Genomic DNA, 105,467 nt, shown 5'->3' on the forward strand with positions numbered 1-105,467 from the left:
GCTACGTTGTTTATGGCAACAACAACCGGACGTTACGGCCGTTATTTCTCCGTTATTAAGGATTTTAAAATAATCTGTAAGTAGTCTGACACAATTTGTTAATGATGTGATAAGAATCTCTTAAGGAATGACACTGTACATCTTGTAAATTCATCAAATCACATTTATTTACAAGTTTTGCTTGTTAAGCTTACATTTAAGTTGCTTATGGCGACAACAACGGGGTGTATGAGATGTAACGGTTATTTAGGAATGACACCGTACATCTTGCAAATGACTGCGGTAATGCAAATGAATGAAATCACATTTATTCACAACACATGTTTCAGAACTCGACCGGAAGCAGCTGTGGCGTTTGCAGGGTGTTCCGATTGAAGTTAAATTCGTCAAGTGAAGTTCCCTATGGCAGATTCCCTGTGCAGGGAGTAGGGAGTAGGGAGCTCTGTCCAAAGTAAACTGTGAATCGGAACGCAACCTATCTCTCCAAGTCAGAGATCTTTTGTTGACAGACATCCACTCGCTTTTCCTCATAAGAGGCTCGTTTCTCAATCGTAGATATTTTGACTTTCATATCCTTAATTTCCGCACAAGCAAAGTCAATAGTTTTTTTCAGACCTTCTATTTTCATTGCGTTTTCACCGACCATCTTCTCAATGCTGTCAGATCTTGTGTTTATCAGTGCAGATAGAGAAGTGACAATGTCACTGGAGTTACCGTGCTCGGTGCTTTCGCGTGCATACATAGTCTTTTTTGGAGCCAGTGATTTGCTTGGGGTCACAGGGAGAGGAGGAAACTCGTCAAAGTCCTCTGTACCGCCGGCAAAAGGTAGTGGTGTAGTCGTGACAACTGTCTATTAGCACATTACCTCCTTTAGCATTAGCTCCAGGCAATGTTGTTTTGAAGCCTTCCGTAACTCGACTTCTGTCTCGTTTTGGTGGCATTTATGTAGTCTCTTCTGTGTCCGCCGTGCTAGACTTTCTTAATAAAAGATGTTTGCCCGGAAAAAAGAGAGAAAAAAAAGCTGTAACTCTATGTGACAGTTGAGGTTCCTGTCACTATGCCTCCAATTGATCATGTGCCCTGGCTACTTGGCCAAGGGGATGTCCCTTTGGGTGACTGGCAAGCGCGCATGACTCTTGCCCGGGAGGTGTGGGTTCAATCCCCACCCGGGCCCTCTTCACCTTGCCACATTCTGGCGTTGTCGGCAGGATCCATGTAGCACTAGGGGTGGGTCCATGGATTCCTAATGTGTGGCAGCCTGCGCGGAAGCACGAGGACGTGCGTGTGAAAAGAGGGGGAGAGATGTGACAGTTGAGGTTCCTGTCACTATGCCTCCAATTGATCATGTGCCCTGGCTACTTGGCCAAGGGGATGTCCCTTTGGGTGACTGGCAAGCGCTCATGACTCTTACCCGGGAGGTGTGGGTTCAATCCCCGCCCGGGCCCTCTTCACCTTGCCACATTCACTGTAGTAAAAACTAACTTAGCAGCACTCGGTGAAAGCGTGTGCTCACTCGGCCATCTTGGCACGCTCCCGTAAGTTGTGAAAATTGAGTATAATATAAGTTGCACAGCAAAACAGTCATTCTTTGAGCTTAAGAAGTGGAGGAGGAAGCAGCCTAATTGTGTAACGGGGGCGTGGCCTAATTCTGTAACGGGGGCGTGGCCTACTTCTGTAACGGGGCGTGGCCTAATTTTGCGGCGGGGGCGTGGTCTAGTTTTGTGGTGGGGGCGTGGCCTAATTCTGTAACGGGGCGTGGCATAATTCTGTTACAGGGGCGTGGCCTAGTTTTGCGACGGGGGCGTGGCCTAGTTTTGTGACAGGTTACACATACACACACAGAGCTACGTGCCGGTTTGAGTCCTTCAATTCTTTACCTACACCGATGGCACACTAGCCTCGTAAACCAGCCTCTCCCGGAAATGCAATTCATTTCATTTCTGAGGGAGAGTCTGGCCTCGCTGTAAAGGGGTGTTCACACCAAACGCGATGCTGCGTTGTCGCGCGTCGAGATTACATGTGGAGTCACAATAATAACAGAGGAATATTATCTTACCTGTTTTTTTTTGTTGTTTTAAAGCAATACTTACCTTTCTGGAACTTTTGCACATTTCTTTGTCTAAGTTAAAATGCTATTAATAATCTGATAATACATTAAAATGTAAGAGAGTAGGGCGGCTGTGGCTCAAGTGGTAGAGCGGGTCATTCACTAACCGGAAGGTCGGTGGTTCGATTCCCGGCTCCCCCTGTCTGCATGTCGAAGTGTCCTTGGGCAAGACACTGAACCCGCACCTGCCCTGTGTGTATGTGTGTGAATGATTATCTCCCAAAGCCTGTCTGCGAACAGTGCTTGTGTGAATGTGTGTGAAAGGGTGAATGCGACCATTACAGTGTAAAGCGCTTTGAGTGGTCCTAGTGACTAGAAAAGCGCTATATAAGTGCAAGTCCATTTACCATTTTACCAAACCCAACAGGATTAAAAACTCATCATTTTTTCATTCTCATATAATTCTGAGAAAAGTCTGACCAATAATATTATTCGGTCCGATTAATAAGATTTGACGAGCGACCGAACCTACTTAATATGTAATCACTTTGTGCACCCCTCTCCTCCTCTCCCCCCTCCCGACCAGGATTGACAGAGCAGTAGCAGGACACAGAGAGCAGAGGAGACTAGAGTCACAACACACACAAGAAAGAAGGTTTTTGGAAATAAATAGTTTTTTAAAAGACCAATAACTGCAGCCGCAGCTGGTCGCGGAGTTTCATGTCTGATATTGTAACGTTGATAGTGAGCAGCCCCGAGTGGGGTCATCCCTATGTTCCCACAGCCCTATGTTCCCTCAGCCCTATGTTCCCTCATTTCTAACTTTTGTCGTCACTGAAAATTAGGCCCTATGTTTCCTCAGCCCTATGTTCCCTCATTTCTAACCTTTGTTGTCACTGAAAATTAGGCCCTATTCCCACAGCCCTTTGGTCCCACCATTGGTTGGGTTTAGGCAATGAAGAAAGGAGTTGGTTAAGTTTAGTAAAAAGACCAGGTAGAGGCTAGACAGGCCAGATAGACAGAGTCCAGATAGGTAGAGAGAGTCCAGAGGGAACATAGGGCTGAGGGAACGTTCCCCCCGAGTGATACGTAAACACAGGAAGTCACATGTGTCTATAAAGCATCCAGTCCTAACGGCTGTTAGCTCTGTGCTAACGGCTAGGCTACTGTTAGCTCTGGGAGTTCTCAGCGGTCCGGACCCGGTGGAACTCCGGACCGGCGCGGCTCGACTCAGCTCGGTCTGGATTTATTTTGGCCCTGAACCAGCGCATCAGGTGGCGCTGGTCCGGCCGCCAGCCCGGCTCGTTGAGAACTGTAATCTGTAACAATCACTTCCCCTGCGTCTCCAGTAGCAGTAGGCTAACAACAGTTTATTATAAAACTCATCAGTCATCATCACTGAGTCCGTTTATACGGTTTAAAACTCCGGTGTTGTGTTTGTTTGTGTTGTTCCCGTTTCACTCGCGTTCCTGTTCTGTTTACCGTTGCCATGCCAACGCATGCAGCGGGGAGGGAGGGGGCTCGTGGAGGTGCAGCAGGAGGGAGAGGTGGGTGGGACTTGTGAGGGAGGTGGAGCTGTTGATTTTCAAATGTTTGTGCTGTGCTGAGTGAAATGCCAGATCGGTAAGTATTGCTTTAAATTTAATTTTTAAATTCACTTAATCTCGACCACGTTCCGCCCGACGGTTTGTCCATGACTTTATCCGTTTATCCATGGCATAAAAAAATCCACATTCATGACGGTGATGCGCATTGTCGCGGTTACCATTTCCCAGCAGCAGTAGCGCGTATTTTCAAATTTGACAGAAAGGCGCGCACAGTTGTCATTGGCCATGCGCTGTGATGCCAGTCAGACCAACCAATCATGTTCAAACGCTCAGGATGAGACAGCCAATGGATTTTGTTTACTGTGGTAACATAGTAACAGGGGGAAAAAATTACTTAAAACCTTTTATATACAGTCCAATAAATGTGTGCATTTAGTTTTATATCATTCATTATGATCAAAAGAGAAAAGAGCTGATGTACATTGTCCTTTTTAAATAAATTAATTTAATTAAATAAGTTAAACATTGTATTTTTCATTAATTTATTGAATACATTTTGAATGATGAAGTTATGGGTTCACACCATGGTTCACACAGATAGTAGATACATAAGACAACATCAGCCGCAGCTGGGTCCAGCTTCAACCCTGATTCTTGCTTCCATGTTCTTCTACCATCTGCCATGCACTTATTGAGGACCTTTGTCCATATGTTGGTTTGACTGATATGATACCAAGCTGAAGACTTTATTGTGCACTACTTTTAATATTTTCAAATGCCTAGCTCAGACTCACTCTTTCTCATTTCTTTTGATGTTTTGGTTTATTAGCAGGGGCGTCACTAGGTTTTAAGGACAGGGGGGGCTTAGCCCCCAGTAGATGCACAGGATATGAGTGAATGTAGTGCGCAAGCACGAACTTTCACAATGGCCCGGAAAAAACACAATATTTAGAATTTAGAGTAAATTTAGAGTATTGAATCATGGGCTAGTTGAATTGAGGAATAAGTAAAGTAGTACATCTAATGCACATATGTCAAACTCAAGGCCCGCGGGCCAGATGTGGCCCGCCAAGTCATTTTATGTGGCCCGCGAGTGCTTAATTATGCCAAATTATCTTTGGCCCGCTTGATAATATCTAATTATGGCCCGCCGGTATGTTGCACGTACCACTAAAACTACAAATCCCACAATGCACTGCCAGTGCACGTCTATCAGGGGGCCGCGAGCAACCTGATCCTCTGTTGTCAATTGAGAGGGTGATCGACGATGTGCTTTTTTTTTCTTGCCGTTATGAAACACACAGCACACAGCGCGAGTGCAGCTGCAGATTGACACTGGGGAGCGCTGGAGAACACAGTACCGTACTTTTTTTCTTTTTTTCTTTTTTTTTTTTAGCAGCGCCGTTGTTACAGATGATGCACACGCAGACGTCCCTTTATGTTTGTCGTCTGACCGTCTGTCACTGGACTGCGCTGCATAACTGTCAATGTCTAACTTCCTGCTGAGAAACGAATGACTGATATGACTGAAGGCACGAGAGTAGGAGTCAAGCCCCCATAAGTTGACAGAAGTTTAAAAAATATTAATTGATATTAATCAGTCAAAGTTTTTGATATTGGTTAATCATGTGCATCCCTAATTAGAAATTACTATGGAAAGCTGCAGATAGAGCCATTAGAAATGAATGCAACTGATTTTTCTTTTTTTATTAAATGATTATTGTTGTTTTATGTGCAATAACTTACGAGCTTTATTAGTTTTAGGTTCAATATGTGTAAAAAGGTCATTCAATAAGTTCTCAATAAACAACCATGTGGCCCTCGACTTGTAACATTTTTTTAATTCTGGCCCGTGGCGTATTTGAGTTTGACACCCCTGATCTAATGAGTAACTGGGTAAAAGTAGATGCTAAAAAAGTTAACCTGAGTAATTTTTCAGATCTTTGACTATCATGGATATGTCCAGGCGGAATTTGACGTACCAGACTGGAAAACTAATTATATTTCACTAGTAGCCTGTGTCATAATGGTTATACACTCCATCCAAATACAGCTGTTTTTGGCTCATTTTGATTTCACCCAGACCTCCTCACATTTTCCCATTCAAATAAGACCAGACAACAGAAATGAAGTGCGACTCCAACTGGAGCAGATATTTATATGCACATTTCCCCCTAGAAATCCCTTCATCTTCTACACAACCAGGACCTTCACAAGAAATTTCAGATTTTTTTTTTTTCTGAGCTGAAATAGACATTTGGGGGTGGTTTAAATGACTGACCCTGAGAATCATTTAATTTGAATATTCTGCTTTTATTAGTAGTTTTATTTGGACTAGCCTACCTATATATTGTTATCATGCTGTTTTATATTCCTCTGTCTTACCTGATCTTCTGCATCTTCAGGGCATGTCTCTGTCTGGCCTCTCCCTACAGCATTTCTCTCCCTGTCTGTCTGAGCTGCTGCAGTGTCACCAGATATCATTAGTATTTTAAATTGATCCATTAAATAATCTGTTTTTACTGCTAAATGTTATTTTCTTTAACACAGCCAAGCTACAAAGTACCAGATGCATGTTAACACATTACACACATACACAGCACACACACACACACACACACACACACACACACACACACACACACACACACACACGGCACATGAGACAAAGAGAAAGAGAGAGAGAGAGAGAGAGAGAGAGAGAGAGAGAGAGAGAGAGAGAGAGAGAGAGAGAGAGAGAGAGACATGATGACAGGAGTGTTCAGGATCCCCGTTTAAAAGTTTTCCCCACCAGAATCTAGCCGAACTTTGGAGCATTATTTAGCCCGTTTTCTGACAAACTATCATGGCATGGTTGGTACCAACAGAAGCCTAGCATCTCCTGGTTTCATATAATATCTGTATCTTCGCTCTAGCTTTAAAACTGACCTGTTTACAACGCGATTAATATTTCACATTAATTAAAAAAAAATATTGCGGTCATTTTGACATCAACACTGCTATTTAGAGATGTATAGCTTTAGCTTACTGTCTGATGCCTGCTGGTCCTACTTTTAGCTACAGTTGGACTGACTCTCCCTCTGTTGACATCAGAGCTCCTGCAGCCCGTCACTGCAGGCTCGGAGCGGAGCTTCAAACAAGCCGCCGCTACATGGGCGCAACCAACTCACAGCTGGGAGGGGGGTGGTCACACACTCAACAAACTAATTAAATTAAACAAATCAGAAATAACAAGAGACAAATGCGATGACAGCTGGGGGTTCTTAAAAGGAGAATATATGTCACATATATATATATATAAAGTCACATAATAAAAGAACACCAAATTATTTGGGGGGGCTTAAGAATATTTTAGGGGGGCTGAAGCCCCCCTAAAATAGGCCTAATGACGCCACTGTTTATTAGTGAGGTAGGCTATGCACAGGAAGTCAGTGTATTTTCCCCAGCCAAAGACAGAGACTTTGGGGTGTTCACACCAAACGCGATGCTGCGTTGTCGCGCGTCGAGATTACATGTGGAGTCAATGCACAGACGCGATTAGACGTGAAATCGCGCCGGGCGACGCGATGCCGCGAAAATCGCGCCAACGCGCGAGTTGAAAATATTGAACTTTTGCCTATCAGCGTTGAGATTCTGACACAACAATACACTGCTACCGACTGCTACTCACCGGAGACAGATGGACAGGCACTCTGCAGCTGAAATGAAGCGTCTGTAACTTTAGTTGGTGTCCTGCCTGGAGATCCTGGCACCAACCCTCGCTAGCAAGTCCTCAAACTGAGCAACAGTCAGTCTGAAGTAGCCAATGGCCGTGACGCGTTACGAGCGGGGCTGAGTGGAATTTTTTTTCACCTGCTACACCAGGACCAGGATGTCAAGGATCAGCTTCACCTCGTCCATTGTCAAGCCTACGTAAAATGAGTGCACTTTATGTGTCTCAACACATTTTTACATCCGTCCTGTTAGCTGGATTGACAGTAGAGGGGAGGGGAGGGGGGACGCGATGACGCAAATTTACACAAAACGGTCACGCGTCAAAACACGAGCGATAGCGCGACGGAATCTCATTTGTCGCGCGACTTCATCGCGTTTGGTGTGAACACCCCTTAAGCGTTTGGTCTGAAACCCTCAGAAGGCCAAGCCAATCAGCGTCGCCGCTGTGATTGACACAGCACGTTGGCCAATCAGGGACCGACTGGTGCAAAGCCCCGTCACTACACCAACTTGCTGATTGGCTGAATGGGGTTGTCTGTCAATGCTACTCCCGCCCAGCTCCCGCCCACCCCAAACGCTTACAGGGGGAATGAGGCCAGACTCTCCGTCGGAATGAAATTAAATGCATTTCCGCAAGAGGCTGGTTTACAAGGCTAATGGCACACAAACAAACGTCACAATAATAACAGAGGAATATTATCTTACCTGTTTTTTTTTGTTGTTTTAAATTTAATTTTTAAATTCACTTAATCTCGACCAGGTTCCGCCCGACGGTTTGTCCATGACTTTATCCGTTTATCCATGGCATAAAAAAATCCACATTCATGACGGTGATGCGCATTGTCGCGGTTACCATTTCCCAGCAGCAGTAGCGCGTATTTTCAAATTTGACAGAAAGGCGCGCACAGTTGTCATTGGCCATACGCTGTGATGCCAGTCAGACCAACCAATCATGTTCAAACACTCAGGATGAGACAGCCAATGGATTTTGTTTACTGTGGTAACATAGTAACAGGGGGAAAAAATTACTTAAAACCTTTTTATATACAGTCCAATAAATGTGTGCATTTAGTTTTATATCATTCATTATGATCAAAAGAGAAAAGAGCTGATGTACATTGTCCTTTTTAAATAAATTAATTTAATTTAATAAGTTAAACATTGTATTTTTCATTAATTTATTGAATACATTTTGAATGATGTATTATGAAGTTATGGGTTCACACCATGGTTCACACAGATAGTAGACACATAAGACAACATCAGCCGCAGCTGGGTCCAGCTTCAACCCTGATTCTTGCTTCCATGTTCTTCTACCATCTGCCATGCACTTATTGAGGACCCTTGTCCATATGTTGGTTTGACTGATATGATACCAAGCTGAAGACTTTATTGTGCACTACTTTTAATATTTTCAAATGCCTAGCTCAGACTCACTCTTTCTCATTTCTTTTGATGTTTTGGTTTATTAGTGAGGTAGGCTATGCACAGGAAGTCAGTGTATTTTCCCCAGCCAAAGACAGAGACAAGTCTAGAGTCCAGGTGTCGGGCTCCACAGGACGAACCGCCAAGTTAATGCCGGAGTAGCTCAGCCACCAAGCCACCTGGGCCAAGCTGCCCTGGGGCTAGCACCCAAGGCAACTCTGTCGGTGAATTTGCAGCAATGCAAAAAAAGTTAGAATTAGAAAAATTTGAATAAGTGCATGCAATTAAACAGATTTATCCTACAGGAAAACCATAAACTGTAAGCAGAGATCACCTTTATATACGTAAAAGCTCCACATTTATACAGATATACTTTTATGTAATTGAATAAAACAGAAAAATATATAATAACTTTTCATTTACAAAATGGGAAATAAATGAAATCCATCATAATCCTTAATATTGGACTGTGAATTCACAGGAGATTTCTGTAATTTCATTGGCCTTTGTACACTACTTAAAAAAAAACTAAATTAGTGTTATACAAGTAAGAATAAATAATCTTTTAGCAGAACGTCTATTTGTAACTCATTTTGGTTGTCTATAGACGTCCAGAACCGGGTCAGGCTGGACGTATTGTCTCAATGTCATTTATCAACTAATTCTGGCTGTCATAGACGTCCAGATAAAGGCCTAGCAGAACGTCTATTTGCGACTAGTTTTGGTTGTCTATAGACGTCCAGAACCGGGTCAGGCTGGACGTATATTCTCAATGTAATTTATCAACTAATTCTGGCCGTCATATAGACTTCCAGATCATGGCCTGGATGGGCCGACGTGATTTCAACTTGTCTTGGACGTCCATGGACGTTGGTTGATCAAATTAAAATTTCAAATTTCTCCAAACTCGGATATATCATCTGGGGTCCGAGGGGAGTCCAACGCAGAAGGTTTGGTGGTTCTGGAGAAAATGACCAAAAACCACACAGGCCATTTTGAAAAAAATTTAAGGGGCTGACTGCTGAGTCAGTGTGTGCATGTGTGTGTGTTTTCTAAGGAGGAAACTAGTTGAGCAACTCTATTTGCTCTCTCAAACAGTAGAAAGGACCTGCCCACACACACACACCTTCCATCACCCAGTTGGACCAAAAACACACACAGAAGTTAGTTTCCAACTGTTGGAAGAGAGAGACACTGGAGGACGGATAAGACACCTTTAGAGGGACACTATGTAGAAGGACAGGTGAACTCCCAATTGAACAGCGAAGTGGATCATCATGTCCATCATCGTGAACCTGAGGAGGATCTCTAACCTGCCAGGACGATATGACAGAAAAGTCGAACTCTCCTTCAGAGGTCAGTAACACACAGAACGGTCTTATAATGTGGACTTTCCTCCAATAGCTTGTCTTCTTTTGTCTACTTATCGGCTGGTTTTGGCCTCTGCCTCAATGAAGGGAAAACATACTTAAGACAATGGTTAGCTTTCAGCTTTGTGTTCAGATCCTTTACTAGAGTAAGAGTTGCACTGCAGTTATTATTTGATTAACTTATTAGTTGATTTTCAGGAAGTTAATTGGTAACTTATACAACAAGTGAATAATCTGAGTAGTCTTTAAAACCAGAAACACCAAAACGTTACTGTTTCCAACTCCTCAATTATAAGAGAGAGATGTTTTTGGTTTTTCTGTTAAATGTAATAGAAAATTGAACATGAGCTGAGGGCAGAAAAAAAACATTTGGGAAATTATGTCAGGACCTTTCACTATTTTTTTTGTTTTACCTCCCTGTGACACATTTTTAGTTAATCAAAAACACAATCAGCAGATCTAGTGATAATAATTTTAACCTGCAGCCATGAAAAGTAGTAACAGCACAGCACACTGTACAAATATACCACTGCAAGTAAAAGACCTACATTTCAAATCCCCTGAGGCAAAACAGGAGCATTAGCATGAATGAGTCAATACAGTACTGAAAGTAAAGGGTGTCTCCTCAGAGACTTATATTCTTATATTCTACTTGTAATCCCATTAGGTGGTTTGTAGATTCACACTCTTTTACTTTCATTCAAAGTAAACAGTGTCTCCTTATGTGATCCCAGTAACTTTGATATTGAGATCGGGCTCTGTGGGGACCAGCCGATCTGCTGCAGGGGCGCTGTAGGCTAGAAAACTCAACAGTTCAACTTTTCTCTAAAATAATAATAGTGAGAACAGAACATAATCATTAAAGCAGAAGTAAGCGGAATGTTTGTGTTAATATAAGTCTTAAATAGTTCTATCTTCCGACAGCAATCACTTATATAGAGTGTTTGGTCCGAAACACGGGTCATCAGTCACTCTGCTCTGCTGTAAGCCGAGGAGAAAACTTTCCTTGTATCCTACAACCTTTATCCAATGAGGAGAGAGAATGGCATAAAGCAGCGGTCCTCTCTGTGTGTGCAGCCAAGGGATGCGCGTGAATGTGGTGACGTAGGGACGAGGGCGGGGACTGCTAACTCCATCGGCTGACAAGAAGTTAGCCAAAACGACCGGATCGCTTACTTCTGCTTTGACATAGCTGAGTGCCTACAGGGCTATCTTATTAGACTGCATTCATGCTAGCTGGGTGTCCCTAACAAACTGAAAATTGTATTGTCTTGCACTTTTGTCTGCTGTTCACAAACTTCTGGCCATGTAGTGTGTTGTGTTTGATCAGTTGTCTTTGAGGGCCCACATTTTCAGTTAAATGCTATCAAAACCTCAAGCATTGCTGCTGTTACTATGGTAACCCATCCATCTGTCTCCCAGGTTTCACCCATAAGACCAGAATCCTGAAGTGTGAGAACTTGGCTGTCTTCAACGAGGTCAGTGCACCAGTTTGTTTTTGTCATCAGATTCGGACCAATCAGAGCCAGGCAGAGCTGATGTGTGGTCAGCTGCCCTTCATCTAATGCCCACTAGGTGCTGCTATGATAGAGCTGGCACTGTGTTGAAGAGAACAGGGAAGAGACCAACTCCTCTCCACCAATATGAAGACAAAACATGTTTACATACCAAAATAACAAGATATATTGGCTATCAATAATATGACAATATAATTTATACAACAGTTAGTTCCGACCGGTCCCAACCGAGCAATTTGATTGGACAAGAGACGTTCCATGAGTGCTGATATACAGTATAACAGTACTGGGACTTTTCACAGACATAATCACTCCGCTGTTCAGCTGGACAGGAGCATAGGAGCTAAGTCAGAGGCAGAGCCAGGCTCCCCATACAGGAGCTGCCCCATCTCTCTGCTGCTACTACAGTTATAAACGGACCTAGGGTGGGGTTGCACCAGTTTGGCGTATCTCTTTACTAAATTCAGGATTTAGTAATTACTAAACCACTACTAAACCCTTAGTAATTACTAGCTAGTTTGCAACTAGTTGTTTACTAATTTCGGTTGCACCAGACCAGTGTATGCAATCCCGTATCTAGTTAATGCGTAAGTGGTTACTAGCAGGTTACTAGTCGCATTAAGTGACGACAACAACTTGGCTACCCAATCAGTGTGCGGAGCAGAATGTACACAGGAACAGCTGGGCGCTTTTATTTTGAAGTGTGCGACACATGCCACCACATCCGGGAAGCCGGCAATGTTGTGGTATTTCTGCCTGTACGGGCAGCTGCACGTACTTGTTGAGGTACTCACACTGCCACCCGACACACAGTACCGTTGTAGACTTGAATTGTGTCCCCAACCACATTCTGCATCGACCTCGTAGTGAAGTATCGCAGCGTAACAACGGAGGTAGAGCCCCGTTCGGACCCATGCTAAATTGCCGCAGCTAACGTTTGCATGTCCGTGATCCGCATTATGTGGTCGCGTATTTAAACGGTACCGATAGTAAATATCAAAGTCATCATATCCACCACTTTATTTTTGTCACATCACAACGGAAGTCAGTTTTCAACTTCCGTTTCACCCCGTAGTAGCATTCTAGTGAGCGGCTAACTGGTAGCGTTAGCCACTGGTGTAGGCACCAAATGTGGGGGCTCCAGGCTGCCAAAACCGCCCTGACTAATCTGATGTTTGTCAAGTCTACAAAACGAATTACCAAACAAACACCACCACTTCTGTGTGCACGCCTCTGCAACTAGTCATGGCTATCATCGCTGCTGCTGACAGCTAGCAGCAGCAGCAAACTACACGTCAGCTGTTAAAACCCTCCCGTTGTCGGACACGACATGAAACCAAAGCCCTTCTAGGCAAGTCAGGCCACTCGGCGGCCATATTGGCGACGCTTCGAAAAGCCCAAGAAGACCAGACGCCTATCTAATTGAATGGAGGGGTGGTCAAATCCACCCTTTAACGTGATAGCAGGACGGAAAAAACATACAGACGTGCTAGCCAGTGAAATAAGATACAAATAAAAACCAAAAAAACACGGTGTGATTATCTGCGGCCGAATCACACCCGTGCTGATATACAGTACAACAGCACTCCCTCTCGTGTGATATTGCTTAAATGTTGACAAACACTCTAAAGGTCTTCTCAGGTAGAAGCAGTGTGGATGATGAGCTGCTGAGATTTCAGATCACATGGCCATAATATCAGTCCTGATGGATGTGTGTGTGTGTGTGTGTGTGTGTGTGTGTGTGTGTGTGTGTGTGTGTGTGTGTGTGTGTGTGTGTGTGTGTGTGTGTGTGTGTGTGTGATAGCAGGTAACAGTGGTCATTTGTCTGCTTCAGACTGAAACTATTTTAATGGAGCTCAGCTGATAGTAAACTGTACCACTCCTGTAGTGCAAACACACACCTACAGTGGACGTGACTACTTTATTCTAGTCTGTTCCATAGAGAAAGAGATGTAATGCCCCTGAGTTGACTGTGTTTATGCAGGAATTACCCTGTCGTCTGTGTGGATGGCAGTGTCAGCTGGTTGATCCACAACTTTGATCCTGACACATTTCAGACTCACTCAGATGAAATTTGGCTCAAACATTCAACAACGTTCTCAGAGGACAAACATGATTTTGTATCTGGTGAAATGTCAAAATATTGAATGGACCCCCTGGATTAAATTTTGCTGAGGATGACACTGTTCAAAACTTTGGTTTATGAATAAAAGCTGAAAAATTACATAATAACATTCACTTGAGCCTCAGTTGTACTTTGAGCTCAGTGCCAATCAAAGCACCAAACTAAGATTGTGAACCCCGGGTGTAAACAGTGTCACAATCTGTCTGATTGCTTTGTCACTGTGGATGTGTTATGTTGATGTGGCTGAAACAACCGTTGTAGCCACATGCAGCCTCACAGTGTTGCCTGCATGGCTGTTGACTATTCATTGTCATTGTGAGTGAAGGCAGCACATTAACAGAGCATCAGCTTCAGTCCTCCATCAGTGTCTTTTACCTTTTTTTTTTTTTTTTTTTTTTTTTTTCTTATGTAGCACTTTGAGATTGTTTGCTCAATATAAAGTGCATTACAAATAAAATTCATTATTATTATTATTATTATTCTATTAAAGGGATAGTAGCATTTTTTTTAAAGTGGGGTTGTATGATCTACAAATAGCCCCTAAGTACTTTAATTGCAGTAGCAGACTCCACTCCTCTACACTCCTCCCGTTAGCAACGCCAGCCCATAGCCCTGCCCAGAGATTTACAATATACATTGTTGTGAATGGACCCAAAGAAACGGCCTGTTTTCGTGGCCTAAAATAGGTTTTACCTGAAAAAAAAATACACAGTTCCATTGTTCGCTATAATATATTATAGCGATAAATATATTATAGCGAACAATGGAACTGTGTAATTTTTTTCATGTTAAACCTCTTTTAGGCCACGAAAATAGGCCGTTTCTTTGGGAAGTAGGTGCATAAATTACTTTAAATTTCACCACTTTGAATGCAAGTGACTTCACAGGAGAATCTGTGTGGAGTTTTGAGGTCCTGGATATTTCTGTTGAATGAATCCTCTACCTGTTTGATTACATCATCCTCTGATAACGTAAACAGAGTGTTACTTCTGTGATGTGAACTCAGTAGGGACTTCTCCATGAAGCTACGGCTACTGAGTTTGGCTATTTGTTCTTCGGGTGTGACCAGGTGTATGTGTGCGTACCAAATACTAGCACATGGTAATTAACACTTATACTGGCAAAGTGGCAAAGACAGTGTTTCTTCCTTCATGCTTTAGTTTTTCTTTATGGCAAACAAAAGTTAGATGTTTACTTGTTTGAGCAACACACTAAACCCCAGATTGTTGCCTCTTTGTGTGTGTGTTTGTGAATGAAAACTAAATCCACCAAAAAGTAATCTTTTTCAGCATGAATTCATTCTCTACCTTGCAAATACAAAGTTATGATAATAAGGCTGATTTACAGTGTAGGCCTACTACTATTTCCTGGTCTTTACATCTTATCCCATGATGTGACTGGAGTCATGTGACGACGCCTGAGACGTCTCTGTTTACTGGAGAAGTCACTGAGACATGGTTGAAAGATTATAACAACAAAATATTGACCTTTCAACCGGAAAAATTTAAGAACAAACTTCCGTCCTCAGAACCTGTTTGTGTCATTTTACATGTGTGTGTGTTTTTGTGTGTGTGCAGCATTTCCGTTGGCCTTACTATGGTAAATGGGTGAGAGATGAAGTTTTATCCATCAGCGTTTACAACTGTAGCAAAGTCTTCTCCAACAGGTAAAACACGCACACACACACACACACACACACACACACACACACACACACACACACACACACACACACACATGTAACATTTTCCTGATAAGACAACAATGATTGTGTGTGTTTCCACAGACTGCTCGGCAAACTTGTTGTCAGTCTTCAGCATGTTGTTACCACAGGGAGGCTGTTGCTACGGGAACCGCTCACCGATGCCAACTACAGCCTGACTGATGTAAAGACACAAACACACGTGTGACACTGACAACAGCTCTCGTCTTTTCTGGCCTCCTCAGCTTTTACCTGCTACCACACTTTCTGCTAGCTGTATAAATGAGAGTATCACAATATTGCTAAAAGACTGACACAATCTGCTCTGGACTATTTGCCAATATATAGTCTTATCTCTTGTTACAACATACGTATATAATATCATAATCTGGGTTAAATAAAAAGAGAAATAAAACACATTTTGGTTTGTAATTAGCTTCTCACACACACAACATTTACGGCTGTTTTTCATTTGAGGAATAAGGTCTCACACGCCGTTGTATAAGAGGTTACTGATCTTGGTTGACATATCATTGGTTCATTGTCTCTCTCTGTAGATTTATATAGAGGTGGATATTCGCTATCAGCCTGTTGAGGGAACTGCAGGAAGCTGGGACGGACTCGACTTCCTAAGGGTTGAAGACAATGACGAGTAAGTTTGTGTCCGTGCCAGAAACTTTTGAAAGCACAGTTTTCCCTTAAAACCATAAAATGCAGTCTGTAAATATATTAATATCCTAGTTGAAGCAGCCATATGTTTGAATCTGACCAGTAGCCCCTTACCTTATTGCATTCCCCCCTCTTTCCCTTTCTCTCTTAACTTTCCCGCCTCTCTCCACTGAGCTGTCCAAATGAAGGCAAAAGTTTTCCAAAAAAATGCTTTAAAAAAAGAAAGAAAGAAAAGAAAAATTGGCACATTTCCATGGTAATAATTAGTGACACCTGTTGACCAGTCCTTCCATGGAAATAATCAGCGATCCCTACAAAGGACTTAATGAAAATGATGCTGTGGGTCACAGTTTGACAAATTGATGCCATCAAAAGATTGTCAGATAATTTACAAGCAGTTCCTTTGGTAAAGAGAAAAACATGAAACTGTGATTTCTAACTTCTGGAGTTAGAAAGAACTTCAGAGACTCCAGATTTACAGCAGGAGCTTGGACCAGAACGAAAATAATTATCTTCTTCCATTTTATTTTGTTTCTCCTCCACCCTCATCCTCAGGTCAGCTCTGGTCATCAGGAATGATAGATTTGACGACCCCGAGAGGTGAGAGGTGACACGTTTTACATTTAAATTCTCTCAGACCAATACTCAGTACTGACACACACTGATATACTGTATTTGTGAAAACATAATCAACAATTACAGGAAGGCTCTGATCTTGATCTCATCTGAGATTTTGATTCATATCCCTGTGATAAAATATTCAAAATGTGAGATTCAAAGAACAGCTTTTTCTGGAGCTTTGCATTGCATTGGTTGCATCATGTACGTATGTCTGGACTTTGGACATGTGATTACACTTGAGCTTCCACTGATAGAAGAAGTCAATAGTGTAGGGTCACAACCTTTGGGGGAAAAAAAAGAATGGCGGTTAATTCCACCTCGTTGCAGATTTTGCCTGATCAATTCTGCAAATTTATTGACAGTTGTTCAGAATCCCTCACACAATGGCATACTTTTACTTATTTATTAATACTACTGACTGTCTCTCACTTTTCTTTCTCTCCCTCCCTTCTGTCAGTCAGAAGAGTATCACTCGCCCAGATCAGCTGGAGAAAGAGGTTCGTCGCCTGGGGCGTAGCCTGGTCCGCAGCGGGGATCAGGATGTCGACGATGTGGATGATGATTTTGATGATGACTTGATGGACATGGAGGCTTCCAACGTCATCTTCACTCCCCTGCTGAGGTCTGGTCATCAGATTGACTGTTTACCTGAGTTTTATCAACTCATCCATGTGCATTAAAGTGACTGTGTGTGTATGTGTGTGTAGTCGTTGCAGGCCTATGTCCAGAAGTGTTGTAGCAAGTACCCCGAAAGTCCAGAGCTTCCAGGTGGGTTCATTCAGCCATCCATTTTTGAGTCTTGTTCCACGTCATAAGCCATCATAATTGGGTCTGGGTTATTTTTTTAAATGATACAAATACATAAGATGATGTGTAATGTGAGCTACACCAAATGTAGTGATGAATCTGCAGAGGATTATCACCTGAATCTGCAGCTCCCCTCACCTTTATAAAGTTTCAGCTCATTGTTTAGCTGTTTTCAGCTAGAAACACTAAAACAATCCACTGTACCTCAGCTCCTCAGCGCTCAACAGGGTATGGCAGCAGGGATGTCACGGTTATAAATTTTCTTGACACGATTATTGTCAGAGAAATAATCACAGTATTACAATTATCACAATTATTATGCATTAATTAATTTCACAACACTATGAATGTATAAAATCAAATACATTACTCATACGTTTACACAAAATATTCAAGTATCTATTAATATAGGAACAATTATTAAACCCCCAGAGGAAATGTTTGAAATATTCAGGTCATAAATTGTCATCTATACAAAATGTTTACGTTTTTTTAAATCGTGTTTTGCTTTGTTTTGTTTTCTTTAAAATTACAAATGACACTCAACATTTAAATTCCTACCAATCCAATGTTACGTTAGCTAAATGGACCAGTATCTGAGCATTCACCTTTACTTTGGCACACATCTGCCGATACGGTTCCAACATCATCTTTTTTGGAAAGTAACGGTATTTAGGAATCTTTACGATTAATTAATTGTGGTGTTTACGTAATACTGCGATTAATTGTGAAAACAAGTAGCCTAATCGTGACATCCCTAGACTCAGTAAGAAACAAACTCATGAACAAAGTGGAGCATTTATCACCTGGACAGCCACAGTCAGGAGTTGGTAGAGACCAAAAATAGAGCTGAATTTTAAACCGTCCAGTCATTTACAGTTGATGTAGTATAGAAAATGATTAAGCCTGTGTGTGTGTGTGTGTGTGTGTGTGTGTGTGTGTGTGTGTGTGTGTGTGTGTGTGTGTGTGTGTGTGTGTGTGTGTGTGTGTGTGTGTGTGTGTGTGTGTGTGTGTGTGTGTGTGTGTGTGTTTAAACAGGTGAATGTGAACATCCTGGAGGCTCAGAAACTGGTTGGTGTGAACATTAGTCCTGCGGTTTTCATCAGAGTGGGAGATCAGAAAAAACACACAGCAACACAGAAATCTACCAACTGCCCCTTCTACAATGAGGTACAAGAGTACACTAGACTACAGCAGAGTGCAGTAGAAATACAGTAGAGCACGGTAGAAAACATGCAGCTCTTAACCTCTTCTCTTTTTTCAGAACTTCCAGTTTGAGTTTCAGGACGCTCCACAGATCCTCTTTGACAAAGTCATAGAGATAAAGGTAGGACCTACTGTTGTGCCTTTTCTTCCACCTCTCTTTCTATTGCTGTCGCCGTGGTGACGAACCTCACTGCGGCAGGACTGAATGACCGTGATGTGACCTCCTCTCAGGTGTTCCACCGGCGTACGCTGGCCTTCCTGATGACCCACATTGGTACCTTTAAGATTGACATCGCCACTGTCTACAACCAGCCAGGTGCCACCACCTCTCCCATTACAGTACTGATTTGACATACTGCAGTAGTCACTGATGACCTCTGACCTCTCTGTCATCTCCAGACCACCGCTTCTACCAAAAGTGGGCCCCTCTCACTGACCCGGCAGACACCAGGTCAGGGGTCAAGGGTTATGTAAAGGCGAGCCTCAGTGTGCTGATGAAGGGAGACGCTCTGAACATGCCCAGCCTGCCTCAGACCTCCACATCTGGAGCCAGTGAGGACATAGAAAAGTGAGTGACATTCATAATAAAACCTCCACTTACATTAAAACCCAGTTATTAGGTTTGAATTTGAGACCACCTGGGGTGTTTAAGTGTGGGTTTTGACGCTGTTACTCCTGCAGGAACCTGCTGCTTCCTCGGGGTATGACTTCTGAGCGTCCATGGGCACGGTTCCGTGTCCGCATCTACAGAGCCGAAGGTCTTCCCACAATGGAGGCTGGTCTGATGGCCAAGATGTCAAAGGTCACTGACCGGACAGTCTTCATTGACCCCTATGTACAAGTGACCTTTGCAGGACAACAGGTACTCAGACGTGTACAGTACATACATATGTTGAAGTGTGCACTGCTGGAAAGCAATGTTTCCAAACCAGGAACCTTTTGAAGAACTAGACAAAGATACAGATCCAACAAACACCTTAGCTTGTGTATTGCTTCATTCACAAAATTAAAAAAAGTTTCTGTTGGTAATGTCGGGATAAAACAGACATTTATTATCACCATTAAAGGTGAGGTTAGCTTCTGTTCTTGGTTTCCCAGATATCTTAACAAGGACTAAGATGAAGAGAGATGAAAAGTGATGGCGAAACAGAAATTGTTTTAGTGGTGGTTTAATTTCTTTGGTTCCACATATTGGTTGAAAAGGTCCTCCTGTGTTTTTGTGTGTGTGTATCCAGGGGGAGACATCTGTCGCCAGTGCCACCAGTTGTCCAGTTTGGAACGAGGAGATCTCCTTCATCGAGCAGTTTCCTCCTCTGGCTCAGCGAATCAGAATCCAGATCCTCGATGACGCTAAAATGGGGGATGTTGCCTTGGCAACACACTTCCTGGACCTGCTGCAGATATCTGACCCTACCAGGAATGGTAAAATCAAAATGCTTAGATTTACTACAACTATTTTAATTTTCCACTAAGGATAAAGTGGGACAAATAAATCTGATCATATTTTAGTGAGTGGGGTTCCTAATTTTCTAATCTGTCCCTTTTACTCTTCTTATATCTAGTTGCTTCTAAATTATGGTTTTACTAAATTACCAAAGTAGAAACAACAACCGTAAATGGAAATTAGAGTAAAAACAATAATGAATTTCTAGTTTTATCTTTTCATATAGACTGGATTTTACTTTCTCATCGTTTAACTCATTATTTTGAGAATCACCTTTCATTTCAGAATTTAAAATTGCAGAAAAATATATGTCTCTTTCCTGTCTGCAGGGTTTAACCCCACTTTTGGTCCATGTTGGGTCAACCTGTACGGTTCCCCTCAGAACTCCACCCTCGGAGATGTCCACCAGGTAAACTAAGCTCAACATCAGCAGTGAGTGAAAGAGTTTGGGAAACATCTCCACTTAATTGCACAAAGTTAATTGAAAAGTCTTGGCATTACTATTACCAGACAATGTTCCCTCTAATTTTCAAAACTCCTGAGCAGAAATTCAACTCCCCTGATGACATGCTTGAGCAACTCACATGCTGGTGCTATGACCTCACCTCTCCAACTCCAAATATCAATACAATTGGCTATTACTATTATGATTAATAACTGATTATTTTGACAGCATTACCTAGGCTACTCCATATCTAGGTCAGTAACAAAATACAATATTGTTTTGGCAAAATAGATTTTGCATTTATTGCCATATGAACAATAAATAACTAACATCAAGTTGGTGTCATCAACTCTTGGCACAGAAGCATTCTTGATATTAACAGTAATAATAATTCTCAAGCAAAAACTTAAATCGTAGTTGCACTACAGACTACGGTTAAGGTCATACATTTCACAATTCGAAGCGCACATTAGGGAGAAATAAACAGTAAACTACTCGGGGATATTTGAGTGTGCAACTTTTTTGTCTTCTGGGCAAAGAGGTGGGGAGCAGTGTGCAATTGCACAGTAAAACACCTTAGAGGGAACAGCGTTACCAGACCAGACCCCAGGAAGTAACTGTACTAACTGGCACACAACCTTCCATATCGATCTGTGCAGGATTAAAAGACTATTCCAGACTAACCCTCGTCTTTTCTCTTCAGGCTTTGAACCAGGGTCTGGGTGAAGGAATCTTTTATCGTGGTCGAATCCTACTCGCCCTCTGTGTGGAGGTTTACACCTCCCCATCCGCTGTCACAACAGATACAGTCGCAGTCGCCAAGGGGAAGGTATGTCTACTTCTTCTTCTCTTTTTCTTCTTTTTTGAGCTCAATAAAGATTGATACAATCACAGTGATGGTTTGTTAAAACACAGTCATAATGCTGAGAAGCATGTCAGTTTCCCAGCAGCTACTTCCAGTGAATGTTTCAGGTTATTATTACCATGACTTACATAATATCTAATAAAACTTATGTGATTTTAACACCAATTGGGTTAACCCCTAACCCCTAACCCTCTCATGACCTGACTGATTCTCATATTTTTGTGCCCTGAAGGTGAAAGGAGCACTAGGCAAACTTGGACTGAGGAAGAAGAGGAGCAGCAAGAAAGAGAAGAAGGAAGGTCAGTTAAAGGGGGTGGGGGGTAAACTATAAATCATTAATTAATCATTATAACATTGACGAAACACCAAAGACTCTTATCTAACATCTGTTTTTGAGAGAGAAATTGTGATGTTACTCTCTCCTGTCAGGCTCTTTAAGAAGTCAGAATAATTTTCATTGACATTTTTCAGACTTCAGTCAGTTGGAGTAACAAACAACCCACACTTCAGCTCTAAATAGCAGTCTAAATAACACTGTTAAATGCTGAATACATGCTGTTGTGAAGTTCACAATAATATGTGTTTGACACAGCTTTTCCAAATATTTCTTAGGGAAAATAAACTGCAGTTTGAGGAGTTCAAACAAACACTTAACCATTCGGTAAAATCCCCTTGTTTTCCTTCTTCTTTAGTAGAATTAGCGGAAACAATGGGGCACTGTGAGCCTAGCTACTTCTTCCAATAACTCTTAATGCTGTGTGATTTATGTGCTGTATCTTATCAATTTACTCGGGGTAAAACAGAAAACAAGAGGGTTCCTTATGTGGAGACTTTATTTAAATTGTAGTGAGATTGCTCCACACAGCTAAGTTTTACATGTTGAAATCATGGCCTGATGCTCTGCTACAGTACAAATGTCAGTAATGTTTGATCATTTTGTTGCTTTATATAGTGTGGAATGAAATAATCCTGTGAATGGAAACAGCAGCTGCTTGTTGTTGTTGTTGTTGTTGTTGTTGTTGTAGCATCTGTGGCTGCTAGCGGAGCAGCTGATGAGTCAGGGGAGGCGGGAGTTGAGGTACCAGAGGCTGTTACCGTGGAGATTGAGGAGATCCACCCACTTCCTGAGGTCAGTGCCCTCACCACAAACCCAATTTCCATTTACTTAGATTTTGTATCAAGTCTTTCTACGTACATCAACTTTTCCCTGCCTGTATTTTTTTTCTTATCCTTTTTCTCATTCTCGTCATCTTCCCATCATATAGGTCTGTTACAGTGATTACTTGAAAAGATGCAATGTTATTTGTGTGAATTTGTTTTGTCAATATGAAATTGCTTAAAATGATCTTCCATATATTTTACATGCAAATGTAGCAGGGGAAATCAACTAGACAACAATGTATTCTTGACTATCAACTGGATAGAAATAACAAGACTTATTTTTCATCCTTAGGGTTTCCTGGGGGAGAGGGAGGATTTTCTGCTATTCGCGTCTCTGTTTGAAGTCACAATGATCGATCCGTCTGTAGGAACCAGACCATTAACCTTTGAACTCTCCATAGGTAAAAAGTCTATTTTCTGCCCTGGATATGAAAAGTCACACACTTAGGCTTTAACATTTACAACTACGCAGGAGATGAGTAATGGGCCGGAGGGGTTTGGCCAGAAGAGATAGCAAAACATTTGTTTTCAGCCTGGTGTTAAGTTAATCTTTCTACAGAAATGACACATCTGTAGCAGCAATTCAAGCTTTCAAATAACAGCATGATTGAAACTGAACCAAAAACCTGAAAACTGATAGCAATCATTTTTATTCACATATAGAAAAGGTATAAAAAAAAATCATTAAAATATTTGTAATTTCTTATGTGAAATGGAACATCCTGAGAAGCTCAAAAGCTTCAAGAGCTTCAAGAGATAGCAAGATTGGCAATGCTTTTAAATCTTCCTCCCTGAGGATCAAGTCCCTGAACTTCACTGGCTGTTCTGGCTCTCACAGGGAATTATGGGAAGGCATTGGGCATTGAGAGATCCAAGAAGAGCCAAAGCAGGGAGGAGTTGAGGAGGAGCAGGGAGGAGCTAAGGAGGAGCAGGGAAGATCTGACCGAGGAGGCGCAGGGTCTGCTGGAGTCAGAGGAGGAGCTGGACAGAGAGGAGATGCTGAGTCTTGAACCTGAAAACAGATCAGTGTGTCCTGCCATGAGACCCCAGCCCACTGAATATGACAGGTATCATCACCGCCCCAACACAGGGAATCAGTCCGCTTCTTGATTGTCTGTGCAGGAGCAGCAGGCCAAGTACGGTGTGGCCTCTCCTTCCTGCCTGTCTGAGTGACTGTCTCTCTGTGTCTTTGTACTGTTTGCTGCTCACTCAGGTCGTTCCAGTGTCTTCCCCTTCAGCCCCCCTCCATGAAACTGAAGCCGTGTATGTTTGTTTGGACTCAGTTTGAAGATCACAGCTTTCGATTCTATCAGGCAAACTGGCTCAGCAAGATGGCCGACAGGCTGGTGAGCCACAAAACATCTTAAAGTTTTGTCTTATTAACATATGTTTAAGAATGGCATGTTATGTCCGTGCCTAGTACAGACTGTGGTCTTGTCTTCTCTGCTGTCCACTCCACCCTTTTTAGGAGATTGGTCTTGATGAGGTGGAGCGCCTCCTAAGGAGGCCAAGGAGTAACGTGAAGGAGCGTTTGGTGGAGGTGCTGCTGGAGCTGGTCGCCTCCTGCAAGTCAGTTTCATTATGGAAATTTGAGTAGAATAGATTTAGTTTAGATTTTGATTTGTACCAGAAACCATCTCCCTGCCTGCCCTGTTGTCCATCTCTTTTGCTGGATGTGTGTCTCCCTGTTGCTCTCCCTAACTGTCTTTCTTCCTTTACCTGCCTGTCTATCTGTCTCTCTGCAGACAGTTCAGTGTTTTCTCAGACAGGAGGTCTCAGTCTCGACCCAACAACCTGGACAAAAGCAGGAGAGAGTTCATCAAGAAGAATTTGGTGAGTTGTCCTCACCTGTCTCTCTACCTGGCTGTCACCATGTTTCCTGTGTGACTTAATGCCTGACTCTCTCCAGGTCCTACTGGCCAGACAGGCTGTGAGGGCCAGGCGCAGGGTCACCAGGCGGACTGCCAGACAGCGGTGGATGGACGCCAAGAAACTCCTGAAGAGGCTCCGCCTTCTGGCGAAAGAGGTCAGAATTCCTAGAAAGATCATAGGTCACCACACATATATCACAGTTTGTATGTACAGTATGCCTGAGATCACCACTCTCCCTCTAGCCCCAGACTACCATACCGGACGCATTTCTATGGCTACTGAGTGGAAGCAAGCGTTTGGCTTACGTCAGGATCCCAGCCCATTCTATCCTGTTCTCATTGGTCGAAGAGCAGAGGGGGCGGGACTGTGGCAAAGTCTCCACCCTCTACATGAAGGTAACCAATCACTATTTTACATAAATCGTCAGTGACCTTATTGTTTGCTGCTTGTTCATGAAAATCATCAATGACCTTCACTGTTCCATCAACATCCATGATACAGTTAAGATGCTCATCATTACAGTATGTCTCTCTCTATAATTATTGATGATCCTCATTTTGTTCACTCTGTCTTATGCTTTGTCTCCGTCAGTCTCCAGGAGGTTCAGCAAGTGAGATCTTTGCGAAGGTGGAGGTGTACTTGTGGCTTGGTCTGGCCAAGTACAGCAAAGAAGCCACCAATTGCCTGCCGGAGGACTTCATACCAGTGATGGAGGAGGACGGGGAGGAGCACAAGAGTCTGGTCCCTGTAGGGCTGAGGAAGCTTCCTACTAGTCTATCCTGCCAGGGTGAGTCAGCTGACCTCGTCCAGCAGGATGGTTGCTTTGGACTTCTCATCTGCTGAGAAAACTTCCTCCTTCAAAATAAAAGTCCTGCAATTGGTATCATTTTGACTCATTGTCCATGAAGCTCCATCTGTCCTGGCCAGACACACATTGATTTTACTGTCTTTGCAGACAGTAGATACTTCCAACTGCGATGTCACCTGTACCAGGGGCGTGGCCTCATGGCAGCCGATGACAACGGCCTGTCAGATCCTTTTGCCAAGGTCCTTTTCTCAACACAGTGCCAGGTCACCAGGGTACGTACAAGAGGTTCACTGGTCAAAAGATACAGTTGTTCATCCATTGCATTAACACACTAATTTGAAATACTGACAATCGACGTGCATTTACCTGCCCCTAGAAGTCAACAGAGTGATTCAACCTTTCAAAATAAGACATTCTGCGTGTTGCTTGGGTTGTAACATGAAGTAATTAGTCTTCAACATGACATATCATTTCTAGAAGTCACATACTTGTTGTTTTTGGTAGATCTTACAGTCCCAATATTGCAGCGGTATTGGATCTTGCATTTGTTTCCCTATACCTGATAACAGTTGTGTGCTATAAATTTGACACCTCAGTTTTCAGTGCAACTGTTTTTACAGGATGAAAAGTACATGTCATGTCCAGTGATGATGTGTGAAACTGGTGGAGAGCTCCATAATGCACACATGATAATATGTTAATACACATTGTATGTGTTTGTGTTCTCAGGTGTTGCATGAAACACTCTCTCCGGCCTGGAATGAGTGTTTGTTGTTTGACAGAGTCCTATTGGAGGGATCGAGGGAGGATCTCCAACGAGACCCACCCCTCATCATCATCAGCATTTTTGACCATGACGCAATGGTAACGCTGTTGATCAATGTTCCTCTTCTTGCGTTTTTGTTGTTCTTACTCAGGTATTGATGTCATATCAACCTCCCTGTGTGCGCGTTCATGTGTGTGCAGGGCAGTCCGAAGCCTCTGGGTCGGGCATTCGCTGAACCAGAGTTTAAAACTGTGGAGGTGATGTACCAGAAGCCCCGCCTCCGTTTCTATGACATCAGCATGGGCCGGGCCCCTGCTGGCGAGCTGCTGGCTGCCTTCGAGCTCATTGAGCTGGACTACTCTGGGTTCGGGGAGGTAACACGCTGTGTGTGAAAAGTGAATGTATTGTGAGCTGTCAGACAATTGCACAGGTTGGAGACAAACATCACTACAAACTTATTTAGACCAGAAAATAGGCAAATGGTGAAATTATTACTTCTTTGCTATTTCCATTGCGATGACCAACATTTCAAATGCCTAATGCTAAAAATAATGGAATAAACTACCTTTTTCATACATAATGTTATTATTTCAAATAGTCAAATAATGAAATTATCAAATTAATTTACGACAATGAATTAAAATCGTATCTTGTCCCCTCAGCCATGCCTCCCCATCAGTTTGGACCCTCAGGAGCTGACTTACGTGGAGGAGCCAAGAGGTTACATCATTCCAGAGGGAGTCCGACCTGTCCTGAGGACCTTCAGGATTGAGGTTCACACGCACACACACACACACACACACACTTGAGGTTGACATGCAGTTGTGTTACGGGACACAAGTCTTATAGGACGCTGCTTATTGTGTTTGTTTATGTGTGCGCAGGTGTTGTTCTGGGGTCTGCGGGAGCTGAGGCGGGTGCAGCTGTTCGAGGTGGAGCGCCCCATGGTGAGGGTTGAGTGTGCTGGACAACAACTGGAGTCTGAGGAGATTGTGAGCTACAAGACTCATCCCAACTTCAAAGAGCTGGTCCGCTACATTGACGTGGTCAGTCTGTGTCATCATCAGTGATGGTCACTGACATTAGTCAGAGCTGTCAAAGTCAACACACCTGTGCAGGCTTCTTTAACTGAGTTTAGGAGGCACATCCTGTGTATGCATTGGATTTATATAGAGTCCAGACACAGCTAATGACCTGAGGTTTTTGCTCTGAAGAAGACCTTGTGTCGAAACGTCAGCAGCCGCACCTCAATAAATATTTATTAATTGACCGTGTGCTCCAGCGTCCTCCCTTTGTCTCCACTGCTCGTCTCCAGCCCTGAGACGCACCGGTCCAGAGTTCGTCAAGCTGAAGCGCGGAGGATCTCCCCTTTTTTGCACAGCTAATGACCTGTTTTCCTGTCTGGTCCAATCAGGAGCTGCCGGAGCAGGCCTACCTCCACCCCCCTCTGACGTTGTTTGTCGTGGAGCAACGAGCCTTTGGTCGGCTCGCTCTGGTTGGGTCCCATGTGGTCCAGAGCCTCATGGACTATGCCCCTCCTGAGCTGGGCGGGGAGCCTGAAGAGGAGGAGGAGGAGCCTAAACCAAAAGGTAAGCGCTACCTAGGATGTGATGGAGGTAGAATTTAACTATTGATGAAGCTCCACCCACCCAGAGTCTGAAGCTTACAGATTTCTAATGGGCACACACACATTTTTTTGTGTTTCTCTAGTGAAGCAGATGAACACTCTGATGTCAGTGAAAGATATCGGACTCAGTACCCTGTCAATTGCACATTCAAAGATTCCCATCAACCCAATGAAACTGGTTAAGGTACGTATGTTAATATTCTCCATGTTCTCTCATTTTTGTTTAAAACACAAAACCAAAGCTGTTCAGACTCATTTTAAAACAATATAAGATTTAGGTTTGGGCTGATGCTGATGCTGATGCTTGCCCTCAGGCTCCTCTGAGGAAACTGAGGAAGAACGGGGAGGAGCTAGAGGAGGAGCCACCAGATATGGAGGAGTTGGACTGGTGGTCCAAATACTATGCTTCAATGGAGGAGCTGGAGAGACAGGTTACACTTGAATTTTGTCAATGAATCTGCCTTTCTGCAATACTGGAGTACCACAGTATCTAATAATATAATATATAAAGAACAAATTTAGTTGTAAATAATAATAAGATTGAATAATGCCAAGTCAAAGAAGCTGAGTCTCATTATAAAGAGCATGTGAAGTTACATATTTAAGCTACAGGGAAGAGAATAATTACAGTAAGATATCAGGTCTTTACTCAGCTGTGCAATGTTTTGATTGTGTGCAGGCTGCTGAGGAGGAGGAGATGGAGGAACAAGCAGAGACAGGTGCAGTTCAACTCTATCATTTCATAAACGATAATATGAATTTTGCTGTTTGTTTATTTAAGAGAATTGAAAATACTTCAAGCTGAAGTACACACTGCTGCAGTTCCTCAAATGTTGATTATGCTGTTTTAAAACTCTACTAACATTATGAGAAAGTCTCAGCTTTGTTCTACACAGTTTTTATATTTGTTCAGCTCTGATCATTAACATACTTTTAATTAAAGTGTCTCACAGTTGACATCCCAGTCCATTCCATAGCTGTATAGTGGTGTTTAGTTAAGTGTGTGAGTAAACACCTCCAGCAGAAAGAAATTTGAAAAAATGATTAAAAAACAATGGTAGTAGAAGAGAGTTGTGTTTGTTTGTGTTGATACCATTTCTTTTTTGTTCAGATGGAGCAAATCTGACCATGGCAAACATCGAAGAGGAGGAGGAGGAAGTTGTCGTGGTGGAGGTTGAGCCTCCTGAACGCAAGAGGATTGCCACATTAAAGGTGTGAGATCACTGTGATGGATGGTTTACTTTCCCATCTGTCAGTCAAGACTGACACAACTGTGTTAAATGTGAGGGCAGATGTGTCTCTAGTAGTTGGAGCATTATCTCAACCCATTTTCAGACATCACTAACAAATTTCCTAACAAGACATGAGTGTGTTTACATACACACTAACCCTAACCTATACTGAGGAACCCTGGTGGACCTGTTTAAGTCAGAAACATATTACTTTAAGTTTCTGCCTGTGTGTGTGTGCTCAGCTGTATGGAGGTGATCTGGAGTCAGAATTCAGTCAGTTTCAGGACTGGCTGCAGGTCTTCCCACTGTACAAAGGCAGAGCGAGTATTGAAGATGAAGAGGAGGATGAAGAGGAGAGGTTCATGGGAAAGTACAAGGTACTGTGAAGAGCTGTTTTTTCTCTCACACAGTTTGTTACTTTGTCTTCATTATTCTACACTCTTTCTGCCTAGGGCTCCTTTCTGGTTTATCCAATTGATTCAGGAGATGAGGAAGACACCAATTGTCAGATCATAAAAGGAATCCCCAAGAATTCACCAATCAAAGTTTTAGTAAGAGTCTACCTCATTAAGGTACCTGTCCCACTTTCCATCCACAGCTTGTCTTTGTTTAAATTATTCTCACATTTTAGTGTATTATACAATTTTCTTTCTTTATATCAACTGTCCCTGTGTCCAGGCCACCAGTCTGGCTCCCACAGACCCCAATGGTAAAGCTGACCCATACCTCGTGGTTCGCATTGGAGAGCAGAGTCTAGACTCCAAGGAGCGATACATCCCCAAACAGCTCAACCCCACATTCGGAGAGTCAGTACCTGTCTGCGCTACCTGTTCCTGTCCAGCTGTCTCTGACTGCCTACCTGTTCCTGTCCAGCTGTCTCTGACCGTCTGTGTGCTCAACTTTTGTCTTTCAGGGTGTTTGAACTCACGGTATCTTTCCCACTGGAGACAGATCTTGTTGTCATGGTGTTGGACCATGATCTTGTGGGGTCTGACGACGTCATTGGCGAGACACGGGTTGACCTGGAGAACCGCTTTTACAGCCGCCACAGAGCCTGCTGTGGTCTAGCTCTTCACTATGACACGTTAGTACTAGAATGACCTCACTTTATGAAAGATGATATTAAAAGATAGACAAACAAAATAAAAGAAAACCAAACAGGTGTAGGGGAGGAAATATTCATCAATATTTAACAATATCTCCCCAATACGTGTCTTGTCTTTCCGGTGACAAGATGAGGTTTTCAAAATAAAGTAAAGTAAATACTCGTTTAATCTGACTCCATTTAAATATAACTTTACTCTTAAATATTGGTGGAATTAAAAGTTAATCAATCATTTAAAATATAAACACTTTAAGAATCAATTCTATTGTTAAGAAAACAGGAATCAATCTTAGTTCAGTGATGGTATAGATTATTAAAACCACTCAGTGACCTTCTTAACATAGAAGAATAGCCTTGATGTCTGGGTTGAAGTATTCAGAGGTATAAGAACATGATACTCAATCTTGTCTGTCCAACTCAGAGGTTAAGGGTGTGAATAGTGTCCAGTGAAACTTACCATATAACTAAGATCTTTTTAGATTAACTTAGTTCAGGGATGGCAGATATAGACTTAAACTATTCAGTGACCTTCTTAACATAGAAGAACAGCCCAGACACCTAGGTTGAGATATTCAGAGGTCATAAAATATAACTCAATGGTTAAAGGACATGATACTCAATCTTTTCTATTCAACTCAGAGGTTAAGGGTATGAATGTTACCAAATGAAACTTACCATATAACTAAAGACCAAATAAATATCCAATAACAGATTCTCAACTATTTAGAACAAAATCTCAAGACAATATTAGAAATAAAAGATTAACATACCAATTTATTGAAATATCCAAAGTAAAAATACAATCAACAAATTCTATGACACACCTAGTGTGTGGGAGCTCTGGTAAGCATCAACTCAAAGTGAGGTTCTTGCTCTTTCCCTTAAGTATCCAACCAGAACAGAGACACCTCTAATTCACATAACAATTGGGACTTTGCATGGAGATACCATTCGCATCTGGAGACCTTTGATCATCAGGGGGTCTTTTCATATGACAATGATCACCTACACCTTTATACTTCTCGCACTGATACCCCTTTCCCACTGGCCAAAAAACCCGTTTAAACCCGCTAACAATCGGCTTTTGGTGGCAGTGGGAAAGGCGCACCGAGCCGCGTCGACGCAAACGACTCGGCAAGCGACGCGGGTTAAAATCGCCTTTAATCGGCTCGGCTCTGCTCGGCTTGCAGTGGGAACCAAAGATATTCAATAAATGGAAAGATACTCCATGAGCGGCTGCTCCAATGATATGAAATGGTATACACTTCCTGTCTCTCTAAGTGGGCGTGGCCAACCGTCACCCCACCTCGTCTGTGAACGTGTGTGTGGATTTATACAATTTTTAGGTAGATGAAAGTGAGATATTTATATTTTCTTATGATAACATTAAATATTTACACTACTAACAGTAATATTTAGCATGCCAAAAATAATTTAAATCATTTTCACGGGAGTTCGCGGCCGTTTGACGTTGCCTAGGAGATCTGTGCCAAATCTCGCGAGAGTGTGTCGTAGAGACAGAGACAGGTCTTGAACAAAGTGGATTTTCTCCGGATCTCTCCGTATGAAAATTACCATTTTGGTGTCAAACTGTTCAGAAGAGATGTGGCTTGTGAAAAATGAGTCCAAAATTTGCTTCAGTGACCGTGGGGAGAAAGGCCCGATCATAATCGGTGTTCACATTAAATTGTCCCATAGGAATCAATACACTCCAAACTGCCTCTGGTCTCTCTACAGGGGCGTGGCCGTGCAGAAGCCCACGTGACATGCATACAGGAACTGTGTCCGAAATCACCCCCTACTCACTATATAGTGCACTATATAGTGACCACGCCATTTTGTAGTGGTGTCCGAATGTTTAGTGATTATTAATGTTCACTATATAGTGCACTGAATCTATCCCACAATTCACCGCGAAATGTAGTGAACATCCGATGGTCACTAACCGGAGCAAGATATCCCATCATGCATTGCGGTCACGGATCGACGCCGTTAACACACCGGTCCAGAACGACGGGTGTAGCTACCAATGCAGTAGTGCAGCAGCCTCAGTAAATGTGTCCAGGCTGCCAGAGTTTTCCGGTCACGGCTTCCACAGACTCCCACAACAAACGTCGGAGCAAATTTCCTAACAAGTGTTATAAACTGACCACAGACTCTGGATAGCGATGCTAATTTCTGTTAGCCCGTCTATGGTGTTTTACATTAACGTTAGCATTAAGCTAGCGGACATTATGCTTAGTTGTGACACTGGCTGTGTGTGTTTTGAATGTTGTTTCAAACTATGTGGGTTTGATTGAACATCTTTGATGCTTAAATATATATATATTACCGCTGAATATATTGCTTTACTCCTCTACACCGGCCGTTGCCATGGTTGTATCCATGGTACCTGCACCAGCTGTTACAATCGCTGTCGGAACGTTTTAATTACGCGACGTAATACGTCATTAACTGTGCGGCGGAGTAGTGTCCGAAAGTGTTTTTTTATTTGACCAGTGAGTCCACTATATAGTCCACTATATTGAATTCACTATATAGGGAGTAGGGAGGAGGGAATGAGTGAGTGATTTCGGACACAACCTGGTGGGAACGCCAGACCCGCGTCAACCCGCTAATTTACGTGATGACACTGAACGTTACGTGACGTTACGTGACGCTACGTCATCGCGCCGGTCGCGTCCATAATACATCCATGGTCGCGTCTCATATCACCAAAACAAAGCTCTGCTCCGCTCTGCTCTCATCCGAGACTGGGATCAAAAGATCAAACAACACTGACCAAAAACGATAGAAAAAAAAGAAAAGAAAAGAAGCGACAGTCTGTTTAACTGACGTGTTGTGCCGCGGACGTCCGTCATCCGGCCGCAGCAGACTCGCTGTCCTCCGCGGTCCTGGTGCTCCAGGTCAGCCAGCCAGAGAGTCTGCCTCGGCGGACGGACACTCCGCGGCGGGCGGCTGTGGCATGACTGTGTGTGTCTCTTGCACCGCGGATGAGAGCGGGGCGACTGGTTTATGCTCTGTCTGATCCCCCAGCGGGGGGTCAGACTCGGCTCATTTTGGTCAATGGGAAAGGGGCCAAATGCCGATTGTTAGCGGGTCGACTCGCGTTTAAAAAACCCGCGTCGACCCGCTAATTTTAGTGGGAAAACGGCTTGAGACACTTGAGAGTGATTAGAGACAGTCATCAAATGGTGAAACTCTAACAAAGATAATTGATTAAATCACTAATAACCAAAGGGTGTAAATACACAAAGTGGTTACATCCAGTCTGGGGTAAAACTTCCATTGTTTCAGAGACAACATTTCAGGGTGGGGGTCTGACTGTCTTACACAGGGTGGCAGCCAGAGGAGGGAGTGACCTACACCAGTACACCAGTATTAGAACATCTTAATACCAGAACTACGCATTAGAACATGAGATGTAAATACTAGAACATGTTAAAATCAGTGATAGAACAGCTTAGTAACTTTCCTACACAAACCAGTACTAGAACATGTTAGTACCAGAACCACACATTAGAACCAGTACTAGAACAACACGTCAGTTCCAGACATTAGTAACCTAACCCTAACCTGTCTACCTGCGTATCTCTCTTTTTCTGTAGTGATGGTTACAACACCTGGCGTGATGCAAAGAAGCCATCCGCCATCTTGGCTGAGCTCTGCAGGAAGAACAATATCCCATCCCCAGAGTACAGAACATCTGAGGTCAAAGTGCTCAACAAGATCTTCAAAATTCCACCAGAAGCAGTACCTGAAGGTAAGACAGAGACAGACAGGCAGCTAGAGAGACAAATGCAGGGACTGACAGGCCAGCAAAGTGGAGTTGAAGAGTCTGAACTGTGGACACAAATATACAGTAACTCTACCTGTCTTTATGTGACTTACAGTCATATAAACAGCTCTAACAGGACTTTTGTTGTTGTTGTTCTGCTCAGGTCTGCTAAAGAAGAACCAAAGATCTCCAGAGGAGGAGGCAGAGATGGAGGAGCACGCAGCCCTTAGTGTGCTGCAGCGCTGGGGGGAGATGAGTGAGTTTCTCCCTGGAGCCGTTTCTCTGGTCCCAGAACATGTGGAGATTCGGTCCCTGATGAACCAGGACAAACCTGGAATGCCACAGGTACAACAAAACAACAGCAATGAAGCCTTGAAACAACAACAGCAACAACAACAGAATGCTACACGTATTGCTAAATATCATCAACAGTTTGTGTGTGTGTGTTTCTTGCAGGGTTACCTTCATATGTGGGTAGACATGTTTCCTAACGACGTCCCAGCCCCGCCTCCTGTTGACATCAAGCCGCGACAACCTGAACAGTACGTGAACAACACGCTGGTACAATAGAATGGAAATAGAAGAGAGTTACAATATGTAAACTTTGTTATTGTTATGCCATCAGGTATGAGCTGCGTGTTACCATCTGGAACACGGATGAGGTTTTTCTGGATGACGTCAACCCATTCACTGGCCAACCATCCTCCGACATCTATGTTAAAGGGTTAGTACGCACACACACACACATTCACACACTCGTATTCATTCTACTGATTCCCAGTCGGGGTATCACATGTTGTAAGTTAAATAACATAATTAACAGAGGGAAGTTTTACTTTAAGGAATAGAATAACAGAATAAAACAATGTGAGGTAAAATATAAATATTTACTTGAAGTAGTTGTAACTACTTGTTGACAAACTACAGTCTATCAATGTTTGGATTCTCTCCACCTGTTGAAGGAGCTGGGGGTCTGGGTAGTTAAATGGTTGCTTAGACATTTTTCTGCCTGGCTTAGTGATCTGTTCTCTGTGCAGATGGATAAAGGGATTGGAGGGAGACAAACAGGAGACGGACGTCCACTTCAACTCTCTGACAGGAGAGGGAAACTTCAACTGGAGATTTGTGTTCCGCTTCGACTACCTGCCTACTGAGGTAAAAACACACAAATGTGTTTACATAACTTCAGAGGACGCTACACTCACCTACACAAACCTAAACCTGATTCTAACCTTTTTACATAAAATCAACCATAAAAGCAGCTGATGGTCAGCAGGTCCACTGATCCACAGAAGCTCACTGGACCTTCACTCTAGTTCCTTTCAAACTACATTGAATTATTATTTTTCTTCTTAATTAATCTGTCCATTTTTAGATTTTTCTTTTGCCATTAATCATTGAAACAAACTTGTCAAAACTGTTATCAATGACTATTTTGTTGTCCAACTAATCAGTTAATATAATACTGTCACCAATATCACATTTCCACTGTATAGCAACAGAGGAGGAACCCAGATCTTAATGGCATTACATTTTTATCCCCACTGCTTGTTCAAGGCTCTTAGTTAGATGATCAGGGTACATCTCTTCATACTGTGGCTGGAAATAACACTGCAGAGCAATTTTGCCGACACAGTCTCATTGGTGGAGGAAAGTTGAAGTAACTCTCCTCTTCTCACCCTGCAGAAAGAGGTGGTTTATAAAAAGAAGGAGTCCATCTTCTCTCTGGAGGAATCAGAGTTTCGACAGCCGGCTGTTCTGACGCTGCAGGTGTGGGACTATGACCGCATAGCTGCCAACGACTTCCTGGGTGAGACACAGCAGACACAGACTTATACTGTGGAGATACAGTACTGTAGCCTACCTATCCACGCTCAAAACGTCTTCCACACAAAGTCAATATATTTCTTATTTTAACAGCACATACGTTGTAGTAGTGAAGATCCTTTAAAGATATGCAGTTTTCATTCATTATTTTTAGTACACATCACTTTTTTTGTTTTCTGAATGACACTTAAATCAGTGAATACAACACTTCCTACATATTTTCAAATTAAAAGCAGTGTAACACCCCCTGTTCCTCTCAGATATTTATCTGCAGCATCTGCAAATTTAAATTTCACTAAAACTAGAGCAGTAACATCACAAACATTACGTGAGACATAACCATCAGTTTATTTAAGAGTTTACATTTTATTTTTATGTATTTTATGTACATGTTTTCTGAGTGAGTGAATATTTTATTGTATTTTATTTCTAACACTTTTAATAGCATAGATTAAAATAATTTCCCAGAAATGTCAGTTAATGTCAAAACAAGTAAAACATAAATGGTTTCAATTGATTGAATTGATCTTTTAAATTGAACATTTCAGAGATGCTTTTCATGCAGTGAGAGCTATAAGAGTTTCGCCATATCTAACATACTGTACATAGACCAAATACGTTCATTCATTTCATGTCATTCTCCTCTTCCACTTCCCCTCCTCCCCTCCATCATCATTGTTTGTGTGTGCCTCCTCTTCCAGGCTCCATAGAGCTGCGTCTCAGCGACATGGTGCGAGCAGCAAAGTCGTCCACTAAGTGTTCGATTGAGATGGCGAAGGATCGGGCTGGTCCCCGATTCTCCATCTTTCGCGCCAAGAAGATGAGGGGATGGTGGCCACTGACCCGCATGAAGACGGCCAAGGACTTCGAGAAGGAGGAGAAGGAGAAGGAGGAGGCCAAGAAGAAGGGGCGCAAGAAGAAGATGAAGAGCAAGGACAAGAGGAGCAAGCTGAGAAAGGAGGACATCGAGTACATTGACAGCAGCGGCAACACATACCTGTTAATGGTAAAGAAGAGGCTGCAACCTCAATCTGGCCTATATTTCAACAATGTTTAAGGTTCAACATGTCATATTACACAACAGCTGTACAAATGCTTGTATTTTTGGTGTTTGGGTGGGATGAGAAGGGGAATTGGTGCCATAAATTAGAAAATATGCAGATTCTTTGCCGCCCTTGTTATACTCGGCCTAAGGCCCTCCAGTGGCTAAAACTGCACAACTCCCACCCATTTTCTGACCGGCTTTAATATAAAAAACTAACTAACAAGATATACTTTTTTGGTGGCTTGTGGTGACACTGAAACTATGTGTGTGTGTGTGTATGAAGGGGAAAGTGGAAGCTGAACTTCAGCTGGTGACATTGGAGCAGGCAGAAGCTAATCCTGTGGGACGGGCCCGCAAGGAGCCAGAGCCTCTGGACAAACCAAAGTATGACACACACACACACACACACACACACACACACACACACACACACACACACACACACACACACACACTAGTGTTAAGGGACAGGTTCACGAGTCTGCTTTAAAGTCTGGTGTGACCAGAGAAAGTCCATTATAATCCAGTTGTAAAAAAGATCTGCTATTGTCCCTCCAGACGTCCAACCACCAGCTTCACCTGGTTCATCAACCCAATGAAGACCTTCATCTTCCTCATCTGGAGGAAGTACAAGAAGTACATCATTGCTTTTGTCATCCTCGCCATCCTTGCGCTCTTCCTTGCACTGATTGTCTACACACTACCACAGCATATCTCCGCCGCCATCATCAATGGATGAAGGAACCTTCAGGGAGTTTTCACCATCTCCTGCTGGACATCTTTCTGATGAAGTTTACCATAAACTGACATTGTATTTACTCCTGACCCTCATTTCTGTGGAACTCAATCACTAAAGATTATGATTTAATATGTTTAACATGGACTGAACTACATTACCCAGAATCCTTATGGATGTAAATGCGACCTGGGTGATGGGAGGAATAATCAGGGATTTATTTTACGGCAAAATTAGCTGGACTCTTATTACTTAAGGATTAATATATACAACATGTTTGTTTATTAATATGTGATTTAAATATGTTTCAGTGTAAACTATACATTATAGCACATATCTGATTTGATAAATCAGCATCCTTCCTAAACTAAGACGTAAATTTGTATAAGTCCCATTTTGTTGATTGAATTCAGTTGTGGTTGTAAAGTTTTATTTTGAAAACAAATTAGTAAGTAAAACAAGAAAATTCACTTTTTGCTTAATTTTGTACTGACTCAGAACTGAATTTCAGAATAATCAATTATCTACTCCGGAGCACATAATCAATACATAATTAATATCACTATTCGGGAGTACATAAATCAGTTTTGATAACAATCAGTAATTCTGACAGGTAAAACAAAACATCCAATCTTTACTGAAAAACAATTATACATTATTTTTGTAATATTATACAATCCAATGGATGAACATCCTTTTATTTATTTGGTGGTAGATTTATAAATAATAGAAATAGGAAAAGAAGGAAGTCTGATAAATAATAACAAAAAAATAAAAAACATACTCTACCTCCACTATACCATACTACACCACACAGAACAATTCAATGCTAACCCTCAAATTAGTTGTTAATGAGACAAAGTCACAACAGATGTTTACCAAACTGTTTTCAAACATCTGCATGTTTGAGAGGCAAACACCAGACAGTCAGTTTGAGTCTGAAGTTTAAGTGCTGCTCATTAAACCAACCATATGACCAGCTCACATCCTGATGATTTATCTGCTCTAACAATGTAAAGTTTTTCCTGAGGGTGGGGTCGGCGGAAAAGTCACAGAGGTCATTTAAATCTAGAGGGATCGTCCTCTAGAGAGCAGGAAGGAGATGCAGAAGTTTCATGACGATGTGTCCTGTAGATGGCAAGATGTCTGCCTGCGGACTGAGCGTACAACTGCGGCCAACTTCATCAGGCAGAAACATCAGCCTCGGGAAGTGAACGTCTAGATCACTTTACTATTTTATGTTTTTTCATAATAAGAATAGTGAGGATGATGATGAGAAAATCCCTGACTTACAAGGTTGATGGGAGTGAAATAAAAGTCAGGACTTGTTCTTCATCATCATCTTCAGTTTGAACAGCAGGAAGTCAGAATAGTTTGTTTACGCTCACTCTGATTGTTTCCTCTGGGACTCTGATAATGTTGGATCACGTCGAGACATGTTTTTGGCTCATTGTGTCATAGACTAGAGGGGAAGTGATGTCTGACGACCAGTTTACACAGTTTACAGCTCAGTTTGTAAGTACAATATGTTGATATCTGCATGATAGACAACGGTTAGCAGGTGTCTTCTCCATCAGGTGGTTCTGGATAGACTGCCATGATATTTTCAACAAATATGCATGTTAAACTTTAGCACCACTCTGCCCTGAAGCAGCCCACAAAGCCACAAGCACATTATAAACTTAAGTAATTTTTCTTTGATTGAAAACCTACTAACCTACTATCTGTAAATACAATTACATATTGACTTAAATATTATGGTTGTTCCTTTCAGATTCAATTTCTTTTGTTGGTTTTTCTTTTTTCCCTCTGTTTTTGTAAAAGAAAGTAAAAATGTAAATGTAGCCCTTTGGGAATACAAAAATAACTAGCCTACACTTGAAACCTAACTTAAATGATTTTGTTGCTAATGAAATAGTCGACTGATTTGAGATGTGTGTTCCCCAGTCTCAGTGGAGGTCTGTGCTCGGTCAGCAGTGCGCGCCGCCGAGACAGTGGGCTCCGCCGCCGTGCACCGTGAACGCGCCTCTCCATGCGGTTTAGATAAAGGAGAAGCAGAAAAAAAAAAATCAGCTGATGGTGAAAAAGACATGAAGCCGACTGAGTACCGGAGGACAGAGACCGGTATTATTCCCTCATCTGAACCTGGTCCCGGCGTGCGTTGGCCCGGTTCTCCTCCCAGCCTCGCCGCTCTTTGTCAGCCGGCTCACACACGCAGAGCCGGGCGGTTTGTGGGATTTCTGTGAATGGAGACGCTCCAGCGGAGAGAGGCTCGGTAGTTTGAATACGTTGATGACTCGGGGGATTTATTTTTCTTGTTTTTCCGTGGAATCAGCGCGGTGGGATTTTTTTTTCCTGCAGGATTTTATCACCTTTTGTTCGAATGGAGAAGCGACTAATGCTGCGGTGAAGTCACACTGACCGAGGATTCCGGTTTTTAATTATCGCTTTAATCAGCCTGTTAACGCTCATTCCTCTTTACGGGACTGTGGGAGTGGGCAAACAGCGCTAGTGGGATTATTTCATTTTTGATTTGTGGATTTTTAATCCTAAATCTTTACATTCATTATTATTAGCCTATTATTATTATAGCCACCACCACCAGGCTCTGTGTTTCGCCTGGTTTCCTGTGTCTTTTGTGTGGAGCTGCTCTGTCTGTCCAGGACTCTTGTCAGACTGTCCCGGCGTGTCCTGGATCTTGAACAAGCATCATGCCAGAGTGTGTTTCGGTGTCAGAGTTCGTGCAGGAGGTTCAGGAGGACTGGAGCTCCCCCACCACCTCCTCCTTCACCGCCAAGATGATCAGCTGCAGGAACACCGTCTACCTGCTGGAGGAGGTCGGTGTGACAGGGGAGGCTGATGCATCATCATCACCATCACCATCAGTAGTAGTAGTGGTAGTCATAGTAGTGGTTTGAAGGTGTGTTGTTACTCATTCAGGCGGTTTCAGCGCTGATGAATGGAAAGACAAGTGCTTATTTCTCCTCTACATCCAGGGATAGACACAGCTTGGGGGGCCCACATCCAAATGAACCTTTGTTAAAAAAAAACAAACGTTATACCATGTTAATTTGCATTAATTGGGTTATAAACATGTAAAACATTTACTGTCAATATAAAGGCCACACACACCCACACAGCTGATATTTACTATTTCCATAGTAGACTGGATAGCAAACAACTTAACCTACATGGCTGAAGAAATATACAGACGGTAAATATAGCTAGACTCAGCAGGCAGCCCCCCCCCAACACACACACACACACACACACACACACACACACACACACACACTCACACTCATTAGAGTCCTTGACCCAGAGACTTCAATTCTAAAAACTGGACACTTAAATTGCCCCCCTCCCTGCCTCCCCCTCCTCCTTCTGCCCCCATTTAAACCCCAGCAGAGTTGACATATGTTACCACAGCAACAGGTTAATCCTCATTAGCATTCATTGTTGTTGTTGTTATCTAATGTTAATGAGGAGAAGCCAGAGAGATGATAGTTAATGAGTTGATCTGCATCCAGCACATGGATTTATGATAATGCTACATTTAAAATTACAACTTAAAAGACATGCATAAAACACCTTGTGTGTGAAGGAACTGTTCACATTGGCATAAAACATGCACAGGGAATCATTTGAGGATAATTGACAGATTGTCATTTCTAATTCTTAGAGGCGTGCATGTCCTTTATTATGAAAAATGTGTATTTATGGATTAAATTGTACATTTAATACCTTAACTACATCTAATGTCTCTGCTGCTTCATGTGGAGGTTTAGACTGACTGGAAACAGGTTCACACACACAGGAATGTGTCTGTCTGTTGTCAGAGAACAAAGCTTGTCCTCTGTGTGTGTGTTGAGTCAGCAGGTGAATTACTGCCCCCCCCCCAACCCCCCCACATGAACACACACACATTCAGCAGTTTCAGATAATTACAACAAGCCCGAGGTGTGAATTTATTAAGTGTTTCGTGTGTGTTAAGGTTCTGGACAGCGACCGACTGGTGTTGCAGAAGATGAAGAAAGCTGCTAAAGCCAAATACACATCAGGACAAGGTACACACACTCTGTTACACTCACACCCACGTACATGTACACGTACACACACACTGATCCCTCTACTAGGTACTAACACAGCTCTTCTCGCTTAGGACACGTGTCTCACTTGGAGCAGTACATCAACGCCATGGAGAAGCTGTCGGTGAACTGTCACTCAAATGGAGAGTCGGAGGTTGGCTCTGCCTTCTGCCGCCTGGCTGACTTTTCTAAAGAGCTTGTGTCTCCGATAAAGAACCTGGTAAGCGACACAGCACCACATCATAGAGGTCAAAGGTCACAACAACCTGTACCTAATAGTAGTCATTGCCTGCAGGAAGTTAGAGATTTCGATTAGAGCTCTCTATCACGTTATTCACCTGGATGTACCTAATGATAAGTGTTTGATTGGTCAGACCAAACCCTTGTTGAAAAACCAGCCAATTAAGTGAGATTAACAAGCCCACTTTCTTGAGAAACCGTCCGACTAAAACCTTCTGATTGGCTTTTAACTGGTCATTCCAAACTTCCATTGGAAAAGCAGGTCACTCAGATGAACCAATCGATCCCAAATTCCCAGAGAAACATTTGAAACTAATTGGTTCTCATGGGAAAACCACTTATCAAAATTATATCATGATTTATATAATCTAAAATGATATTTGATATTTTATTACATGAGATATTTCCACTGTTCAAGTTAACAAGTATTACAATGAATATGAATGAATATATGTGTTTACTTGTGTGTGCAGTTAAAGAGCATGCTCCACAACATCAACTTCTTCCTGGACTCTCTGGTTAAAGGCGACCTGAGGGAGGTGAAGGGGGTGAGGACTTTGTTTACTATTTACTCTATGCAGGTCCAAATGAAGTGTAACAGTGACAGACCTCAGGTCAGCAATGGAGTGGAGTTACTGTCATTTTGCTCCTCAATGGCCTCAGGGTGGCACTGAAACTCATAAATATAAAGGGTTCCTGCTTCCTCTACTGTCTCTCTCACTGTCTGTGTCTGTCTCTGTGTCTCTGCAGGATCTGAAGAAGCCTTTTGACCGTGCGTGGCGGGACTATGAGAGCAGATTGTGAGTGACGATGTGAACATGTGTGGGGTTTGCTTGGTTTGACTGTTGATGATCTGATGTGGCTTGTTCTTGAAAGCTGAATCTTTTTTGCAGTAAGCAGGTGGAGAAGGAGAAGAGGGAGCTGGCTCGTCAGTACGGGATGGTGAGGAATGAGGTGAGCGGAGGAGAGATCGCTGAGGAGCTCGAGAAGGAGAGACGCTCCTTCCAACTGAGCATGTGTGAGGTCAGTGACACTGTGATCCCATCACCTTCACCTTTCTCCTACTGGTCTGACACGCCCTGTATAAGAAACTTCTGAGTGATTGGAAAGTAGACAAAATCACTGCAATTTTATACCAAAATTTAAAAAACAAACAATTAATTCAGAGATTTTATTCATTTTCATATTCACTCTTGAAGGGACAACGAGGAGTTTTGGAAAAGCGAAGCGTTTTCACACTACATTTATGAGCCTCCGCGCGCACCGTAAAATTCTTTGACCGGTGCAAGAGGGACTCATGTTTTCATTCATCAAGAATTAAAGTCAGAGGTTCAAAGAGGTTCACATACCGTCGTAGTTCCGACCATAAACGTTGATTCGGCTGCGTTATTCTCATGACTCGCCACGAAGGAAACGCTGGTCGGCTCGACCAGCATTTCCACCACCACTAATAATAACAAAATAACGATAGAGACAGAACTATATATTTATCGAAAATGGGCCCATTAACAAGTGTGAGTAGCGGAGATTCATCCACATTAACCTGAGACTTTTTTATAACCGAATAGAAACTCCTCGTTGTCCCTTTAAAAAAAATAAATGTTTGGATCTGCAGGTTATGATTAGGAATAGTACCTCAATCAACTCTCTTTATTCATAATAAAAACGGTCACTCATTTTTCAATACATTCTTATAACAGTTTGAATTATTACTGTAGATAATGAATTTACATAGAGTAAAATTACAACACATTTCTGTATTACACAAAAATAGAGCTCGTACACAGTTTTCACCTGTACATGTGAGGACATGGACACATTTCATCCCACCTATTGTCTATGCCACTTCACTCAACTTGTCTCAACAACATTTTGGAAGTAAAGTTTATCCTCTGCATCTTTACCAATAGTATAAAGACACTATCAGCTGTTACAGGAGCTAAACAGAGAGTCATTGTCTCACACAGTGACCAGGTCAATCGTTTACATCATGGAATCTCTTTACATCACTGATCTGAGTAGAGTATAAATACAAAACACATGTTTTTTACCTTATCTGCTATTTCAAAACATTTTAAGTAAAACACCTCTATACTTCTATGGCATACATGGACTATTCCAAGCCGTTACACAGCTGTTAAATTTGAATGACAGTTGGGAGAGGAGAAGATGAAAGTAAGGGGAAGCTTGATGCGTAACTGCATCATCGCTGCTCCCTGATCTCCTCTGCTTCTCCTCCTCCTGCTGCTTCTGCACAACTCTGAAACTCACCCATCCTGTCTTTTGTCTCAGTATCTCATTAAGGTCAATGAGATAAAGACAAAGAGAGGAGTTGACCTGCTGCAAAACCTCATCAAACACTACCACAGCCAGAACAAGTAAGATAACACACACACTTACCACACACACACACACACACACACAGATACACAAGTTTATGCTTATGGTTGGCCTATAAAATGTACATGTAGTACATATAAGAAAAAAAGTGTGTGTGTGTGTGTGTGTGTGTGTGTGTGTAGTTTCCTGCAGGAGTGTGTTTCCACCACTCAGAGATTGAAGCAGTACATGGAGGAGCTGAACGGAGTTCTGACCACGGTACGACAACAGCTAACAACCTGTACACAACAACATGTACCATGACACCATGTACCACAAGATTTTGTTAAAAAAAAAAAACCAAAGAGACATAAACTCATTGTAAAACATCAAAGTTAACATTTTACATTTCTGATTAGTTTTCAGTTTATTTCGACATTTTAATTTAGTAGTTTTACTTTAATCCTAAACTGCATTTAATCATAATATCTTTACACGTACAAGTACTTCAAATCACTCTTATCCAATGATCAACACTCACAAGTCACAGTCACAACAGTCAACTGTCACAAGAAAGCTAATCCTGGTTTCAACACTACACATTGTCTCAATTTCAAAATAAGTCACACTGTTATTCAAGATAATGTGACATAGGATAAAAGTCAGACCTCTGATTGTGTGTAATGAGTTATAGTTACTTATAACTCATCAACAGAATAATTTTAGCCTGATAACAACAGTTTGTTAGCCTGGATCAGTAGCGGCGCCAGGATTTTGATTGTGGGTGGGCCTTCAGAAAACTGGACGGGCCAGTTAAAATAAGACAAAAAAAATAAAAAATCAGCGTCATCATCATCTCCGTTTCAGCGCTTTTCTGCGGCGCTGAGGACAGCACTCCCATAGGACTCCGTTGGAAAAAAAAAAAAAAAGCTGACTGACCAAATTCGGGGTTATTTCTCCCGTGGCGCTGGACCACGTCTGTTTCTATGGCTGCACAGCAAGAAACTCCTGAGCTAAGTTGATGAAATAGGCTACCGACCAATTTTGAGTCATAAAGTGGCAATCATCTTTGCCATGTAGGCTACAGTAACCATGTTACTTAACAAAATACAATTTATTGTAGGTCCATTGTAAAACATTTAGCCTATTTATTTACATAAATGTGGTGATTTCAGTACGTAGCCCAGAGGCAGTCCTCCTCACTTTTCATTGAAACAAACTAATCCAACTGCCACAGTTGTTAGATTTCATCAATTAGACCAACATTAATCTCCTAAAAAAAATTAACCAGCCAGCGGTAAACCTCTGAAAGCGTGCAGATACGTTACTTGGCTCGTTTTCTCCCTGGGATGAGGACGGAGCTGCCGGCCCCCCGGCAGATCAGCTGAGTCAATTCAATTTATTTGAAGTGGGACAGTGCAAGTTCATGAACAAAACATAAAATCGTAAACAAGCCGGATTGTAGCCACAGGCTAATTTCCATCCGTTGTCCCATACATAGATGTTCCCTGGTACAAAATACAATAAATAAAAACAAAAGCATGTTATAAAATAGCAGCATTCAGTTTACAGTACAATAGATAATAATACAGAATCGGTGCCGTAGTACGACAGTAGTACAAAAGTGCAACCGTGTCATGAGATAAAGCGCTTACAATCATCAAAGTGCTTAGAAGGTCCTAGGAATAATGTCTAATTGAGCTGTGTAACAATGATAGGTCTAAGGATATAATTTAATCACTTGCACTGCTATGAATAACTAAAAGTTATATAATAATATAAGTGATAATACTATTGAATATATGTGTATGTGTATATGTATATATATACACATATACATACACACACACACATACACATACATACATATATATACACATACATATATATATATATATATATATATATATATATACATACATACACATACACACATAATCGGCCTATGACTAGTGATGGCATTATTCATATTGCTATTTTGTCTATGTTAGTTATTATAATAATAGTAATGATAGTAGTAGTAATAGTAACAACACAGCAAAATTACAGTAATAACAACATCAACACAATCATATAACAGCAATACAACAGTCAGAAATAAGTATACATTTCTAATAGTGGGTGCAGGTCTGGGTCGATAGCAACCAGTTTTTTAAATGCTTTTTGAAGGTAATATGTGTGGTGCATTCTCTGACTGTGAGCGGCAGGCTATTCCATGTCCTGCAACCCATGACAGATAGAGCAGCCTGACCGAAGGTGGTACGTCTGTAGGGGATAGCACAGTCTCCTCTAACTACTGATCTTGTGACCTTAGCAGATGGGTGGCTATCAGTGCGTTTTATAAAATCTTTCAAGGGTGGGGGAGCCAGGTTGTGTAAGGTTTTGTGTACCAGGTAGGCTCGTTTAAAATCAACTAAGTTGTTGAAGCTCAGCAGTTCGTGTCTGTCAAGGACGTTGCAGATGTGGTGTCTTGTTTGCTTTTTATCGAATACCTTTAGAGCTTTATTGTAAAGTGACTCGGCTGACTTGAGGGTGGTTACACCTGTAAGGGACCAACTTAGTAGAGCGGAGTAGAGCGGCTGCTGCAGCTGTGACAGTCGCTGCCCTGGTCCGCCACAGATATCCTAACAGTTAAACTGACCACAGACTCTGGATTAAACTGTGACTTTCTCGCATGAAAAAATATTAAACTGTGACGTGTTAACAGCGCTGGTGACACCAAAGACGGTTTATAAACATTTATTGAATATCTTTGGTGACACTGGCTGTATGTGTTTTGAACATCCGCCACACGTGGGGTAGAAGCCGCTGATTGGCTGAGAAGCTTTCACTCAAAGCTTTCCTCAGGATGCTTATTGGATGAACAGCTAGAATGGGTGGGCCCAGCCTAAAATGGGTGGGCCCAGGCCCACCCGGGCCCAATAGTAGCGCTGCGGCTGGCCTGGATTAACACAAGTGAATCCCCACGTGAAGAGCATGGCCCAGGTGAGGTGTAACTTCAGGTGAGGTGTTGTTGTGTGTCCGCAGGTGAAGCAGCGTCAGGAGGAGGAGAAAAGACAGCTGTGCGTGCTTAGAGATCAGCTGAGGCCGGTTGTCCACACAGAGCAGGTCAGAGACACGAACACTAACGCACTGAGTGACATCATCACACACTTCATCAGGTGATTAATGTGTCTGTGTGTGTGTGTGTGTGTGTAGGACTCCCTCCCTAAGCAGGTGTACAGCATGCATCAGCTGCTGGGAGACAAGCAGTATGGGACGGAAAGATCGGGATTCCTCTACAAGAAGAGCGATGGGTAAAAGTTACAAAAGAAAAAAACAACAAAACAAAAATACACACTGACACACCCATTATGAGTAACATAACTTAACCTGTCTATGTGTTTCAGGCTGAGGAAAATGTGGCAGAAGAGGAAATGTTCAGTTCACAACTGTTACCTGACCATTGCACACGCTACTGTAAGCCGCCTTTTGTTGGTCTAATTAGCTTTGACCTTGGACCTTTTGCTGTTAAAGTTAGAATTTGTACGATTTCATATTTTTTCAACAACAGCTACACAATCAATCAACATACTTAATCTACATAAAGTGTCAGCTGCACATTACATCAACACTGTTAAATATAAGTGTCAATAGTTGGACTGTTTACGTTAGTGTTGACTTAATACCTTGTTGTAAGTTGTTGTACGTTGCTTTAACATATTGCTCATCCCCTCCTCAGCCCAACAAACCTCCCACCAGACTCAACCTGCTCACCTGTCAGGTCAAACCCAGTGTGGAGGACAAGAAATGCTTTGACCTCATCTCTCGTAAGCCACACTCAGACGCACACAGCTACTAGCTTTGTGGTGCCCCGAGATTGGTAAAATTGTGTATAATTCCCCAGACCCTAACCCTAACCTTAGCCATCATGACTAAATACCTGGCACCAACTCAGACCTTAAGCCTGAAACTAGCTAGGACCACTAAGCTGCTCAACCCACCAATGACTCAACATTAATCAGGTCATGTTTTGTTAGCAAAAACCACTGAGGTATAATATACTCTTTATTAGAGAAGTTTCAGGCATTTATTATAAAAATGAGAAAGAATTGCGAGAAGTGCAAAAACTGCCTTTTTGAATTTCCTTTGTGTAGCACACCTGACTGGTACCCACAGTTGCTTTGAATTTTAGTTGGTTACACAAGGAACCTGAGCTCAAAAACACCAGAGGTTTATTGTAGCTTAGTTCATCACAAGCTCTTTGCCCTGCAGATAATCGGACCTACCACTTCCTGGCTGAAGATGAAGCTGAGTGTGTGGCGTGAGTAACAAATTAACTTAATTGATTTAGTCTGACACTGCATAGAGGCATCATCTTGAATTTATGATTTCCAAAAATAATGGAATTATGTTAAAGCAGAAGTAAGCAGAATGTTTGTGTTAATATAAGTCTTATATAGTTATATCTTCTGACAGCAATCACTTATATAGAGTGTTTGGTCTGAAACGGGTCTGTCAGTCACTCTGCTCTGCTGTAAGCCGAGGAGAAAACTTTCCTTGTATCCTACAACCTTTATCCAATGAGGAGAGAGAACAGCATAAAGGGGCGGTGAATGTGGTGACGTAGGGACGAGGGTGGGGACTGCTAACTCCATCGGCTGACAGGAAGTTAGTCAAACCACCGGATCGCTTATTTCTGCTTTAATAAAGAAGAAGATTAAAGAAAAACGACTAATTAATAAACTGATTTTACCTTGCAGAACACAGTTGTTGGTTTAACACTGACTCTGTAAGTTTGGGAATTTTTTTTCTGTCTTAAGGTACACTTAATTTAAAGATGTGAATATTTCTTTCACAAAGTCACAGAATAACACAAATAAAAACAAACTGAGGAAGTTGTGAACCAACATCTGCAAGGTAACATGTGTATGTTAAAAAAAGAAGAAGAAAAAAACATTCTTTAAAATGTGTGTGTGTGTGTGTGTGTGTGTGTGTGTGTGTGTGTGTGTGTGTGTGTGTGTGTGTGTGTGTGTGTGTGTTATGCAGCTGGATCTCAGTCCTCAGTAACAGTAAGCAGGAGGCTCTGAACATGGCTCTGGATGGGGGGAGGAGAGGGGGAGGAGGGGAGAGCAGTGTGGAGGACCTGACCCGGGCCATCACTGATGACATCAGACGGATGCCAGGAAACAACAGCTGCTGTGACTGTGGAGCACCAGGTGATGATTGAATGATTGAATGAATGAATGAATGAATGAATGAATGAATGAATGCATGCCTCTTTTCCCACCTCACTGCTGTGGCAAAAGCATCTGAGGGCGTCATGTCCAGACGTCATGTCCAGGCAGCAGGTCTTTCTATATCTATAATCCAGATGCCACTGTTGTTGTGTGTCTTGCCTGTTGTTCTCTCTGTGTAGATCCCGGATGGCTCTCGACCAACCTGGGCATCCTGACCTGTATTGAGTGTTCGGGGATCCACAGAGAGATGGGGGTCCACGTCTCCAGGATCCAGTCTCTCAGTCTGGACAGTCTGGGGACCTCAGACCTGTTGGTAGGTCACCTAAGAGACTCCAGTTAACTAAACACAGCTGAATCACTGTTAAATTAACCCGTTAACAAATTTTGAAATTGTTATCATGGTGGACTTTTTTCTGTTCGTTTTTTTACATGGTCCAAATTTAGTTTTCTAATTTAAGTTTCTTGTTAATTTACCAGAGTGCAGGTGGTGAGAAATCCTTCTGTCTTTCTCTGTCTCTCTTCCAGTTGGCCAGGAATGTCGGTAATTCTGGTTTTAATGAAATCCTGGAGGCCAACTTGTTGAGTCCATCCATGAAGCCCTCACAGCACAGCCACATGTAAGAAGAACACACTCTGGTGTATGTTACTCTAGTAGACAATATTTCACCCTTATAAAACTGCCAACATTGCTGTGTGCAGGGCGGGGCGCAAAGACTTCATCCTGTCCAAGTATCAGGACGTTTATTTTGTCAGACGGACTTACAGCTCCACTGCAGCTCTGCGTCTCGGCCTGCAGGAGGCAACCAAGAGCTGCGACATCTACAGTCTGATCCAGCTGTTCGCTCAGAGGACAGAGCTGAGCCAGCCGCTGCACGCACACATCCAGGTACGCTCACACTATGCACTCTCACGTGTACACACACACATGCAGGTTTAGTCACAAACAGACACACACACACACACACACACACTCATAAAGGTACACTCACAGGCGCACACTCTCAGTTGTACACACACATACTGTAAAGGCATGCACATATCGAGATGTTTTCAAACAGGTACACTAAGGACATATGCATTCATTACACCAAGGTAATCCATAAACATACATTCATAAGTGTGTTTCCATGCCAACAGGAGAAGGGGGAGACTGCACTCCATCTGGCCGTCCTATTGGCTGACAGGACGTCATTGCACATCCTGGACTTCCTGGCTCAGAACTGGTCAGTCTGATCCAATGTACTGTATTGATGATTTAATAAGACCTTAGCATGTGCATGTGTGTGTTAACATGTACACCTGCATATTATCTTTCTTCCTCTATAGCTCAAATGTTGACATGCAGACGTCGGCAGGAAACACAGCGCTGCACTACAGCTGTCTGCACAACAAGAGTGACTGTGTGAAGCTGCTGCTGAGAGCCAGAGCCAACATACACATCAGTAATACAACCATAGCAACGCACATGTTACTGTACCATATTGGTCCTTGTCATTTTATTTTCTTGGAAAGTGACAGAATCTTTTTAAATTGGGAATATTTTTGGACATTTTAATGGAGAGGGAACGTTTTTAGACATTTATGTAAATTCAGGACGTTCATGGAAACATTTTTTATAGAGAGGACAAGTTCAGAAATGTATGAACATCTCGGTAACAGTGATATTTTTGCTTTTGTGTGAACAGAGAATGAGTTGGGAGAGACGGCTCTGGATGTGAGCCGCAGGTTGAAGCACAACCACTGTGAGGAGCTGGTGAGCTGAACGCTCTGATCACAGTTACACTCGTTCACATGTGAAACTGTGTTGACTGACTGTAGCTGTGTGTGTGTGTGCAGCTACACCAGGCCCAATCCAACCAGTTTGATCATCATGTCCATGTGGAGTACGAGTGGAGGCTTCGTCATGACGATATTTATGACAGTGATGACGACTTTGACGACAGGGTAACCATGGCAACTGAAAGCCTTCTGTTTTATTCTTCCTTTGTAAAAGTCTTAGTATGTATAACAGAGCAAAAAAAACTCTCAGAAGAAATTTGTGTAGTAGTTGTAGTAGTAGTAACAACAAAACATTTGTCACTCTGCATAAAATCATAATCTGTTTCTTTTACTGATGCCTAATTGTTTTGTTTTTTTGTCAAATTTGATACTTTAAGGAGAACTGAGCTTAACTTAATTAGATTATTTCATTTAGAGGCATTATTTTAAATTGTTGGAGGTATTGTATTGTTAATGAGATGTCTGTTATTCACCATCGTATTTCATATTTAGTGCTACACTAAGGCCAATAACTTTGATAATTTGTCCTGTTTCAGAATGGTCCCGTGAAGAAGGAGCGCACCTCCTCCTCCTCGTCCTCCTTCACCACCTCCTTCTCCTTCACCTCCCGTCCTTTCAGCTTCAGCCAGTCCATGTCCTCATCCTCCTCTGTCACCCCACCTTCCTCTGCAGCAGCGGGAGGGGGTCTGCTCAGTGTGGGCAGGAGGCTCGCCATGGCCATGGAGCTCCACAGTCGGCCTTCTGGACCCACTCCGAGCCCACCTCCACCTCCCCCGTCTTCCCCTGCCCCCCCGCTACCCCCCAGGGTTAAAGGTAAGCTTTTCTGCAGACTTTTAATGTGAAATGCACAGAGTTAACTTCCAAAGAGCAGAAGAAAACTGTCATGGCTATTATGTTATTTATTGTGCCAAACACACATAGACTTACACATATAAAACACCAACAATTCTGTCGGAATAGAAAATATTTTTTACATAAACCACTGCATTACAAACAAAGATGATTGCCTCCTCAGTTTAGCTTGATAAATAAAATACAGTACTGTTCCCTCGCCACCAGCTGGTTGACATTTACAGCTGAATGGACTGTGATGAGATATTCAAAGACATCCTTGTCCACTGACTTTTCTTCACACAGAGCATGGAAAATAATGCAAAATAATGTTAATCAATGAAATGTTAAATGATGCAGAACTGTGAAAACATCAGCATTCATATTTTTAAGTTGTGGTGTTCGAGTTCATGTGTAATTGAAAACAAACAGCTGAGACAGCCTACATCTAAAACAGGGCCCACAAAGTCAACAAAAGTGGGGAAATGGAGGAATAGTAAATTCAAACTGGTCAGATCATAAACAAGGAGGCTTCATCTCTGCTCCCTTTCGTTCTCCAGCTCCCAGTGTTCCTCCTCCTCCCCCACCTGCTGGGGGGGAGTTTGTGGGTGGAGAAGATGAAGATGAGGCAGAGGTCTTCTTCTCCCTGACAGGAAACAGAAAGACGACCCCTCCCCCTCTCACTGCCGTCCGCCACAAGAGGAGCTGCTCCGAGTCAGGCAAGAACGGTAACATCCAAGAGAAATGTGGCAATTAATCTGTCTGAGGGATGCTATGTAATTCATTTTCTGTGTGTTTCTCTGCAGATTACGGGTTTCCAACCAGTCCAAGGCTCTACAGCGGTCCAGACTCCTCTTTTAAGAAGTGTGTGTGAGTATCTGAGACACAAACTCTCGTCAACTCACATTATATTATAAGAAACGCATGCAAAAGACCAAGGCCTTTGACTGGTTCAGTGGTGGAATGGGATGTCACGTCAGTCGGGGTACCAACAGGCAGGATTTGACATGTTTTTATAAACAACACACTACAAAGTATGTAAGAACTTCCACCTTTGTGAGTAGCTTTGTAATCAGAAGATAGATTATTAAAAGTATCCTGATACTGAGGTGAGGTGAAATGAGTATCCTGATACTGAGGTGAGGTGAAATGAGGCTGAGGTGAAATGACAGATGCTGCAACAGGTGTTTCACAAAAGACCATTAGAAAGAAACCATCTGCATGACAACATGACAGCCATCTGAAGAGTGAGCTTTTGCACCACCATCCTGGAGGGCGCCTGACTATGCAGAAAATAAAAGTCACTGAATTAATACATTTGTTGTGGCTTTATCTGTATGCACTTACATTTGTTTAACTCCTGAACCTTAGTTTAAAATGTAGTGAGATCCCAGAGGGACCAAACAGGTCCGGGTGACTTTTTATTGAAAGATTCTAAAACGATGTAGCAGATAGAAATGCTTCCATCTGATGGAAAGTTTGGGCCATAAGAGACTTTGAGTCTTGGGTTGGAAACATTACAGAGCTGCAACATTAAAAGAGAGAAACATGATGCACAATGTTCTACAACTAGATTAATAAGAAGCGAAGATAATAAAGCAGCAGCATGAAGATAATTGAGACCTGAAGCACTTGAACTGAGAGACCATGCTGCCCCCTGCTGGAGATGAGGCTTATTCACAGTCGGAGCTTCAGGTTGATGGTTAATGGAAACACCAGAGATGATTAACGTGTCCCTCTGTGTCTCTGTGTCTCTGCAGCCTAGCCTCTCCTCTGAGCTCGCTGACTGAACGACCAGACAGAGGTACGATCGCTTCCTCCTCTCACGTCCGCTTCTGTTTTATCTGTCTGGACTCTGTTGAATCCATCATGTGTAGGCAACTGTGATAAACACTGGGTCATGGTGCAGACCCAGTGTCCTTGACCACGGGTCAGTAGAGTAAGAAGAGGGCAGATCGCATATGACAAATTTTAGTTTTTAATCCAACGCCTGAGTTATAACTTAGAGTTCTGCATTTATTGTCTGTTTTGAATATTATTTTAGGGCTGCTATGGTATTTGACAACAGATATTCAATAACTCAAGTTTCTCTGACATGATGATGATGATGACGTGTTTTTTCCGTTTTGACCAACTGGCCAGATAAAAAAAAAAACAAGAACTTTGTTTTGACATTGTTGACATTGTTTTGTAGTTTGAAAACTGTGGTGAACATGATAATATTTTTATTTTCCACCGTACAAATGAATCATAAATGTCTAAACCATTAACTCAACTGCCTGAAATTATCTCACCATTACTCAATGAGTGATAAAATGAGTGTATTTATCTCCTTGAGGTTTTCGGAGGGCGGACAGTGATGGAAGCTCCTCCCTCTTCATGCAGCCTGCCAGTAAAGCTCCGCCCAACATGTCTCCCACTAATCATCGCTCTCAGAGCTTTGAGAATGACAGCAGGGGCCCCACCCCCCAGCCGCTTCCTCGCAGATCATTGGTAAGTTCAGTTGTAAGAGGAAATCAACATTTCAGCTCATCCTTGAATGAGAAGTGAGAGGTTTGTCAGCACATCAGCGTCTGCATCAGGTTATCCAGAGCCTCTGTGAGCAGCTTCAGGCTCAGTAAACATCCTTACAAATATTCTGGTGGTCATTAAACTGGTTCCTGTGTTGTAATGAGTCCTTCATCATACATTACCAAGCCTAGATTAGCACAGATCTAATCTTACACATTTAATTTCTATGGCGTCATATTATATGCACAGGTTAAACAGATTTCGAAGCCAGATACATGTTTTATATCAAATTGACCAAATATGTAGTTCCTTTGTTTTCCTTTTGTTCTTTGCAGGGCTGTATAAGTCTGTGCAACAAGTACAAATGTAGATTTGCTTTCTAGTTGATTGTAGTTTCTAATAATTGTTAATGGGGAATTTTATTAGTTTTATTAGTAGTGCATTTTTATTGTTATTTTTCCATGTCCAACAGCCTCGCGGCACAACGAGCCGGCGGGTTCAGGCGCTGTATGACTGCCAGGCTGACCACCACGACGAGCTGAGCTTCTGTGAGGGACAGGTGCTGGTGGTGCTGGGCCAGGAGGACAGTGATTGGTGGGTACGTATCGTGACCCGATTCTCCTTTCTGATCAGGTTACCACCTGAACCAAATGAACAATGGTGGGCGGAGTCTATGTTCAGGTGTATTTAAATGTACAGTAACTATATAAATGTACATGTGTCTTTGTGTGTGTGCAGCACGGTTATATAGAAGATGAACCAGACCAGAGAGGTTTGTTTCCATCTTCCTTCGTCCAGCTGCTGTCAGAGTGACATGAATGTGAACCAGCACAGGACCCCACCAGACCATGGACCAGCACAGACCTGAAAAACAGCAACAGAGCCAGGTGAACCAGAACCAACCGGATCAGTACTGCCCAGCAGAGGCTTGAACCCCTGATCTTCCACATACCAGGTCAGGGATGTGTTTCTGAGCAGCTCCGACACCCCGAGTTGACATGATCCAGCCGGTTCAGCCAAGTATCAGCTGAGTTGTATACTCTCTGTTACCACGGAAATGTTACATATGACCTTTAAAATGGAGACTCTTTATGGTGCTCGGGTCATGTGGTACAGTTCCTGTGGAGACGGCCTTGCACAGACCGATCTGTGATAATTTAAGGTTGACATTGACATAAATTGTATTTATTTGTTTATTTATTTACTTATTTATTCAAAGTGAAAAGCACACATCTAATGGCAGGACACTGAAGCTACAAGCCACTGGACTTTTATCCTTAAATTCATATGAACAACGTTTCCAGCTCGGGGTTATTTATCTTGACATGTTTAGAGTTACTGATCTTGCGGCAGTGCCTCCACACAAGCCGCTTCTGCCCCGTTTCAGGCTTCTATCTTTGGAGGGGCGGGGGAGGGGCGGGGGCCTGAGGAGCTGTGTCCTTTAACGGACCAGGGGCCTCATTTATCATTGTTTATCAGTTCCTTTTTTTACACCATTTTCCCCTCGTTTTGTGCGTACGCACTTTTCTCCGCCAAATTTGGGATCTATCAAGCCAAAACCTGACGGGGAAAAGTGCGGACATTTACACCCATTTTGACCCTGGCGTACCGTGATTTACACCTGTTTTGAGGAACAGGAGGAATTGGCGACACCGTTGCTGAGTCAGAGAACTGCAGTGTGAGAGGGAGAGAGGAGCGCGGAGTACATTTAGAAGAGCACAGTAGGATTTTTTGAAGTAATTGTGGTAGTGGTGGACCGTTGATGCTGGCAATCCAACCCGCTCTATAATAACACTAGGCTCTATGTTAATTGATAAACAGAGCGGATTGTGGATTTTGCTTTTTTGATTAGGCTATGTGTGACGTCCGATAAGGATCAAACCATCCAAGTTTAAAAACACACTGGCAGCAGTGCACACTGATCTGCAGCTACTGGGACTGTTATTATTCTGTCACCTGAGTTAACGAGGTGCACGTGAGTTTGGAGCTGACGAAAGGAGAGAATAAAGAGTGAGACAACGTGGCCCTGAGGAGGAACTGTGAAGCACTCAGCTGTAATGGAAAATTACCTAAACCGAGTCCAGTAGAGCTGTAACTGTGTAGAAAGGCGTGCAAACTAATGGTAACTATCGTCCTGCTTTAAATTGTTTTAACATCTAGGTTAAAAAAAAAAAAAAAAGATTTTCTGGGATAAAGGGACATATTACATAAGATTCTTCTTTCTCTTTCTCCCTTTTGTTGAGATTTGGGAGGTTTTTGTTTTTATTGTAGCTTATTAAAATGCAAGATTATTTTTCTGACTGATTTATTGCCCGATATCGCCGTGTATGTAGTTCCGCTTCTTTCCCCGTCCTCCGCCCGTTGTCGCAGTTGTCACTTCGTTGTCACTTTGTTGCCGCTCCACAGAGCGCACATGGGATCGGCAGTTCTTTTGACTGTACTGAATCACTAGAATCAGTTCCTCAAAATGAGTCGTTCAAAAAATTCGTTCACCGAATCACCCCCCCCCCTCAGACGTTACAGTCGTCGCCCCCCCCCCCCCCCCCCCCCCACCCTCTCTGTAAGGGACGGTGAAAGAAAAAAAATCTCCCGCGAATATCTGTACTGTACACTCTACGTCCCCTTTCCTTTTTTTTTTTTTTATATTTTATATTTTTTTATATTTATTTTTATATTACTACACAGTGAACGCGAGTCCTCTGTGCACAGTACATTCACTTAACATGACGCTACACAGCTCTGTGCATGCAGTAGCCTACACCAGGCAGTGAGTGACACAGCGCCACATTCAGCACAGTACGTGAACCTGAATCACGTCTGCAGCAGCAGTTCTCTGGTGCAGGTTCGCGAATCACCAGTGAGTGACTGAGTAACAGCTTCCCCAGCGGCAGTTCTCTGTGTCTGCAGTAGGTTCGCGAATCATGACTGAGTGGCAGCGCAAACCTGAATCACGTCCTCAGCAGCAGTTCTCTGTGTGCGCAGTAGGTTCGTGAGTGAGTGGCAGCGCGAATGTGAATCACCATGTCAGTACGTTCGCGAATGACACGGAGTGAATGGGCGGCCTCAGCCCCCTACATGCAGTGAACGACGCGCACAGAGAATGAACTGGAGCTCAGTCCCCAGTACAGTGAACGACGCGCGCAGTGAGTGAACTGGAGCCCTCAGCCCCGACTGTCAGTGAACGCATCACTGAACATGCACCGTTCCCTCGCAATGAGAGTCTCCGCCACCAGATTCGCAGGTCATTCAGTGATTCACAGAGCACACAGCAGTTCCACTGTCAGCCTGCACGCTCACTGCTGAGCTCAACTACTGAACTGAGAAAGGAACGAATCAGGTCAGGAAGTGATTCTAGTCAGTACGTTCACCTAAATAATTCGTTCCTTCGAACGAATCACTCGCGAACTACACAACACTAACGTGCTGACCATATATAGTTGTATATAGGCGTTCCGGGGGCGGAGTAAGAGGTGTGTTCACGTGTGCACCATTCTTGGGTCCGGTGTGATTTATTGCGGAGAGTTGTGCGTACGCACAGTTTGATTGATCTGAAAAAGGTGTAAATATTTTGGGTGTACGCCATTTTCGTCTTTTCGCCTTACGCAAAAATTTAGTAGCAGTTTTACACCCTCTTTGATAAATGAGGCCCCAGATCAGATGCATGACAAAAACAACCAAAAAAACAGATGTCTGCTCTGAATTCAGGTAAAAATCAGTCTCTGGAACAGGGTGCAACTTTATTGACACACTGTCAGTTGTAAACTTGGACTTGAGACGAGGTGAAGCCTGAAACGAGACACATCTGGTGCTTCCAGCTGCCTTCAATGTCCGAAGATATCACAACGCCTCCGTGAGTACCACTGTGTTTTACTGCCACCATCACAAAAACTACATGACTTGGTTTCTTGTTAAATATTTTTTTTCCTATCATGCTATTGAAGTAACAGCCATATAGAATAGATAGTTGAATAACAAAAACCTTTGTTCATTATGGTTGATTTTTAAGCAAAGAAAAAATCTGGTGTCCGCCAATGAGATTTTGGCCCAATCCCATTTCTCATTCATACCCCAAAAACAACAACAACAACAACAACAAAACGTTTCTATTAAGAACAGGATCGTAATATATGGACACAAGATTGACTGTTACAAAATCCTCATTAATAGAAAAAATATTTACTTGTATGTGTCCCTTTGGTTGCATGTGCTGCCATCTTGCTGGTGTATCCAGGGTATTTAAAACTACGCTCTAGTTTTGCTCAGACTCTATAATGTTGTTTCCTTAGCACTACATATCCTATATGTACATAACCTTTCAACGAGAAACATTTTAAAACACAGTGTTACAACAAAAGAATTTATATTATTACTTCATCATAAAACCTTGATCCAAATAGATACATTCATTTGTGTTAATAAGAAAAAAAAGGTAAAATGTAGTAATGGCAAAAAAAATTCTAGTTTGAAAAATATCTGAAAACTGAGCAGATTGTTTTGTCATGGTGGCTGTAAGAATGAACCTTTCCTGCCTGGGTTTGACCATTTCAACTTTTACCTCCACAGATTAGGAATTCCTTATTAGGAAAAAAAACTTAATTTAATTCTGTTTCATTTTTTAAATTTTTTATTTCATTCAAAGTGACAGTGGTGGGTGTTTAATTTCTGTTTCTGAAATATCACAGTGCTTCTGTCTGTCTGGCACCTATGAATGAATGAATCAATGAATGAATGAACAGATGATCAGTAGGTTGTTGAAGTGAAACCAACATTTTTTCTATCAAACAGAGTCACAGTTTTAGCGTAATGCGCTGTCTTAAAGCTATGGTAACTGAACATACATCATACATACATCTTGTTTGGTCAGTGGACGTCACTCCGTTGAAAATTTACAGACAGCATACAACCGACTACAATGGAAATACAAGCAGCTGATTGGTTGATTTGAGTTAGTCTGCACTTTCCTGGGTCACTAATGGAAATCATCTCCACATTTCCAGACTGCAGGGAAACTCTTAAGCACAACTTTGGATTTATACTCACAACAAACTTATTTTTTAAAGTGTGGATGTGAGGAAGAAAATTTGTTTACAGCAACTTAGCCTGCTTGCATCCAGATGTTAAAGTCCAGCACAGGAAGCTGGAGTACTGCTGCTCTGTCATTTAGTCACTGAACTCAGGTTTATGGCACGTTCAGGAACTCCTTGCCAACTTGTAAACTGGGTTAATTTCCGGGTTTACAAGCCGGACGTTTTTTTTGAGAAGCCAACAAAGTGTTAAATCTCAGCTTTGAATTTAAACTTGTAAAACAATGTAGCAGATGTTTCAAATGAAAAGCACAGCTCGTGATGACTCAGCAGTCGGCTTTAGGAGACTACGTGACTTGTTCCAGACAAACAGGCTTGAAGTCAAACTACGCTCCACACTGCAGCCAAGCTAACGACAGAGTGGCAGCCTCCAGATGATGATTCAGCATTCATGATTATTTATAAGACCTCAGTCGGCTTCAAACACGGTGCTTGTTGGATCTTCTGACATGTTTCTGAAATCTCCCTTTTTGACAACAGCATCCAACAAGCAGGTTTTAAACTGCTCTCTCAAGCTCTTTTTCACATGATTGCTACAATAAAAGCACTGTTTTTCTTCGTATTGAGACGGAAGCATCACACAAAAGAAATGTTTGTAAAATAGGGTTCTGTGATGCAGCCACGGGGAGAATATGACTATCTGCGTTTTACCCTGCCACATTTGTGGAGGTTAAAAATGGTCATAAAAGTACTCTGAAGCCAGACCGTATGTTGTACCAATGAATTTGTTTGAAACAGACTGAGATCTCTACTAAGCATCAGTCTCAGGACATTTTCACACAGGATTTGTGGGGTAGAGATAACACGAGCACAAATGTACAGTTTAATGAAAGTATACCAGAGCTGTTAGACGGACAACCATAATCGGGTTCAGAATAAAAACAAACTGTGTGAATACATCCTGAAACTCCTCATAGTGCAAAACAAAGCTACAAACATTTAGACAACTGTGATTGATCATATGCAACAGTTATTGTACATTCACAGTACAGGTGTGAGACAGCACGCTGTTATCTCCCTTTAACAGGAAGTCCAGCAGTCAGCTGACTGACTCCTCTGCTACCTGCTGGACTGGTCAGTCTTTTCTCATTCATATGGTTGGTTATTTTTGGTTGGACTGGATTTTTTTTTTTTTTGTTCTTTTTTTTTTTTTTTAAGTACATTGCACTGCATCCATGCACAGCTCTCACTCATTAAGTTACTGATTGTTTGACTTTGTTCTTGTTAAGGTTTATTTAATAAATCTTTGTTAAAAGCTGTGCACAGTCTTCTTGTCTTCGTCATTCCCATCATCCGAGCTGTGACTCAGAGGAGTTAGGAGCTGTGTTCATGAGGTTCAGCGGTGTGCAGCTTTACTCACTGAAAAAGATCATACCTTTCACAATTAGTGTTATTATTTGGCTTTACCAGTTGAGCTTCATTATCTACTGCAGGCAGAAAACCATCATTAAAAAAATGAAACTATCATGAAATGTTACGTTATTTAAGACTGATAAAACTTTAAACAAACAACAAAATGTGCTGTTTTGGACAATCAATGATCTTAAGCTGAAAACCTGCAGACTGCCAAATCCTTATAACCACAGGCTGAGAACCTCACACAGGCTCCTCCCATTCATTGTTCCCATGCACGGTAGCGACAGGAAGTGGTGTCGGTTTACTTTACTTCTCGATATAACATAAAACATAAAAACTGTTTCCAGTTCCACTCTGTCAGGACGGTTTAATTAAAAGAATAAATGGATGGATTATAAAATTATATCAAAAAAAGGCTTGTAACATGACAGAGGAGTAACAACATGGCCTCTTGGTGCCATTTCTTCTTCAGAGCAAAGTGCTTCGATAAAAAAAAGAGAGGTTATCCCTGTATAATGTCTATAAAATCCAATGAAAAAAGATATAAAAAAAAGTCTGTGGTTGTTTCCCGCTCAGAGCAGAACTTGTGTGGTAATCCACGCAGTCGTAGATGGCAGGACGGCTTTCTGTACGTAACAGTGGAAAGTCCCCAAAAAACTGTCTATTTAGTCAAGCTGAGAGGGAACTCATTCAAACCAGCAGTTTGCAGAGTTTGCACATGGAGGAGATATGATCCCAACGAGCACCTCCAACCAGCTGGAGATGCTAGGCTTAGCTCCTCCCACCACCAATAGCTTCTGAAACTTCTGAAAAAGAAAATGCCTTGGCCCAGCAGCAGCCTCATTCCAGCATACCTGGGTGTCTAAAGTCAGTGCATCAGTCTGTAGGCCTCTGTCTGGTCTTCAGGTCAGCATTCAAGTCCACAGGAAGTCAGTCCATTAGTCAGCAGGTCTGTACATGAGCTTCAAAGTCAGCCTGTAAGCAAGTCTGTCTGTCATTCGATTGATCTGTGAGCAGGTAAATCTGTGGGTTTGCAGTCCAGGTGTGATGTCACAGGTACAGAGTGATTTTGCCCTCCTTGGCGAGTTGGTGAATGACCTGTGTCTCAAAGTCGGCGCTGTGGACGCCAGTCTTCCTGAAAGCTCCTGCATAGCGATTCTCCTCCCAGTAATGATGCCAGTTCCCCTGCCGGTCTGCACCGTAACCAAACACTGACACCTGGGAACAGACAGGAAGTGAGGCCATGATGTGCTTTGGGGTCGGTAAACATTCTGCATTAGCACATTTGTCAGTGATGTATGAGATTTTTAATATCTTACTGTCTTCATCTTTCTGTCAGTGTTATTCTGATTATGTGATGATGCATTTGAGATTAAAAGACTTTTACTATTATATACTACAAGATGTTCATAATTTATCTGATCTGAACACCTTTATTTCAACATTTTTCAAATATTTCATTATTGTTAAGTTTTTCTTTTTCATTTGTAATGTTTTTGAAGCTTTTATTGTTGTTCTATTTCATTACACTGTTTTGATTTAATTGTGTTTTCTACGTCTTTTATGTGAGCAGAACATTCCTGGGTCTAGGACCTGTTAAGAAAGAATGTGAAATTGGTCTTGCAAATGTTTGAGTGCTTGTGAATGTGCCAAAGGAACTTTGGAGGAGTTTCTGCTCCTGGCTGCATTATTAAGGAAAATGCAACAAGTTTGAGTTTTTTTTATTTTTAAAGTGAAGTTGACTAAATGTTATATTGAGTGTGGCTCCTCCCAACTACCTGGTCACAGGTGTGCAGAGCAAAGATGATGGCCAGCATGCCGGTGGAGGGGTAGCGACCGTGATGCTCAGTCCAACGCTCGTGAACATATTTAAAGAACGCTGGGTTCACTACCAGAACCTACAAACACACACACACACACGGGTCAGATGTTTTGATATGTTCGTGTTCACTGGCTCTCAGTTCAGTTTCTTTGTATTATTTGATAAGCACCTGCATCAGTGTGACAATTAATCATCTGGAATCAGCTAGACTAACAAATACAACTGTGTGGTCTGGAACAGGAATCAAATTTCAAACTCAATGCAAGTGAGAGACAACCATTTAAACAATTAAAAATCTCAAAACAACCCTGACCTCCAAAATCTAAATAAATGTTTATATACAAGGCTTTACATTCATGAAAATGGGACATAAGGATGGATGGTCAGAAAACATAACCTCTGGCGTAAAATCAGAAGATAATAGCAGATGTCAAGTAGAGAGAGCAGGATGGAGCATTTACTTCACCTTGTCTTTATCAGCCATTACTCTGTCTTTAACCCTCATGTAGGTCCTGAACACAAACATAAAGAAAAAGTCAAGATATAATTCAAGTATTTATCAGAACATACAATATTTTTCCCATTCAATATAATTATCAGCCTTCTATGATCATATTTACCCTGTACAGCAGGGGGGGGCACATCCTGATAGCAGAGATTATTGCAGTCAGATATTGTTCCCCCTCTATTAAATACGAAAAGAGGCTCCCATATGCTTGAGTTTTACTGACTTGTATCATCAGAACAGACATGTCCTGTAATTTTCAGACCTCTATGATTATATTTACCCTACATATTTTTATATTGCGTTTTGCCTTGAATTTTAGTAGTTTTTTGCTCATGTGTTGGATTTTGAGTAGATTTCAATGTTGTATTCATACATTTTGATCTGGCCAGTGGACAAAGCGCTGGTCAGCCACTCCAGATCTCTCACTTTGAACGGCAGCAGGACGAGGCTGACTCCTGGTGCAACATCTACTGCACTCTCCGGGTACAAGAAGTGATGTGTTGTCCGATTCCCAACATCTTTCTCAAACCCTCGAGTCACTGCCTTGTTCATCCTGTGGAAGAGGAGGAAAATATGGTGAAGAGGTTCAGGAGAAGAGCCTCAGACATCCATTTGTTTACTGTATGTGTGTGCATTTGTACCGGATCACGGAGATGTGGGAGTCGATCAGGTCGCCATGTGCAGACTGTCGCAGGTTGCCAGAGTTGCCAACCACTGCACAGCTACGGCAAAGTGATGGGAGGGGCCTCAAATCCACAGTGGGTGGAGAAATGACCTGGAACATCTTTGACATCACTTCCTCTAGAGTCTGGTCATTTCCAGACCGCTGAAGACCCTGCAGACAAGTAGTCTCACATTATTTTTTATTGTAGCATTATTGAGATTTTTGTACAAGTAAGATACATACACTGGATCCATTTATGGCTCCAAAAGCATTTACTAACATTTTTGTTTGTGTTTGGCATATTTTAAAAACTTATCTTTTTTATTTTTAGGTATCCTAAAATGTATGACCAAGGTGTAGATGTCACTTTTAGTTCTGGGAAAGTGTGATGGACATGTTTTGGACTACATGCTCTGTTTAGAAATTAAGAAAAAGTATCAAGCTACAGCATGCAGCTGCTCAGGCTCGCTCGTGCACACACACACGTGCATTCACACACACACACACACGTGCATTCACACACACACACACACGTGCATTCACACACACACACACACACGTGCATTCACACACACACACACACACACACACACACACACACACACACACACACACACACACACACACACACACACACACACACACACACACACACACACACACACACACACACACACACACACACACACACACACACACACACACACACACACACACACACACACAGTATACTGCATACAGTAGAGCAGACTGATGTTAGCAGCATTACCACCCCCTCCTTTTAATCTACTAATGGCTTCTGCTGCAGAACTTAATCTATAAATGCAGAGAAACAACTCAGACGCAGGTCTCCTCGTCCAGACTGCTGACAGTTTCCACAAAGACAAATCTAAGACATCTTACATTTTAGTTTTTGATGAAAGCACAGATCTTCATCTAAAGGTCCTGACAATTTACTGAAACGTATTACTCATTACTTCAAGTATTATGAAGTCCCTTAACACTAATCATAGATTGTACAAAATATCTATCTATCCAGTCAGACTCCATTTAAGTTTGCACAATTTAAAAAAAGGCAGAAACAAATTAAGCTAAGGAGCTCATCAGAGGAGCTAAAAACATTACTACAATGTTGCATTATCTACGTAATATGACTCTTGTATCTATTGTATCTTAAAAAACGACAAGCAGTTAGTGAATTTAAGGTTGTCACTGATCCACAAGTAATTGCCAACAACTTTGATATTTTTTTTCTCAGAAGTTTGTTTGACTTGGGCCCACAAGATTCCTTTTAGTAGTCATAGTCTTATATGAAAGTTGTGACCTGCACATTCACCACGCTATGAGATAATACAGAATGTTACAAGACAGAGTTGTTTTAGAGGCAAATGCAGAGACTGCTTGCCGAAAAACTGCCCTCGATAGGAACGCACATCAGCGGTTTTGCATTAATTTACCTTGAAAACAACTCTATTTGGTAACGTTCCATTATTATCTCATAGTGTGGTGAATGTGCAGGTCAGAACTTGTCCACGAGAGTGTTTTGGAGTTGTTGGATTGTGTATTTGATGAGTTTGATGAGGGAAACCAAGAAATCCCATGAGCCTCCGTAGCGTAGCGCGGAGCAGCTCGCTGCTGTGCTCCGCCGTTCTAAAAATAGCTTGCACCGACAAATAAAGGTAACGAACCTACTCCTAAAACTATAGGGATTATGGCAATGGGCCAATTTGCCAAAATGTTGAACTATCCCTTTAACCCCATATGCTGTCTTCAGAAAAGAGCAGGGAGAATAATGAGTTGTACTCAGCAAAGACATTCTTCACACCCTTTATTTCTACAATTACTGTAGGTGTCTTCAGCGTTTATCAAGTGATATCTTAGATTGTTTTATTTGTGTATAGTTCTCCTTTTTTCATATACAACTAGCGATTTCATACTTATACCACATGTAGCTCTTGTCATCTTACCTCCTTATTCCCATAAGTCCCAATCTCAATTTAGTTTAGTCTACCAAGTGTCCCGAATATGGAGTTCATTGCCAATATATTTTTTGAACTAACTGAAGTCACTCTTTCTCACCAACCAAACTTTACATATCGACTGCCTCTATAAACCGGGTCTACTCAATATTCATGCCAATACTCAATTATCTTACATACATAAACTTTAACTCCAAACTATGTCACCAGTAAATTATGAAAGTAATGCTATTCATGATATCATGACTATCTGTTAAATAAAAAATAAATAAATCCTGATTTAATTTAAGTGCATACAGTTACAATAATGTAAAGTTTGGACCAAAACACTGGTACAAATAATCACTTTTATCCTGAAGGCATTTTTAACTTCTGTCCACTTAAATAATAACAGAATAAGCAACATTATTAGAAAATGCACTGCTCCTTTGTTTTGTCCTTACCAGCCACCATCTAAGTGAGTCAGGGTCAAAGTTGTTGTTGGTGTCTCGGAGGATGGGCTGCTGTTTGGGGTCGTAGCGCTCGCTGAACCAGCCCGACGACCTCACATCTGAAATACAGGACTTAAAACAACCACAAGACCTGAAAGAGGATGACACATGCGGGGTTAAAGAGACTTAAGAGAAGGGAATCATGGGAAGCAGGAATCCATGACCTCCTGTATGTTAGGCTACCTCTGGTCATTCTGGAACACAGCTACAGGCTCCTCCTCTTCGTCGTCCTCATCCTCCTCCTCCCCGCCCTCCTCCTCCTCATCCTCCTCGTCCACCTCCTCCTCCTCCTCGTCCACCTCTGTCTCAGTCATGATAGGAGCGGGTGTCTCAAGGGGGTCAGGGGTGAGGTCAACAGGACGTGCTGTGAGTTCAGCCACTGGAACCACACAAATAAACACTGCATGATGGGACATCTGCCAAGCCATCCTAGCACAAGAACTACTCAAGGCTGGAGTACCAGCCAGATGAAGCAGGATAAAGTACTTTGCTTTAGTCCAGGCATGACAAAATAAAAGATGCATGCATGACTTCGTTTAGATCAGTGAGTCAAGAATGGTCTGATTTTGGAAGTAAAAAAAACAAAAACTAGCACAGACCATTTAGTGACTTATAAGCAATAAGTTAAACTGTGGTAAAATGTTATCTTCCCTTAGTTTTAGTAAGAAAAGGAGCAGCAGTGTCTGTATAAGTTGTAGGTGTCTGATGAGTTTGTTGAACCAGTGAGGAGAACACTGTGATAGTCGAGGGTCAGTGGACACGGGGGAGAACTGACTAACCGATGCTCAGTGAAGCATGGATGTAGCTAATTAGCCGCAAGCAGTTACCGTCAGACTGTTTTTCACCGCTCGGAGTCTGAAGGAGCCTTGACAGTCATTAGAGGCACACTGAGTGGATACCTGTGTTGTACATGAGCTAAGAGCATAATAGCATGAGAAGCTCTGCAGTGTCTGCGTGATTTACTGTAATAAACATTAATGCAAGTGTTAAAAATCAAACCCCCGACAACTGTAGCTCCTCACCTGCCTCCCTGCCGGTGGGCGTGCCCTGGATGGTGGGGAGGGATAAGGACAGAGGCAGGAAATGTCGCCTGTGGATGGTCTGACTGGCAAACATGAGGATGAAGATGGCGGCGATCAACGAAACAACCCACAGCTTCCTCCTCAACAACATGGCTGGACGGACGGTGGTTGGGCGACGACGGGAGGAAGGACGTTGTGTTGGTGAGAAGTCAATCAGCCCTTCATCATCCTGCTAGGTCAGCATAGTTAGACTGTGTCATCTGCACATTTTCCTCTGTCCTGTTGTCTCTCCACTTGGCCGTATCTCCATGGAGCCTGAGGCCTGTGCACAACGCCGCTTTCCTTTTGGTGGAGAAGGGATCTGTGTTCACACCTGTCGGACAAAAACACACGGCAGTATCAGCATCATAGAGACAGATTTTCCCTTTTATAACACACAAATCATGTACTATCCAAAACCACTTTGCAGGCCAATAACTGACCACAGCTTCTCTTCACTTTGGGAAAACTAGAAATCACAAACAGTGGCAATGGTTCAAGTTCAACACAGAACTTTTCTCCATTGTTATAATAATGGGAGTGATGACTGAAAAATGTTATTCTAAAGCGATGACGTCAGCTACAACAACACTCATGCTCTTCTACCTTGAAAAACAAAGTGAACAAAATAGGAGGAGGGCTTGTGATTTTTTGCTGATGGCTGAAGTCCCCCTCTTCCTCCCCCCTCCTCCCCCACCCCACCCCACCTCCCCTCTACTCCTGCAGGAATGTCTCTGTGCAGCTTGACTCTGCCTCTGCATACCAATCAGATCTGGCCTCAGTTCAGCTTCTCCTGTTTCAGCTCTCACTCCACTCCCGGCTTGTCAGCTTCAATGTCTCTCTCTCTCTCTCTCTCACTGTTTGTGTGTGTGTGTGTGTGTGTGTGTGTGTGTGTGTGTGTAAATCAGCTGACCTGTATGTGTGTGTTTCTTCATTACTGTGTTGTGTAACCGATCGTTACAACAGTTTATTCACTCTAGCAACTAGCAGTGCTAAAGCTCCTTTCAAACCTTCAAATTACATAAACGTAGTGGTGGCGAGTAATTACTGTATTTTGTGTACTATTTATAACCTGTAGTATGGAAGTTTCCTTTAAATAACTGTTCAAGGCCTAAAGATATACAATTTTGTGCAACCTCCTGTTTTTTTCCCAACCTATAATTCATTGTCTGGGATTAATAAAAAGAGAAAACATATTAATTAGCTCAGTTTCTTGTCCTAAAGCTTTTTATGATTGAAAATAGCTGTTAGGGAAAGTCACTGAATTATTTGTGATAATGATTTTGTTTTAAAGGGATAGTTCAACATTTTGGCAAATTGGCCCATTGCCATAATCGCTATAGTCATAGCAGTGGGTTCATTACCTTTAATTGTAGGTGTAAGCTATTTTCAGTACGGCGGAGCGCAGCAGCTGGCTGCTCAGAGCTACGCTATGGAGGCTAACGGAATTTCTTGGTTTCCCTCATTAAACTCATCAAATTCAACATCCCAAAACTCCACAGCGCTTTTGTAGACAAGTTGTGACCTGCACAACCACCACGCTATGAGATAATGACGGAACGATACGAAACGGAGCCGTTTTCGAGGTAAATACAGGGTAAATACGGAGACTGCTTGCTGAAAAACTGTCCCTGAACGCAACGCGCATCAGCGGTTTTGTATGAATTTACCTCGAAAACGGCTCCGTTTCGTATCGTTCCGTCATTATCTCATAGCGTGGTGGTTGTGCAGGTCACAACTTGTCTACAAAAGCGCTGTGGAGTTTTGGGATTTTGTATTTGATGAGTTTAATGAGGGAAACCAAGAAATTCCGTTAGCCTCCATAGCGTAGCTCTGAGCAGCCAGCTGCTGCGCTCCGCCGTACTGAAAATAGCTTACACCTACAATTAAAGGTAATGAACCTGCTGCTATGACTATAGCGATTATGGCAATGGGCCAATTTGCCAAAATGTTGAACTATCCCTTTAAAATATATTTGTCGTGCTCAGTTTATCCAAGAAAGAGACAAAAAAAGAGGTCAAATGGGACCATAGCACGATCAAACTATGGTGTGATTCTACTTTCTACAGACGCACTTAAACAACAAGTTTAAAATGACTGACAGCTTTTGAGGAGATCACAATGAAAACTGAATCACAAAGATGAGTCAGCACGTGCATTGCCTCAAGTGGGATGCCTACCTCTTGATTAAAGTTGTTGAAAAGAGTCTTCTTATCTCAGATTAGGATGTGTATATTAAAAAAAAAGATAATGAAAAAAATCATATAAACAACAGCTGAACATCTCTTTCTTTCTAACTGAAGTCAGAGTTCACATTCACAAACAAACCTGCCTAAAAAACAAAGACTCAAACAAGAGAGAGAAACTTACAGTAAAAGAGATGAAGACAAACATGTTTTGTATTTCCTGTCTTTAGAAGGGCTAAACACTGATTCCGCAATGACAGAAAGTGTTATTTTGTAAGACCAGGGGAGACGAGTCAGGACATACAGCCAGCTGATTGAGAAATATGTGTCTGTGTGTGTGTGTGTATGTATGTGTTACAGTTACCTGGATCCACTCCCAACGGGAAATGGCAGCGCTCTCAGTAGAGAGGCTGGGAGAAAAGAAAGAAATTCCTGAGATAAAGCAGAATTCCTGGATTAGCATCTGCATTAGCATGTTAGCACAGGGTCTGACTGTGAGCTGTGTTGACTGTGCAAACTTGTCCTGGTACAAAAGGCTTTCAACACAAGAGCAGCTCAGACCAGACCAGATCTGCTGGGTGTTTTGTCTGGATCTGAAAGTCCACACAGAAAACCAGGACACCCCGGTCAATATCAGTTTAAGATTAACTATCAATACATTATTGGCAAACAGAGTAGTGTTTTTTTTTTAACTCTCGACTAAGACTAATGATTTTCAGACTTTGCATATTTAACACTGTGCTGCTGAAGTATGTTAATCTGAGAGCAGTCCAGAACTGCATAACAAAAACTCAGGCACAGCTTTCTTTCCCACAGTGCTGTTCTCTTGAATAAGCTCAGTACATTGTTTCTTAAATCCGACAACACGCAGATCGGTCACTCACTGATATGACACGAGATCCAGGCACTATAATCACACACAGGCTCACAAAACTACACATGGAAGAAGGTCACGCGCTGGGATACATAAAAACTCTCTGCACATGCTCATGTCAGTCATGTTACAGTCACTGTTGACAGACATTTAGTGAGCTGTGAAAAGAGCACATTTAATTATTCATTCTATTTATTTTTATTTACTTTATTGACATTTTTCAAGAGTTTACTACAGTGCTGCACGGAGCCCATTCTGAATAATAAAAGTTTTTTATGGTTTAACAGTAAAATGTTGAGCCTCCAAAACATATTTGTCACAAGTATTTGAACCGTATTTGAGTGATCATTGTCTGTGTAAACAGGAGGGATAACGGCTGATTAATCAGTTTCAGAATTTTCACACACCAATAAGAGTATCAGCTCCAAAAATCCAAGTTTGGTGGAGCCTAGAAATAATTCAAATTAATGGGCAGATCATAAATAAATAGTATGGCTACATTATCCAGGAAACTCTTGACTTTTTGTCTAGAGAAACATTAAGGAGAGGAAACTGTGACATGGGGATTTATAGTGAGGGGAAAATGACCGATTCAGCCTGACACAGTTTTTCTGGCTTTCAGTCTGAATGGGTGGATGCAGTGGAAAGTGAACTTCTTAGTTTTCTAGTGGCTGCTTTCAGTTGTAGTGAACACAGGAGCAACACGGCACGCTACATGAAACGATCTCTCCTTTCACTCACACTCTCTCCGTGCTAAAAGATGATTAGAAGCCAGCTTCTTCTACAATTGGGAGAGAGGGCTGATAAGTACACACACACACACACACACACACACACACACCTGAAGAGAGATAGGGCAGTGGAGGGTTAATGACTGTCAGCTGAGTCACTGCCTTGTATGTTATTTTGGGGTCTGGAGGGTGGGGGATGGAGCTTGGCAGGTTTAGGGGGTCACATGGTTCCCTGTGCTGAGAAAACCATGTGACGGCACACTCCTTCCTGTCTCTCTCTCTCTCTGTGACCTCTGACCTCAGTGTTGACACCAGGATGGAAACCAGCTGCTCTGCAGAGCGAGGCCACGAGAACAGGCTATCTAACTGGGAAATAACAACACCACGGAAGAAGACTGATGTCAGTTCTCTCTCAGGCTGCCAGAGCAACGGAGATTTACTTTGTTCTGTTCCAAGATCGAGTGCCCTCAGAGACGAGTGACCAATGTGTCTGCTGCCGGTTTCACTGTTGTTTTCTAAAGCGGCTTCTTGCCTTTATTTATAGAACAGGGCGGTGGGGAGGCGACGCAACATGAGACAAGATCACAGGAAACAAAAGATCACTGTTGTACATGAAACATTTTGCTGAGGGGATTTAGTTTTTTGCTTTGTTGCCTCACACTACAAGAACATTTATATTTCATTCATTGCGTTTTAATACTACAGTTAACTCCATATTTTAAGGGTTGGCCTCTTTTCATGTGTTGCATCAGCCATGTCTAATAGTTTGGTTTCATTTGACCATATTAAGAGACATTTGTCTCTTAGATTTCTGACTCAATACAGCAGAGACGAGACTTTCCATTGTAATGTAGTAAAGGTCAAACAATTTTTTTCTATGACACATTGACCTAATTGTTCAATTTGATTGAGTTTGCAAAATGAGAAATTTCAAGAGTAACAAATAAATTAGCAGCACACTAGTGCGGCTGGAGAGCTAACATTGTTTGCAGAAGACAATCCACATTCAAAGTCAAAAACCTGAACAAGATATGAAGAAGTTACATGTGCTTACATTATTTCCATGAACTATCATGCATAACAGAGAACCACACTGAGGGAGGATCCATTAAGCCACTCCGGGTCTCACTGGACCAACAATAGTGAATTCACCTCTGTGGAATCAAGGAAATGTCAATCAATTAGTTATTTTTACAATTTCGTGTTCTTACTTTTTGTGACCTTTAGGCTACAATGAGAAGTCAATTCAATTAACCAATGGACAGAGGATTAATTGGGAACCATTTTTGTCAAAAGTTGGTTATGGGAGCTATTTTTTAAGAAAACAGACTGATTTCTCTGGTGTCAGATTCTCCAATGTGGAATTTTTTTACTCTTTAACTTAAAAGGGAACTATGCAAGTCTAGTCGCTTTTCTGCTGTTTTGCTAATCCTCCTCCTGGTGATGTGCATTTGTTTACAACAAGGCCGTCTAGAAAGCAATCAATAGAGCGGTATATAACATAATAAATTGCATACAGTGTTACAACGTGTATATTTGTGTAGTCTTATCAGTCTTATTATTACAGGTTTCAGGGCGCGTTTGTGTCATGGTGCCGCAGAGGCGAGAGCTGGGACACCGGGGCGGTGGTTCTGATTTTGCAAAGAGAGCCTCCATTCTCCCTCGTAACAAGTTACAAGTCATTTATTAAACCATCACTATTACTCCAAAGCTGTTTAATTAAGGTAAATAATCCTGCCTAGTTCCTCTTTAAATATCTTTATTTTCGACTGTTGGTCCAAAAAGTTGGACAAAACAAGACACTTTAAAATAAGCTTTTGGACTCTGTCATGTTTGTGAAGTTTTATCAACCAAATCATTAATCATATTTACTGAATAATAAAAAATAATCATTAGTTGTAGCCAAGTAGCTAAATAAGCTTCTGTCCTGTAATATCAGGGCACTACACTGAGTATCAAAGTCAATGCCATTTTATCTCATCAAAATCTGATCTCATGAAAGTCAATAATTTCAAGTGCTTAGTCATTATTTTTTGATCAGACAGTATTGATTTGAATCAGTTAATAACTGCTTGAGTTTAAACAGCAGTTTAATTATGTCCAATTTTCTCAAATGAGGAACCTATTTGTGTTCCTCATTGATGTTTTCATGTCACTAAAAAACAAAACTGTTTTAGAAGTAGATATTAGGAAAATGGTAGATGATGCCCAGTCCCACTGAAACATCATTAAAGCTCAGAGCGAGTGCTTCAGTGTCACTAGTCCTTCCTACTGAGCTGTGAAGTAGGTGTTACAGAAACATTTACGAAACCTGCGGCGGCGACGGCGGCGACGACGGCGACGACGACCGGAGGGGAACCGTAAGTTTGGCTTTTACCCACCACGTCTCTCCCTTCATGCAGAGGGGGGGGGGGGGGCGGTGATTCGTACCCGTGCAGGGAAGTTACATAGTGCAGTTTCAGCCGACGTGACCCCACTCAGGCTGCAGCGGCAGCACCATTCATCCTATTAACCATTTTTCTACCATTGCAATGAGTCTGGAAACATTATTTTATGGCCGAAAAACTCCACAATGTTACTTTAAATCATACCATTTAAACTTAAAGGGATAGTTCACCCTAGAATGATATTTCGCTTATTATCTACTCACCCTCATGTGGACTAAGGGCTGGAAGAAGTTTGAGAGTCCTCCGTCCCTTCTCTGAGTTACAGGGGGTCTCAGCGTAGCAGTGCATGTCCATATAACGGTTGTAAAGGGACACCAGAGCTCTTCGCAAAAAAACACACACAAAAAAACATCCAAATACCTCCATGCTGCTCGTATGTAATGTCCGTCTTGTGCTGAAGCCCCAAATTGCGTAATTGTCCCGAAAAAAATTAAATAAGTCTATATTTTAAGCTTGTTTGTAGCGGAAGCTTCTCAAAGCTCCTCTTCCTGGTCCGTCCAAATCTCGCGTGATTCGCAGTAACCGCACTGACGCCGGCGCAAATCACGCGAGATTACAAACAAGCTTAAAATATAGACTTATTTATTTTTTTTCGGGACAATTACGCAATTTGGGGCTTCAGCACAAGACGGACATTACATACGAGCAGCATGGAGGTATTTGGATGTTTTTTTGTGTGTGTTTTTTTACGAAGAGCTCTGGTGTCCCTTTACAACCGTTATATGGACATGCACTGCTACACCAAGACCCCCTGTAACTCAGAGAAGGGACGGAGGACTCTGAAACTTCTTCCAGCCCTTAGTCAACACAGGGGTCGACATTATAAATGGCCCGGTGGCCCGGACGTACTTTTCAAACCGTCAGGGCCACCAGAACGCTCCAAACACTGGCCCGGTGGGGCCAGTGAAAATAATGCCTTGAAAAAAATATAACAAGTAAATAAATAAATCTAATTTCACATTAAATCCCTGTGGTTTGAAATGATAACTGTCAAATCGTCTCGGTAATTAGTGCTAAGAGATCCCGACCCGATCAACGACAGAGACATCTACTTTCTGTGCGCAGCCAGCGCTGTGCCCTGGCACGTCAGCACCACCTGCAAGCAGCTGCAGCTGCAGCTCCAGCTCACTCACTGCTGCTGATAGAAGGTCGTCACAAGAACCGATAAAAACCTTTTTCTTAACCATGAAACTTCCCTCCTCCTCAGCGCGTCGGGTCGAGTCCTGTCGGGACCGACGCGAACGTTACACACGGGCCAGAGCTCGCGCTGGGGCGCCAGCTGTTCGGTGTGCGCCACAGCGGTGGCACGTCACGTGACATTTAGACCATAATAACAACAACAAAAAAACGTGTGTAAACGCAAAACTGAGCTGAAAATGAAACAATGAGTCAGTTTTGCACCAATCTGTGGAAACAGCCTAAACGTGAATGAATGAGAACAACAGTTATATCACTGAACTACTTGGAGGATAAAAGTAATGACTACATAACTTCATGTTTGTGTTGAGGCATATTTACCATTTTAACTCTGTTTTTACTTCATTGTTAAACCACAGTGGAGGCTAAATATGTGAAACAGTTATTTATTTATTAAATAAAGTAGCCTGATGAATTTAAAAGCACTTTTTTTGACCTTCTTTAATGAAATTGAATGAAAAATATCTGATACAGGATATAAATCCTCAGACTCAAATAAATAACAACATACAAAAATTAAACACAAATATACCAACTCATACATAATCACTAAAATACATATAACAAAATAATCCCCCAAAATCTCAAGAAACTACAAGATCGTGGTATTGAATAAGTATCAAGAATGTTGGAAATTGACTAGTAATGGTATCAGAAAGTTCCAGCCTCGATGGCAAGACCGCAGGAATTGGCTGGGATATGTTGTTTTTCGTTAATATGGGGATCGATACCTATTGTCCTGAGCCAGTGGTTAGAATGGTGGGGCCAGTGATCTTCAAAAGCCACTGGCCCTCCCTTATTGTCTACCCCTGCAACATGAGGGTGAGTAGATAATGAGCGAAATGTCATTCTAGGGTGAACTATCCCTTTAACTGGTTTACTGTTTTTATGCTGTTTTTTTCTTCTTTTGTCAATTGTGCAAATAAATAAAATCTAAAAAAAAAAAAAAAAAAATCATTAAATGCCATTACTCTAATGCAGGAGTGAAAACTAAATTTTTAGGGTTTTTAGGGCTGAAAGATTTATCGTTTTCTGATGTTCATGTTCATCACAAAAAGACGAAGTGAAACAAATGTGTGATTGACAGGGTGTGCAACACAGTGGAGACACAGATCCTCGCACAGTACAGTCACTACAGAGAGACAGAGAAAGAGGAAGTGACAACTGATGTACCACAACCGACTTCAATGTTTTTTTTCTTACTCTTCGACAACAAAGTGCTGTAAGTGACGAATCGGTTTGATTACAGCAGTGAGGAAGTGGAGCTCTGTACCTATGACCATTAAGACTCAAAGCTCCTATTTTTAAGCTCAAGGATTAAAATAAAAATAATTAAGTGTCTTAAAATTCTGCACTTAAATTTACATGAAAAATGCAATGGGCCTTTTTCTTTCCTTTCCTCTTATATCCCTCCCTTTCTCTCTTACTGAGTTCAGCTGCAACAATTGGCTGATTAGCATCATGTGACCAAACACAGTGTTACACTATGATAAAAATAAATGCTCTGCCACATTCAAATAATTCCCAGTAATTTATGAAGTCTGGGTCCAGGGCTGGGCGGGATTTTGTCTGGGTCTGGATATTTCACCCCATAATGACCTCAGCTGTGATGTACATAAAGGATACGTCTTGTCTAACAGCCTGTTTTCAGCTTCGACTGGATGTACAACAACAACAGATCATAAATAACCTGGAAAATGAGGCATATAAACAACCATGTTTGAATGTCTTTAAAACACCGAGAAGACCGTTCTTCATCATCTGTGTGTCCAATTTGTAACTAACATGTACTTTGTTCTAAGTAACTTGAAACCAACCCACATAAAAACATGTTGTCGCTGCAGTTACAGCATTACACGCAGTCGTATTCACTTCTCGTTGTGAACTGACCTCCGCTAAATCGCTTCCCATGTCAATTTTCAATCTGTTTTGAACTCTGACACAAAAAAGTCCCATGGTTGTCCAATGTCCAGCCAGTTTGACAGAGGGGTGACTGACCCCAAGACTGTTTACATCCCAGTTTCTAGAGCTGCAGGTGAAATAACAGATGTAGGAGGAAGGGGCGAGTGAAAGGAAGGACAGTGACTCGTTTTTTTTGTTTCTTAAGAAGAAAATATCCCTATATACCCAACAGTACTGGTGGGAATCAATTCTCCATTTGCCTAACGTTTTCTGACTAATCCTTTCTATGTTATCATCAAGATGCATTACACTGTAGTAGATAGTTTCTTTGTGCTCTTGTCGATAATTTTTACTTTGTTTAACCTTAATTTAGGATTTAGGCCGTGTGCATCCTTGTACCACTACTGTCTTATACATTATTGTCATTCCATAAAAATACATTTAAAGACAGGAATCAATCCTCCCTGATACACCTGATTTTCTCTCTGTGAAAGGGACCATGTGGGTGACATAGCCGCTTTCATTTAGAGAACTGGCCCCTGTCTCAATGGATCAAGCGGCTTAGAAACATTGGACAATGTACTCGAAAGACCATAGACTTCTATCAGATCATTGATAAAACATCATTCAGCCATATACTTGAAGGGATTTCTGTTCATACAGTCTTGCTAATTTCAGCTTTGCTAACAATTATAGTGCAGACACAGAAATTCAGTTCATGTAGCAATTATATGGATTTTTGTTGGCACAGTTGTCTGACAGTCGCTCATAGACCAAAATGTTAGCAGCACCAAGATTTGCTCTTCCCACTCTGCCCTCGGTTGTTTTAGTAACAACGGGACTGGACTCTGGAACTCAAGCCAGTGTCCAGTACCTGATCACAACCCCCACCCATCATCCCTACAGTATACTGTAGAAAATAAAATAAAATCTCTCCCAATCTTGTGCTAGCACTCACATCTTAGACTAGATTTTAACAAGAAAATGGAATAGGTTTGATTGTTAGTATGAGTAAAAACCTGGCATTTTACAGTTTCAGAAATAGGGATGTCCCGATCCGATATTGATATTGGATTTATGTCCGATATCAGCCAAAAAAACGAATATCGGATTATATCGGACTGCATCTAAAATCTCCGATATAAACGCTCCGATAAAAGCAGTCCATTATTCCGCTCCAGCACTTCTGTCCCATATGAATAGGTGACTCTCGTTCACACTCCAACACAGTAGGTGGCGGTAGTGCGCCGCCTGCCAGAGAAGAAGAGCGGCCAGCTCCAGCATGCAGAGATCACATGATCACAACAACAACAGCGTGTGTGCGACACACACACACACACACACACACAGAGACACAGGTGCATGGACAGGTCGCGCTTGCCCGCTAATAAACGGTAAATGCGCTATATTGCTCTAAAGGTCGGCGGTCAGATTCTTCTGGAGGAAGACCAGCTGTCACATGTTGTGCCGTGTTACGGTCAGGTTACGGTGCGTTCACACCGGGCGCGAGTAACAGTGCTAAAGCCAGCATTAAATTAACGATGCTAATTTCTGTTAGCCTGTCTATGGCGTTTTACATTATACGTTAGCATTAAGCTAGCGGGCTTTATGCTTAGTTGTGACACTGGCTGTGTGTTTTGAACATTGTTTCAAACTATGTGGGTATGATTAAACATCTTTGATGCTTAAATATTGCTGCTTAATATATTGCTTTACTCCTCTTTTTATTTTATGTATGCCATTTTTACTGTAAGGCAGGCTATAATCTTCAATTTGGAGTGACAAATAAAACCTTGAAGCAAGAAGATTTTGCCTTTTGTTTGACATTGATGTACCTACAGTAATTCAATGACAGTTGTAAATAAGGTTTATTTTTTAATATTTTACAGTTCAAAAGTAAGCTCACTACTGTCTGTCCCATAGAAGAACATGACAGCGGCAGCCTGTCAGTCAGCAACAGGAGGACTCTCCTTTGTATTAGAATTTGAAAAATATAAATAATCGTTTTTTTTCACCACCCCTAATATCGGATCAATATCGGTATCGGGCCGATGTTGAAGGCTGCAATATCGGTATCGTATCGGAAGTGAAAAAGTGGTATCGGGACATCCCTATTCAGAAACAATCACTGCAACACGAGGATTGTCAGTAAAGCTTACATTTTAAACAGATTAAATGAACTGGTAAAATAAAAAGGAGGAAAACTTTGGCCCAGCTCTTATTGAGGTGGTGTTCAGATTTAATACCCACAATGCTTCAGTTTCCACAAAGACAGCAGAGACAGGACATTGTTATTTCTTTTAAGAGCAGGACCAGGAGCACGGTGGAAAATTAGTCAACTTGAAGTGCGTGTGTGCAGCCCAGAGAGATGACCAGAAGGAACACACGCACGCACACACACAACCTAAGGCAATCGTAAAACAATGACTTCAGCTTACAGTCCAGAAAAAAAAATCCATGCCCAGACTGACGCTCTCTTCCTGTGCTGACTCACAAACAGACAGGAAGACAGTCCTAGTGGGTTGAAACTACCGTATCAGCCTGGTAACTGTCTGAGACAACAAACACCAACATGGCACCCATGAAGTTCATCATAATAGACAAATTTTACACACCCGCCATCACGTGTACTGCAACAAATATCAAAACACCAATAGAAGTAGGGCTACAAAGTTATATTACAAAACATTATTGGACCACAAAGGAAAGGAAATAAAGTCCGAGTGAAGCGCTGGAGCCGTGGGCCGATACTCGATCATCACCAACACCAGAACAGTCCATCTGAAAAGCAGCCCGTGATCATCAAATCAAAAAATTTTCCACTGACTCAACTCATTGGTCAACTATAAACTCACTCTAAAATTTAATTGTTCATCAATGTATGTAAACCTGCCACCACAGAAACACAGATTACGGGGCGGTGTTTAACTCAGTTGGTGGTAGTGTTGGGCGATTTTGACATTCTCAGATCGTCCCAATCGCCCTCCCTGGAGATCGCCGATAGACCTATCTATCGCCGGGGTCCGGGGGGGGGGGGGTTGGCGGCGGCCGTTCCACGTGTTCGTTCGACGGGGGGGGGGGCGCGGCGGCGTATGAGTATCGCTTTTACCGTGCCTTGCTGTCATGCATGCGCGCTTCTCTCTCTCTCTCTGTGTGTGAGGGCTAACAACGGAGAAAGAGCACTATGATCAATGAACGGAACGCTATCGCGTTGCCGAAAGCCGAAAAATCTATTCTGGCGGACGTAATTTATTTGTGGCATTAGTGAACACCTCGTCGGGCTGTGACATACAGTTACAGGGCTGGCGTCGGCAGCCTAGTCACAGCCACAACACCAGCTAAACGTGTTTCCTCAAATTTGAGGCGGAGTGGCCACCCTGTTTACCACAGAGATTTTGTGTGCGGTCATATGACTACCTGGCTCCGTCTGATTGGACGTCGCCAGTGGCTGCATTTGATTGGTGAAACACTGTCATATGACAGAGTGTCTGTTGGAAGCAGCGAGAGGAGCGGCTTCATTAAAACAAAACAAACAGATGCGCATTAGATCAATAAAAAAGTAGCGAGTATGTGAGTGTGTAAAATCGCCAAGAAAACAAAACATCGCCGATCGTCCTTCCAATCGCCGATAGACGATTGGATCGCCAATCGGCACAACCCTAGTTGGTGGAGCACCCGCCCCATGTGTTGAGGTTATAGTCCTCACTGCAGGTGACCCCAGTTCGAATCCCGCACGGAGCGGCCCTGTTAAATTTAGAGGCTTGCTGTGATGCCACCATCAGTACAACTGTCTTGTGTTTCATGTTGAGGACATATGACATTTTGATCTGTCATCATCATCATCACCCTTGCTGGGTCTCGATTTCACAATCTCTGACACCAAGAACCAGCTCCTAACTCGCTGAGCTAATGAGCTGGTAGTGAGACCTGCTGTGTAGTTTCATTTATCGACTCAGGGAGTCAGTGTATGGGCAGCTGTTGTGATGCAATGGTCAAAATGTCAGAAATTCAGTTATCTAAACAAAAATCTGATAATACATAAATTGCATCTTGACAGCATGGAAATGTTGGTGATTTGTTTTTAATGATAAGTGTTTTGCTTCATAAGAGAAAATCTGATGTTTAAAAATTCCACTCTCACATTGACTGCAGTTGTTCCCATGAGAGCAGAATTCAAAATGTTCTCAAAAATTCAGTTTTTGAATTAAAATTCTGATATTTGCCAAACTTCATCAACCATGACTGCAGAATATTGTCATTTTTTTTCAGGAAGATTGAAAATGTATTTAGCAAGAATTTGATGGTATATGTTTACAGTACTGTTTACAGTCAAACGTTTTCATGCACTGTAGGCTCAATTTTTGCTTAGTCAAAAATCCGAGAAAAAAGTTTTGTGGAGGACAGTCTGGAGATGCTCTGTAGCAAGTTTGGTGTCAATTGAGCAAAAATTGTGGGAGGAGATACATTTTAAAAGTTTTACAGTTATTGAAAAAAACAGAGTGATGGACTTCATAATTTGTAATGAGTTTAAGTGGACAAAAGTTTCAGCAGTATCTGGGCTACATTGTGGTGAAGTTTCAAAACTGTAGCATCTACCGTTGGTTTGGTAGGACATTTTTAAAGTTTTTAAATTTAAACACTTATTCCTTGGAGTTGAGTGAATCTGGCATGGGGTTGGATGTTTCTGTGAAGTTTGGTGAGTTTTCACCCATGGGAAGTATGACTTCCTTGGAAGAAGAAGAAGAAGAAGAAAGAAGAAGAAGAATTCCTAAGAATACAATAGTGTCCTGGCAGCTGCGCTGCCCGGACCCTAAAGAAAGAATTCCTAGGAATACAATAGGTTCCCGGCAGCTTAGCTGCCCAGACCCTACTTACACCTCACCTCACCCCGCCTTCTGCACCAATCCACTGACACACTTTTTCTTGCCACTGTATATTTATATTTATCCTGCTCACTCCCCAGTATGCTCGGTAAAGATGACTCTTATTTCTTGTCTGCCCCAGAGGAGCTCTTCTTCCTCTTACTCTTTGTCCTCCCTTTGTCCCTTTAGTTGTTTTTATTGTATGGATTTTTTAATTCCTATGATTTGAGGCTTTGTGGATGAAGTGGTGTACATTGGACGTGTTTTTGCGACCACTGAGAAATCTCTCTTACTGTGCTTTAGAGATAAAACTGCCGTAAGACAGTCAGTCGGGCCTGGCAGTCTGTTTGTGTAGATCAGATTTAGAATCGAGCCTCTATAATTACATCAGTCCAAATACAGAAGATGTTTGACTCACAGACCACACAATCCTTCTACGTCTGTCTATAATTATGTATTTCAGAAACCTAGTTCACACACAAACACACCCAGAGAGGTTATTATATGTGAATGTTACAGACACGGCAAGAGATAAGAAGACTAAATCCTGTCAAAGTTGTAATAAAGAGGGCCTACGATGGGACAGAGTCTAGTAGTATAAAGTGATCCTGGTCTGTGCTCGCCCCTCTGCTTAGTTTAAGTGTACTGTAACCTTCTGCTGGCCGATAATTTTGATCTCATCTCGGAATCAATTAATTTTATCTAAAGTGTTTTTATAGGAAAAGTGTGAGAGATTAAATCTCAATAAAGCACAATAAAATGAAGACAGTGGCTACCAAGCACAGAAACCTACTTGTCAATTATGAAAACACCTGTTGGTGAAACACTATAAGAGTTGATGATACATTACAACACAGTAGAGTGACCATGCACAAACTGAGCCAATTATGTTGAAAACATAACTGATCCTGGTAATGGTTAGTGCATGTGCTGCTACTGTTCTGATGAACACAATGTTGATAATTCAAGTCGCATCTCACCTAATCTGTGGGAAAATATTTTGTTTTCTGAAGTAGGGCTAGGTGATAAAACTCTAGAGATATACTATATTTCAAAATAACTTTTCCTCGACAGAAATATGAGAAGTGGTTGATAGATAGGCCATAGAATTCAATTGTCCATGTTTTGACAGATAATATGAATAGCCAATGACAACGACAATGCAGAACCAATCATGTGGCTGGAATAGAACCACGTCAGGTTAGGTTGATGTGCATAGCACAAGAAGACATGTACGAATTGCAGACAACCACAATTATTATTATTATTATTATTATTATTATTATACCTATTTTAATTATCTGAAACAGTTGTATAATGTTCTTCAGTACATTTGTCATGTTAAACTTTAGACAAAATAAATTTTTAAATAAAAAATGACTATCTGATGATTTCAAATCTTACTCATGAGTTAAGGGAACATTTAAGCTTCACAAAAATAGTGATTCGAGTCATATCGTGATATACAACACACTACTCACAAAAAGTTAGGGATATTCAGCTTTTGGATGAAATTTCAGAATGCACCTAAAATGTACTATTACATTTACAGGTAAACTTCAATTGACCTTCTCTAAACTTTCAAATGCACATGTCCAACTGTTCAGTGTTTCAGTACATATAACGTAACATGCTGTTCTCTAACAAGGTGAATAACTGCAAAAATCACAAGTGTCTGATCCATGAAGCAACCACTAAATATTCTGGTTCAATGACAATTTGTATTTAAACCGTCTTCTTCATCATGCTGATTACATTTTTAAATCGTGAGACCAAGACGACACCTAACAATTCATCCGCAGTACTTTTGCGAGGCTTCAAACGGGATGTTGTCAGAGAGGAGTTGCCACTGAGCTAGAGTGTCATCAGCAGGTTGCAACAGAGACACAGAGAGTCACAGAAAGGCAGAGAAGTGGACGTTATTTGGTCACATCCGCCGGTCAGTGCAAATCACGCGAGATTTGCACTGACACAGGAAGAGCAGTGAACCGAGACACTGGGAGCTTCCGCTACAAACAAGCTTAAAATATAGACTTATTTAGTTTTTTCGGAATAATTTCTCATGTCAGGGCTTCAATACAAGAGGGACATTACAGACAAGCACTATGGAGGTATTTGGATGTTTCTTGGTGTGTCTTTTTGGACGAAGAAAAGTGAGCACCATTCAGAACCATCATATGGACAAATACTGCTGCGCGGACCCCCCCGTAACTCCGAGAAGGCACGGAGGACTCTGAAAATTCTCACAGCTCTTAGTCGACATGAGGGTGAGTAGATAAGGAGTGAAATTTTAATTTTAGGTGAACTATCCCTTTAAAGGTTCAGTGTATCAGTCTGTCAAAATAGCAAAAGATCCCTCTCATCCACTCAATAGGGAGTTTGAAATTCTTCCCTCTGGTAGACGTTACAAAGTACCAAGGGCAAATCGTAATATTTTTTAAAAATTCCTTCATCCCTAATGCCATCGGGGCACTGAACACCATGTCCCGTTGATGTGTTTTGAATGTAACTGCCACTTCTAAGATGTTTGTGTATAAGTGTTGTTGTTGTTGTGGTCTTGTTGTTTTTATGAGACATTGTGGACAATAAATGAAACTAACTAACTAACTATTGGCAAGTTTTATTGAAAAAAGATACATTGGAATATAGTAGAAATAGTAAAACTGGTCAAAATGTGCCACGACACAAACACATACAGGATTTTAAAGACCCCCTAAAGAGGCATTTTAAAATTTGTAAAAATGCTCTGCTATGACTATTTTTTGATTAAAATTGCTTACCCACACAAAGTTGTTTAAAATAACTCTCCAAGACACTAAAAACATGTCCATTATTTCTCCCTCATTGAAAAATTCAGCTTCTATTAATGTGCATGATTTGCGCCCGGTCTCAGGGGCAAGGGAGACAGAAAGGTGATGTCAAAACACGAAGCTCACGTCAGGTTTCACGTGCAAGCTGGTGTTTCCCCCGGCGAGTAAACGTAAATTTGAATGTAAACCGAAATGTGAATAAAGTTTATAACAAAGAAAAAGAAAAAAAAAAGACCACACCGGGACTCGAACATGAGTCTCCAGTTTACGGGGCGGCGCCGCTGCCACTAAGCCACCGTGACCTCTTATTTACACACCCTGCATCTAGCTATATATGTGAAGTGTCACTGTCATGGTGAACTACTACAGCAAACAACGGCTGCAGAGAGCCGCTGCCGCTGTGAATTAAAGAGTTTTTTAGGCGCTCGCATCCAGGGGCCATGCCCAGAGTCTCTGAGTTGCTCGGTAACAGGCTGGTATCACCGTCCTTCACCGCTCCTCACCCGAACACAGAGCAACGTCGCCGTCATCGCTGTTTAACGTACGTTACTCCCGCTTTGTACCCTGTGCATATTTTATGTAATGAGATGGGGAAAAAATCAACGGGATTGGTTGCTATAGTTTTGTGACGCACAAAAACGGTCTCCAATTTGAAGTCTAAAATGCTCAGTTACGGCGTGGATTAGCAATTTTGCTCCTGAAATGCTTTGTAGCAGAGCCCACACACTAAATTGACATGTTAATCATTTAAAAAAAGTGCATTTTTGGTTTAGGGGGTCTTTAAACATTTACATAGGAAAACTACAGAGGAAGCAGAGCAGCTCTATTACATCAGATAATACAGGAAGCTGTGGTAAACAATTCACTGGGGGAAAGCCACAATATGGTAACTACAGGTCAAGATTGTCTTGTTAACCCTCTGGGCTTGAACCTGGCCTTTTGTGGCCACCCTGGTGGCCAGCCCTTTTTGTTGATCATTTCATCTGTGTTAAAGCAAATGGAACGAAACTCCCCAAGGGTCTGGACATTTGTCTGAATTTCAATTTTCCATCATCAGAATTTCAAATATATCAATAATATTCTGTTAAGATACAACCCTTCCCTTTGACTTGATCGTGGCCACTTTTGGCCAATTGAAACCCATTAAAACCACATGTTTTCATCCCTTGTTATTTCCAGTATAGAATTATCCAAATTAGGTAAAATGGGTATCGTTCCAAACTAGAGACTTGAAATTTATGGTTTTTAATGTTTTTTGTCAGATTATGCCAGTATCCCTTTTTTAGCCATGGGAACAAATTAATGTAATATTTTTATTTCACCACTAGGGGTCGCTAGTGGCATATGTCCTACAAAGGAGCAAATGAATGACACAAATTTGACATGTATGTGATCCTGAGGATGTCTAATGATGATATTTGTTGTTGCCTAAAAAAAAAATGTGTGTGTGTGTTTTTAGGTATGAAAGCACACATAACACATAAGAATTGTTGCAGTTCAGTTGCAGTGAATTGCGTCTCCCAATAATTCCTTGTTATTTCCAGTATAGATTCATACAAACTAGGTAAAATGGGTGTCATTCTAAACTAGAGACTTGAAATTTATGGGTTTTAATGTTTTTTGTCAGATTATGCCATTGGCCCATTTTTGGGAATGGGTACAATTTCATGTAATATTCTATTTTGCCACTAGGGGTAAAAAAGGCATATGTGCTACAAAAGAGCCAATAAATGACACAATTCTGACAAATGAGTGATTTTGAAGATGTCTGATGATGATAGTCATTGCAACCTTTAAAAAAAAAAATGTGTGTATGTGCATGTGTTTTTGTGTGTGTGTGTGTGTATGCGTGTGTGTGTTTTTTTTAGAAATCAGAGCACAAATTAGTGGTGTTGCAGTGAATTGAGTCTCCCCAGTAACCCCTTGTTATTTCCAGTATAAAATTATACAAAGTAGGCAAAATGGGTTTCATTCTAAACTAGAGACTTGAAATTTATGGATTTTAATGTTTTTTGTCAGATTATGCCAGTGGCCAATTTCCGGCCATGGGAGCAATTTTATGTAATATTCTAGTTTCCCCATAGGGATCATAGGTGGCATACACACTACAAAGGAGCAAATGAATGACACAATTTTGACATATGAGTGATCTTGAGGATGCCTGAGGATGATATGGGATATTGTATTAAAAAAAATGTGTGTGTGTGTGTGTGTTTCTGTAGAGCATTTTTTCAATGTAATTATAGGGGCTAAGTGTGATTTTTGATGTAATTTGCTTACCTACAAAAAACTAAAAATACAGAATAAATGTTACTGTGATTCTGTTATATATCCAAGACTCTACTACCACAAATACAAGAAAGCCCATTGGCATTTAGAATACAGACTACAGTGTGTTATTTGTATACCAAAAAATGCATCGTGTAAGCAAATTGGCATTTGAAGGGTTAAAAAATTTAAAAATGAATGGTTATTTCATATGTATGACAAGAACAGATGTTAATTAAAAACTTTATGCAGAGAAAGTCGAAAAAAAATTAAATTCTAAAAAATTACAGCCTTTTCCGTAGGTGGCCATTTTTGGCCACGAACAGGCTAAACGGGAGTTTTTATATAATTTGCCTCCCTGCCCAAAAATAAAATTGTGTCATCAACAATGTTGTGGTGAATCATTTACATACCCCAGACTGTTTACAAACAAGGGCATCGTGCAAACAAACTGGCAAATAAGGGGTTAAAAAAAAAAGAAGTAATGATTAATTTATATGAATGGCAAGAACGGAAGTTAATTAAAAACATTATGCAGTGAAAGTTTGAAAAAAAATTTAAATTCCCAAAAATTACAGCCTTTTCCGTAGGTGGCCATTTTTGGCCACGAACAGTCTTAAAGGATGTAAAAACGATCAAGCCCTGACTACAACCCTGCTAGGCGTCTTTGCCTGCCACACCTCCTCCCATGCCCTCTGGGTCAGCTGCAGATGCTGATTTATATGAATATGTTTTATACCGCGATGACTGATTTGGACCAGCTGGTTCTGTTTAAAAGGGGGACACACCCACATATCAGTGCTGAGGACTGCTGTTAGCTGAAACGCATCCACTTATCTGTAGGCCTACTGCTGCTGTGCACCTTGTATTAAAAGAAAGTGCAATCACTTACTAAGAGTGCTGTCAAGAGCAGGGGTGCAAACTCATCAGGGGTAAAAAAGGTGACAAGATACCGACCCCCATGCTCCCCCGGGGAAATAAAAAAAAAAAAAAAAACTTTAAAAGTGAATTTACAGTCAATTTTAGCATGAGACTAGGGTCCAGATTTACTCAGGTTTGCACAGCTTTTGCTCTTGTTAAACCTGCACAATCTGTCTCTCTGTGTTTGGTTTTGGAATATGTGAAGGGGGTCTTCAGCCTATGCAGGTTTAGCATGAGCAAAAGCTGTGCAAAACTTGGAGAATCTGTCCCTTGATGTCCATCAGATGAACCTTGCAAACCTTGCCTTCAAACTAAATAAAATTTAATACAGACTGATTGGTTCATTGTGAAACATTTATTTATTGATGTTAATGTGTTTTCTGTACGTAGGCTATGCTCCGAGGTAGCGCTGCTCTTTCTGTCCAATAACACACATGAAGCTTAAAAATGCCATAGGTTACATAAAACATATTAAGCGGCAATATGTATTTAAAAGATGTTCAAGCAAACGGTTCGGTTCACGGTTTTGTGGTCATGGTTTTCGGTTCGGTTTCGTATACTTTGATTGTTGGGAAAATCAATCATGTCTTGTATATTCAGGTTAAAACTGAAAGAATGAGGCAGTCTGACATCTGATATTGTGACAGTCTGAGTTTAAAAGTAGGTGAGATTCTGGGTGCAAGAGAGGAGACATTGATAGTTCCAACATGTTTTAATTTATTGGGAAAATAAAGTTATCTAACAAATGCTAAGAACAATTAGATATTCACTGAAATATATAACCTATACTTATTAATTGTGGTTCTTACAAAAAATATATCTTATAAAATATAAAAGCTAAAATGTCTCTTAAAGCTCTGCCCCTTTAATTAGTGCTTACTAAATAATTTAACTTTAGCCTACAACTTTTACAACCACATTATTTACCAGCAACATAAAGTGAAACAGAGGCAGAGGTGTCCTGCCACAGTCAGTCAATCTCCTCCTCCTCCTCCTCCTCCTCCTGCTGCTGTCGCTCTGGAGCTAGTCTCGCTCGCCAGACCCTCCTCCAGAGAAGAGGGAGACACTGGAGCTAATAAATGCTAAACGCGCTAATCGCTAATTGGTCGCGATCGCGATCATCACACACACGCGGTCCCATACAGCACCTATACTGCTAATTAGCCTGGCAGCGGCTACAGGCAGCGTTAGCCGCTGCCAGGCTAATTAGCAGCTAACGCTGATATCAAAACATCGCCGTCACAACGTAGTTGCCGGTCACGGCGAAGACGGCTTCCTTTATTCTTTTTTCAGCCGAGATTAGACTGAGAATTGTCGCCGCCGCAGCAGCAAAGACAGGAGCAGCTAATGGAGGCACCAGAGTTGAACCAGTTAAGCAGCTACACTCTCTACGACCTCAGATAGATCCATGGCTCAGATACACAGGCGAGATGAGTCCTGTGTATCTGAGCTCGATTGCTCTTCCTTCATCCTTCATCCTTCATCCTTCAAGTACCCGGATGTCTGTCACAATAAAACTGAATTTGAATTTGAATTTGAATTTGAATTTTGAAATTTTGAATCTGAATTTGAATTTGAATTTTGAAATTTTGAATCTGAATTTTGAAAACTGAATTTGAATTGTGAGAGTTGGATTTTCAGTGAGGATCAAATTTCATTGGATTTCAATTTCAAATTATACTATTCAGATACAGTTTTCTAATGCAATGATTCAAATTAAACAATACAATTTCAAATTATGTGATTCAAATTCAAATTTTCAATTCAATTATTCAAGTTTAGCAATTCAAATTCAAATATGAATGATTCAAATTCAATTTCTGGTGGCACAAGTTTCTGCCCATACCCCGCTGCCGTCACTCCAGCTGTCCGCAAAAGATGGATCATTGACTTCCCAACAAAGCCCCTGCATCTGATCTCCACAGCGTGAATGTTTGCAACCCTGCCTGCCCCCCTGCACTCTGCTGCCAAGTCAAAGTACTTGAGCTGCTTGAACTCATTTGCGGCTGGTATCCATTCCTCACAGGGGACAGTGAGTTTGATGATAGCGCCCTTGCGTGCAACTGAGGACCACAAGACGCAGTCTGTTCTGAATGTGGGCTTTGTTATCTCCAGTGGAGAAAAGAGCTGTTTACCTAGGTCAACCCTCATCTCCCATTCTATACCTACTATGCCCACTCTTATGAAGTGCAGAAGCTTTTGCTGATCTGCTGTGGTGTTGTCTGCAGGGACCCATCTCCAGGAGCTCAGCTAGCTTATAGCACCTGATTGTGCCTCCACCTGTAGCGCCCCTGTGCCAACGCTACCTTGCACCCTGACAGGATGTGTTGGAGGCCTGCACCAATGCCATTGCACACGGGCCTTTGTCCTCATTTCCAAACTAGCAGGAGAGGTTCTGGGGGCATGGTAAGGTGTCATAGGCTGCTCTTACTGCGAAGCTGAGCTGAGCCGATCCTGGGGATCCGCCAAATGTCCACCCAGCTGATTACTCTGGCTGCTGTGTCTTCCCACATTATCCACGCCTCTTGCTGACTTTGGACACGGCCTTGATGTAAAGTCTCACTTTTTCTGCCTGTATGACTTCTTCCACCATCATCTTCTTCCTTTGCTCCCTTGAGGTTTTGGACCAGATTGGTGCTGTGCTTTTCTGCCCGAAGTCTGTCCGGTTGATTTGCACCCGACCCATGACCTCTTTGTGCTACAACCTGCTAATGGCTCGATCCACCACTCCTTCTGCCATCCACCTGTGTCCTGTTCATACCTCAGCCTCTGCACCTCTTACCAGCTGGTCCCTTGATTCCTTCAGCTCTAACCCAGATGTATTTTCTTCTGCCTGTACTGTAGCCAAGGCTGAGGGACTTCGGTGGAAGCTGAGCTGAAGCATGTTGTTACCAGAGAGGCCACTCAGGCCAGAGTTTGAAAAGCAGCGAGGGAGGCCCAGCCACTTCCTGATGAAACTGTTGGCAATGTTGTCCATCCTACTGGCTGCTGCTGATAGGATTCACACACTTTTAGTGGCCACAGATTCTGTTGGAAGAGAGTGAACTGATAACACCACACCTTGTGCTTTCCTGGAAGTTGGCTGCTATCAATTCTTGCCAGTCCCTCTGCCAGCTGTTTCTGTGCGATTCTCTCCATTTGTCTGTCTGAGACTTCTGCTGTGTAGTCCATCCCAAGGCTCCGGATCGATTGTTCTTCCAGCCGTGGTATTTCCTTGCCTCCTGAAATAAACACCATGCTGTTGGTTCTCGCATCCTTCCAGAAGGACAGACTCCGAGACTCCGTGCAAGGGGCCTATTTGCAAGCTGGTGGTTACATCGTCCACATAGCTTCCAGTATTGGGAGTCATTCTCCAGATGGTAATTTCAACCCTCTTGCCACCTGCCTGGCTCCGATCAGAATGACCTCAAAAGCTGCAAGGAACAGAATTGGTGAGATGGAGCAGCTTCCATTTGTTGACAACCTTATACAGTAAGACGCCTTCGGTGGAGAAGTATATGTTGAACTTGCAGAAGTACCGATCAACTTGTGAGACTCATTAACCAGGTCAAGCCATACTACATGCAGGTCTCTTCTTTCCCTCTTGAAACACTGTATCTGCTCCCAGATTATGGTTGCATGTCTCAAGGAGCCTGGGAGGCCAGCCTTCTGACTCAATATAATTGTTGATCGTGAGAAAGCTGGCCATCCTTTTGGCTAGGACTGTGAAGATTTTCCCTTCTAAGTTCAGCAGGGTGATGCTCCTGAATTGGCTAATAGAGTTATTATACAGCCTATATGGGAGACCCTTGGTCCTGGTGCTGACACTGACCTGGCCCTATGGATGGCATCTCTGACCTCTTGGAGGGGAAGTGTCAAACAGAACTGTGGTATACCCTGGCCGGCAAGCCTAACGGTGTTTCAGTGGTTACGTTCGACTATTGACACTTTATAATACACTGTTAGAATCTTGTATACTATGACCACTGTGCTTAAAATCAGTGTGTCATAAAACTTTTGAGTTATATGTATTCTTTGGTTACAGCTTCTCAAATGAATTTTTTGGTCTCCATTGCCTTTTACGAGTGTAAACTCTACATGTTTGGTTTATGGACTATTTATCAGAAGACGTCACCTTATGGGCTTTGGCGAATTGGGTCAGTAGGGCCGTCTGCCCGACTGCACATGAATGCAGCATCAGTGTAACGCTCCATTCCTCCTCACTGCGTTACCGCGGTGACTTTTCACAGACGCCACCTCCACCTGAGCCGACAGCTCCGGTGTCTCCGCTGAGTTTCCGTGGTTTCCTACCGTCACGCTGCCACTGAACGTAAAAACATGGAGACACGACATGGCAGCCAGCACCAAGCTTACCCGCTCAATGTAGATATGAATGATATTAACGGCAAATTCAGAGCTGAAAGGAATACTTCAGTTTGTTGATGGGGGTGATTACTGATTAATGAAAAGCATACTTTTGAACTAAATAATCGATTTTCGTGAATAGATAACAGGAGAAGTTACACAATGTCCCTTTAAGCAGAGTAATTCTAAAGACAACAGGCTGCTATTTGTCACATGATAGTAAAGAGTATAAATTTAAGTTTTGGATGAATGAAGGAAGTGAAAAGACTGCCCATAAAATTTCATAAATCTTAATGAATCATCTTACTGATAAGACAATTAACCCAGAGGAAAACAGTACAATTAATTGATTGACATTATCACATACCCTGACGTTGTTGTAGCCTACTAAAGGAGGTTAAAGTTCGGGGCAACTAAAATTCTATGTAGCCTAGGTCAAAAATAAAGGTGACAATAAGCAACAGCTGGGCAAACCACAGAAAACTACAGGCCTGGTTATAACATAAAACGGTATAGGCCTATATTTAAGCAGATACAGATGGGCAACTAACCTACTAAAAAAAATGTACAAAACAGCAAACTGTTCAGTGGTGACAGACTAAGTAAGAATATCCACACACACGCACGCACGCGCGCGCACGCACACACACACACACACACACACACACACACACAGTCCTCCCCTCTTCCCCTGTTTCTGCTTTTCATCGGTGTCACGCTCCTTCACTTTCCGCTCATTACACTTCGAAACACAACAGACTGAGTGAAAACAACCCGCCGCAAAATTTGCGTAACATTGCACTAAGTTTGGTGGGAACTCTCCGAAGTTTCTTGTTGAAGTTTCCACCGCGCTGCCACACAGTTAGACACATACACAAACACGCACTCACACACACACACAACCCATACACACACACGTGCGCGCACATACATGCTCAAACACAAACATACACACACACACCAAAGCCCTGACACACACCGAGCCGGTAAAACAGCACAAAGCTCCGGTGAGAAGAAGCTGAGGGGCGGACAGACTCACGTGAAGCAGCGGTGGTGCTCGGATGGTTTTTCCCCTTCTCATTGTGTGAAGCTGCGGATCAGTGAGGCCACGGTGATGCAGCGCAGCGCAGGGAGGCCCCGCCCGGGAGGGGGAGGACCTGAGGGGTGGTGGTGGAGGGGGGGGGGGGTACTCTTTTTTTGTTTAATTTATGTGTGGTTTGGAGTGTGGGTGTATGCAACTATGTCTGACACGACTCCAAACCCATTCTACTTGTGGACGAGCTTCTGCAGTTAACCATAATACACATCAAATTGTCAAATAAATAAATATGGAGGAAGAATGAAATGAAAATGAAATTACATGAAAACAAACAAACAAACAAAAAAACAGCAGCTGAGTTCCATTAGCATCACCAAAACAAATTAAAGTGGCAATTTTATTACACAACACTTTTCTGTGTGACTTTTGATTTTATTTCAAGCTTCTATGTTATCAAAAAGCCACTCTTGGGTGTTGCGTATTAGCATCTGCTATACTCTGCATTGAAAATGTCTATGTATGTTGTATCTATTCCTATCAAATAAAGCAGAAATAAAAAATAAATAAACAAGTAGCACAATGAACAAACATCCAACAGACACAACATCATCTTCCCATCTGTTGATTGACATCCAGCATCACTCTCTAACTTTCACACTAAACATTAAATCCATTAAGTGGTTATTAGCCTACATTTCACACTAGTGAAGCTTCACTTGACAGAGTGAAAACAATGAGCAAATGGTGTGAAAGGTAAAACAGAGCCAATGTTGGATTTATGCAAGGTGAACAGACATAGGCTACACAATGAAATTGAAGCTCAAGCTGCACTATAACTGCTGGATGTGTAACTAAGTAAATGTTTTTTTTTTTTTAAGTATATTTTTTGGGCTTTTATTGCCTTTAATTGATAGTGCAGTCGAGAGAGACAGGAAACGGGGAGGCAGAGAGTGGGGGAATGACACGCAGGAAAGGGCCGTCCAACTCGGGACTCAAACCGGGGCCGCCTGCACCGAGGACTGAGCCTCAACATGGGGCGGCAGCTCTACCCAGTGAGCTAAACGCCGCCCCAAGTAAATGTTTTTTAAAATGACTAATAAAAAATTCACCTTTGGTAGCAGCAATACATCGTAGGCTACAATCACAAGTTTCCATCTTCATTCTCCAGCACTTCTTGCCTACTACCTGATACAACAGTGGCATCTAGTGGTATAAAGTAGTGTCATAAAGGACTGGATGCAACGACATTCAGTGATGATATGCCACTGCTGTGTTCACAAATTGTTGCTGCTCCCCCCAAAGTGGCCAAAAACATGTCATTTCAGATTTAAATATTGATCAGTGCAGCTTTAAACATAACTTTTTGTTCAGTTAATGTAGAGAAACATTTTTTTTTTTTAAGTCCATACGTATGGGAAACTACTGAGTAAAAATCTAAACTTTATTTTTACATTCACACTTTATTACCAGATCCCTATTTAGGTGCTGCTATGTTTTACTGTTAGTGTTACAAGATAAATGACAACTAACTGATGTGGTTGGCAAACTATCTATTGCATCGCTGGCTGAGGTTGCATAAATATAAACTTCCCCTAATCCGAAAAATACAGGGCAGAGCTTGTGCATCTGCTACAGAATTATACTGTCTGCCTTCACTGTAAAATGAAATGTGAGTGAATCACATGAAAAATAACTTTTGTAGTCAATGAATCAATGTGATCAGTGGACGTCCTCACTTATCTGACAAATTGGAACATGTTAAAGGCCCCAGAACAGCTGAGGGACACATGTTTCTCTGGCAGAGCCTGAGACAGAGTGAGGTCATCCTCTGGCTTCAAGCACAAGAGGAAATGACTGTCACTGTGCAGCCGAGAGGAAGAACACATCCGATACTATGTAGTGTCATTTATTTCAAACTGTGTGTGTAGTTGAGTTGCTGTGCGTGTTGGCCTTGATCTGACAGCAACATCAGGGGGAAGTAAGGCTGCATTGAGACACGTGATTATTGATTTGTATTAGTGAATAAACATGAGTGACAGACAGAGGACAGACAACAAAACCAACTTAACTTGAAACCTCTGCAGTTTCCATATAATTTCTATACGTTAACGTTCAAAAGGTCAAAGTTTATTATATAGCACATTTAACACAAACCCTGTTACCCAAAGTGCTGTAAGAAACAGAGAAATTAAATTAATACCTCCACACAGCTCGTCTGTAATGTCCGCCTTGTATTGAAGCCCCAACATGTGATTACTGACGCCAGTGCAAATCGCGCAAGATTTGGACGGACCAGGAAGAGGAGCTTCCACTTCAAACAAGCTTGAAACATAGACTTATTTAATTTTTTTTCGGAACAATTTCTCATGTTGGGGCTTCAATACAAGGCGGACATTATAGACGAGCAGTATGGAGGTATTTGGATGGTTTTTGGTGTGTCTTTTTGGACAAAGAAAAGTGGTGTCCATTCTCAACAGGCATATGGACATGCAGTGCTGCACGGAGCCCCGCTGTAACTCAGAGAAGGCACTGAGGACTCTGAAACTTCTCCCAGCCCTTAGTCCACATGAGGGTGAGTAGATAAAGAGTGAAATTTGAATTTTGGGTGAACTATCCCTTTAAGTTTCATCCTACATTATGTGACAATGCCATTACAAGCTGATTCTTAAAAGTTCCTTAGTTTCTGAAGAAAAGGTGTTGAAAGACATTTCCAACTTGTTTTTATTTGTCATAAATGTATTTCCTGTTGTAGCAGAACATATTCCAGGAAGGCCTGGATGACGTAACTGAACAAACACACACAGATTGTTACAGCTGATTAATTTTGATCTAACCCTACAAACACTCAGGAGCTGCTTCACATCGGCTTTTGCTCAACCTAAAATAAAAACCTCCTGTTTTGAAACTGTATCTATGAACAGGGTAAAGTCTGAACAGGACCTGTGGCTCTTAGTGAAGAGTGCTGGGTATCAGCCTGATGAGTAAAAACATGAGTGTTTTGGGTGGGATCATGACATTTTGGATCTTGAACTTCTCCCAGAATCACATGATGTTTGGTATTAAGACTGAGCTCTGTAACCCTTCCCCTTTCACCAGCAGTTGATAACTAGAAAATTTCCTCTGGGAAATTTTGATAGGACCACGGGGGGCTACTGCCGGGCATACCATCTCTGTCAACATGGGAATCAAACCCACAACCTTAAAAGCTACAGTTGGTAAGTTGACGAAAGTGAAAGTAAAATCTGCAACTTGGTCGGAAATTTCAAGACAATACACCGTCGGGTCCCTTTTTGAACCTCTGCCACTCACACACACACACACACACACACACACACACACAGAGACACACACACGTGCAGGCACACACACACATAAAGTAGCCACATGAAAGACACTCTTCTTATGTGTGTCTGCGTGTGTGGAGGGAGGGAGGGGGGTTGACAGAGGGGAAAAGAAGGAGCTGATGGTGTGTTGTCTTGTCTTGTATTGTTGCAAAATGTGTATACTGCTGAGAAAAGTAATAGCACACTGATCCCGATTGAACTGCAAATTTTGATAATTTGTTGTAGCGAATCGAAATTTGTCCGGAAGAAAAAAGAGGAAAAGGAAAAAATCCATTGGATAACAATAGCGTAGGGCTGGGCGATATGAGAAAAAATCCTATCACGATATTTTTTTTCATATCAGTCGATATCGATATATATCACGATAGGGACTCCACTGAGTTTGTCAAGCCTAAATGTTCCATCATACTCACAAGTGAGATTTGAAGATATCAGAAGGTTATTTCTGATTTAAATATTTATTTTTCGTCAAAAATTGAACATTTCAGATGTAATGATTAACATATAAAAGCAATGAGTAGCCTAATAACAGTTTCAGATAAATAAAACTGGTATTATATACAGTTAGTTTCAACCAAATAATTTGATTGGACAAGAGACATACATTAGTGCTGATATACAGTACAACAGCACTGGGTCTTTTTACAGACATTATCACTCCGCTGTTCAGGCGTTCTTTAACAGGACAGGAGTTAAATCAGAGCCAGGCTCCCCATACAGGAGCTGCCCCATCTCTCTGCTGCTGCTACTGTTATAAACGGACGTGAAAATTAAAACCCGGACCTGACGTGGCCCGTCTAATTAGCGATCATTCTCAGCCTAAACCCAGCTGAAAAAGAAAAAGGAAGAGAAATCGCCGCGGTGAGCGTTTGCTTCGCAAGTGGCCAGTGTTTAGGTCGGCACAGCTGAACAGTGTCGCTCTGGTGTGAGCAGCAGCAGCAGCAGCAGCAGCAGCAGCAGCAGCAGCAGCAGCAGCAGCAGCAGCAGCAGCAGCAGCAGCAGCAGCAGCAGCAGCGGCGCGGCCACGCCGTGACTGCGCTCCATTTGATGTGTGACGGCGGCCGGAGCTCTACCCGCTCCGACTGCCTGGTGTCTCCGTGGTTAAAGTTTAGGGTTGTTTACAGTTTTCCATCAATCGGGGTTAATGTAAACATGACGTACCACGTCTTTTCGCGGTCACTCGTCCTAGTTCTCCTCCATTTTTTCTTTCGAGGCAACACTCATTCTCTCTCTCTTTTTTTACTGGCGATGCCCCGCTGCTGACGCCAGGCTGCAGCAGCCCAAACATTACCACGTGTTGTTGTGCTGTGTACAGTCTTCCTGTGTCAATCTAACCTGGGGCCTGTACTGCGAAGGAGGCTCAACATACCTAGGCTTAGTGCTCAAGATGCAGCTCAACAAACCCTCAAGTCCGCAATCAGAGCTAAACGGTACTGTGACGGTGGTTATCAACTTAATTAGTCAAGTCCGGTTCTCAGCTTTGTGCTCTGCGCGCGTTCACATAAAAGGGGGCGTTTGACGTCATATTATTCTACTTCCGCACGAAATGGATCCACAACGGGCTGATTTCAGCCAAGACGAGTGCAATTGTTTTAATGGAGAGAGTATGAGCGATATTAAAAAAAAGCACGATCACAGCCTGAAGCAACAGTGTTGCTGCAAATATGACAAGAGAGGAGGCTGCTTTTAATTTTTCTGACAGCTCTTGCGCTACTTTTAAATATGAAGCTTTATCCATATAAACTAGAGCAACATCAACTGTCATTTTAAATTGTGTTATATTGTTATATATTTCACTGATCGCAATTATAACGCGAGTGTGTGTTTTATTGGAAGCGAGGCTGAATAGGTTACAGTGAGGGTTTTTTTTAGGTGCTGTAGCTACAAGCAAATCTCATAAACAAAGACCTTTTTAAATGTGAAAACAGCGGAGACTTATTCAAGATTTGCGTTTGGGCAACACTGAAATATAACAGGCGACACATCGGAATTAATTTATTCACGGCCACATTAAGTGAAATTATTAACTTTACCGATTATCCATCTGATTATCTGTCCTGCTGCGAGCGAACAACTTCTATCAGTGGTGACTGACTGTATATAAAAGTAAAATATAGGCTATAGTCTAATATATAATGAGCTCCTGACGCTCAGCTCAACGGGTGAGGAGGCGGAGACTCAGCGGAGACGCTCAGAGAGAAAGTCAACAGCAGCGATCAGCTGATCTCTCCCTCCGTACAAACGCTCCGTTCTGATCCAGCTCCACTGGACTTTCAAAGTAAAGGTGCCGCCAGCTGTAAATGAGTTAAAATAGTGAAACAGCGGCGCTTTTATAGCCGGTTTTATGATTAAACTCTTAACATAACCTGGTCGGGACCAGGTTATGAGCTAAGCATAAGTTACCATGGTGATCTAGCCTCGTTAAAAGACAGCCACCTTCGCAGTACAGGAGAGGCTGGCTTTACACTCAACATACCTCGCTAACCCACTAAACTGGCTTCGCAGTACAGGCTAGAGGTCTGCATTGGGATTGGGTCCCGCCGGGTCCCGCGGGACCCAACCCAAATCTCGCGGGAGCGGGCGGTTTGAACTTTGCTGCGGGCGGGAACGGGCGGGTAAAACAAAACACTGCGGGAGAGACAGGATGACGGAGTCAGCAAATGAAATAGAAAAAAAGCTAAAACAAGGTCTCTACAACAAAAAAAAAAAGCAAGGCAAGTCTGATATTTGGAAAATATTCTCAATTGTTTGTGACAAAGATGGAAATGAACTGGACTTTGTTAGTTGTGACAAATGTGCAAAAATACTTGTCTACAACGGTCACAAATCCGGCACCTCTGGGTTGAGGCGACACACATGCTCTGTTCTCCCCGGTCAAAGCAAGCTGCTTTTCAAGGAAAAACAACTTCTCCCTACACACATTAAACAAGAAACTACTGAGAAATGTGTGGAAATGTGCTGCCTAGACATACGTCCATATGACTTCGTAGCCGGGAAAGGCTTTGTTGACATAGTGCAACACTTTGTTAACGTCGCTGCTAAATATGGCAAATTTGATGTCAAAGACGTTTTACCTCATCCAACAACTGTCTCCAGACATGTTGAGGGGCGAGCACAAGCACTGCAGACATCACTGGTAGCGGAGATAAAGCCCATCATCGAGACATATGGATGTGCCATCACAACAGATATATGGACGGAGGATTACCATAAAACGTCATTCATTTCCGGCACCATCCATTATACAGACAACGACTTCAAGCTCGTTTCCAGGGTGTTATTCGCGGCTCCCTTTGAGGGTGGTGTAACTAAAACAGGGGATAATATCAGAAGCCTGCTGTTCCAGAAACTCCGTGAATTTGGAATTGATGCTTCACTTCTATCTGGCCGTGTTGTCTTTGTCACTGACCGTGGAGCCAACATAGTCGCTGCCCTGCGGGGATACGCCAGGCTGAACTGCAACGCACACATCCTGAACGTCACCTTGTCAAGCGCATTTGCACCAGGCGTGTTGGCTGAAAATCCTGAGCTGTCTGAACTGGACCAGGGAAGATCTGGCACCGGGTGTAGCTGGAGTGGTTCTTTCTGCTGATGTGGTTTTGTGCTGTTACACACTGTGCATGACTGTATTTCTTTGTCAATATCATGTGTCATTGTAAGCCAGAAAACAATCCCCCTTGCTCTCCGTTTAGTTGCTTCTGCACCAGGATGTCCTCTGTGTACAATGTCAGTGTAGTCTTTCTGTAAAGACTTTGGAATGACAGCCTTATTACCTTTCATGACCACACCATTTTCAATAGTCAGTTCATCTCTGAAAGGATAAAAGGAACGAATAGCATGAGGAAGGCTGGATGGTCTGCTAGGCCATCCATGTCTGATGATGGAGCTGAGAGTCTGCAGAGTTGTGTCAGTAGCTGTGTGTTCTTTCAACTCCAACAGCCGGGAAGAAGAGATGTAGTTGACCGTCATCACATCAAAGCTGTCCTCCTCGTCAACTTCCTGAGCGGTTGAGCTTCTGGGAGCGCGAGACAGTGTGTCCGCCACGTACATGAGTTTTCCGCTTTTGTACACAAGTGTGAGGTCATACTTCTGCAGTCTGAGCATCATCCTTTGCAATCTTGCTGGAGCTGCATGTATGGGCTTCTTTAGTATGGTGACCAGGGGTTGGTGGTCCGTTTCTATGGTCACCGGCTTGCCATAGATATAGTCATTGAATTTTGAGCATGCAAAAACTACTGCTAACAGCTCCTTCTCGATTTGTGCGTATCTAGTTTCAGTGTCAGTTAATGTGCGTGAAGCGTATGCTACAGGTTTACCTCCCTGCAGACATGCAGCACCAAGTCCATACTGTGAAGCATCACACGTCAGTGTCACTGGTTTAGTGACATCGTAGTATGACAGCACTGGTGGACTAGACACGTGTGTTTTTAGCTGTTCAATCGCATTTTGCTGCTGCTCATGCCATGTCCACGCTGTGTCCTTGTGTGTAAGTTGTCGTAGTGGAGCTGTAAGCTCGCTGAAGTTGGGAATGAATTTCCCGAGGTAGTTAACCATTCCGAGAAATCTTTGCAAAGCTGGAACGTCTGTTGGTGTTGGCATTTCACTGATCGCTTTTGTTTTCGAAGGGTCCGCCTTGAGGCCTTCACTGGAGAAAACATGACCAACATAGGTGACCTGGTCCAGCCGGAACCTGCACTTAAGAGGATTGAGTCTCAAGTTTACCTCTCTGGCACGGTTGAGCACTTTTCTCAAGTTCTCATCATGTTCTTCCACAGTCTTACCGCCAATGAGTATGTCATCAACTATAATTGCACAGGGATATCCAGCGAAAATCTGCTCCATGGAACGCTGGAAGACCTCACTGGCTGAGTTGAGTCCGAATGGCATCCGTAGAAATCTGAAACGACCAAAACAGGTGCTGAAAGTGGTTAACATTGAGGATTTGTGATCAAGAGGAATCTGCCAAAAAGAACTTTTTGCGTCTAGAACTGAAAATACAGTTGCATTTGGCATGTCTGCAGCCACTTCCTCTACAGTTCGCATGGGGTGGTGTGGTCTTTTTAGAGCAGTGTTAAGGTCTCTTGGATTTATGCATATTCTAATTTCTTGTTTGTCCTTTTTGTTTGTAGCTACCATTGATGACACCCAGTCGGTTGGCTCAGATACTGGGGTGATGACACCTAATTCCTGCATTCTGCTCAATTCAGCCTTGACTCTGTCTTTCATAGCCACAGGAATGTGATGTGCAGGACGAACAACAGGTCTCACCTCTGGATCAAGTGTCATGGAGTAAGTCACAGGTAGTTTCCCAAGCTCATCTGAGAAGAGGTCGCTGTATTCAGTGTGAATTTGCTGAGACAGATCATCATCAGTAGGACTTAACTGATGGACTTCTTTGCTGAATGAGACAAGTCCCATCTCTCTGCATGCACGCAGACCAAGCAGTGGCAAAACATCCTCATGAACAATGAAGAAAGGCACCGTATGTGCTTGTCCCTCTAGGTGACACTGCAGCTGAACAAGACCAACAGTTTTAATTTTGCTGCCCCCATACGCAACAAGGTTTGTGGGTTTCATGTGCACTTCAAATTGTTCATTCCTCTTTATCTGTTCAAATGTCCGAATTGACAGGACATTGCACCTGGCACCGGTATCAACTTTCAGTTCGACTGGACTTCCATTTATATGTACAGTAACAAAAGCTTCGTCTTTTTCAAGTACGTGTACATCAGTTAAATCAACAGTCTTTTGCAGTGTTAGGCCATCAACGTAGAATGTATCATCCACAATATCACAAGCTTGGTCCGGTTCAATCTGGTGAACAGCTCTCCTGAATCTTAGCTTGTTGTGGCCCTGTTGTACAGATCTACAACATCTTTTAAAGTGATTCCATTTTTTACAGGCGTTGCATTGTTGACCAAAAGCTGGGCATTTGTCTCTCTTGGCTTCATGACTGCCTCCACAGTTGTTGCAGTTAGCAATGCTCTGTTTGACATATTTTTCTGATTGATTGTCCACTTTGTCTCTATCATGCTTTTTTATTCTCATGAATTTGGGATGGACTGCATCAACATTCGTAGCATAGTGCTGTTGTGAAGCTAGTGTCTTGTTGTGCTCTTCCGTCATCTCATGAATTTGACAGACAGAGACTGCTTTGGCTAGCGTCAAGTCACTGTCACGTAATAGCACTTTCCTCAAATTGTCATTATTTGTGCCACAGACAAATCTGTCCCGAACTAGCTCTTCACATAGATCTCCAAAGTTACAGTTTTTTGCTTTAATTCTCAAGTCACTGACATATGATTCAATGGTCTCACCAGCCCTCTGATTACGTGTGTTGAACTTGTGCCTTTCCATTGTGATATTGGACCGTGGGTTGCACATCTCACGAAACTTTCTTTTTAGACATTCGGGATCCTCCTTGGACTCAGCGGGAACGAGGACTTCTCCTCCCTCGCCGGGTGCTTTCACCTCCGCTGCATACACAAAAGACCGTTCGCGCTCGATGGCCTCTGGTCCTGCCAAGTTGAGGAGAATGTATGCTCGGGTGCGGGCTGGCTTGTCAGAGTGTGCCGCCGCGATGAAAATGTCATATTCCTGTTCGAAGATCCGCCATTTCTCACTGATGTTGCCATCAAAGACGAGAGGGTCGGGCCGCCGAAACCCGTCCGCCATGTTCGCTGATTAGCTCCGCAGGCTAGGTGGCTCTGTTGTCCTCGCTTGAAAAAAATAGAAAAAACTCGGCCGAAAAAAAAATGTGCGCGCGAGTTACAAAATCCTCTACTTCTGACACCATGTTTCGTGTTCTCATGAATTACACAGGCTTAGTACTCACAACCTGGTTTATTAACCAACACGACGAGGATGCAAAACAACATACAGGCAGCTGGCACCTAGCGGTGTAACATTGCTCTGACCCGGACCCGGTAACCTGTATAGCTGAGTGTTCCTCAGTACGGTGTCCGCAGTAGCTCAATAAACATCAACACTAACATAGTGACTGATCTACATTGACCAATGCAAAAAAACTGGTGAAATATTTCAAACATTCAGGTCTGCAAAACAGCTTGAAGAAATCCCTCAAGCAATCCATCGAGACCCGATGGAATTCAAATTATGACATGCTGGATTCGATACTGCAACAACATGAGGAGATCTCCACATTACTGCTGAGCAATAACCAGTATGAAAGAATTGCGCAGATCAATGCAAACAATTTGAAAACAGTAGTTGCGTTCCTTAAGTTATTCAAGGATGCTACTAATGACCTAGAATCCGACAACTCCACTCCCAGCGCAGCACTTCCACTGCCGTGGTCCGTGAGACTCATTGAACACTGCCAAGCAGCATCCCTTGAGCCCTTGCTCTCTAAAGTCGCCAATGTGTGCGCCTCGCGTCTGGAAGAGCTGATGGGCACCAGTGACAAATCATCCCCTCTCCACATGATGTACAGGATTGCAACGCTCCTGACTCCCAAAATGCGACTGCTAAGGATGCTGCCCCCAGATGCAAGAGAAGACGTGGTTAAAGGTATGTATGTAGCCTATTACAGACACAAACAGAAAATACACACTGCAATTACAATTTAGAATAAGTGAAATGCAGTCAAAAAATAGAGACGGAGATAAAAGACAATAGCCTAAATAAAAATCATAGAGCTTTATAGCTAAATGAATAACAGCATGAGCCATTTTCTAAATACATATTTATTTATCAAATCTTATCCAAAGGCGCAAAGGAAATTATCCAGAAGATGCAGTTTGACCTGGTCCCGGACACAGCAGAGGATGAGCCACCAGCCAAAAAGCAAAGCACACTCACAGACCGATTCGCAGACTGGGAAGATGATGCGGCGACCTGCGCTTCAGCTCCAAAGCCGGTCGATGATGAAATGACTGACTATCTCAGCTCCCGGCTCTCTGTCTCTGATAACCCAGACACAGAGAGCGTGCTTGACTGGTGGAAGCTCCACAAAGACCGCTATCCAGCGCTTTCAAAGCTGGCCCGCTTCATCCTGTCTATCCCCGCATCCAGTGCGCCCTCCGAGCGGGCCTTCAGCGTCTGCGGGCGCATTATGGAGGAGAGGCGCACGCGATTAGGACCACAGTCCATCAGCAATATTCTTTTCATCCATAGCAACATGGCCAAGTGATTAATTAGTTACAGTAAATTCATTCGTTTCATTCGTTAATGTTATGTACTAGTGTTATTTGAAACACTCACTCTCGTTGTTTTTGAGTATGAGTGAGTGACTATTTCATGTTGTGTTCGCAGCTGTTTACACTTGTGGGGAAATGTACGTATTGTCAAACGCCACTTCAGTGATCTTTTGTTCACTCGTCTATCAGAAAAGATGAATTCTATAGGCTATGTGCCGTGACGAAGTTTTGATGAAACAAAATTATATTTAAATTTATTGTGTATGGATCTGCTGATTGTGTTCTTGTTGTGTTCGCAGCTGTTTACACTTGTGGGGAAATGTATGAACGTAGCTTTGTCAAACGCCACTTCAGTGGTCTTTTGTTCACTAGTCTGTCAGAAAAGATGAATTCTATATGTGCCGTGACGAAGTTTTGATAAAACAAAATTATATTTAAATTTATTGTGTATGGATCTGCTGATTGTGTTCTCATTATTGTTTCTTATTCAGGTCTAACTTAGAAAAGAGACAATATCCTCAATCACTGCGTGATTATAAAGGTAGACAAATAAATAAAATACAGAAGAGGAGAATAGAATATGAAACAGCCCTTATTGAATTGAAAAATGAAAACAACGAAATAGGAGCGCTAGACCAGTGCGTCAAAAGACACGCAGCCCATGAGTCTCTTTTTAATAGCCTATAGAATTACGTGTTTTCTCCTGCGGGACAGGAGAAGACACAAAATCAATGCATCTCTATTATTGTGCGGGCATAAATTCTCAGAGTTTTGCAGGTGCGGGCGGGAGTGGACATGCACATTGCGGGAGCGGGCGGGAGTGTAACACACACGTTGCGGGCGCGGGCGGTAATGGTCAGAAAATCAGCGGGAGCGGGCAGGAGCGGGATGAAGAAAACAGTCCCGCGCAGGACTGGTTGGCTCAGCCAGTGGTTCAGCGCGGCGCAACTCTTGTTTTCATTGGATGTTT

General features: G+C 42.3%; 3 protein-coding genes across 4 annotated transcripts; 2 read left to right on the forward strand and 1 right to left on the reverse strand.

Annotated features, from left to right (window-relative positions):
• The first annotated feature begins 9,895 nt into the window (after positions 1–9,895).
• fer1l4 (fer-1 like family member 4) lies at positions 9,896–38,149 on the forward strand. Its single transcript, XM_085776961.1, has 49 exons — positions 9,896–10,089; positions 11,526–11,581; positions 15,323–15,411; positions 15,532–15,631; positions 16,005–16,099; positions 16,672–16,716; positions 17,195–17,359; positions 17,445–17,505; positions 18,583–18,714; positions 18,809–18,871; positions 18,982–19,066; positions 19,150–19,318; positions 19,432–19,612; positions 19,986–20,172; positions 20,524–20,603; positions 21,343–21,468; positions 21,737–21,803; positions 22,530–22,633; positions 22,958–23,066; positions 23,504–23,732; positions 23,879–24,011; positions 24,134–24,234; positions 24,411–24,498; positions 24,575–24,691; positions 24,780–24,932; positions 25,129–25,324; positions 25,493–25,617; positions 26,075–26,209; positions 26,312–26,485; positions 26,774–26,884; positions 26,996–27,157; positions 27,526–27,700; positions 27,822–27,922; positions 28,053–28,169; positions 28,418–28,457; positions 28,850–28,950; positions 29,213–29,347; positions 29,423–29,542; positions 29,649–29,776; positions 29,884–30,054; positions 33,684–33,838; positions 34,017–34,198; positions 34,310–34,395; positions 34,479–34,577; positions 34,891–35,008; positions 35,540–35,663; positions 36,382–36,686; positions 37,009–37,109; positions 37,284–38,149. The coding sequence occupies exons 1-49, from the start codon at positions 10,011–10,013 to the stop codon at positions 37,462–37,464; spliced, it is 6,156 nt and encodes a 2,051-aa protein (XP_085633087.1). The 5' UTR covers positions 9,896–10,010; the 3' UTR covers positions 37,465–38,149.
• Positions 38,150–40,110: 1,961 nt separating this feature from the next.
• Positions 40,111–55,903, forward strand: unm_sa1614 (un-named sa1614). The gene is made up of 28 exons (XM_085776962.1): positions 40,111–40,298; positions 41,456–41,528; positions 41,624–41,769; positions 42,263–42,337; positions 42,540–42,589; positions 42,683–42,812; positions 44,082–44,167; positions 44,312–44,387; positions 47,136–47,216; positions 47,307–47,404; positions 47,498–47,567; positions 47,830–47,917; positions 48,363–48,411; positions 49,137–49,306; positions 49,507–49,640; positions 49,853–49,944; positions 50,027–50,213; positions 50,465–50,550; positions 50,654–50,769; positions 51,013–51,080; positions 51,164–51,271; positions 51,643–51,919; positions 52,498–52,665; positions 52,744–52,807; positions 53,698–53,741; positions 54,276–54,430; positions 54,921–55,046; positions 55,187–55,903. Exons 1-28 carry the CDS (start codon positions 40,173–40,175, stop codon positions 55,259–55,261), a joined length of 3,018 nt encoding a protein of 1,005 aa, XP_085633088.1. The 5' UTR covers positions 40,111–40,172; the 3' UTR covers positions 55,262–55,903.
• Positions 55,904–59,196: 3,293 nt separating this feature from the next.
• Positions 59,197–93,041, reverse strand: st3gal8 (ST3 beta-galactoside alpha-2,3-sialyltransferase 8). 2 transcript variants are annotated; one of them, XM_085776964.1, is made up of 10 exons: positions 92,995–93,041; positions 69,964–70,009; positions 67,375–67,747; positions 66,536–66,731; positions 66,305–66,443; positions 63,860–64,053; positions 63,592–63,771; positions 63,177–63,222; positions 62,667–62,786; positions 59,197–62,106 (listed from the first exon to the last, which is right to left on the reverse strand). In XM_085776964.1, the coding sequence occupies exons 3-10, from the start codon at positions 67,523–67,525 to the stop codon at positions 61,939–61,941; spliced, it is 1,194 nt and encodes a 397-aa protein (XP_085633090.1). In that variant the 5' UTR covers positions 67,526–67,747; positions 69,964–70,009; positions 92,995–93,041; the 3' UTR covers positions 59,197–61,938. The 2 variants fall into 2 exon arrangements, with proteins under 2 accessions (XP_085633090.1, XP_085633089.1); XM_085776963.1 differs by lacking the exon at positions 69,964–70,009.
• Positions 93,042–105,467: the final 12,426 nt, after the last annotated feature.

The sequence above is a fragment of the Trachurus japonicus genome, chromosome 5, assembly GCF_045865225.1.
Source record: "Trachurus japonicus isolate A0001 chromosome 5, Traja_1.0".
Taxonomy (NCBI): Eukaryota; Metazoa; Chordata; class Actinopteri; order Carangiformes; family Carangidae; genus Trachurus; species Trachurus japonicus.

Coding starts and splice junctions, on each gene's coding strand:
- fer1l4 (XM_085776961.1), top strand. CDS start 10,011: ATGTCCATCATCGTGAACCTGAGGAGGATCTCTAACCTGCCAGGACGA. Junction 24,012..24,133: donor GCAAGATGGCCGACAGGCTG/GTGAGCCACAAA, acceptor CACCCTTTTTAG/GAGATTGGTCTTGATGAGGT. Junction 26,486..26,773: donor ACTACTCTGGGTTCGGGGAG/GTAACACGCTGT, acceptor TTGTCCCCTCAG/CCATGCCTCCCCATCAGTTT.
- unm_sa1614 (XM_085776962.1), top strand. CDS start 40,173: ATGCCAGAGTGTGTTTCGGTGTCAGAGTTCGTGCAGGAGGTTCAGGAG. Junction 42,813..44,081: donor TCCAACTGAGCATGTGTGAG/GTCAGTGACACT, acceptor CTTTTGTCTCAG/TATCTCATTAAGGTCAATGA. Junction 44,168..44,311: donor CACTACCACAGCCAGAACAA/GTAAGATAACAC, acceptor GTGTGTGTGTAG/TTTCCTGCAGGAGTGTGTTT.
- st3gal8 (XM_085776963.1), bottom strand. CDS start 67,525: ATGTTGTTGAGGAGGAAGCTGTGGGTTGTTTCGTTGATCGCCGCCATC. Junction 66,444..66,535: donor GTGTTCCAGAATGACCAGAG/GTAGCCTAACAT, acceptor ATCCTCTTTCAG/GTCTTGTGGTTGTTTTAAGT. Junction 62,107..62,666: donor CTCTGCACACCTGTGACCAG/GTAGTTGGGAGG, acceptor GTCTGTTCCCAG/GTGTCAGTGTTTGGTTACGG.